Source organism: Bos grunniens, chromosome 1, assembly GCF_055505025.1.
Source record: "Bos grunniens cultivar Pamir isolate PY7600 chromosome 1, Bosgru_T2T1.0, whole genome shotgun sequence".
Classification (NCBI taxonomy): Eukaryota; Metazoa; Chordata; class Mammalia; order Artiodactyla; family Bovidae; genus Bos; species Bos grunniens.
This window is the reverse complement of record NC_141165.1, coordinates 66,482,035-66,626,213: the sequence shown is the minus strand read 5'-3', so window position 1 is coordinate 66,626,213 and position 144,179 is coordinate 66,482,035.

Below are 144,179 nucleotides of genomic sequence, written 5' to 3'. Positions count from 1 at the left end.
TAATGATATCAATAGTCAGTGTAGACTACCACAGACATTGACTGACTGCTTATTGGGTGGTTCACATTATAAAAATTTTCTCTAGACATCCCACCACATAAATGATTCTTACAGCTGAATTATAAAACTATTCACTAAAATATAAGAGTTAAAAGAGTATTACATTTTGGTATCATAAAAATATTAATAATAACACTTTGAAACATTGTGTGTCAAATGTACTATATTCTGCATTTTTGATATATACCTTTAAATCTCAAGACAACACTTGAAAGAGGTTATCTTGCCCCTGTTTTACCAATTTTGAAACTGAATTTTATGAACTTTTTAGTAACTGTTGCATGGCTAACTGGCTGAAAAATAAATGTAATGCTCCAAATCTGTGTAATCCAAAGCCTATCCTTGATACAATAAACCATCTTGATAGTATCTTCCTACTTCATTTTCAACTCCTGACAGTAACTATTATTTGAAACTGATGTCAGGTAATGGAGGGGAATGCACCTTATTGCAAATTCTGAAACATCTTGAAATGTTCACAAACATGTTACAATTAAAAGCTATAACAAAATTATTTCTGATATAAAGTTAGATTGAAACCTTTGTCTTGTCTTCAGTTCAGTTGTCCCTCAGTCATGTCTGACTCTTTGCGACCCCAAGGACTGCAGCACGACAGGCTTCCCTGTCCATCACAAACTCCCTGAGCTTACTCAAACTCACATCCATAGAGTAGGTGATGCTATCCAACAGTCTCATCCTCTGTTGTCCCCTTCTCCTCCTGGCTTCAATCTTTCCCAGCATCAGGGTCTTTTCCAATGAGTTGGCTTTTCACATTAGGTGGCCAAAATATTGGAGCTTCAGCTTCAACATCAGTCCTTCCAATGAACATTCAGGATTGATTTCCTTTAGGATTGACTGGTTGAATCTCCAACTCTCCAGAGTCTTCTCCAATACCACAGTTCAAAAGCATCAATTCTTCAGTGCTCAGCTTTCTTTATAGTCCAATTCTCACATCCATACATGATTACTGGAAAAACCATAGCTTTGACTAGACAGACCTTTGTTGGCAAAATAATGTCTCTGCTTTTTAATATGCTGTCTAGTTTGGTCATAGCTTTTCTTCCAAGGATCAAGCATCTTTTAATTTTATGGCTGTAATCACCATCTGCAGTGATTTTGCAGCCCCCAAAAAGAAAGTCTGTCACTGTTCCCACTGTTTCCCCATCTAATTGCCATGAAGTGATGGGACCGGATGCCATGATCTTAGTTTTCTGAATGTTGAGTTTTAAGCCAACTTTTTCACTCTCCTCTTTCACTTTCATCAAGAGGCTCTTTAGTTCTTCACTTTCTGCCAAAAAGGTGATGTCATCTGAATATCTGAGGTTATTGATATTTCTCCCAGCAATCTTGATTCCAGCTTGTGCTTCATTCAGTGTGGCATTTCTCATGATGTACTCTGCATAGAAGTTAAAAAAGCAGGTGACAATATACAGCCTTGATGTACTCCTTTCCCAATTTGGAGCCAGTCTGTTGTTCCATGTCCAGTTCTAACTGTTGCTTCTTGACCTGCATACAGATTTGTCAGGAGGCAGGTCAGGTGGTCTGGTATTCCCATCTCTTGAATTTTCCAGTTTGTTGTGACCCACACAGTCTTGTCTTAGCTATGCGCTATTTTATGAACATGACCTTCCATTTCAACATACACATACAAGTATTACTAACATAATAAAAAATAAAATAAAATAAGTGGATTTAAAATGTTTACTGTATGTTACTGAAATAAATATTTCTGTTCAAATGTTATGGTACAACTTAGCAATAGGCACAATATCTGGTTCTTCTCTACTTCCAGTTGTCTGGAAAATTACTTTTCTCTACCCCTTTGAGAACAGAAATATACATACGACTAGTTCTGCTTCTAAAACGTGTTGTCGGGTTTCCTGAACAATGTAGTTACCAGCGCTCAATTCCTGACTCCTCTCATCTCTGCCTCCACAAACCCTGAAACCTCATAGTGAGATGGCAGGGTTGCGAGATCATGGCTACACTACCCTCCTGGGCGCCTGAGTGATCACTGATGAGCCCAGTCCTTCTGATGGAATGTGGCATGAGCCAATTAAAAGTTGATGTATGGTATTTTCATATGATACATAAAACTTCAATAAATATATATGGCGTACAAAAGGCCAGTGTGGGCTATGCCTATTTTAACTTTGATACTATGCATTTTATAGTCCTTTGCCTGAGTAAAAAACCAAAACATCTCAAGCTTTATACTGTCCAATTCTGAGTGTCACTCCTCCACAAAAGGATAAACTACGAAAACCTTTAGGGAATTTTTCTGTTCAAATGATATTTTATGCTCTGGAATGAAACTAGATGGAATGGGACAATGTCTTCTGTACTAACATGAATCAATCAAAAAGTAAAACAAAAAATAAAAACAAAGCTGAAGAGAACACATTTTATCTCAATGAATTCATCTCAATTCTGTGTCAAATTTCTACTTAATACTTTTCCATAATAAATTCTGTGAGTTGTGTTTTGATGTCCCAATAGGTAGTGAAAACATTTCTTGTCCTTAGTAGCTTAAGAAAAAGAAAACACTTTAGAAATTATCCTAAACTCCATGTTCTTAAAGAAACAAGTTTTATTGCCATAGACATTATTTTGGCATTGAGAATGCCAGAGAAAATTCATAAATTTGGATCTTAGACAGATTTATTTGTTGAGAGAATTAAATTCAGAATACAAAAGATTTGTACATATAATTAATTTTTATTGTTTGTTTTTAGCATTTATGAACATTTAATAATTTACATTTTGTCATTTACATTTCTAATGTTACATATTTAGTGTTAAGCAGTATTATCTAATCATTATGATATAAAGCAATTTTACTTATCAAATTAAGTAATGACAGTGTATTTCTCTCAAAATGTAATGAAAAATTTTGCATTATTTGTAAGAACATAAACTGCATTGTTGGTATATTTATCTGTGTTCATATATATGTGGATTTTTCTCCATTAAAAAAGGTTAAAATGCCAGCAAGAATAAAAATATCATCCATAAATGATGGTACGATAAAATGAGATGTGGAAGAGAAATATTTAAAGGGAATTAAGTGAACATAAACAGTAAAAGATGGCATATAGTAACTATCTCTATAAAATGTATGATCAAACTATTAAAATATTTCTTTGTACATTTTATTTTTGCTCTGAAAATAGTAACAGCTATTTCACACTGATTATTGAAGATAATTTTTTAAAAGCTAAGTGTCCATGTTGGAAGAAAAAATATCTATATTCAAATTTGCTTGCAATCTACTGTACTCATTTCTCCAAATGAAGTCAGTGCAATTAATATAATCCTATTATTATGCAGGAGGAAAGTCACCTCAATATCAAAGGATGAAAGCTAATATAAATTATGATTCAAACACTAGAGCAATTTTAACATTTAGTGACTTTAGTTCATTTTACATGATTGTTCATAAATTATCATTTGTGTCCATGTCCATAGGTGACCAATTCTATCTATTAAATACAGTTCTATCATTCTACAATTCTTCTATTTTATTGCTATATTTTGGGCATTAATAATTATAGAGTGTTATGCCTCTGGAAAGATGATGATGTTTTTATTTGTATGAAATCATAGCAGTAAATAAGTTACATAAAAAGTAGACAAGTTGTTAATTATTTACTGTCTCTTTGTCAGTTTAATTTTTTCTACCTCAGGCTGTTTTGTTTCTTTTTAAAGCTTTGTTACAGTTAGAAACTGGAAAATAATAATTTTCAGTTATCTTTTGAAAGCATGCAACATTATGAAAAAATTATCCTTTCCATTGAATTGCACACCTATTATATATATATGCAATTCAATGAAAAGTATAAAATATATGAATATATTTTATATACTTAGTCCACTTTTCCTGGCATAGAGCTCCTAAAATCCTTGGAATTTCCAAAGGATGAGAGCCACATAGTTGTCTTTTTGTTTTATTAATAATGTGGCTTTTGGGCTGTACCTAAGGATGGGGGCTTATTGCACAGAGACTCAAGCCTGTAATCAGAAGGTTGAATCCCCTCTCCCCCTCTGCCTTCTCCTGTGACCTCTGGGGACTTAGGGATGTGGTATGGGCTGGAGGTTGGATTGACAACCAGTGAACAATGACTTGAGCAATCATGCCTATGTAAAGAAGCTGCTGTAAAAATCTTCAAAGCAAAGGGATGGGAGAGCTTCTGGACTGCTGAACATGTGGAGACTTGGGGAAAGTGGTACATTTGAATAGGGCAGGGAAGCTCCATGTCTTTCTTTCCACACCCCTTGCTCTGTACATCTCTTCCTGGCTATTTCTGGTGAGTTATAGTCTTTTATAAGAAACTGGTAATTTAGTAAGTAAAATATTTTCCTGACTTCTGTGAGCTACTCTAGCAGATTAACAAATTCAAGGAGGGGAGTCTCTAGAACCTCCCAACTATTGCCAGTCTATCAGAAGGACAGGTGGTAACCTGGACCTGCCACTGACATCTGATGTTGGGAGTGAGGGTTGTCTTGTGGGACTGAGCTCCTAACCTATGGGATTCAATGCTATATCCAGGTAGAGTGTGTTTGAGTTGAACCGTGGGAAACGCTGCTGGTACTGGAAAATTGCTTCTTTGTGGCAAACTCCTACCCCCAACCATAGACTTTAGAATTGAGGCACAGGGATTATTCGTACCTTTGACTTTTTATGCAATGATTTCAAATACATCTGAATAATAAGATCATTTGTATATTTTAATTATATTTTTGTACAGTTTTATAGGCCATGCCTGGGAAACAGATTCAGATGGTCTAAAATTGGACCCAATTATCTGAAATTCTTTTAAAAAAAGATCTCCAGGTGATTCTGATCATCCACCAGATTTGAAACAACTCTTATATACTTATCTCATTGCTATGCCTTTTTATTTACTCAAAAGCATAATTATTAAAACAATAAATTGTGATATAAATGATTTATATTTATCACTGAACCCTCCTGGCATGCAGATACGTAGTTTTCCTTATATACTGGAATGAGGCAGAGAAGGAAAACTACATATCTGCATGCCAGGAGGGTTCAGTGATAAATATCAATCATTTATATCACAATTTATTGTTTTGACAATTATGCTTTTGAGTAAATAAAAAGGCAAAGCATGGTGTATATATATAGGACCTCCCTGGTGGCTCACTGGGAAATAATCCACAAACCAGGAGACCAGGTTTGATTTCTGGGTTGGAAAGGTCCCCTGGAGAAGGAAATGGCAATCCACCCATGTTTTTGCCTGGAAAATCCCATGGACAGAGGGGCCTGATTTTTTTTAGTTAACTTTTTTCTTTTCCATTATGGTTTATTATTACAGGATATTGAGTATTATTCCCTATGCTATACAGCAGGACCTTTCGTTTATCCATTTTGTCTATGATAGCTTGCAACTGCTAGTCCTAAACTCAATCCAACGTCCCTTAGCCCTTCTTCATTTTAATGTAGAGGGGTTACCTGAACACTAAGCAAGCTCTTTGTGAAAATTAACCTCCAAGCAAAACTAATCAACTAGATAAGGTACTGCTTCATTTTGGCCAAAGAAAAACCCAATTTGGATATATATCCTCAAATCATATAATTTGGGAGAAGCCAATGGCACCCCACTCCAGTACTCTTGCCTGGAAAATCCCATGGACGGGGGAGCCTGGTGGGCTGCCATCTATGGGGTTGCACAGAGTAGGACAGGATTGAAGTGACGTAGCAGCAGCAGCATATAATTTGTATGGGCAGTAAGATTTCAGTTGGGTCACTTCATACCTTACTTCTCTTTGATATTATAGGATTTTTCTTTGGTGGCACAATAACATAATCGTTTACCTACTTATGAACACTGGTCTGAACACTTCCTATTCCACTATAGTTTATAGAAACCGTCAATATATTCTTCTTTTTCACTGTGTAATTTTGCTTTAAAATAGTTGCAGCTGATAGTCATCTCATCTCTGCTGAGGGATTTTATGTCTGCAATCAGCAAAAACAAGATTCGAAAGGACATGTTCCAAAAGCCAGAAGGAAGGATGCCCCCTGTCCCTGGAGATTAGAACTGGAAAAGACTTCCATTTTCTGATTTATTCTAATTTTACTTTTTATGAAAATTTTTATAATTATAGGAAACAATAAAGATATTTTCATTTTTTAAAAAAGTTTACTGAACATAAAATATGGCCATGAATTCCTAATGTGTCTGAAAATAATCATTGGTAAAACAGTGACATATTAAATTATCAAGGAATTATTTGGATTTAATCTTTGCATAAGTTTCTAATTGTTATTATACACTTGAAACTTAGATAGAGTGATTAATGTTATTTTTCAAATATGTAACACTTTAATAGAATTTAATGGTTTAATTATACTATATATGTAATATTTTCAATTTATTAAATTTTATTGCTCTTGTGAAATAATCTATGTGATATAAGGATAAAATTTGAAGAGAGAAGCTTGAATTATATCACTTTTTTAATGGCTAAAAAGGAAAGCTTTCATTCTTTTATAATATACCCAGAAGGCCGATTTGCAAGGTAGTTTTATTGTACTTTCCTAGAGATGAAGACATTTCACATTAATCTATGTTCTAAAATATGTTAGTGTCTTGAATGCTAAAGACATATCCAGTTTAACTCTGAAGCTGAAACTTCAGTTGTACCGGAAGACTTTGTAATTTAAATATGAAAATTAATTCATAAATCTTTTTACATTTATAGTAGCACTACCAGAGCTTATCAAAATTGGACCATCCTATGAAACTATGAATGAGTCTTAAAATATGATCTAATATTCATAACACTAGAGACAAATGTAAATGGTGAGACAAACTTCATCTTTTTATTATTAGAGATGTGTTGTTTTTTAATAACTTTTTCTTGTAGATTTTGTCTTTTCATCTCATAACTGCTCTAACAAAAGAATTGTGTCATCAATTTTAGTATATTCCATTATTCATGTAAAAACATGGCAAATTCATTATGCAGAGTAGAAACCATCCAGGAAAGTTTAATATTACTAATATTCTCTCTATGACATAGACATATTGATTTTATCTTTTGATCATGATATTTGTTCAAAACATTATTCAACAGATTTTAAAACTATTAAATAAAAATATTTGAGATGAAAATAGAAGACAATTTCCTTGAAATATTTATAGTTAATAAAAACCCTAAAGGAACAAATGCACTGATGAATTTTTATATACTTTTTAAAGGTGACCCTCCTCTAACAGTTATTACAAAATATTGGCTATGTTTCCCATGTTGTGCAATATAGCCTTGTAGCCTGTCTTATACCTAATAGTTTGTACCTCCCCTTCCTCACCACCATATTGTCCTTCTCTTTTCACTGGTTTGTTCTCTATATCTGTGGTTCTGCTTCTTTTTTATTATATTCACTAGTTTGTTGTGTGTTTTTTTTTTTTTTTTTTAGATTCCACATATAATTTATATCATACAGTATTTGTCTTTATCTGTCTGATTTAGGTCACTTAGCATAATGCCCTCCAAGTTCATCCATGTTGCTGTAAATTGTATTATTTCATTTTTTTTATGACTGACTTGTATTAATACATACATGTAATGGAATACACCTTCATTCACTCATTTGTTAATGGCTACTTAAACTGCTTCCATATCTTGGCAATTATAAACAAAGCTGCTATAAACATTGGTGCATGTATCTTTGGAATTAGTGTTTTTTTGAAATATATACCCAAGAGTCAAATTCCTAAGCCATATGGCAGTACTGATGATTTTTTTTAATGAACTAGATTATACTATAAATTAAAATGTTAAAATACAAAGTATACTGTAAAAAGTCAGAAAATAAATCATGACATTTTCAAACTGGAAGGTAAATTTCAGGTGTTCTAATTACCCTTCCCATTTTATAGCTGAAAATAATAGAATCTCATGAAAAGTTAAACTGCTTGACCAAATTTCTACTAATGAACACAGCTAATCAACAAAGGTCCATCTAGTCAAGGCTATGGTTTTCCAGTGGTCATGTATGGATGTGAGAATTGGACTGTGAGGAAAGCTGAGCGCCGAAGAATTGACGCTTTTGAACTGTGGTGTTGGAGAAGACTCTTGAGGGTCCCTTGGACTGCAAGGCGATCCAACCAGTCCATTCTGAAGGAGATCAGCCCTGGGATTTCTTTGGATGCTAAAGCTGAAACTCCAGTCCTTTGGCCACCTCATGAGAAGAGTTGACTCACTGGAAAAGACTCTGATGCTGGGAGGGATTGGAGGCAGGAGGAGGAGGGGATGACAGAGGATGAGATGGCTGGATGGCATCACTGACTCGATGGATGTGAGTCTGAGTGAACTCTGGGAGTTGGTGATGGACAGGGAGGCCTGGCGTGCTGTGATTCATGGGGTCACAAAGAGTCAGACATGACTGAGCGACTGAACTGAACTGAATCAGACCCTAAATGTTGTGTTTCAAGTTTTTTTGGACTTAATATTTATTTCTTATTATAATATGTTTAAGGGGCTCAAAATTTTACAGATATTATTTATTTATATTAAAAACAGTGATAATGTAATGGTCATTTATTCATTTTGCAAAACTGTATTATGTTCATGTTATTTGCCAATTATTCTACAAGACCTTAAGCCACATTACAGAACAAAGCAGTCAAGTTCCCTACTCTCATAAGATGGATAATGAAACAGTGAGCAAACAAAGGTAATTTCCAAGTTATAATGATAACAAAGAAAATAAAACACAGCCATATGCTGAAAAGTGACTAGAATGTGGTCAGCTATGACCTTTGAGCTAAGGTACGAAAAATGAGATAGAGCTAATATTAAAAAGATATTGTGCCAAAGAGTCTCAAGAGGAGAAAATAAGAGGGGCAGGAATTCCAGAAAAAATATGCTTCAGCGTTTGAGAAACATACATGAATGCCAGAGCATAGGAAAGTGAGATAAGCCCCAGCTTATGGAATTAGTAAGGAATTTAAACTCAAATGCAAATGACAGTTGTTGGAAAATTAAAGGTAGGAAACTAATATGCTCTGATTTCCATTTTGAGAATTGCTTGTAGATAATAATTGCAAGAACATAACTGAACTGAACTGAATAGTACTAATATTGTGGTTTGTATCAAACTAATTCTACAATTGTAAAACCTGATGTTCAGTTCAGTTCAGTCGCTCAGCCTTGTCCAACTCTTTGAGACCCCATGGATGCCAGCACGCCAGGCTTTCCTGTCCATCACCAACTCCCAGAGCTTACTCAAACTCATGTCCACTGAGTAGGTGATGCCATCCAACCATCTCATCCTCTGTTGTCCCCTTCTCCTCCCGCCTTCAATCTTTCCCAGCATCAGGGTCTTTTCAAATGAGTCAGTTCTTCGCATCAGGTGGCCAAAATATTGGAGTCTCAGCTTCAGCATCAGCCCTTCCAAAGAATATTCAGGACTGATTTCCTTTAGGATTGACTGGGTGGATCTCCTTGCAGGCCAAGGGACTCTCCAGAGTCTTTTCCAACACCACAGTTCAAAAGCATCAATTCTTCAGCACTCAGCTTTAATATAGTCTGACTCTCACATCCATTCATGACTACTGGAAAAATCATAGCTTTGACTAGATAGACTTTTGTTGGCAAAGTAATGTCTCTGCTTTCTAATATGCTGTCTGGGTTGGTCATAGCTTTTCTTCCAAGGAGCAAGCATCTTTTAATTTCATGGCTGCAGTCACCATCTGCAGTGATTTTGGAGCATTAAAGAATAAAGTCTGTCACTGTTTCCCCACCCATTTGCCCTGAAGTGATGGGACCAGATGCCATGATCTTAGTTTTCTGAATGTTGAGTTTTAAGCCAATATTTTTACTCTCCTCTTTCACTTTCATCAAGAGGCTTTTTAGTTCCTCTTCACTTTCTGCCATAAGGGTGGTGTCATCTGCATATCTGAGGTTATTGGTATTTCTCCCAGAAATCTTGATTCCAGCTTGTGCTTCATCCAGCTTGGCATTTCGCATGATGTACTCTGCATATAAGTTAAATGAGCAGGGTAACAATATACAACTACTACTGCATCAGTGACCATTTGAACACATCACAGAGTATGAAAGCCACAAGGACTTCACTGGACATGATCCCAGATAAAAGGGAAAAGCCCTGAGATAAAACAATATTCCACCCCATATTTATTTTTTAGGGTGTTTGCTGATTCCCAGTACAGGGGAATACAGGCCAAGTAGGGGAAGGAGGAATTGACATTGCACAGAGAAAATGCTAAGATTTAAACTGTCTATATGATCATTTTTGTGGTGATTAGTAATGCATGAGCCTGTGTATAGGAGAAAATAAACATACACAAAAGAAATGTTACTGAATATAACCCTCATAACAGAGAAGTTTTAAAAAAATTATGAGTACATTCTTAAATTCTTTGTCAATAAACTTGAAAATCCAGATGAAATGAGTAGCTTTAGGAAAATACAATTTCCTAAGAGATAGAAAGAAATTTTTAGAAGATAGTTTCTATTTTAGAAAATGTACAGAAATTTATAAAAGAGCCCTCTCATAGATCCATTAGGCTCAGATGAGCATGTATGGTAATATAAAACCTAAAGATCAGAAAATACCAATTTTCAAATTCTAATTGTTAATTAAACTGTCCAGGGTATCCAAAATAAGGAAACTTATAAATTATTTTTGTGAAAGGTACATAAAATTAAACAGGATTCAGAAAGTTTGCATGTAGAAACAAAAGATATTACTACCTCACCTTTATTCTGATAAATCTTAATATATTAGCAAATAAAATCCAATTGGCAATAAAAATATCATACTGTGAATAAAGTGATTTGGGCAGAAATTCAAGGGTGACTGAATACTGAAAAATATTTCCATCATATTCGGGAGAAATTCATGTAGTAATATTCACACATAGAGCTATTTGACATTATTGAATACCCATCCTTGATTAGAAAATGTCTCAATAATGTAGGAATTGACGGATACTTAATGTGATTTAATATTTTTTAATATATCAGTCCAAAGCCAGTGTTTAATGAAAAAACACAAGAGGTTCCTTAATAAAGTCAGAAACACAACTAGGAAAAATAGTATAGCCACTGATATGTAACACTGATTTTGAGACATTAAGCAACGCAACTGGGACACAAAAAGTGGCACACAGTAGGTCCCTGTTGTTTACCTGGTTTATATATAGTAGTGCATGTATGTCATCTCAAACTTGATTCGTCTCTCCCTTCCCACCCCCCAACATCCCTTTTGGCACCCATAAGTTTGCTTTTTACGTCTCTGAGTCTGTTTCTGTTCCATAGGTAACTATATGTGTCATATTTTAGATTCCACATATAAGTGATATCATATATTTGTCTTTGACTTGCTTCATTTAATTGATAATCTCTAGGTTCATCCATGTTGCTGACAATACCACTAGTTAATTATTTTTGTTGCTGAGATGTTTGTGTGTGTGTGTGTGTGTGTGTGTGTGTGTGTGTGTGTGTATGTACCACATCTTCCTTGTCCATTTATCTGTTAATACACATTTTGGTTGCTTCCAGGTCCTGGCTGTTGTAAATAGTGCTTCATTGAATACGAGGGTGCATGTATCTTTTTGAATTAGCATTTTCTCTGGATATATGTTCAGGAGTAGGATTATTGGATCATGTGGTAGCTATGTTTTTACCTCATGCGAAGAGTTGATTCATTGGAAAAAACCCTGATGCTGGGAGGGATTGGGGGCAGGAGGAGAAGGGGACGACAGAGGATGAGATGGCTGGATGGCATCACTGACTTGATGGCCGTGAGTCTCAGTGAACTCTGGGAGTTGGTGATGGACAGGGAGGCCTGGCGTTCTGTGATTCATGGGGTCGCAAAGAGTCGGACAAGACTGAGCGACTGATCTGATCTGATCTGAAGGACCCTTTGAACCGTTCTCCATAGTTGCTGCTTAGTCATTAAGTCATGTGAGACTCTTTTGCGACCGCTTGGAGTATAGCCTGCCAGACTCTCTGTCCATAGAATTTCCCAGAGGCTGTACCAATTTACATTTTTACCAACAGTGTAAGAGAGTTTCTTTTTCTCCACACCCTCACCAGTGTTTATTATTTGTAGACTTTTTAATGACACCCATTCTGATGTGAGGTGATTCCTTGTTGTTGTTTTGAGTTTCATTTCTCTAATAACTAGCAATATTATCATAGTTATTAATTATTAATAATTATACAATATAAAATAATAATCCTGAGGTATTATTTCTTATGTATCAAATAGTCAAAAATTCAAAAGCTGGACTATATATTATTTTGGTAAAAATGTGAGAAAATAGGCATTTCACAAACTTTGTTGGTGGGAATGAAAAATGGCTTAATCTCTATAAATATATATATGACCATCTAGTCAAATAGCCTATGCCTTTATCATAGATACAGGAAGATATATTGAGTAAAATAGAACATTAAATATTACTTTGACAGGGAACAATAAAGGTAGGAAGAGGTATGAACCCACCTGATTAAGTTGATCTATCTTAGCATACAGTGGGGATAAACAATGTAATAAACTCCGTGATGTCATTCAGCAGGAAGTATACAATATTGCAAAGTTAAAAAAAAAAGAAGTTTTATCCCACTTTCAAAACTCAAAAAAAAAAAAAAAAAAAGGACTGTTGTCTATAAAATGGAGCCTAAATATCATCTAGCCCCTTGATTTAACTAACTGCTTTCAGAAAGTATAGCAGCTGTAGGAATAAGCAAAGGACATGTTGAGGGGGGAAAATCAGTCAATATAGATATTAGAAATTCTGGAGGAGATATATCCTAGTTTATCCAGTGAAACAATGGACAAAATGTAGTAAATAGTTATAAAAGAGATGTAAGAGATATTTCAATGATGTGAACTGTGTAGAACTTGTTTGCATTCTGACAAATCAGAGAAGGCAACTCTGAAAAGACATTTAAGGGTAGTTAAGAAGTGTTAATATGAACTGAATATTAGGCGATATTTAGGAATTATTATTATTGCTAATGTATCAATGGCATGATGGTTATGTGAAAATACACTCATACCAAAGTTTTTATTAGTGAAATAAGAGGAAGTCTGTGGTTTGCTTTTTAGTGATGGTACATGGAGGGAGGAGGGAGGAGGGTTCAGGATGGGGAACACGTGTATACCTGTGGAGGATTCATGTTGATATATGGCAAAACCAATACAATATTGTAAAGTTAAAAAATAAAATAAAGTTTAAAAAAATAAATAAAAAAAATAAAAAGCAAAAGGAAAAGAGAGATTAGGTAAATGTGGAGATATTTTGATAATTAATGACTATGGGTGATGGATATAAAATGGTTTGTTTTATCAGACTGTGTTCTTGGTGTAGTTTTGGAAAGTTGCATGATAATTTAAATTTACTAGCCCTGATTTGTGGTGGTAGTAGGTACATGGCATTGTTTTAAGAGATTTGGAATAGGATGATAAAAATGGATGGAGGAAAGTAAGTATGGGATATAATTTGGAAGCTCTAACAAGATAGGCTAATGAATTAATGAAGGCATTAAGGAAAAGAAAGAAATCAGATATGTCTCATAAATCTAAGGAAAGATTATGTGGAAAATATTTAAGTCTGTTCAAGGAAGAGTTCAAAGGAATATGGAATCAACCGAGTGAAGATAGATTACACATTCTTAGCATGGATAAGACTACTGGGAGAGAATATTAATAAAAGAGAAGAGAGAGAACATGGCCAAGGACACAATAATTTTATAGGTCCCTTGAAACAGAAGGAATAAGAAGTTGCCAATGACATCAGTTGTGCCAAGAGACAAAAAGTGTATAAGAAGATCTGACGATCACTAAGGAGTCAAATAAAATGTGGTTAGAAAAATCAAATTTGTATTTGGGTAGCATGGAGGCTATTGATATCCTCATGAATGACAGCTTCACATACTTCATTATTCCTCTTGAAAAATATAACACTGTGTGAGAGTGACCTGATAGGCAGAGAGTTGTATATTCTCTTCTAAGGTCATTGTAGACATTCATAAGATGCTTTCACTTCTGTATCCTCCAATGGTTAAGATATTACTTTCATGTGATTTAGATTTCCTGAAATTAGTTTTACCTTTGATCCTGTTTCTAAAATCTCTAATATTCTGAACACTGGACAAGATACCTGGTCATGGAAATAAGGCCTATGATCTTTCTAGACTGACAGGAGATATTAACAAATTAGGAGGGAGAGAACTGAAAACTGTCATTCTCATTAAAAGTTACATCTTATTTTCTATTAATAGCAGATTTTAAAATAGATTAAATGGAAGGAAATGCCTCAGGAGTGATCCTTGTTTTTTATTTTTAATATACAGGGAGAATTCATCCTTTTGATTCGTTTTCTCTTCCCCATGTGTCATAACTTCTCTTGAATGTCTTAGCTTTTGAACTGGCATATATTGCATTCTAAATTGAGAACTTGCCTTGGTATATTTGGCCACATTTTTAGTGGCTGTTGACAGTTTTTTAACTCTGATAATGCAACAGTCTCTCTTGTGATTTTATTGCTACCCTTGTCTTCTGTGAATTTAGGGATCTGGTTGTATAAACATGTTTATTATATAAAACAAAATTGACATTGCTTCTTTAATATCATCTAATATCAAGTCCTTGTTCAAACTTATCTATCTAAAAGTGTTGGATATATATTTTAACAATTTGAAAATAGGTAGAAGACATTGTGAATCATTACTTAAAATAAGAACTTTCTCTTCCATAGCTATATTATCATTGTCACAATTGAGAAAAGTAACAATAATCCCATAATAACTAATATACCATCCATTTCCAAATTTTCTCAGTTTTTACAAGACTATAAGAATATATTTTATAGTTTTTATGTCTTTGACCAGAAGATAACATAATTATTAGAATGTTGTGGCCATATTGGCACCTAAGGGAGGATGGAAAGTGTAGCTGAGTGGCCATGTTCTCGTTTTTTTTTTTTTTTTTTTTAATTTTATTTTATTTTTAAACCTTACATAATTGTATTAGTTTTGCCAAATATCAAAATGAATCCACCACAGGTATACATGTGTTCCCCATCCTGAACCCTCCTCCCTCCTCCCTCCCCATATCTGACACTTAAAATGTTCTGTTTGCAAAGAGAATGAAAAATAGGCACTAAAGGACAGTCCATGGTCTTTATCCCTGGGGTAAATAGGGAAAGATAATAAGAGAAACTGCACAACAAAAAATATCATATATTTTGTTGACAGAAAGTCAATCTCCTAGTAACCCAAGTTCAGATAAGTTGGACTGATAAGTTGGACTTCTTCACTTCACCCTATGAAGTAGTGAAAATAGGGATTTAAAACTACTTGAAAATAAAAGACAAAGGTGTATGTGGACATGACCAGGAATGTAACAATCTTACAAATGAAGTATATTTTTTTGAAATTGGATCATGCCCACTTATAAGAATTTGGTCTAAGAATTTGCTATCACAAAGTCCCAGATCACTAGAGCTAAATCAAACCAGCTAAGAATGATACTTCCTCAATCATCTTGCACTTGGTCACTTAGAACATGTGAGAAACAACTCAGCCAGAACAATTTCACTCTGTTCCTATTAGTGCCTTTCCATCTGAGGAGAACCTATGCTCAGAGGCAGTCTGGGTCTTACTTAATAGCCAGTGGGAAATACGACCCATTTACAGTACAGTTTCCTGCTTTTTATTCCTTTCACATCTCTGTATCCTTCATTAGAACCTCCCTTTTTGTCTACATATCTTTTATTATTCTACCATCACCATCTCATTTAATTAGATTTAGATTTAATTTAACCTTCCAGTGACAGAAAAACTGTCTGAAGCTTGCTCATCTCTTGAAGTTAGGGTTCATTTCCCATCTTATGATGTCTATATATGTTTATGTGATTACACGAACTAATCAGTTCCTCCTATTCTTACTGCCGATACTTTTCCCCCTTAAATGCATCAGCCTAACAATTCCCTAAACCTCTGTTTATATTAAAAAAAAAAAAAGTGAGTATATTTATACCTACACACATGTATTTGAAGGGATATAGAAAATACCTTATGTGTCAACAGGTCTTTATGTCCTTACCTATGTGCTATTTTGGAGTTCTTATAAAATATTTAGAAAAATCAGATTTCCTCCTAAAATTAAATTATAAATGAGACATAATGAACTCAGTTCAGTTCAGTTGCTCAGTTGTGTCGAACTCTTTGTGACCCCATGAACTGCAGCATGCCAGGCCTCCTTGTCCATCACCAACTCCCGGAGTCCACCCAAACCCATGTACATCAAGTCGGTGATGCCATCCAATCATCTCATCCTCTGTCGTCCCCTTCTCCTCCTGCCTTCAATCTTTTCCAGCATCAGGGTCTTTTCAAATGAGTCAGATCTTCTCATCAGGTGGTCAAAGTTGGAGTTTCAGCTTCAACATCAGTCCTTCCAATGAACACCCAGGACTGATCTCCTTTAGGATGGACCAGTTGGATCTCCTTGCAGTCCAAGGGACTCTCAAGAGGAGTCTTCTCCAACACCACAGTTCAAAAGCATCAATTCTTCAGTGCTCAGCTTTCTTTATAATCCAACTCTCACATCCATACATGACCACTGGAAAAACCATAGCCTTGACTAGATGGACGTTGGTTGGAAAAGTAATGTCTCTGCCTTTTAATATACTGTCTAGGTTGGTCATAACTTTCCTCCCAATAAGTAAGTGTCTTTTAATTTCACGGCTGCAATCATCATCTGCAGTGATTTTGGAGCCCAGAAAAATAAAGTCAGCCACTGTGTCCACTGTTTCCCCATCTACTTGCCATGAAGTGATGGGACCGGATGCCATGATCTTAGTTTTCTGAATGTTGAGCCTTAAGCCAACTTTTTCACTCTCCTCTTTCACTTTCATCAAGATCCTAGAGCTTAGGTAACTGAATTCATTCAATTCATTCATTGAAACATCTAGCTCCTAAGTCTTGTGGTTAGAATGTGTCTTAAGTGAATGTATTGGAAAATCTGAAGAAAATGTGTATCAACTGGAAGATTTGCTTATAACCTAAAGAGGCAACAAATGAAGAGAGAATTACAAAGAAAATGTTGCCAATGCCCAAATACACCCAATCTAGGAGAAAGAGGTATTAGCAAACTGATTTTTAGTATTTTCAACCTCATTAGCAGAACTATCATAAATGTAAGATAACTTGCTTTTGACAATTCTAGGCTTATGATGTTAAAATTCAGTTTATCTAATTCTCTGTTTTACTGATTTCAATTTAACTCCAAATTTTCAAATGTTGATTGGTTTCCCATATATCTTGCTATGGCAGTAATTTGCATACATGTGATGTTTATACTTCTCACTGACAATTAACATACTGACATTCTCATATCCTTTATATAACAAGAACAAGTCTTTTGGGTACTGACCGCTTTGTACCTGACGAGAATACCTCCCTGACCTTTAAAGTGGAGAGTACACCTGAAATGTTTAAACCATTGAGGTTCACCCTGGTCCAACCCAGCTGCAAAAATGCTTTGTTATGTTTCACAAATTAGAGTGCTCATTGTAACCACCAAGGGGACTTTTAGAAAATAATTTAAGAAAAAAAGAAATGTGTGTACCTGTGGGCTTCCCAGGTGGCACTAGTGGTAAAGAAGCTGCTTGCCAATGAGAGAGACATAAGAGAGGCTCGTTAATTCTTGGATCGGGAAGATCCCCTGGAGAAAGACATGGCAACCCATTCCACTGTTCTTGCCTGGAGAAGCCCCTGGACAGAGGAGCCTGGAAGGCTACAAATCCATAGGGTCACAAAGAGTTGGATATGACTGAAGCGACTTAGCATGCACCCAAGACTTACCAAAGCAGAAGAGTTGTTGGTAGAATCTAAGAATCTCTAATGTATAAAAATCACCCTATGTCATTCTGATGTGGTTAATCTAACAATAGGTCAGTGACAGCTATTTGTAAAACTGTTATGACAGTGCTTTTCTGCTGCAATTGCCATCTGTATATTCTTAAGAAATCTCTGCTCTTCTTAGGCAAATTCCATACACATGTGCCTCAGTTTTAGAACATATATATATAAATATATATAAATTATACATAAATATATATAAATTATATGAATGTATATGTGTTAAGCAGTTATCACTTATATAACAGTTAATACTTATCTCCAGACTGTATATAATCAATTCCCACAGTGATTTTAGATGAAGATTCACTCACAAAACATTGAATATTTGTTTTAAATTTTATTTTTATAGCATTTTAAAGATTACATTTACAGATATTACAAATATCAGCTATGTTACTTGTGTTGTACAACACATCCTTATGCCCAATTTTGTACCTCCCACTCCCCCACCCCTAATGGCTCCTCCCACACTCCCTACTGGCAACTACTAATTTGTTCTCTTTGTGAGTCCACTTCTTTTTTGTTATATTCACTAGTTTGATGTATTTTTTAGATTCCACTTATAAGTAAAGGGATATGGTATTTGTCTTCTCTGTCTACCTTACTTCACTTAGCATCAGTTCAATTCAGTTCAGTCTCTCAGTCATGTCCAACTCTTTGTGACCCCATGAACTGCAGGCCTCTTTGTCCATCACCAACTCCTGGAGTTGCTCAAACTCATGTCCATTAAGTCAGTGATGTCATCCAACAGTCTCATCCTCTGTCGTCCCCTTTTCCTCCTGCCCTCAATCTTTCCCAGCATCAGGGTCTTTTCAAATGAGTCCATTCTTTGCATCAGATGGCCAAAGTATTGGAGATTCAGCTTCAGCATCAGTCCTTCCAATGAATATTCAGAACTGATTTCCCTTAGGATGGACTGGTTTTATCTCCTTGCAGTCCAAGGGACTCTCAAGAGGAGTCTTCTCCAAACTACAGTTCAAAAGCACCAATTCAGCTTTCTTCACAGTCCAACTCTGACATCTATACATGACTACCAAGAAAACCATAGACTTGACTAGACGGACCTCTGTTGTCAAAGTAATGCCTTTGCTTTTTAATAAGCTGTCATAACTTTTCTTCCAAGGAGCAAGTGTGTTTCAATTTCATGGCTGCAGTCACCATCTGCAGTGGTTTTGGAGCCCCCAAAATGAAGTCTGTCACTGTTTCCATTGTTTCCCCATCTATTTGCCATGAAGTGATGGGTCCAGATGCCATGATCTTAGTTTTCTGAATGTTGATTTTTAAGCCAACTTTTTCACTCTCCTCTTCCACTTTCATCAGGAGGCTCTTTAGTTCTTCACTTTCTGCCATAAGGGTGGTGTCATCTGCATATCCGAGGTTATTGATATTTCTTTTGGCAATCTTGATTACAGCTTGTGCTTCATCCAGTCCAGCATTTCTCATGATGCACTCTGTGTATAAGTTAAATAATCAGGGTGACAATATACAGCCTTGACATACTCCTTTTCCTATTTGGAACCAGTCTGTTGTTCCATGTCCAGTTCTAACTGTTGCTTCTTGACCTGCATACAGATTTCTCAGGAGGTAGGCCAGGTGGTCTGGTATTTCCATCTCTTGAAGAATCTTCCACAGTTTGTTGTGATCCACACAGTCAAAGGCTTTGGTATAGTCAATAAAGCAGAAATAGATGTTTTTCTGGAACTCTCTTGCTTTTTCAATAATCCAGCAGATGTTGCAATTTGATTTCTGGCTCCTCTGCCTTTTCTAAATGCAGCTTGAATATCTGGAAGTTCATGGTTCACTTGAACTTGGAGAATTCAAGAGCTTGGAGAATTTGTAGTCTATCTTAATGCAAAGATAATTGTTAAACTATGGCTACAGTGAATCATATCCTTTGGATGATCTTCTATAAATATTTCATCCATCAGTCAAATAATGTTTATAGAATACATATATGTTGTATAGATGTTGTCACTAGGTTCAGTTTATTTTTGTACTGTTTCAATTGATATATTCATGGATTAATATAGGCAGCATTTAAATAAAAATAGTACTGGCCAGGATTGATAAGTATGAAGGAAGAGCAGTGGCACAGTGCCCAAGAGTTCAGAGGAGAGAGAGAGAGAGAGATCCCTTCTAGTTTATGGGGTCAGAGATTAATGGAGTAGATGGTGACATACAAACCGAGCTGCATTCTTGGGAGGGTTTTGGCATGTGGAGGGGTGATCTCAAGAAGGGAAGAAGATGTCCTATTCATAAAAAGCAAACAAATCAAAGGGGGATAAGGTGAAGGGAGAAGAGTGAAAGGAGAAAACAAGACAAATGGGGGTGGATAAAGAATTGTTCATAAGACCATTAGATAATTTTAATTGCCTTGCTGGGGCACTGTTTTAAAAATTATGATTATAATTTTTTGTGTAGGTCTAGAGAGTTGCTGGAAGTGCTTCAGAAACCAGAGCAGGGGAGGATTCCAAATAGCCAAACAAGCAGAGCCACTATCTGGGTTTCAACTAGAGAAACTCATCTATATTCTCCTCCACCTCCACCCCCCCTTATTTTTTCTTTTTTGGTGAGGAGAATCAGCTTTGGTTTAAAGTACTAGAAATACTACTTAAATTTAAGGGAAGTAGAAAGGATAATTGGTGAGTAAAGAGACTAGAGAAAGGGCAGGATTATAGCCAGGTTTCAGGAAATTAAATTGAGGAGTGAGGATTGGAATATTTCTGCTGCTGCTGCTAAGTCGTGTCAGTTGTGTCCGACTCTGTGTGAGCCCATAGACGGCAGCCCACCAGGCTCCCCCCTCCCTGGGATTCTCCAGGCAAGAACACTGGAATGCGTTGCCATTTCCTTCTCCAATGCATGAAAGTGAAAAGTGAAAGTGAAGTCGCTCAGTCGTGTCCAACTCTTAGTGACCCCATGGACTGCAGCCTACCAGGCTCCTCCGTCCATGGGATTCTCCAAGCAAGAGTACTGGAAGAATATTTCTAGAACATACCTATTTTTTTAGCTTCACATGGCTGCTTGTGATATGTGACACATAATTGTTCATATTTTTCAAATAGTTCACATCAGGTTGACATGGCTGTCTGCCACTTCCTTTACCTTGCATCTCAACTCATGGCATCACTATTAGAGAATAGCTACATTTCCTATCAAGGTCCTATTTGAAACATCACAAGAAGAAAAAAAAAATTTTCTGCATCAGGTTTCTCTCCCTAGACTAATTAATTGGGATGGGAGGGGAATAGAGTATCAAAGAAGCTGCCTCATCTATTTCTCTTATCATCCTCACTCAATCCATTCTGTCTATACTCAAATTCTCTCTGTCTTACACTTGGCAAGCAGGCACCTACCTTAGGGCTGACATTAGTGTGTCTCTCTGCCTGCAACATCAGACACTAGGAAATGGGAAAGTAATAGAGCTGAAAATTTGCAGTGCTCCATGGAAATTGAGCCATGTGTCTGAAAGGTAGGTCATGATTAAATTAGAGAAATTATTATTATGTTGTTGCTGATCATCAGTCACTAAGTCATGTCCAGTTCTTTGTGACCCCATGAATTGTGCACACCAGGCTTCCCTGTCCTGCACTATCTCTTGCAGTTTGCTCAGATTCACATCCATTGAGTCAGTGGTTCTAACCATCTTCTCTTTTGCCTTCAATCTTTCCCAGCATCAGGGTCTTTTCCAATGAGTTGGCTTTTCACATTAGGTGGCCAAAGTATTGAAGCTTCAGCTTCAGCATCAGTCCCTACAATGAATATTCAGGGTTGATTTCCTATGGGTTGACTGGTTTGATCTCCTTGCAGTCCAAGGGGCCCTCAAGAGTCTTCTGTAGCACCACGATTCAAAGGCATGAATTCTTTAACTCTCAGCTTTCTTTGGTCCAACTCTCACATCCGTACATGACTACTGTAAAAAACCATAGATTTGATTATGTTGACCTTTGTCGACAAAGTAATGTCTTTGCTTTTTAATACTCTGTCTAGGTTTGTCGTAGCTTTCTTTCCAAGGAACAAACATCTTTTAATTTCATGGCAGCAGTCACCATCTGCAGTGATTTTGAAGCCCAAGAAAATAAAATGTGTTACTGCTTCCATTTTTTCCCCTTTCTATTTTCCACGAAGTGATGGGACTGGATGTCATGATCTTAATTTTTGAATGTTGAGTTTTAACCTAGCTTTTTCACTGTCCTCTTTCACCTTTATCAAGAGGCTCTTTAGCACTTTTTGCCATTAGAGTGATATCATCTGCCTATCTGAGGTTGTTGATATTTTTCCTGGCAATCTTGATTTCAGCTTGTGATTCATTCAGCCTGACATTTTGCATGCTGTATCTTGCATACAAATTAAATAAGCAGGGTGAAAATATACAGCATTGTTGTAATCCTTTCCCAATTTTGAACCAGTCCATTGTTCTATGCAAGATTCTAACTGTTGCTTCTTGATCCTCATAGAGGTTTCTCAGGAGACAGATAAGGTGGTCTGGTATTCACATATCATTTAAGAATTTCCCACAGTTTGTTTTGTTCTACACAGGCAAAGTCTTTAGTGTAGTCAATGAAGCAGAAGTAGTTGTTTTTACAGAATTCCCATGCTTTCTCTATGAGCCAATGATTGTTGGCGATTTGACCTGTGGTTCCTCTGCCCTTTCTAAATCCCGCTTGAACATCTGGAAGTTTTCGGTTCACATACTACTGAAGCCTAGCTTGAAGGATTTTGAACATAACCTTACTAGCTGCAAAATGAGCACAATTTTGCAGTAATTTGTAGTAATGCTTCCTAATGCCCACTTGATTTCACACTCCAGGATGTCTGGCTCTAGGTGAGTGACCATCATTATTTGGGTTATCTGGATCATTAAGACCTTTTTTCTGTAGTTCTTCTGTGTATTCTTGCCACCTTTTCTTAATCTCTTCTGCTTCCTTTGGGGCCATATCATATCTGTCCTTTATTGAGCCCATCTTTGCGTGGAATGTTCCCTTGGTATCTTTAATTTTCTTGAAATGACTTCTAGTCTTTTCCATTCTGTTGTTTTCCTCTATTTCTTTGCATTGACTACTGAGGAAGGCTTTCTTATCTCTCCTTGCTATTTTCTGGTACTCTGCATTCAGATGGGTATATCTTTCCATTTTTCTTTCCTTTTGCTTCTCTTCTTTCTTCAGCTATTTGTAAGGGCTCCTCAAACCACTTTGCCTTCTTGCATCTCTTTTTCTTTGAAATAGTTTTGATCACTGACTCCTATACAGTGTTATGAATATCTATCCATAGTTCTTCAGGCACTCTTTCTACCAGAACTAACCCCTTGAATCTATTCATCACCTCCACTGTATACTGATAAGAGATTTGATTTAGGCCATACCTGATTTCCCTACTAGTTTTCCCTACTTTTTCTTAAATTTAAGCCTGAATTTTGCAATAAGTAGCTTATGATCTGAGCCACAGTTAGCTCCAGATCTTGTTTTTGCTGACTGTATAGAGCTTCTTCTCATCTTCAGCTGCAAAGAATATAATCAATCTGATTTCAGTATTGACCATCTGGTGATGTCCATGTGTAGAGTCACCCCTGTGTTATTTGAAAAAGATTTTTCCTATGATCATTGTATTCTGTTGAAAAAATTCTAACCTTTGCTTCATTTTGTACTTTAAGGCCAAAGTTTCCTGTTACTCCAAGTATTGTTTACTTCCTACTTTTGCATGCCATTACTGTATGATGACATTACTCAGATATGCAGATGACACCACCCTTATGGCAGAAAGTGAAGAGGAACTCAAAAGCCTCTTGAAAAAAGGTGAAAGTGGAGAGTGAAAAAGTTGGCTTAAAGCTCAACATTCAAAAAATGAAGATCATGGCATCTGGTCCCATCATTTCATGGGAAATAGATGGGGAAACAATGGAAACAGTGTCAGACTTTATTTTGGGGGGCTCCAAAATCACTGCAGATGGTTACTGCAGCCATGAAATTAAAAGATGCTTACTCTTTGGAAGAAAAGTTGTGACCAACCTAGATAGCATATTCAAAAGCAGAGACATTACTCTGCCAACAAAGGTTTGTCTAGTCAAGGCTATGGTTTTTCCAGTGGTCATGTATGGATGTGAGACTTGGACTGTGAAGAAAGCTGAGTGTGGAAGAATTGATGCTTTTGAACTGTGGTGTTGGAGAAGACTCTTGAGAGTCCCATGGACTGCAAGGGGATCCAACCAGTCCATTCTGAAGGAGATCAGCCCTGGGATTTCTTTGGAAGGAATGATGCTGAAGTTGAAACTCAGTCCTTTGGCCACCTCATGCGAAGAGTTGACTCATTGGAAAAGACCCTGATGCTGGGAGGGATTGGGGGCAGGAGGAGAAGGGGACGACAGAGGATGAGATGGCTGGATGGCATCACTGACTCAATGGACGTGAGTCTGAGTGAACTCCGGGAGTTGGTGATGGATAGGGAGGCCTGGCATGCTGTGATTCATGGGGTCGCAAAGAGTCAGACACGACTGAGCAACTGAACTGAACTGACTGTATGATGAAAAGGACATCTTTTTTTTGGTGTTAATTCTAGAAGATGTTATAGGTCTTCATAGAACCATTCAGCTTCAGCTTCTGCATCAGTGGCTGGGGCATAGACTTGGATTACTGTGATATTGTATGGTTTGCCTTGGAAACAAACTGAGATCATTTTGTTGTTTTTGAGATTGCACTCAAGTACTGCATTTCAGACTCTTTTGTTGACTATGAGGGCTACTCCATTTCTTCTAAGGGATGCTTGCCCACAGTATTAGATATGATGGTCATCGGAATTAAATTTGCCCATTCCCATCTTATTTTAGTTCACTGATTCCTAAGATGTCGATGTTCACACTTGCCACCTCCTGCTTGACCATGTCCAAGAAACACCAGACAGCGGAAGGACAGTCTAGCTTGATAACAGTTTTGGTGGCTAGGAAGGCACTATTGCTGAATTTTTATTTCTGACCCTCAAGTTAGTCTCTTGATACCATATCATGAATACCTTCTCAACTCTCCATGTATTTTCCCATCACTTCTACTAGATTTGCAATTCCAAAGAGGAGCAAAATTTTCACCCTGTTAGGTTTCAGTCCTTTCCCTACCTCAGATGGGGTGAGATAAAGTGGGAATCAGGAACTTGGTTTTACTGAACCTCATAAAACAGGAAATTTCCCCGAAAAGAATAATCTTCAGATTCTGGGTAGTAGAGAAAATGACAGATATGGTTAAAACCCTTTCCTATTGTAGTTTTTCAACTCCTTAATTATAGTAGTAAAAGTAAAATGCCACAATCAAATTGAAATTGAGTTAAAATCTGATTTGTATGTCAATTGTGGTACTGTTAGGTTCTTACATTTACCCTAATATTTGCAACATTTTATTTATTTAATTTTGATATTTAATAATAATTGTTATGCTATATTTTAGCAAAATGTGTTACCCATTTAACTCTATTTTTATTTTCATAAAACATTATAAAAGCTGTTCTATTAAAAAAAATCCTGATTTTTTAATATTCAGCCTTAAAAAGTCCCCTCTGAAATATCTCACCTCTGAAAACAGAATACAAAAATGTAAATCATGAAACATATTCTTATTTTCCTTGTGTTAGGCTATCAACTTTCTCTTGGTCTTGAGAGATTCATTAGTTTTTCAAAGTCTATATTGTTAGACTTGCCACAGGAGACTCTCAGATTCCAGTAATCGGAGCTCATGGCCAACTCTTTTCTGATGACTTGCTACAGAATATTTGAAAGGCCATTAACATGCAGTGCATTGAGCCGCTTCAGGGTTTGCAACTGTATTGGAGAAACAGAGAACAACTTATACAATTCCTCTGGGGTGTGTATAAATCTCTTCAACTCCTGATGTGTATCCTGTATTAATAACCAAAACCAAGCAGGATGGAGCAATCGTAAAAGGAAGAGAACATTAATCTTTTTTCTTTTCTAAACATTTCTCCCACTTCCACAGTCTCCAAATCTCCATTCTACAGTAAATGTAAAAGCTTTTTGCTTGATACTTCACACATTTTGCTGCTTTTTCTTTTTTTCTTAAAGAATTATGAATTATTTAACAGTTCATAATATTTTGACCCATGCCCTCTTTTCTTCAGTGCTATTTGTCAGTGCGCATCTTCTCCACTGCATGTTGTGTGTCTTTTGTGTTCAAGATGCCGAAAGTCAGGTGCTCTTCTGCCTCTTAGATACTCTGGGCAGTAGTCAGATGGTCCTGGACATGGACCTTGGCATTTCTTGTCCATTTTGCTTGGTTGCTTCTTCTATTTTCCAATCATTGATGCCAAACGGTGGCTGTTTTTGCCTCTCCTATTTAACTCCCAGGTAAAATTTGCTTTCCCAGTATCATTACCTATTTAATAATGAACTGAATTTTTTCCATTAAACCCAGTTTTTCACTCTAATCCCAGATGTGACTAACACAGCCACCTTGTTCTTTCAAAGTGACACCAGTAATATGGTCCCTAAATGATTGTCTTGTTTATCCTCCCTAAGGGATCTGTACATCTAATTTTCTTTCTCAAAAGAAAACCTCAGAATTATTAATCTAGTGGAAGAATGGATGTGTAGTCTCCTTTTTCATGTAATTACAGCTTCGTAGTTTCATGAATTTACTATAAGTATCTTGATAAAAACCTACAAGAAGATAAATTCCTCAAGATATTTAGGTTTATTTTTCTATTTTACTGCTTCAGATCAGATCAGATCAGTCGCTCAGTCATGTCCGACTCTTTGCAACCCCATGAATCACAGCACGCCAGGCCTCCCTGTCCATCACCAACTCCGGAGTTTACTGAGACTCATGGCCATCAAGTCAGTGATGCCATCGAGCCATCTCATCCTCTGTCGTCCCCTTCTCCTCCTGCCCCCAATCCCTCCCAGCATCAGAGTCTTTTCCAATGAGTCAACTCTTCGCATGAGGTGGCCAAAGTATTGGAGTTTCAGCTTTAGCGTCATTCCTTCCAAAGAAATCCCAGGACTGATCTCATTCAGAATGGACTGGTTGGATCTCCTTGCAGTCCAAGGGACTCTCAAGAGTCTTCTCCAACACCACAGTTCAGAAGCATCAATTCTTCAGTGCTCAGCCTTCTTCACAGTCCAACTCGCACATCCATACATGACCACAGGAAAAACCATAGCCTTACCTAGACAAACCTTTGTTGGCAGAGTAATGTCTCTGCTTTTGAATATGCTATCTAGGTGGGTCATAACTTTCCTTCCAAGGAGTAAGCATCTTTTAATTTCATGGCTGCAGTCACCATCTGCAGTGATTTTCGAGCCCAGAAAAATAAAGTCTGACACAGTTTCCCCATCTATTTCCCATGAAGTGATGGGACCGGATGCCATGATCTTTGTTTTCTGAATGTTGAGCTTTAAGCCAACTTTTTCACTCTCCACTTTCACTTTCATCAAGAGGCTTTTGAGTTCCTCTTCACTTTCTGCCATAAGGGTGGTGTCATCTGCATATCTGAGGTTATTGATATTTCTCCCGGCAATCTTGATTCCAGCTTGTGTTTCTTCCAGTCCAGCGTTTCTCATGATGTACTCTGCATTTAAGTTAAATAAACAGGGTGACAATATACAGCCTTGATGTACTCCTTTTCCTATTTGGAACCAGTCTGTTGTTCCATGTCCAGATCTAACTCTTGCTTCCTGACCTGCATACAAATTTCTCAAGAGGCAGATCAGGTGGTCTGGTATTCCCATCTCTTTCAGAATTTTCCACAGTTGATTGTGATCCACACAGTCAAAGGCTTTGGCATAGTCAATAAAGCAGAAATAGATGTTTTTCTGGAACTCTCTTGCTTTTACTGCTTAGCAAATAATATTTATTTAAGATTATGAAATTATACAAAACTATATTTGGGGAGTCATAAGTTTATGAAATGCTGAATATGGAACATAAAGAGGATGAGAGTCTTCCTAACTTCTGCCATCTCCTCAGTAAGGCAGGAATGCTGAGGTAGATGCCAAACCCACCCACTATCTTCCATACTTACAATTGCACCATATTCTCTCCTTTATTTAATATAATTTGAATTCTAATTGCATAAATTTCATCTACTGTATAACTTGATTTACACTGTCTTAATTTAAAGAAGATTTTTCCCTGAGTGAAAATGAGTTATTCTTGCTATACACAAATTTGTATCATGCTTAGAACTTCTAATGTCAAAAGTCAAACCACTATTTTATGGACATCTGAGGAAATCAGAAAATAAATGTCCCTTTTTTGAAAATTAACCAATTTCAGAAATGTGAAAAAAAAAAGATAACCAATTTCAGGAAAATTTGCTGTATAACAAACCACTCAAAATTCAGTGGTTTAAAACAGCAAGCACTTATCATCTTTCACAAACAGTCAGGTCCTCTGAGGACCACCTGATCCAGGCTGGGTTTTACTTGGTGATTCTTTGGTTCGAGCTTAGTTCTGAACGGCAGCTGATCTGCTGGCTTGGTTTGTCTTAGTTCCACATGTCTCTTATTCTTCTCATGGGACCAGGTGCCAGTTGGGGCTCATCTCTATCATGGTGACAGCAGAAGTGCAAGAAATAGAGGCATTTTACAAGCTTCCTATTTTATCATGTCTGCTGAAATTTTATTGGTATGGAAACTCAATGGTCAAGCAAGAGCCCAGGGGTGGGTGAGAAACTCCACTTACCCCAAAAGCTACAGCAAAGGTGCTTGACAAATGGAATCCATACAGGAAGAGACGAAGAACTTGGGCCATTACTGATATCTAGCAAGCCATTTATAATGTGTTTTTAAAAAATATTTTATTGGAATATAGTTGCTTTACAATGTGCTAGTTTCTGCTGTATAGCAAAGTGAATCAGCTACATGTATACATATATCCACTATTTTTTGGATTTCCTTTCCATTTAGTCACCATAGAGCATTGAGTAGAGTTCCCTGTGCTATACACCATTTATAATGTTGAAAAATGTGTGCATATACCTCTTTCTATAGCTATATCTACTTACCCATCTATAATTTATCAACAAGTGTTTATAGTAATATAAGACTTTAATCTGTTGAAAAGCTATTTGTATTGGTTCTTATGAAAGTAAGATGAACCCTGGATCATAGAAATTATCTGCACTCATTAGTAATTAGGGTAAAACTAAAGGGGAAACACATATTATAAGCTGTTTAGCACATTTCCATACACCGATCTGTTTGTAATATAACTAAATGCAAGTCTTTAGAGAACTATCCTATAAGCAAAAAGGAATTGGCAAACAGAACAAATAGGTAAATAGTCATAATCAAAGGGATCAGTCTGAACTGTTTAAATGACATCATTACATACCTGTGTTTCTTTCTATAAATAGTGAATGTGATTGAAGCTTTTAATTTTCTTTCTCCGTTCCCATTTATCTTTCCAACAGGCATGCAAATGAAAGCCCTAAATAAAAATTAACTTTGTGATAATAATTACTATTTCTTGTGCCCTGCTATGTGTTAAGGTGTTTTATAAGTCATTTTACACAATTATCTCTCTTCTTTCAACAAAACAGTGGGGTAAGTATTATTATTATTTTTACGTTACAGCAATGATACTAAGGCATGAGAGTTTAACTTGCCCAGAGTCTTAGCAAAGAATAAGAATAGAATTCGAGGGAAGAGCTAAGATGGCGGAGGAGTAGGACGGGGAGAACACTTTCTCCCCCACAAACTCATCAAAAGAACATTTAAATGCCGAGTAAATTCCACAAAACAACTTCTGAATGCCAGCAGAGGACATCAGGCACACAGAAAAGCAACCCAAGTCTTCGAAAGGAGAGAGAAGAAATACAGTTCCACCCACCAGAACACTGACACAAGCTTCCCTAACCAAGAAACCTTGACAAGCCACCTGTACAAACCCACACAGAGCGAGGAAACGCCAAAATAAAGAGAACTCCACAAACTGCCAAAATACAGAAAGGACACCCCAAACTCAGCAGTTTAAAGAAGATGAAGAGACAGAGGAATACCCAGCAAATAAAGGAACAGGATAAATGCCCATCAAACCAAACAAAAGAGGAAGAGATAGGGAATCTACCTGATAAAGAATTCCAAATAATGATAGTGAAATTGATCCAAAATCTTGAAATCAAAATGGAATCACAGATAAATAGCTTGGAGACAAAGATTGAGAAGTTGCAAGAAAGGTTTAACAAGGACCTAGAAGAAATAAAAGAGAGTCAATATATAATGAATAATGCAATAAATGAAATTAAAAACACTCTGGAGGCAACAAATAGTAGAATAACAGAGGCAGAAGATAGGATTAGTGAATTAGAAGATAGAATGGTAGAAATAAATGAATCAGAGAGGATAAAAGAAAAACGAATTAAAAGAAATGAGGACAATCTCAGAGACCTCCAGGACAATATTAAACACTACAACATTCGAATCAAAGGGGTCTCAGAAGAAGAAGACAAAAAGAAAGACCATGAGAAAATACTTGAGGAGATAATAGTTGAAAACTTCCCTAAAATGGGGAAGGAAATAATCACCCAAGTCCAAGAAACCCAGAGAGTCCCAAACAGGATAAACCCAAGGCGAAACACCCCAAGACACATATTAATCAAATTAACAAAGATCAAACACAAAGAACAAATATTAAAAGCAGCAAGGGAAAAACAACAAATAACACACAAGGGAATTCCCATAAGGATAACAGCTGATCTTTCAATAGAAACTCTTCAAGCCAGGAGGGAATGGCAAGACATACTTAAAGCGATGAAAGAAAATAACCTACAGCCCAGATTATTGTACCCAGCAAGGATCTCATTCAAGTATGAAGGAGAAATCAAAAGCTTCTCAGACAAGCAAAAGCTGAGAGAATTCAGCACCACCAAACCAGCTCTCCAACAAATACTAAAGGATATTCTCTAGACAGGAAACACAAAAACGGTGTATAAACTCGAACCCAAAACAATAAAGTAAATGGCAACGGGATCATACTTATCAGTAATTACCTTAAACATAAATGGGTTGAATGCCCCAACCAAAAGACAAAGACTGGCTGAATGGATACAAAAACGAGACCCCTACATATGTTGTCTACAAGAGACCCACCTCAAAACAGGGGACACATACAGACTGAAAGTGAAGGGCTGGAAAAAGATTTTCCATGCAAATAGGGACCAAAAGAAAGCAGGAGTAGCAATACTCATATCAGATAAAATAGACTTTAAAACAAAGGCTGTGAAAAGAGACAAAGATGGTCACTACATAATGATCAAAGGATGAATCCAAGAAGAAGATATAACAATTATAAATATATATGCACCCAACACGGGAGCGCCACAATATGTAAGACAAATGCTAACAAGTATGAAAGGAGAAATTAACAATAACACAATAAAGTGGGAGACTTTAATACCCCACTCACACCTATGGATAGATCAACTAAACAGAAAATTAACAAGGAAACACAAACATTAAACGATACAATAGAGCAGTTAGACCTAATTGATATCTATAGGACATTTCATCCCAAAACAATGAATTTCACCTTTTTCTCAAGCACACATGGAACCTTCTCCAGGATAGATCACATCCTGGGCATTAAAGCTAGCCTTGGTAAATTCAAAAAAATAGAAATCATTCCAAGCATCTTTTCTGACCACAATGCAGTAAGATTAGATCTCAATTACAGGAGAAAAACTATTAAAAATTCCAACATATGGAGGCTGAACAACACGCTGCTGAATAACCAACAAATCACAGAAGAAATCAAAAAAGAAATCAAAATTTGCATAGAAACTAATGAAAATGAAAACACAACAACCCAAAACCTGTGGGACACGTTAAAAGCAGTCCTAAGGGGAAAGTTCATAGCAATACAGGCATACCTCAAGAAACAAGAAAAAAGTCAAATAAATAACCTAACCCTACACCTAAAGCAACTAGAAAAGGAAGAAATGAAGAACCCCAGGGTTAGTAGAAGGGAAGAAATCTTAAAAATTAGGGCAGAAATAAATGCAAAGAAACAAAAGAGACCATAGCAAAAATCACAAAGCCAAAAGCTGGTTCTTTGAAAGGATAAATAAAATTGACAAACCATTAGCCAGACTCATCAAGAAACAAAGGGAGAAAAATCAAATCAATAAAATTAGAAATGAAAATGGAGAGATCACAACAGACAACACAGAAATACAAAGGATCATAAGAGACTACTATCAACAATTATATGCCAATAAAATGGACAACGTGGAAGAAATGGACAAATTCTTAGAAAAGTACAACTTTCCAAAACTGGACCAGGAAGAAATAGAAAATCTTAACAGACCCATCACAAGCACAGAAATTGAAACTGTAATCAAAAATCTTCCAGCAAACAAAAGCCCAGGTCCAGATGGCTTCACAGCTGAATTCTACCAAAAATTTAGAGAAGAGCTAACACCTATCCTGCTCAAACTCTTCCAGAAAATTGCAGAGGAAGGTAAACTTCCAAACTCATTCTATGAGGCCACCATCACCCTAATACCAAAACCTGATAAAGATCCCACAAAAAAGGAAAACTACAGGCCAATATCACTGAGGAACATAGATGCAAAAATCCTTAACAAAATTCTAGCAATCAGAATCCAACAACACATTAAAAAGATCATACACCAGGACCAAGTGGGCTTTATCCCAGGAATGCAAGGATTCTTCAATATCCGCAAATCAATCAATGTAATACACCACATTAACAAATTGAAAAATAAAAACCATATGATTATCTCAATAGATGCAGAGAAAGCCTTTGACAAAATTCAACACCCATTTATGATAAAAACTCTCCAGAAAGCAGGAATAGAAGGAACATACCTCAACATAATAAAAGCTATATATGACAAACCCACAGCAAACATTATCCTCAATGGTGAAAAATTGAAAGCATTTCCTCTAAAGTCAGGAACAAGACAAGGGTGCCCACTTTCACCTTGACTATTCAACATAGTTTTGGAAGTTTTGGCCACAGCAATCAGAGCAGAAAAAGAAATAAAAGGAATCCAAATTGGAAAAGAAGTAAAACTCTCACTATTTGCAGATGACATGATCCTCTACATAGAAAACCCTAAAGACTCCACCGGAAAATTACTAGAACTAATCAATGACTATAGTAAAGTTGCAGGATATAAAATCAACACACAGAAATCCCTTGCATTCCTATACACTAATAATGAGAAAACAGAAAGAGAAATTAAGGAAACAATTCCATAAGACCTATATATAGAAAACTATAAAACACTGGTGAAAGAAATCAAAGAGGACACTAATAGATGGAGAAATATACCATGTTCATGATTGGAAGAATCAATACAGTGAAAATGAGTATACTACCCAAAGCAATTTATAGATTCAATGCAATCCCTATCAAGCTACCAGAGCTAGAGCAAATAATTTCACAATTTGTATGGAAATACAAAAAACCTCGAATAGCCAAAGCGATCTTGAGAAAGAAGAATGGAACTGGAGGAATCAACCTACCTGACTTCAGGCTGTATTACAAAGCCACAGTTATCAAGACAGTATGGTACTGGCACAAAGACAGAAATATAGATCAATGGAACAAAATAGAAAGCCCAGAGATAAATCCACGCACATATGGACACCTTATCTTTGACAAAGGAGGCAAGAATATACAATGGATTAAAGACAATCTCTTTAACAAGTAGTGCTGGGAAAACTGGTCAACCTCTTGTAAAAGAATGAAACTAGAACACTTTCTAACACCTTACACAAAAATAAACTCAAAATGGATTAAAGATCTAAACATAAGACCAGAAACTATAAAACTCCTAGAGGAGAACATAGGCAAAACACTCTCTGACATACATCACAGCAGGATCCTCTATGACCCACCTCCCAGAATATTGGAAATAAAAGCAAAAATAAACAAATGGGATCTAATTAAACTTAAAAGCTTCTGCACAACAAAGGAAACTATTAGCAAGGTGAAAAGGCAGCCTTCAGAATGGGAGAAAATAATAGCAAATGAAGTAACTGACAAACAACTCATCTCAAAAATATACAAGCAACTCCTACAGCTCAACTCCAGAAAAATAAATGATCCAATCAAAAAATGGGCCAAAGAACTAAATAGGCATTTCTCCAAAGAAGACATACAGGTGGCTAACAAACACATGAAAAGATGCTCAACATCACTCATTATCAGAGAAATGCAAATCAAAACCACTATGAGGTACCATTTCACACCAGTCAGAATGGCTGCGATCCAAAAGTCTGCAAGCAATAAATGCTGGAGAGGGTGTGGAGAAGGGAACTGTCTTACACTGTTGGTGGGAATGCAAACTAGTACAGCCACTATGGAGAACAGTGTGGAGATTCCTTAAAAAACTGGAAATAGAACTGCCTTATGATCCAGCAATCCCACTTCTGGCATACACACTGAGGAAACCAGAAGGGAAAGAGACACATGTACCCCAATGTTCATCGTAGCACTGTTTATAATAGCCAGGACATGGAAGCAACCTAGATGTCCATCAGCAGATGAGTGGATAAGAAAGCAATGGTACATATACACAATGGAGTATTACTCAGCCATTAAAAAGAATACATTTGAATCAGTTCTAATGAGATAGATGAAACTGGAACCTATTATACAGAGTGAAGTAATCCAGAAAGAAAAACACCAATACAGTATACTAACGCATATATATGGAATTTAGAAAGATGGTAACAATAACCCTGTGTACGAGACAGCAAAAGAGACACTGATGTATAGATCAGTCTTATGGACTCTGTGGCAGAGGGAGAGGGTAGGGAGATTTGGGAGAACGGCGTTGAAACATGTATAATATCATATATGAAAGGAGTCACCAGTCCAGGTCGATGCACGATACTGGATCCTTGGGGCTGGTGCACTGGGACGACCCAGAGGGAGGGTATAGGGAGGGAGCAGGGAGGAGGGTTCAGGATGGGGAGCACGGGTATATCTGTGGCGGATTCATTCCGATGTTTGGCAAAACTAATACAATATTGTAAAATTTAAAAATAAAATTAAATTAAAAAATAAAAGATAGAATTCATACTTAAGATAGTCTAATTCAAATATATATATATATATTACATACATATATATATATATATATATATATATATATATGCATGCCTAGGTAACATTGGTTTTAAGTATAACGAGCATACTTAATACAATGTAATACTACTTTAAACCCATCAGTGAATGTGAAATGAGGTCCATGGCTGCTGTGCCATAATGGGAGCAGGACGACATGTGTTTGTTATCAGAGTATTCCATTTAGATCCCTTTCGGGACTCCTTTGCTCAGTTTTAGTGCTGGCAGCCCTAACGGGAAGAGACCATGATGACCAAAGGGTCAGAGGTACAGGTTCATAGCACCAAGTCAGCCACTGAGACTAGAGGAGGCACTAGGTGATACTAAGGGGACTAGACAGTGCAGAGGCACACGATAATCCTCCCGTTGCAGTGGCAGTGGCAGAGGCTGCTTTTGTTTCACTGACCTTCTTCTACTAAGTTTCTCGAGGAAAACAGGTCCACTACGGTATCCATGCCAAGGTGAATCTGAGTTAGCAAGAGGTGAAAACTGGTAGAAACTTTGATGTGCCATGTAGATACCCCTTCAGTGATGTACTTGTTGCCCCAGCTGCTGAAATTGCTATTGGTAGATAAGCTTCAACACTCAGCTCCTGCAGGGATTAGACTTAGTTGAAATGAGTCACTTTGCCTATCAGATCAGATCAGATCAGTCCCTCAGTCGTGTCCGACTCTTTGCGACCCCATGAATCACAGCACGCCAGGCCTCCCTGTCCATCACCAACTCCCAGAGTTCACTGAGACTCACGTCCATCGAGTCAGTGATGCCATCCAGCCATCTCATCCTCTGTCGTCCCCTTCTCCTCCTGCCCCCAATCCCTCCCAGCATGAGAGTCTTTTCCAATGAGTCAACTCTTCGCATGAGGTGGCCAAAGTACTGGAGTTTCAGCTTCAGCATCATTCCTTCCAAAGAAATCCCAGGGCTGATCTCCTTCAGAATGGACTGGTTGGATCTCCTTGCAGTCCAAGGGGCTCTCAAGAGTCTTCTCCAACACCACAGTTCAAAAGCATCAATTCTTCAGTGCTCAGCCTTCTTCACAGTCCAAGTCTCACATCCATACATGACCACAGGAAAAACCATAGCCTTGACTAGATGAACTTTTGTTGGCAAAGTAATGTCTCTACTTTTGAATATGCTATCTAGGTTGATCATAACTTTCCTTCCAAGGAGTAAGTGTCTTTTAATTTCATGGCTGCAGTCACCAGCTATAGTGATTTTGGAGTCCAGAAAAATAAAGTCTGACACTGTTTCCACTGTTTCCCCATCTATTTCCCATGATTTGGTGGGACCGGATGCCATGATCTTCGTTTTCTAAATGTTGAGTGTCACTTCATTTAACAAGACAGTCCATATCCAGTGACTGATTGAGTTAGGAGTGTGAGGCTTGATCATTACAGCTCAACATGGGACAACTCTGAAGAGTTCCTCTTGCTGCAGGGCTCACCAGGGGTTAATCTGAGACTGCTGTCACAACTTGACTTCTTGCCCTTCACATTCCCCGTTCCTTCTCCTCCTCCATGAGTGTTCATCCAAAGGAACTCTAGTAAACACCTCAAACAGTAAACACCATCTCAGATTCTGTTTTCTGGGAGTCCACTCTGGCAAACACAAACATTTCTCCGAAAACATGCTACAATGTGTGGCACTCCCATCTTCAATTTTATATGGGGTTAGGAAATGTCTTTTCCAAAGAAACAACAAAGGCTCTTTGTACCTGGCTTTCTTGAAATATATTTCTAAATATAGTACAAAAGGACTTTTTCACAGTCCAAAACTTTGCCTTTGGGGTTGCTTTATATTTTTACCTCTGAAATGATGAATGCACTTTTCCATAAGAAAGGATTGTTCTTCCTGAAAAATGAATTGATTCACTTCCATTATTAAGAATTAACTGCCCTTATACTGATGAGCCTAATACACCTAGGGTGGTGGTCCTATTGTGGTTGATGAAAGTAAAAGTTTAAGTGGAAGTCGGTCAGTCATGTTTGACTCTGCAACCCCATGGACTGTAGCCTACCAGTCTCCTCTGTCCATGGAATTCTCCAGGCAAGAATATTGGAGTGGGTAGCCATTCCCTTTTCCAGGGGACCTTCCCAACCCAGGGATTGCACCCGGATCTCCTGCACTGGCAGGCAGATTCTTCACCATCTGAGCCACAAGGGAGGGAAGCCTGTGGTGGCTCAGATGGTTGATGGAGACCCATTAACTCTTTCTGAGAATACACCCAACTTGTGTGCCTGAAAATTCTTTTTGAAAGCATATAAATTGGACTGGAGGAAATAAAGACTGTGGTGAGAGCCTACTTAGGAGGTAATCCTGATCAAATCGTATTAATTTATTCAATAATATTTATGGGCACCACTGGAGATACACTCAGAGTAGGAATGAGAATATTTGAAGATCAGTGCCTTCTTGCCTCTGATCTGTGCAATACTGAAGACACTAAGATTCATTAACAGTTTGAATAAACATTACATCATTTGAAAACAAAAAAAATTAAATGCTCAATGTTAATTTTTATAATTTTAGTTTGAGATTTAATTATTTCCTCCTACTCAACATTTAAACATTTGTTAAACCTAACAAGCAAAATTGATAGCTACCGTCTGTCTCATTTAATACACTTACTTGATTTTTCTTCCATGGCCCCTATTAATAAAGTCATTAGGAAAAAAGATGTGGAACTAAGCACCTGGAAATGAATTTCATGTACTTTGATGGGATCACAATTTCCTAAAATATTTTCCCTGTTTTTTAAAGTTAAATTCTTTGCAATTTTCCAGCCTATCTTGGTTCAGTTAATACAATAGGGAAAAAGTTTTTTCTTTCTGCTTTTTTTTGTCCTGTGGCTAAATTGGTAAGTAAAGAGATAACAATATACCTTTGGGACTAAACCCTAAATAGTAGCAGGGAAGAGAAAAATAAGAGAACTCTAGGAGGGGAAGATGAGGCATCTTAAGAGAAATTGGAATTTTGTACATAGAAGGATCTAAATACTATAAGTGGTAATAAAAATTGTCATAAGCCTGTTCTATACATCAGTGTCTCTTTTGCTGTCTCGTATACAGGGTTATCGTTACCATCTTTCTAAATTCCATATATAACAGGCTTATGGACTCTGTGGGAGAGGGAGAGGGTGGGAAGATTTGGGAGAATGGCATTGAAACATGTGAAAATTTTTTTATAAAAAAAAAAAAAAGTGCCTGATTATGTGGTGAGATCCAAGTCATTTATTGAAAGGAGATTGCCTAAGCTGTAGGGTGGTTTATTTGATATATTTATTTTGGGTGGAATAAAAAATGAGGTACTACTTTTATTATTATGAAGAAATAAAATCCCTTTTCCCTCTCAAAAAAAAAAAAAATTGTCGTGTTGTTAATTGAAGTAATCATCAAAATATATGGCCTTCATAACAATGAATATTAATAGGTTTTATTGTCTACCATCAAGACATAGAATTATTAATATTTTACAATAGCTGGTTGATTATACATGTGTTTATTTTTTTGTTGTTGTTTTGTTTTTCAGTTTAATTTTATTTTATTTTTATTTTTTTTCTTTTTTTTTTATTAATTATTTTTTTCTAAATTTTTAAAAGAAAATCCATCCTGAACCCTCCTCCCTCCTCCCTCCCCATACCATCCCTCTGGGTCATCCCAGTGCACCAGTCCCAAGCATCCAGCATCGTGTATTGAACCTGGACTGGCATCTCGTTTCATACATGACATTTCACATGTTTCAATGCCATTCTCCCAAATCTTCCCACCCTCTCCCTCTCCCACAGAGTCCATAAGCCTGTTCTATACATCAGTGTCTCTTTTGCTGTCTCGTATACAGGGTTATCATTACCATCTTTCTAAATTCCATATATATGCATTAGTATACTGTATTGGTGTTTGTCCTTCTGGCTTACTTCACTCTGTATAATAGGCTCCAGTTTCATCCACCTCATTAGAACTGATTCAAATGTATTCTTTTTAATGGCTGAGTAATACTCCATTGTGTATATGTACCACTGCTTTCTTATCCATTCATCTGCTGATGGACATCTAGGTTGCTTCCATGTCCTGGCTATTATAAACAGTGCTGCAATGAACATTGGGGCACACGTGTCTCTTTCCCTTCTGGTTTCCTCAGTGTGTATGCCCAGCAGTGGGATTGCTGGATCATAACGCAGTTCTATTTCCAGTTTTTTAAGGAATCTCCACACTGTTCTCCATAGTGGCTGTACTAGTTTGCATTCCCACCAACAGTGTAAGAGGGTTCCCTTTTCTCCACACCCTCTCCAGCATTTATTATTTGGAGACTTTTGGATCGCAGCCATTCTGACTGGTGTGAAATGGTATCTCATAGTGGTTTTGATTTGCATTTCTCTGATAATGAGTGATGTTGAGCATCTTTTCATGTGTTTGTTAGCTATCTGTATGTCTTCTTTGGAGAAATGTCTATTTAGATCTTTGGTCCATTTTTTGATTGGGTCATTTATTTTTCTGGAGTTGAGCTGGAGGAGTTGCTTGTATATTTTTGAGATTAGTTGTTTGTCGGTTGCTTCATTTGCTATTATTTTCTCCCATTCTGAAGGCTGTCTTTTCACCTTGCTAATAGTTTCCTTTGATGTGCAGAAGCTTTTAAGTTTAATTAGGTCCCATTTGTTTATTTTTGCTTTTATTTCCAATATTCTGGGAGGTGGGTCATAGAGGATCCTGCTGTGATGTACGTCAGAGAGTGTTTTGCCTATGTTCTCCTCTAGGAGTTTTATAGTTTCTGGTCTTACATTTAGATCTTTAATCCATTTTGAGTTTATTTTTGTATATGGTGTTAGAAAGTGTTCTAGTTTCATTCTTTTACAAGTGGTTGACCAGATTTCCCAGCACCACTTGTTAAGGAAACAATTCCATTCACCATTGCAACGAAAAGAATAAAATACTTAGGAATATATCTACCTAAAGAAACTAAAGACCTATATATAGAAAACTATAAAACACTGGTGAAAGAAATCAAAGGGGACACTAATAGATGGAGAAATATACCATGTTCATGGATTGGAAGAATCAATATAGTGAAAATGAGTATACTACCCAAAGCAATTTATAGATTCAATGCAATCCCTATCAAGCTACCAACAGTATTCTTCAAAGAGCTAGAACAAATAATTTCACAATTTGTATGGAAATACAAAAAACCTCGAATAGCCAAAGCGATCTTGAGAAAGAAAAATGGAACTGGAGGAATGAACCCACCTGACTTCAGGCTCTACTACAAAGCCAAGTTATCAAGACAGTATGGTACTGGCACAAAGACAGAAATATAGATCAATGGAACAAAATAGAAAGCCCAGAGATAAATCCACGCACATATGGACACCTTATCTTTGACAAAGGAGGCAAGAATATACAATGGATTAAAGACAATCTCTTTATTTTATTTTTAAACTTTACAATATTGTATTAGTTTTGCCAAACATCGAAATGAATCAGCCACAGGTATACATGTGCTCCCCATCCTGAACCCTCCTCCCTCCTCCCTCCCCATACCATCCCTCTGGGTCGTCCCAGTGCACCAGCCCCAAGCATCCAGTATTGTGCATCGAACCTGGACGGGCAACTCATTTCATACATGATATTATACATGTTTCAATGCCATTCTCCCAAATCTTCCCACCCTCTCCTTCTCCAACAGAGTTCATAAGACTGTGAGGTCACTTTAAATAAGGTAAATTGAGGACTTCCTTGGTAGCTCAGCTGGTAAAGAATCTTCCTGTAATGCAGGAAACCCCGGTTTGATCCCTGGGTCAGGAAGATCTGCTAGAGAAGGGATAGACTACCCACTCCAGTGGGCTACCTTGGTGGCTCAGCTGGTAAAGAATCCATGTGCAAAGTGGGAGACCAGGGTTTGATTCCTGGGTTGGGGAGATCTGCTGGAGAAGGGAATGGCTACCCATTCCAGTATTCTGGCCTGGAGAAGTCCATGGACTATATAGTCCATGGGATTGAAAAGAGTCAGACATGACAGAACAACTTTCATTTTAAATAAAATCAGATTTTTTCCACTAATAGTCAATTTCAGTTTATTAAATCTTTGAAAAGAGAAGAAAGCAAGAGGAAAAGAGTATCTTAGCAGTATGTTGCTACCATGTCATCAAAACTTAGGATTTTTTTCATCATGGTGTCTATCAAAATATCACTCCTTTATATTACCTCTTCACAAGAAGAAATCTGTCATTGTCCAGATAACTTGAAGACTATCCAAAATTTTGAGCAAAATAAAATATTAATTTTACTCAATCCATATATGTTAGATGCAAAGGAAAAGAATTCCTTTAACAAAAAAATAAATGTCTTCATGGAACTGTTATGTTAATCACTATCATAATTAAGACTGAATCAGAAAGGGAAGTTTATTAGTGTTTTACATTATGGATATGAATATTTACTTTATATTCCAAATTATCCTATTTATACATCACATTTGAATTACTTTGTTTATATTTTATCTGAGAAAATGGATAAAAAGTGGGACCAGGCATACACTTAAAATAATAGAACTAGGAAAGTCCAGCCAGTAACTGTGACGAAAGGATTGGCCTTGAGGCTTGTAGAATAGCCATAGAAAATTGAATACTTTCTTCATTGCTTCTAGAAAGGATCTGTCTGATATAAGTTTGAGGAGTGTTAGTGGGTAGAGGTGAGAGGATGTTTAATTATCTCTGCCTCTCCTGTCAAGATTTGTCTATTTTTTGATTAATAGAGAACAGCAGTCTTTCAGATATTCATTTTCCCTCATAAATGTCAACACCATGCCCTACAAGAAATTGGAAATTGAACACTTCTTTGAATAGATTCTTTGTTATTGGTTTAATAAATGTAGAATCTCTTCAAAATATTCAAGTTGGTTTCAGTTAAAAATGAATTTTTATATGATTTGTGATTTGTGCTGAGTTGGTTTTTTTTTTTTCAGTTGCAGTGATGTTGTGAGCATTGAAATAGCATTTGAAGTTGTTTTCAATTTGAGAAAGAAAGGGTCATTAATTTGGAATTGTTCTCACTTGAGAAAACTCAAAATGTTCAAAACACTATTGTTGAACAGCAAATCTGAGAATAGCTTTCCCAAATTTAAATCACAACATTCACTATTAGCTTACTAGATATGAAGTAAAATATGTTCAGGACAATGAAACCCAATAAGAATCATGTTGAAATAGGGAGGAATTTGAATATTAAGGAAATTTGGGATCAGAAGAAAGGGTTTTGGTGAGATAACTGTGTAGGGAAGTATGATGGTTTTTGCTTATTTTTGTCTGTGATCTTGCCATGTCTTCACTAAACTTCTATGTAGTGTCTTCATGTTGTTGTTTTCAGTTGCTCAGTTGTGTCCAGCTCTTTGTAGCCCTGCAGCATGCCAGGCTTCTCTGTCCTTCACTATTTCCTGGAGTTTGCTCAAACTCATGTCTACTGAATCGATGATGCCATCCAACCATCTTATCCTCTATTGTCCCCTTTTCCACGTGCCATCAATCTTTCCCAGCATCAGGATCTTTTCCAGTGAGTCAGCGCTTCACATCAGGTGGCCAGAGTATTGGAGGTTCAGCTTCACCATTTGTTCTTCCAGTGAATATTTAGTGTGCTTTCTTTTAGTATTGACTGGTTGGATCTCCTTGCAGTCCAAGGGACTCTCAAGAGTCATCGCCAGCACCACAGTTTGAAAGCATCAATTCTTTGGCACTCAGACTTCTTTATGGTTCAACTCTCACATCTGTACATGACTACCGGGAAAACTCTATCTTTGACTAGACAGACGTTTCTTGGCAAAGTGGTTTCTTGTTAATATGCTGCTTAATTTTGTCATAGCTTTTCTTTCAAAGAGCAAGTGTCTTTTATTTTCATGGCTGCAGTCACCTTCCACAGTGATTTTGGAGCCCAAGAAAATAATTTGTCGTTGCTTCCACTTTTTCTCCTTTTATTTGCCATGAAGTGATAGGATGTCTTCATAGATTTTTATAAAAGTTGTTGCATTATTGAGGCTCAGAAATTTCATCATTTTTGGCAATAATTACTTTTGAGTGTTTATCTTCTAATATTTTTCTTTTCTTTTTCTGTTGAATCAATATCATTCATAAATAATTTCCATAAGAAATCCTTCTGAATTATTTCATCTTTACAGTAAGTTAGTTCTTCACTGATGAGCATTTTTTGGACTTTGGTGTAGAGAAAAAGCAGAATAATTTATAAGTCATCAGGAATATTTCTTAGGACACAAAATTGAGTATGAATGAGGTTTTTGTGTCCTCATGACTAAGATAATGACAGAATAGCTTGTATAGAGTAACCTAGGGATTTATATAAAGAATATGAGGATTTTCTCCATATTCCAGAACAACTACATCTGAATCACTAGATTGAGGCCCTAGTATCTGTCTTTTCAAAACTTTCCCAAGCAATCTGAGGCCGAGTGAAAGCTGAGAATCAGTATTTTAGTTTTCTTTCTCACTAAATGAGATTGTCTGGTAAAGGGCTACTCAAACTGTAGTTTTCTCTACTTTTGATACTTTCTGGAGAGAATGTTCACTGTCCAGGCTCAGGCTCAGTAAACATGGCTTAGTCTTGTTTATTATTCTTCTATCTGGAAATAAACTCTTAGGTTCCCAGTAAGATTAAGTGGAAAATACAAAGTGTGCCTGAATGTCTACTGTCCTCCTATCTGCACAACCTGCCCCACTGTTAAGCCACAGCGGATCATGCATTTTTTTTTTTAACAATTGCTGAACCTACATGATATTAAGTCTCTTTTGAGGAAGGAAGATTGGCTGCTTTTTTAGCATTTATATGTTGCATTTCTCCTATTCTGAAAAAAATTAGAAAATCACGTGGCCATTTACAGGCAGACTGTTTTGGAAATAGCAATATTAGGAATTGAACCAATCGTCAATCAGGTGTACACTAAGTCCCCTACATACAGACCTTCAAGCTGTGAACTTTCAAAGATGTGAATGTGCTCCTGTATGCCAGCTGTTGTACTGTACTACTGTACTTTTCGTAGGCAATGGCACCCCACTCCAGTACTCTTGCCTGGAAAATCCCGTGGACGGAGGAGCCTGGTAGGCTGCAGTCCATGCAGTGGCTAGGAGTCGGACACGACTGAGTGACTTCACTTTCACTTTTCACTTTCATGCATTGGAGAAGGAAATGGCAACTCTCTCCAGTGTTTGCCTGGAGAATCCCAGGGATGGGGGAGCCTGGTGGGCTGCCGTCTATGGGGTCGCACAGAGTCAGACATGACTGACGTGACTTAGCAGCAGCAGCAGCACTGTACTTTTCAAAGTACTATACTGTAAGATTAAAAATATATTCTTTATTTTTTGTTTGTGTTTATGCATTATTTGTGTGAAAAGTATTATAAATTTTTTTATAGTATACTACTGTATAGTCTGATTGTGTTAGGTACCTAGGCTAACTCTGCGGGACTTACAAACAAATTGAACTCATGAACGTGCTCTGGAACGGAACTTGTTCATATGTAGGGGACTTGCTGTATTCCTCTGTCTCAAAGCCTGCCTGTGCTTTTATGTGAGACCACTGTCACAAAGATCGTCATCATTCTCATAGGGGGAGCTAGGTCAATAATAAAGGATATTGATCCAAATGTATTCTTTGGTGGATGAAACTGGAGCCTATTATACAGAGTGAAGTAAGCCAGAAAGAAAAACACCAATACAGTATACTAATGCATATATATGGAATTTAGAAAGATGGTAACAATAACCCTGTGTACGAGACAGCAAAAGAGACACTGATGTATAGAACAGTCTTATGGACTCTGTGGGAGAGGGAGAGGGTGGGAAGATTTGGGATAATGGCATTGAAACACGTATAATATCATGTATGAAACAAGTCGCCAGTCCAGGTTCAATGCACGATACTGGATGCTTGAGGCTGGTGCACTGGGACGACCCAGAGGGATGGTATGGGGAGGGAGGAGGGAGGAGGGTTTAGGATGGGGAACACATGTATACCTGTGGCGGATTCATTTTGATATTTGGCAAAACTAATACAATATGTAAAGTTTAAAAATAAAATAAAATTTTAAAAAATGCCAGCAAAAAAATAAAATAAAATAAAAAAGAAGGGATATTGACCCATTCAGGAAATTTAAACTAATCTGTAAATGTCATCTCAGAAAGAATTGATCATCATGATACTTTTTCTCAGATAACATTTTCCTAGTGTTGTTATTTTCCTCATCCTACTGGAAGCTCAGTTCCTTTGGCCTTCCTTATGGCCTTGAGAATGCCATGTTTCCATTGATAGAGCATTTTGTCTTTAAAATTGGAATGAGGAAGGAACCCTGAGTCTATCTTCTAGGTTAGTGTACACCATTAACATTTCCATGAAATACAGCTATTACTTGTCTCAATTGGATTATATATTCTGTTAAGTTTTGTGATGTAATTGGATCATTCAGTTATAGTTCATAGTTTCAGATCAAAATAGGCTGATAATATTAACAACCTTGGAGAAGAAAATGGCAACCCACTAACGTATTCTTGCCTGGAAAATCCAGTGAGCAGAGGAGCCTGGCGGGTTACAGTTCATGGGGTTGTGTACAGTGGGACACTGAGTGAATGAGTGCACACAGCACGTGAACAACTTACAGTAATTTAAAAGTTGGATGATACTTCAAATCCCTGCTGAAAACCGAAATACTTGTGTCAATTCTAATTTTGCCATCAGCTTAATAAAGAGTAACATAAAAAATTACAAAAATATATTAAAAATACTGGTACATTTAATAGCATTTTGAAAATAGGGTATTTAGCTTAAATATTGATGTTTTAAAAGTTGAATTGTATTTCAACTTAATACTTGAAAATATCTTGTCATAATTTACTGAGTTAAGTGATACATTTACATTGTATTAACATAGACATTAGCTATAATACACCATGCCACAACCCTGTTATAACAGTGTGTAGTATAATATAGATGAGGCTCTAAAGTGGTCTGTTCATGTTTCTAGTGATACATGCTACCAGGAATACCCACAGAAAAATGATATGATGTACAATAAAATTTTTAAGTAGGTGTTAGCCATACCCAGTCCCTAGACTGCCATAATTTATTAATTGAAGCAGTGTGATAATTTTTAATATTTAAATTTTGAAATATTAACATTTAATATGCTTTTTATGAACAATTCATTATATTGTCTAATGGCCAACTAAAAATTAAATAAATTCAAATAAAAAATTTGAAGTATAAAGTAATAGCATGTTAAAAAAATATTTATGACTTGAAAATAGAAAATGGAATATTACCTTGTCTCTCAACCCCAAGTACACATTGTAGTATTACTACATGGGTGGGGATGGAGAAGAACAAGATGGTGGAGGAGTAGGTGGACGTGGAGTACATCTCTCTCCACAGATACATCAGGAATACACCTTCAGACACAGAAGTGAATGCAGAACACCAGCTGAAAGTGGACAGGAGTACCTGATCAGCAGAAAAGAATATATAGACCCATGCAAAACTCGGTAGGATGAACAGAACAAGGGGGAAGAACAGGAATTTTAATAGGATTGGACCTGCCCTCAGCAGGTGGGAGAACTGAAGTAGGGGTCCGATCCCCACATCAGGGCAATTGTCTGAGTCAGAGGAGAAACAGTTAAGGCTGAGAGTGGAACAGCTGATCTGTGGCAGCCTAAATGGAATGAGAAACAGACAGTCCTTGCTGCAGCCATGCATACCCCAGATGGTGCAGCAGCTGAGAGCTGAAGTTTAGGGATTGTGGAGCTATCCCCGGGTGAGAGCTGCTGTTGACTGCGGAAAAACAGACTGAGGGGATGTGAGGGAGGAGATTGTGGTGAGAAATGCATATGGAGGAAAGCTGGGCAGCCATGGAAGCAAAGCAATACTGCTGAGTCATGCATAGGGAGTGGAGCCATCACCATAGCCTCTCTTCCCCCACACACCAGCACTGGCAGCTGAACAATAGAGAAGCTGGCCTATCAAATGCCTGATGGCACTGAACTACAGAGTAGGACCCTACCCAGGGTGCCCCTTTAAGTGCCTGATGTGCCGATCTACAGAGTAGGACCCCAGCCGGGGGGTGGGTGTGGGGGGGGAGGCCCTCTATGTGCCTGATACCTAACAACAGTGAAGTATCACAGGCAAGGAAGCTCTCTAAAGGCCAAAATGGGCAGAACTACAGAGAAAGACTGGCCAGAGTTTCAGAAAATGATTCTGATAGGGCCATAACTCCTGCAGCAGAGGCAGTCCATGTCCCTGCACAGTTGGTGCCACCACGGTCCCCAAAGCCAAGCAGCTGCACCACCTTCACTCTCAACTCTCACTGAGGCAGAGATGCCACAGGCAAAAAGGTCTTACGCGTCTGCGTGTTGGGTGACTTTGGTAGTGTCTGACTCTTTGCAACCCTGTAGACTGTGGCCTGCCAGGCTTCTCTGTCAGGGAGTGGGGTTCTCCTGGCAAGAATACTGGAGCATATTGGTCAATACTGGTTGCCATACCCTTCTAGAGCACTATATTTTTTGCTGCCCTAGCCGCCAACTCCCCTGAGTACCTGGTGCTGCCAGAACCCCTACGACCCAAGCAGCTGCATCACCTCTACACATGGGCCTCACAGGGGCAAACCCAAGTCCTCCAGGACAGCCTCAGGAGCAAACCCCAGTGGACGATCCACATGCAGAGGTGGAAATAAAACCATCACTGAAACCCAGGGGCAGTGTGACTAAGGAGGAAGACCCAAAACCCTCCTACCAACTGTACAAGCTGCAGATTAAATCCACACAATTAACTAGGCAGACTTTGTGTCTATGGAATATATAAAAGTCCATTGAGAGTGCCCACAAAAGAAAATGCACTAGTTCTGATAGCTGTGGATATTGGAGGCAAGAACACAGAGGAGTAGGACCAGATTAGGATCTGAGCTGCCCCCACAGCAGGTCCAGAGATCAGCACAGTGTTAGAGAGCATCCTAGGCAGGTGAGGTGGACTGTGACTCCCAGCGATGGAAAGGACACTGACTGCAGTGACTCAAGAAAAACATTATTAGTCTTATGTTTTGACTTGTTCTGTAGATTCTTCTGGATTTTTTTTTCTTTTTTCCCCCCTTCTTTCTCCCCTCTGTTGTACTTGTCAATTTTACTGGCACTATGAAATCTAATTAAGCTTTTGAGCTTTTTTTTTTTCTTTTTTTCCTCAGTCACATTTTTTATTGTTGTTGTAAACCTCTGCCTCTACGTTGGGCTTTTGCAGTTCTAAGGAGTATTCCTTTATTATTATTATTTTTTTTTCTCTCTCTTTTTAAAATTTTAGCTTTTAATTTTTTTAAACCTATTATTATTTTCTACATTTATTCCTTTGTTTGCTTTTCCTACTCTTCTTTTCCCCTTATAGTTAATCTTTATTATATATAAGTCTTCTTTATCTACCTCTGTTTAACTTTGCATATCTATTCTTTCTTTCTTTTCTTTCCTCTCAACATATTTGTTAGCTTTATTTTCATTGGTTTTTTCCCCAGTTGGCCCCTTGTTTAGTTTTGTCTTAGTTTGTGCTTGGTTACTTTTGTTCTGGTAGACCTAATTTTTGGTTCCCTTTGTTTGCCGGGTCAATCTATTGTTCTGTAGTTTTGCTGGAATGTTTTGATCTTGCTTATGGGTGTATATGTATATATTCAGTCACACTTTTTATTGTCGTTATAAACCTCTGCCTCTATAGTGGGCCTTTGCAGTTCTGTGGAGTTTTCCTTTTTTTCCTTTTTTCTTTCTTCCATTTCTTTTCTTTTCTCTTTTTTATAATTTTAATTTTTTAAAGCCTATTATATTTTTTTCTACATTTACTCACTTGTTTGCCTTTCCTACTGTTCTTTTCCCCTTGCAGTTTATCTTTAATGTATATAAACCTTCTTCATCTACCTCTATTTAAGTTTGCATATCTATTTTTTCTTTTCTTTCTTTTCTTTCCCCTCAACATATTTGTTAGTTTTATTTTCATTGCTTTATTCCCCAATTGGCACTTTGCTTTAGTTCTGTTTTCCAGTTTGTGCTTACATTAGTTTTGTTCTAGCAGATATAATTTTTGGTTTCCTTTGTTTCTGGGTCAATATCGTATTTTATTTTTGTTGGATTATTATGATTTTGCCCATGGGTGTATATATATATGTGTATATTCAGTCACACTTTTTATTGTTGTTATAAACCTCTGCCTCTACATTTGGCCTTTGCAGTTCTGTGGAGTTTTCCTTTTTTTCTTTCTTCTCCCTTCCCTTTTTTTTTTCTTTCCTCTTTTTTATAATTTTAATTTTTAATTTTTTAAAAATTATTATATTTTTTCTACATTTATTCCTTTGTTTGCCTTTCTTACTGCTCTTTTCCCCTTTCAGTTAACCTTTAATGTGTATAAATCTTCTTCATCTACTTCTATTTAACTTTGCATATCTTTTCTTTCCTTTCCTCTCAATGTATTTGTTAGTTTTGTTTTCATTGCTTTATTCCTCACTTGGCACCTTACTTTAGTTTTGTTTTCCAGTTTGCAATTTAGTTAGTTTTGTTTTTAACTGGTAAATATAATTTTTGATTTCCCTTGTTCACTGGGTCAATCTATTATACTTTATTTTTGTTGGACTTTTTTGACTTTGGTCACGGGTGTATATGTATATGTGTATATTTAATTATTCTAATTATTATTTGCCTGATTTTGTAACTGTCATTTGTCTGGGATTCATCTTTGGTTTCTCATTTTTGGATATTTGTTTTAATCTCACTTAATGCCATAACAAACGACTTGTGGAATCTTCGTTCCAGACCAGAGATGAAGCCCTAAGCCTTTGTTGGACTGTTTTGACTTTTGTCATGGGTGTATATATATATATTTAATTATTTTAATTATTATTTGCCTAATTTTGTAATTGTCATTTGTCTGGGGTTCATCTTTGGTTTCTCATTTTTGGATATTTGTTTTAGTCTCACTTAATGCTGTAACAAACGACTTGTGGAATCTTCGTTCCAGACCAGAGATCAAGCCCTGAGCCTTTGGAACACTGACTCCAAGACCCTATCCTATCAGAGAACTAACCCTAGGGGGTATCAAATAGTGAGAAATCACAGAAAGGAAACCACTTGAATACAAGACCTGGCATCACTTAACCACCAGTAGCACCCAGTGCAGGACACCTCATCTAAACAACAAACAAAACAAAAATACAAACCAAATCATCAGCAGACAGGATTACCACCTCACTCAACTCTTGCCCATCAAAGGGAAAACAAACAAAAAAACCTCAGCACAAATCTCATCCTATACAAAGCTTACACAAACCACTGGACCAATCTTAGGAGGGCAGAAACCAAAAGGAAGAAAGAATTCAATCCTGAAGCCTGAGAAAAGGAGACCTCAAACACAGTAAGTTAAAAAAAATTTTTTTTAAATGAAAAGGCAGAAAAATACTACACAAATGAAAGAACAAACTAGAACACAGAAGTCCAAATAAATGAGGAGGAACTAGGCAAACTACCTGAAAAGTAATTCGAATAATGATAGTAAAGATGATCAAAACCTAGAAAACAAACTGGAGAAAATGCAAGAATGAATTAACAAAGTCCTAGAAGAATTAAAGAATAAACATGCAGAGACAAACAACACAATTACTGAAATTAAAAATACTCTAAAAAAATACTCTAGAGGAAATCATAGCAGAATATCTGAAGCAGCAAAACAAATCGGTAAGCTGGAAGATAAAATGGTGGACATAGCTTCTGAAGAGCAGAATAAAGTAAAAAAAAAATTAAAAGAACTGAGGATAGTCTCAGAGCCCTCTGGGACAATATCAAACACACTAACATTCAAATTATAGGGGTTAATTCAGACTAGCTGAATGGATACCAAAACAAGACCCAAATATATGCTGTCTACAAGAAACCAACTTCAGACCTAAAGACACATATAGACTGAAAGTGAGAGGATGGAAAAATATATTCCATGCAAATGGAAAGCAAAAGAAACCTGGAGTAGAAATCCTTATATCAGACAAAATAGACCTTAAAATAAAGCATATAAGGAAGGACACTACATAATGATAAAGGGATCAACCCAAGAGGAAAACATAACAATTGTAAATATCTATGCACCCAACATAGACACTAATGAAAGACATCAAAGACAACATAAACAGATGGAGAAATATTTCATGTTCCTGGGTAGGAAGAATCACTGTTGTGAAAATGACTATACTACCAAAAGCAATCTACAGATTCAATGTGATCCCTATCAGATTACCAATGGCATTTTTCACAGAGCTGGAACAAAAGATTTCACAATTCATATGGAAATACAAAATACCCTGAATAGCCAAAGCAATCTTGAGAAAGAAAAATGAAGCTGGAGGAATCAACTTTCCTGACTTCAGATTATGCTACTAAACTACAGTCATCAAGACAGTATGGAACTGGCACAAATCCAGAAATGTAGACCAAAGGAACAAGATAGAAGGCCCAGAAATAAACCCATGCACCTATGGCTAACATATTTTTGACAAAGGAGGCAGGAATATACAATGGAGCAAAGACAGCCTCTTCAATAAATGGTGCTGGGGAAACTGGATAGCTACATGTAAAAGAATGAAATTAGAACACTTCCTAACACCATACAAAAAGATAAGCTCAAAATGGATTAAAGACCTAAATGTAAGACCAGAAACTATAAAACTCATAGAGGAAAACATAGGCAGAACACTCAGTGACATAAATCAAAGCAAGATCCCCTGTGACCCACCTCCTAGATAATGGAAATAAAGACAAAAGCAAACAACTGGGACCTGATTAAATTTAAAAGCTTTTGCACAGCAAAGGAAACTATAAGCAAGGTGAACAGACAACCCTCAGAAGGGGAGAAAATAATAGCAAATGAAAGAACTGACAAAGGATTAATTTCCAAAATATATAAGCAGCTCATAGAACTCAATGCTAGAAAAACAAACAATCCAATCAAAAAGTGGGGAAAAGACCTAAACAGACATTTCTCCAAAGAAGACATACAGATGGCTAACAAACACATGAAAAGATGCTCAACATCACTTTTTATTAGAGAAATGCAAATCAAAACTACAATGAGATATCACTTCACACCAGTCAGAATAGCCATCATCAAAAAGTCTACAAACAATAAATGCTGGAGAGGGTGTGGATAAAAGGGAATGCTCTTGCACTGTTGGTGGGAATGTAAATTGATACAGCCACTATGGAATACAGTATGGAAATTCCTTAAAAAGCTAGGAATAAAACCACCACCTGACCCAGCAATCCCACTCCTAGGCATATATCCTGAGGAAACCAAAACTGAAAAATACACATGTATCCCATTATTCATTGCAGCACTATTTACAATAGCTAGAACATGGAAGCAACCTAGATGTCCATCGACAAATGAATGGATAAAGAAGTTGTGGTACATATACATAATGGATTATTACTCAGGCATAAAAAAGGGACACATTTGAGTCAGTTCTGATGATGTGGATGAACCTAGAACCTATTATACAGAATTAAGTGAGTCAGAAAGAGACAGATACATGTCGTATTCTAACGCACATATACAGAATCTAGAAAAATGGTATGGAAGAATTTATTTACAGGGCAGCAATAGAGAAACAGACATAGAATACATAGTTATGGACATGGGGAGAGTGGAGGAGAGGGTGAGATATATGCAAAGAGTAGCATGGAAACTTACATTGCCATATGTTAAGTAGATAGTTAACAGAAATTTGCTGTATGGCTCAGGGAACTCAAACAGGGGGTCTGTATCAACCTAGAGGGGTGGGATGGGGAAGGAGATGGGGGGGAGGTTCAAATGGGAGGGGATATATGTATACCTATGACTGATTCATGTTGAGGTTTGACAGAAAACAACTAAATTCTGTAAAGCAATTATCCTTCAATTAAAAAAAAAAAAGAAAAAAAATACATGGGTGTGTGCTTGCAGAGTTCAGTTGATAATCTCTGGGGACTGGTGCCCAACATTAACACTTTGTTAAGCCTCCACCAGTGTGTATCCAGGGTTGGCAATCTTAGATTTAGAGAAACACAGCTTAGTTTTGCAGCAATGTTTTCAATGAACTAGATATTTTCCTGCTGATTTTTTTTTCCCTTACTAAGAAATGAGATTGACTTCAGTTGCAAATGAGCTAATTTCAGAGATAGCCCCTCCTCTCAGTAGCCTCAGAATTTAAGTAATTAATTTTTCTCTGCCTCCTATTCTTGATCTGTAAAATAAGATTTTCTTAAGTGAAATATTAAATATTTTCAGCTTTGAATTTCTAGATTTTAAATCCATTAAATGAGAAGCTACTCTTCAATCTGGAACTGATTAATCTGTGTAATTAATTATCTCATCAGTAAGTGAAATTATTTATTGTGGCATTACTATTCTATTAGATAAACTTGTCTTCTGCAGATATATTTTTGTTATGTTAAAAAATATCAAAGAGAAAACTAAAGTAAAAATATTATTATCTAGAAAATTCAGATAAAAATCATTAACATTCACCCAAATTTCCAAAAATAAAACTTTTATTCCCTTTTAAATACCTGCAGTTAGAACTGAACATGGAACAACAGACTGGTTCCAAATAGGAAAAGGAGTATGTCAAGGCTGTATACTGTCACCCTGCTTATTTAACTTATATGCAGAATACATCATGAGAAATGCTGGGCTGGAAGAAGCACAAGCTGGAATCAAGATTACCAGGAGAAATATCAATACCCGCAGATATACAAATGACATCACCCTTATGGCAGAAAGTGACTAAGAATTAAAGAGCCTCTTGATGAAAGTGAAAGAGGAGAGTGAAAAAGTTGGCTTAAAGCTCAACATTCAGAAAACGAAGATCATGGCATCCGGTCCCATCACTTCGTGGGAAATAGATGGGGAAACAGTGAAAACAGTGTCAGACTTTATTTTTGGGGGCTCCAAAATCACTGCAGATGGTGACTGCAGCCATGAAATTAAAAGACACTCCTTGGAAGGAAAGTTATGACCAACCTTGATAGCATATTCAAAAGCAGAGACATTACTTTGCCAACAAAGGTCCGTCTAGTCAAGGCTATGGTTTTTCCTGTGGTCATGTATTGATGTGAGAGTTGGACTGTGAAAGAAGGCTGAGCACCAAAGAATTGATGCTTTTGAAGTGTGGTGTTGGAGAAGACTCAAGAGTCCCTTGGACTGCAAGGAGATCCAACCAGTCCATCCTAAAGGAGATCAATCTTGGGTGTTCATTGGAAGGACTGATGCTGAAGCTGAAACTCCAGTACTTTGGCCACCTCATGCGAAGAGTTGACTCATTGGAAAAGACCCTGATGCTGGGAGGGATTGGGGGCAGGAGGAGAAGGGGACGACAGAGGATGAGATGGCTGGATGTCATCACCGGCTCGATGCACATGAGTTTGGGTGGACTCTGGGAGTTAATAATGGACAGGTAGCCCTGGCATGCTGAGATTCATGGGGTCACAAAGAGTTGGACACGACTGAGTGACTGAACTGAACTGAACTGCTACTTAAAGTAGAAGACTTGATGGTAACCTTCTCCCATGTCAGAAGCAACAAATGTTCTGATTTATTCTCAGCATATATTAGGCTGCGTTACTAGAACTTTATATAAATGAAATCGTTTAATATCTATTCTTTGTATTTGTTGTCCTTTGCTCTCAGCATGCTGTTCCTGAGATGCATCCATGTTGTTGCATGGAGTTTGCTCCCTTTTATTGCTGCCCAAGTAAGTAAGTGTTAGTCGCTCAGTCATGCCCAATGCTTTGTGACCCCATGCAGTGCAGCCCACCAGGCTTCTCCATCCAGGAGATTTTCCAGGCAAGGATACTGGAGTGGGTTGCCATTTCCTTCTCCAGGGGATCTTACCAACCCAGGGATCGAACCCAGGTCTCCTGCACTGCAGGCAGATTCTTTACTGACTGAGCTACAAGGGAAGCCCAAATGAAGGTGTATTATTACATCAGTGTTTTCTTAAATCCATTTCCTATTGATGGGCACATAGAATAACAGGAATAATTTTCACTTTTGGACTACTATGAATGCATTTTTTAACACTGGTATACATGTATATTTCTTGAATGCTTTGTTTGGAAAAATGTCAGTAAATTGAACTTCTGAGCCATAAGGTAAGATTATTTTAGTTTTATAAGAAGCTACTAGACATTTGCCAAATGGGTATATAATTTTAGATTCCCATCAATAACATAAGTTATTTATGTACAACTGCACATTACTCAGTGTGATTTTAATAGCTTGCTTCTTATTTTATGCTGTTATATATTTCAGTTCTACAGATGTCAAAAGCTCATGGAGCTTATGACAATACATTGTTATTCTTTTTGATTTAAACAATTTTCTTTCAAAGAAATATTTAAAAGGGAGAGAAAGCTGTTACATATTTGCTCACATAATTGCCATTTCTGGAAATCTTCATTCCTTTGTGCAAGTTTCCATCTGGGATCATTTGCCTTCATCCCAAGGAGATTTTAACATATAATAGAGGTTTGATGGTGAAAAATCCTCTTTTTATTTGTCTGAAAAGGTCTTAGTTCACATTCATTTGTGAAGGGTATTTTTATTGGACATAGAATTTTTTTCCCTTAGTTTGCAAGTTTCTGCTAAGAAGCCTGACATCATTCTTATATTTGTTTCTCTGCCTAATTTATCTCTTTTGTCTAAATGATTTTCCAATATTTTTGTAATTGTTTTTCTGTAGTTTGATTATGATATTATGATCTGCTTTGGTTTGGTTTTCTTTTTATTTATCCTATTTGTGGCTTTATAATTTACCTGGATTCTTAGTTCATGAGTTTCATCAGTGTTGACAAAATTTTTAGCATCATTTTTCCAAATATTTTTCTCTCTTTCATGGAAATCTAAATACTCGTATATTTAACCACTTGATTCTGTCCCATAAGGTTTTGTTTATTTGTTCTCAGTTTTTAAAAGCTTCCCTATGTATTAGTAACAACCTGCCAGAACTCTGATCTCTGGATCCTTAAGTTGGTAGCAGCCTTCCTCCTCTTAGTGTTCAACCCCTTACCTGGTAAACTTTGCTGGCAGTTCCCTCCAGGTGGAAAGCTTTGGGAAACCATTGGCTTTATCATTATGTTTCCCCCACTCTCAGAGGTTATGGCCCTTCATTGAATGTTGGAAAACAGTTGTTTCATATATTTGGTCCTGTTTTCTGGTATTTACAACATGAGGGTACATCCTGTTAACCATATCAGAAGTGAAAATCTATTTTAGTTTATATAGTTTGAAATCATATCAAATGTATTTTAGAAAAAAAGAAGATAAAATATTATAAAAGTTATTTAGTGATTTGCAAGATAATAGAAAAATATAGTTTGATCTCTGCCCTCAGCTTTTGGTACACAATTCTTAAAGCCCTTGTAATTAGCTATGGGATAAGAGTAGTAGGAGCATCTTTTGTCCTAATATTTGGTCTTTGACATGGAGTTCCTAAATCCCTTAAAATTTCCTGTGTGATAGCAGTGTCATTGTTCTAATGATGTGACTCTTGGTGGGCTCCTGAATAGAGGCTGATCACCAGAGAAACCAAGCCATGATTAGAGCCCTGGAATTGCCATCCTCCCGCCCACCCTTCTCCAGAGCTGGAAATGGAGTTATCAATTAATCCAGCCTACTTGATCAAGCTTTCATACAAATTTCAATAGTATAGGATTTGGGGAGCTTCCAAGTTGGAGTACACATACATGTACCAGAAAGTGGATGCACCCAGCTACACTGGGGCAGAAGCTCTTGTGCTTGGGACTCTCCCAGATCTCACCCTTTGTGTCTCTTTGTTTGGATATTTATCTGTATTCTTTATCATAATAGCTTGCTTCTTTATCATATCCATTATTATATAATAAGCTGCTAGCATAAGTAAATTTTCCTAAGTTCCACGAGCTGTTTAGCAAATAAATCTGAAAGGGAAGAGTTCCTAGAAACCTCTGATTTATAGACCCGTTAGACAGCTGTGGGTAAGCTTGGGAGCTACTACTTGTGATTGGCTTTTTAAGTGAAGGCAGTCTTGTGGGACTGAGCCCTTAACCTGTGAAACCTGACACTATCTCCAAGAAGACAGTGTCAGAATTGAGTTACAGTTGAGAACATCCAGCTAATGTCACCGAGAATGGCTTGGTGTGGGAAAATCCCTTAAACATCTAGTATCAGAAATGTTGTGAGTGTGTAGTAGTGTGAAAGTAAAGGAGGAACACAGGAAACTAAGCTTCCCCTACTCACAGTCACACTGTCCTCTGTGTTTATAACTCACATGTGACTAAATGTAAATTTACGTTAAGGTTAAGGACTTCTCAGATGAAAAAACAGCCTTCAGCTTTGTTCAAAAAGATGGGAGGATTCCCGAATTGACAATTATAATTTAAAATTCTGAGTAGCATCTGAAATAGGCATAGAAGACCTCTTCCATAAGACATATCAAGCATGAATTAAAAAATTAGATGAAAATATAAAATGGGAAACATATTCAGCCATTTAAAGTGGGTGAAAGAAGTTGATTGAACTGCAAGACAATAGTGTTAATCTAATAAATTCAATTATAATAATACTACTAATAAAGAAATTGATACAAAATTATTTCCCCACTGAGCCATTGGGGAAGCTCACAATAATAAATAAATTGATATATACTTGCATACTGTTTGTAGATTATAAAAAAAGTTTTACATTCATAGCCTCATTTTATTCAAATAATCTATGAGGGAGGTAAGGCAAAATTATCTTCAATTTCAGGATAAAATTTGTGATAATTAATGTCAGACTTTGGCATACAAGAGAAAACACATATACTTTGCTTTAGACAACTGTATTCACGTTTATGCTACGGCAGTTTCTGTATATATGTCAATTTCACTATCTGAAAAAATTGAAATTAAAACAGCTATAAAGCAAGAAATTTTTATACAACTGTTTTAACTTGACATTTTGACTGGGTCCAAGATAAAATTTATTATGGATGAAAAGCTAAATGAAGAAATACATCTTGCAGGCATAACAGATACTTGAAAACATTTATTTGGGTAAAATTAGATTTCATAAAACAAATAAGCCCAGAACAACATGGGAGCTTAAAATACAGGCTGTGATGAAAGTATATTGAAAAATTCAGTTGTCTTTTAAAAATTTTAGATTTGTAAAAATTTACAAGAGAAAAAATAGACTTAAGAGAAATAGTAGCCAGACTAATTTAAAATAGGAGTTATGGTAGGTAAAATCAGTGTGAACCAAAATTGATTTACAATCATAGGCATGATTGTGGTATTTCTAATTAGAATAGTAAAAATAAACAATAAATTGTGATTTATTTTTGCTGTATTGAATATAGTTCACTAATTAATTTAGCATATCACTGTTTGCTCTGGACAATTGTTTCTAAATTGTCACTTAATTGTCATTATTTTTTTTCTATTAATAAGTATAAAGTAAAACAAACAAACAAACAAAAAAAACCTTCTGCTTCACCACAGTAGGTCAAAAGTTTTATACCCTAAAACCTTCTATATGGGAGTATTATGAATAAATAAGTATAATATCCATAAAGTATATTATGTGTACTTTAGTGTTTGGGAAAAGAAGCAAAAATAAATGTGATTTACAGATTAGAATATCCAGTATATGTCTGACTTAACCGTGTCCATTCAGCTTGTGAACAAATTGATTCACATGTTCAAGTTTTCCCCACAATAAAATGGGAATAATTTTAACAGTGATTTTGTAAGAAAGAGTGCAGTAGATAGTGCATATATACATATTTTTTAATTGAAGTATAGTTGATTTAAAATGTGTTATTTCTTGGAGAAGGAAATGGCAACCCACTCCGGTACTCTTGCCTAGAGAATCCCATGGACGGAGGAGCCTCCACGGGGTTGCAAAGAGTCGGACATGACTGCTGTTATTTCTCAGTTCATTTCAGTTGCTCAGTTGTGTCCGGCTCTTTCTGACCCCATGAATCACAGCATGCCAGGTCTCCCTGTCCATCACCAACTCCCAGAGTTCCCTCAAATTCATGTCCATAGAGTTGGTGATGCCATCCAGCCATCTCATCCTCTGTTGGCCCCTTTTCCTCCTGTCCCCAATCCCTCCCAACATTAGGGTCTTTTCCAATGAATCAACTCTTAGCATTAAGTGGCCAAAGTATTGGAGTTTCAGCTTCAGCATCAGTCATTCCAATGAAACCCAGGACTGATTTCCTTTAGGATGGATTGGTTGGATCTCCTTGCGGTCTAAGGGACTCACAAGGGTCTTTTCCAATACCACAGTTCAAAAGCATCAATTCTTTGGTGCTCAGCTTTCTTCACAGTCCAACTCTCACATCCATGCATGACCACTGGAAAAACCATAGCCTTGACTAGATGGACCTTTGTTGACAAAGTAGTATCTCTGCTTTTCAATATACTATCTGGGTTGATCATAACTTTCCTTCCAAGGAGTAAGCATCTTTTAATTTCATGGCTGAAATCATCTGCAGTGATTTTGGAGCCCCCAAAAGTAAAGTCTGACACTGTTTCCACTGTTTCCCCATCTATTCCCCATGAAGTGATGGGACCAGATGCCATGATCTTCCTTTTCTGAATGTTGAGCTTTAAGCCAACTTTTTCACTCTCCTCTTTCACTTTCATCAAGAGGCTCTTTAATTCTTAGTCACTTTCTGCCATAAGGGTGATGTCATTTGTATATCTGAGGTTACTGATATTTCTCCTGGTAATCTTGATTCCAGCTTGTGCTTCTTCCAGCCCAGCGTTTCTCATGATGTATTCTGCATATAAGTTAAATAAGCAGGGTGACAATATACAGCCTTGACATACTCCTTTTCCTATTTGGAACCAGTCTGTTGTTCCATGTCCAGTTTTAACTGTTGCTTCCTGACCTGCATATAGGTATCTCAAAAGACAGGTCAGGTGGTCTGGTATTCCCATCTCTTTCAGAATTTTTCACAGTTTATTGTGATCCACACAGTCAAAGGCTTTGGCATAGTCAATAAAGCAGAAATAGATGTTTTTCTGGAACTCTCTTTCTTTTTCCATGATCCAGTGGATGTTGGCAATTTGATCTCTGGTTCCTCTGCCAAACTCCTTATTGCCAGATTCAGACTTAAATTGAAGAAAGTGAGGAAAACCACTAGACAATACAGGTATGACCTAAATCAAATCCCTTATGATTATACAGTGGAAGTGAGAAATAGATTTAAGGGACTAGATCTGATAGACAGAGTGCCTGATGAACTATGGACAGAGGTTCGTGACATTATGCAGGATGTTATTTCTAGAGTATGTCAAAGTGATTCAGTTATATATATATTATTTTCCATTATGATTTATTACACAACATTGAATATATTTCCAGTGCTATAGTAGTACCTGTTGTTTATCTAGTTTGTATATAGTGATTTCTATTTGGTAATCCTCAAGCTCCAAATTTATCCTTCCTTCCTTCTTTTCCCCTTTGGGAGCCATAAATTTGTTTTCTATGAGTCTGTTTCTGTTTTGTAAGTAAGTTCATTTGTATCATATTTTAGATTCCACATATGTAAAATCATATGATACCTGTCTGTTTTTTACTTTCTTTACTTACTATGACAGTCTCTAGGTCAATACAGTTCAGTTCCATTGCTCTTTGTGACCCCATGGACTGTAGCATGTGAGGCTTCCCTGTCCATTACCAACTCCTGGAGCTTGCTCAGACTCATGTTCATCAAGTCGGTGATGCCATCCAACCATCTCATCCTTTGTTGTCCCCTTCTCCCCCTGCTTTCAATCTTTCCCATCATCAGTGTCTTTTCCATTGAGTCAGTTCTTTGCATCAGGTGGCCAAAGTATTGGAGCTTCATCTTCAGCATCAGTCCTTCCAATGAATATTCATGACTGATTTTATTAGGATTTAGACAGGACTCCTTGCAGTCCAAGGGACTCTCAAGAGTCTTCCCCAACTCCACAGTTCAAAAGCATCAATTCTTCAGCACTCAGCTTTCTTTGTAGTACAAATCTTGATTCCATACATAGCTACAGGAAAACCAAAGGCTTGATTAGATGGACCTTTGTTGGCAAAGTAACATCTCTGCTTTTTAATAAGCTGTCTAGATTCATCATAGCTTTTCTTTCAAGGAACAAGCATCTTTTAATTTCATGGCCACAATCATCATCTGCAGTGATTTTGGGACCCCAAAAAATAAAGTCTCTCACTGTTTCCATTGTTTCCCATCTATTTGCCATAAAGTGAAGGAATTGGATGCCATGATCTTAGTTTTCTGAATGTTGAGTTTTAACCCAGCTTTTTCATTCTCCTCTTTAACTTTCATCAAGAGGCTTTTTAGTTCTTCTTCACTTTCTGCCATAAGGGTGGTGTCATCCGCATATCTGAGGTTATCGATGTTTCTCCTGGCAATCTTGATTCCATCTTGTGCTTCCTCCAGCCTGGCATTTCGCATGATGTACTCTGCATATAAGTTAAATAAGCAGGTGACAATGTACAGCCTTGATGTACTCCTTTTCCTATTTGGAACCAGTCTGTTGTTCCATGTCCATTTCTAACTGTTGCTTCTTGACCTGCATACAGATTTCTCAGGAGGCAGGTCAGGAGGTCTGGTATTCCCATCTCTTGAATTTTTTACAGTTTGTTGTGATCCACACGGTCAAAGGTTTTGGCGTAGTCAATAAAGCAGAAGTAGCTGCTTTTCTGGAACTCTCTTGCTTTTTTGATGATCCAACAGGTGTTGGCAATTTGATCTCTGGTTCCTCTGCCTTTTCTAAATCCAGCTGGAACATCTGGAAGTTCACAGTTCATGTACTGTTGAAGCCTGGCTTGGAGATTGAACATTACTTTGCTAATGTTTCATTACTACTACACCCTGTAGGGGAAACAATGGAAACAGTGAGAAACTTTATTTTGGGGGTTCAAAACTCACTGCATATGGTGACTGCACCTATGAAATTAAAAGACACTTGCTCCTTGGAAGCAAAGTTATGACCAACCTTGACAGTATATTAAAAGGCAGAGACATTACTTTGCCAACAAATATCCACCTAGTCAAAGCTATGGTTTTTCTAGTAGTCATGTATGGATGTGAGACTTTTGCTATGAAGAAAGCTGAGTGCCAAAAAATTGATGTTTTTGCACTGTGGTATTGGAGAAGACTCTTCAGAGTCCTTTGGAGTGCAAGGAAATCCAATCAGTCCATCCTAAAGGAGATCAGTGCTGAATATTCTTTGGAAGGACTGATGCTGGAGCTGAAACTCCAACACTTTGGCCACCTGATGTGAAGAACTGACTCATTTGAAAAGACCCTGATGCTGGGAAAGATTGAAGGCAGGAGGAGAAGGGGATGACAGAGGATGAAATGGTTGGTGGGATCACCATCTCGATGGATATGAGTTTGAGTAAGCTCCAGGAGTTGGTGATGGACAGGGAAGCTTGGTGTGCTGCAGTCCATGGGGTCACAAAGAGTCTGGCATAACTGAGTGACTGCACTGAACTGAACTTGAACATTCTTTGGCATTGCCTTTGGAAACTGACCTTTTTCTGTCCTGTGGCCACTGCTGAGTTTTCCAAATTTGCTGGCATATTGAGTGTAGCACTTTCACAGCATCATCTTTTAGAATTTGATATAAGTCAACCGGAATCCCATCACGTCCACTAGCTTTGTTCATATTGATGCTTCCTAAGGTCCATTTGATTTTGTATTTCAGGGTGTCTGGCTCTAGATGAGTGATCACACCATCGTGGTTATCTGGATCATGAAGATTTTTTTTTGTATTGTTCTTCTGTGTATTTTTGCCACCTCTTCTTAATATCTTCCGCTTCTTTTATGTCCATACCATTTCTGTCCTTTATAGTGCCCATCTTTGCATGAAATGTTCCCTTGATATCTAATTTTCTTGAAGAAATCTCTAGTCTTTCCCATTCTATTGTTTTCCTCTATTTCTTTGCATTGATCACTGATGAAGGCTTTTTAAAAAATCTCTCCTTGCTATTCTTTTGAACTCTGCATTCGAATGTGTATATCTTTCTTTTTCTCCTTTGCCTTTAGCCTCTCTTCTTTTCTCAGCTATGTGTAAGGCCTCTTCAGACAACCATCCTGAACTTCTTTTTCTTGGGGATGGTCTTGATCACTGGCTCCTGTACAATGTCACGAACAGTGTGGGTCCATCCATGTTGCTGCAAATGGCATTATTTCATTCTTTTTTATGGTTGTGTGGTATTCCATTATGTATATATAACATATTCTTTATTGGTTCATCTGTCTGTGTACATTTGTATTATTTAGTATCATTTAAAATTCACATCATTATTACTATTATTGTGTTATTGTTTGAGAAATCACAACTGTACAATGATCTTGATCACGATTAAACCACTCACAAATCAGTTCCTGGTAATGGTGACTAAAATGTATGCATGTTTTTGTACCAAAATGATAGCTATGTTAACTTCTGTAACTTTACTGTGATCCTCTTTTTTGGTAGAAGAAATATAATTTTGTTCTTAGGAGTGGCTTGCCTATTCTTGGTCATTTTATTGCCATAGAATTATTAGAATCAGCTTGAAAAACTACAAATACACAGACACACAAACTCTCAGAGTTTCTAGATTTGTATTGAGACTTCTAGATTAATATAGGAAGAATGGATATCTTTAAAAATACTAATTTTTCTATACCACAAATCCAGTATATTTAGGTGTTCTTTATTTTCTCTCCATAAAAATTTCTCATTTTCTCTTGAGAACTCATATATGCTTTTTGTTGGATTCATTCTAAGATATTTATACTTTGATATTTTATGCTATTATAAGTGACATTTTAAAAAGATGTTTTCATTGATTGATATTATACCATGATATGATTATAAACATATCTTTATATCAGGCACACTTGCTAATTCCTTCTTTGTAATAATTTATGGGTAGATTCCTCTGTATTTTCTACATAAAGGATCATGTCAGCTAGAAAATAAGTTAGGTTTTTTCTTCCTTTCCAGTTCTCAAATGTATTATTTATTTTTGTAGGTTTAGTGAACTGACCAGGCATTTAGGAAACCACTGAATATAAAAGGAAGTGGCAAATATCATTGTCTTGTGCCCAGTCTGAAACCACTGAATATAAAAGGAAGGGGCAAACATCATTGTCTTGTGCCCAGTCTGAAGAGTACATTTTCAGTATTTTACTTAGTTTGCTACTTGATAGAATAAGACAAAGCATATGGTCAATATTATAATGAGAAATAATTACATTAAATGTTAGAGCTATAGCTGTAGCCTTCATCTTATTAAGGAAATTCCTGTCTTTTCCTAGATTGCTAGTATCAAATACTGTTTCTCATTATAATATTGAACATATGCTTTGTCTTCTATTAAGTGGCAAACTAACTGGAATAATTTATATTTGATGTTAACCTAATAGTGTATTGAATAAACTCATCTTTGTTTAGAATATTTAGTTTACTGTAGATTTTGTTTCTTAATATTTTGTTTGGAATTTTTACATCTACTTTCATTAATGAGTTTGGGTTATACATTTCTTTCTTGTAGCATCCTTGTTAACTTTTGAATCAAGGTTATATTAGCCACAACAAAATGAGATTGAAAATGTATTATCATTGTCTAATATACTGAAATTTTGTGTAAAATTGGAACTGTTTCTCTATTTCTTTGTAGAATTTGCCAGTGAGGCCATGGGGGCCCAGAGTTTTCTTTGTAGGAAAGTTTGAAATTATAAGTTTAATTTCTTTTATAGACAGTGGACTATTTGGATTTACTAATTCTTTCTTGCACATATTTTTAATATTATGCTTTTCTAAATTTATTCATGTCATCTAAATTTGAAAAATTATAATTTTTCAAGGTAACTTACTACCTTTTTATTACCTGTTTGATTTTAGAGACAACTACTTTTTCACTTATTGTTAGTCACTCAGTTGTGTGCAACTATTTGTGATCTCATGCTCTGCCAGGCTCCTCAGTCCATGGGATTCTCCTGGCAAGAATACTGGAGTAGGTTGCCATTTCCTTCTCCAGACTTTTTCATTTATGTTATAGATTATTTATGCCTTCAACCACCCTCCTATCCTTTTAAAAATCATTCTGTCAGATTTTTAGTATTTTTTTTTAGCCTTCTCAAAGTATTAACAATTTAATGTATTATCTCAATTATTTCTTTTCAGTTTATTATTTTCAGATATTTCTGTATTATCTCTTCTTTTGCCTTTTAGAGCTGATTTTGCTGTTCCAACTTCTTGAGACAAATGCTTAGCTTCTGTTAATAAATAACCTTCCTTATTTCCTATTACTCACCTTTAACTCTATAAATTTTCCTCTATTAATGTTTTGACTATATTCTCAGATTTTTACATATAATATTTTTGTTATCAATCAGTTCAAAACAGTTTTAATCTCTATTATTTCTTCATTTAGTCAAATTTAAATAGGACTTAGAAAATATCAGAGCTTTTCTAGTTGTCATTTGTTATAGCTGTCCAGTTAAATTACTTTGTTGTCAGAGAACATATTCTGCATTTTATCAGTTCTTTAAAAATTGTAGTTTTTCTTTTTAATGAATGAAAACATTGTAAATTTTGTAAACATTACTTTCTTCCTTGACAGTAGAGCATGTCCTTAACTTGCAATGTGTCATGTTCCTACATAAACTTATTATTTCAATGTTTTCAGTTGTTTATTTTAACATGAAAGCATATTTTTATGATAAATATTTTCAAAAACAAAAAAGGGGGGAAAAGTAGCATTTTACATTTTTGTAAAACTCTTTCATGTCTCTTTGAATTTAAAGTCTCATGTCTGTTTCTATATTCAATCTGTTGCAATATGTTGTTTTAGTTAAAGTGTTTGAAGAAAATCTGGAGTCATACAGATATGCAGTTGGAAAAAAGAGGAAGTTGTGGCTACACTGAAAAGTCTTAGAACTACCATGGATTGTCAGACCACATTTTGAGAAACCTTGACCTAGTTCAATTATTTTGGTGGATATTGTAACACAGTGATTTTCTAATTGTTTTATTTTTTTCAGTGTTGAAGAATCCTTTGTATTTTCTTTTAATGTCTGATTTCTTTCATTTTGGATTGTCCATATCTGTTTCAACACTAGAATCTTCTGTCATGTCTAGTCACTCTTGTTTTTAACCTAGTTTAATCCTTTTTAGGTTATTATTTTTTTCAAATTATTTCTTGAGCTCATTTAGCGCTCTTTCATGTTTTTCTCATTTCTAACTTTTTTTTCCAAACTTGATTTATTTTATTCCACCATTGGTTCTATTTCTCCCCATAATCTCAGTTTACTTTGGCTTCTCTGATGGCTAAGAGTCCATCCACCAATGGAGGAAACATGGATTCCACCCCTGGTCAGGAGTATCACCTGGGGAAGGGAATGGTTACCCACTCCACTATTCTTGCAGGAAGAATTCCATGGACAGAGGAACCGATGGGCTACAGTCCATGAGGTCCCCCAAAGAGTCAGACATGACTGATTGCCTAGTACTGATTGATTCACTTTCACATGCTAAACCCTAACTTAGGAATGTCCATTGTGTTACAACCTAACACTGATAAATTGGTCTTTTGTTTATTTTTGACTCCAGAATTTCTGACACCTGTTTTCTCTCATTCTTTCCTCAGGTAACATCAGAATTTGCCTTTCTTATACCCCCAGTTTGTTCTATTTTTAATTTAATTTGTGTCTTACTTCCAGTTGATTCATCCCAGTGTGGCTTACTCTTTTCATTGAATATTTCAGTAGCTATCCTGTCCAAGATCACGAGTCATGCTCAGTCCTTCCCAAAGACCCAATGAATTCACCTATTAATTTTAACTGTTGCTCTGAGATCCACCTGTCAGGTTCTTTACTCCAAGTGGGGTGATCTTGTCTGTAATGGGAAGTACTTCTTGGCTGGGTTTCCCAGCCCTTAGGTTACTTGCTCTTGTCTCCATTTGCTCACACGTGGCCGCTGTGCTGCTGGTTTGATTCAGTATCATCACACACTCAGGATAGAGCTGTAGATTCACCTGGTCTTACTTGGACATATTATTTTCAGCTTCTTGTTCTACTATCTTAGATTCTACATCCTTTTTTTTAAAAGAAGGTTTGAAGAGGTCTTTAAAACTATGCTGTTGTTAACATCTTTAAATTTATCAGAAGGTGATAGTTTTGGTAATTTTCAAATATGGGCATGTCTTAGGGAGTTTCCTTCACTTCCTTTTTTTAATCTCTTCACTGATCTCTCCATTTTCAAATATGGGCATGTCTTAGGGAGTTTCCTTCACTTCCTTTTCTTTATCTCTTCACTGATCTCTCCATTCTTCACTTTATCTCTTCACTGACCTTTATCTCTTCACTGATCTTTAAAACTATGCTGTTGTTAACATCTTTAAATTTATCAGAAGGTGATAGTTTTGGTAATTTTCAAATATGGGCATGTCTGAGGGAGTTTCCTTCACTTCCTTTTCTTTATCTCTTCACTGATCTCTCCTTTTCTTTATCTCTTCACTGATCTCTCCATATCCTCCTCTTTAAAAAAAAACAGAAACAACTTTTATTATAGTATAGTTGTTTTACAATATTTGTGTTAGTTTCTGCTGTACAGAAATATGAATCATCTATGCATATACATCCTCTTTATTTATCTCCTCTTTATTGGATTTTCTTTCCACCTAGGTCACCACAGAGCACTGAGTAGAATTCTCTCTGCTATACAGTTGATTCCCGTTAGTTATTTATTTTATACAAAGTATCAGTAGGGTATATATGTCAATCCCAATCTTCCAATTCATCACACCCCAACTTCCCCACTTTGGCATCCATACGTTTGTTCTCAACAGCTGTGTCTCTGTTTCTGCTTTGCAAATAGGTTCATCTATACCACTTTTTATAGATTCCACATATACCCATTAATATATGATATTTGGTTTTCTCTTTCTGGCTTGCTTCAGTCTGTATGAGTGTCTAGGTCCAACCACATCTCTGCAAATTTGTTCCTTTTTATGGATGAGTAATATTCCATTGTACATATGTGTCACATTTTCTGCATCCATTCCTCTGTTGATAGACATTTGGGTTAATTCCATGTCCTCACTATTGTAAATAGGGCTGCAGTAAACATTGGGGTGCATGCATCTTTGGGAATTATGGTTTTCTCTGGATATATGCCCAGTAATGGGACTGCTGAATCATATCATTTTCCATAAAGGCCATGTCAACTGACATCCCCATCAACAATGTAGGAGGGTTCCCTTTTCTCCACAACCTCTCCAGAATTTATTGTTTGTAAAATTAGGCTTACTCTTACTCACAGCTTTTTTTTTTTTTTTTCATTTAGGTAAGACCCTCTTGTCCATCACAGCTATTCTAACACTTATCTCCCCATTCTTTCCAGCTTGTCTCCATGGTATTTATTTATTTATTTGCTTAGCTAATCTATACATTTAATTTGAATGACTTTTTCCCCCCATTCACTTCATTGTCTTGTTTAATTTCCTAGAAGAAATGTATATAGTCATACTTTTGATGACTCAGGCTTCTAAAATTTAGAGGCAGAATCCAACACTTACTTGGCATCATTCTTTCACCTCCTTCTTTCACTGTGGGTGACTGGAAATTGTCTGGTATTTCATTCTGCCACTCAGCATTGAAACCTCTCTGACTGCATTTACAAAATAATTTGAAATTCTCAATTGGTAAGTAACTAATATGAGTTGTCCTTACTCACACAAAACATTGGAAGCTGGAGCTCTTGAAGAGATGGACAGGCGTGGATTTCATTAGCATAGCCTGATCGCCCCCTTTCCTGGTTTACATCTGCCTGTCAAAAACCTGGACAGGTCTCCAATTTAGTCTCCTCAAGGGAAACAAGTATTTCATCATATGATTTATATCAATGTTCAGAAGCATTTACCTGATCAAGTTCTACATGTAAGTCTTATTTATGATTTTCTAAAAGAGGAGACCTCTGTGAAATAAGCATTCAGTCTATAAAATATGCAAACATCATCCCATTTTTAGACATTTGAAATATATTAAATATGCTTTGTGTATGAAACACAAATATATGTGTAATATGTGATTTTCTAAAATAAAATTAAAGTCTCCTTTGTATTCACAATGCTATTCAAATTATTAAAAAAAAATTACTGAGAGCCTTGAGATCCAATGTTACCCTACAGAACCATGTTCCCCCGTCTCTCTTTAGAGATGGTCACATACTCTAAAATTCAGCATTTGTAAACCTAGGTATGTTCCCTATAGAAAATATTATATGTATAAAGGGAGAATGGAGGATAAAAATTTTATATTGAATAGATAATTCAAGATGCTTTTCCAAAGTGCTTTAAAAACTCTATGTTGTTGCCAGCAATGTATAGGAATTCTTTTTCTATATATCTTTGCTTGTACTTAGTATTTTCTTATAATTTTTTTTCTTCATTGTTAAGTTAGCATTTTACTAATTACTAATGAGTATGTGATTAGATTGACTAGTTTCCTATGATTATGGTTTCAGTGTGTCTGCCCTCTGATGCCCTCTTGCAACACCTCCGTCTTGGGTTTCTCTTACCTTGGACATGGGGTATCTCTTTACGGCTGCTCCAGCAAAGTGCAGCCGCTGCTCCTTACCTTGGGCGAGGGGTATCTTCTCACCACCGCCCCTCCTGACCTTGAACGTAGCCTTGTCTAACTCATTGAAACTAAGGCATGCCCTGTGGGGCACCCAAGACAGGTGGGTCATGGTGGAAAGGTCTGACAGAATGTGGTCCACTGGAGAAGGGAATGGCAAACCAGTTCAGTATTCTTGCCTTGGGAACCCCATGAACAGTATGAAAAGGCAAAATGATAGGATACTGAAAGAGGAACTCCCCAGGTCCGTAGGTGCCCAATATGCTACTGGAGATCAGTGGAGAAATAACTCCAGAAAGAATGAAGGGATGGAGTCCAACCAAAAACAATACCCAGTTGTGGCTGAAACTCCAGTACTTTGGCCACCTCATGAGAAGAGTTGACTCATTGGAAAAGACTCTGATGCTGGGAGGGATTGGGGGCAGGAGGAAAAGGGAACAACAGAGGATGAGATAGCTAGATGGCATCACCGACTCGATGGATGTGAGTTTGAGTGAACTCCAGGAGTTGTTGATGGACAGGGAGGCCTGGTGTGCTGCAATTCATGGGGTCACAAAGAGTCGGACACGACTGAGTGACTGAACTGAACTGAATGACTATGTACTTTTTCCTGTGATGGTTGGCCATTGGTTTTAATGAGCCAGCTAGAAGAAAATCATCAGCTTTAAGGCACACAGTGGTAGAGCTGGGTAACACTGGGGGCTCCTGGTGGGCCTTACAAGGAGCAAAGCAGTCCACTCACGTACTGCATTCCCCTGGGGTCCTCCTCCCTCCCCATAGTACAATTTTGAATTCACTACAGCTTTCATTTTATATGCAAACTTTCTTGGGCTTTCTTCCTTTGTTCTATTCTGACATCTTACTAGAGTGATTGCTATTTCCAACCTAAGGGTGCTCTAATCTCCTTTATCCTTTTATGGTTTGGACTGTTTCAATCACTACCCCATAACAAGTTAGAAGTTTTATTTTAAATGTGCTATAATGAATAGATACATCACACATATTTCTAGACCAAAACCTGAGGAGTTTCTTCTGAGTACCATTCTTCGTTTCTGCCAAAAGTTCCAGTCTGTGTATATTTATTTTCCAATATAGGTCATATTATCTGAGCCATCAGATACCAAAAGCTTAGTAGGATTGCCTGTGCTCTGGAACTCTGGAAAATTTGAAGCATGCTTCTGAACAGGCATCTGCCCATTCAGATTCAGATTCTTTTTGGTGACTTTGTTAATTGGGCCAAAAGATCTCTAGATGAGGAATATGCTTTCACCAAAACCCCTCAAACCTATCTGTCTCTCAGCTTCTTGATTCCCACCTTGGTCTCTGAGAAACAGTAGCTTATTTGCTTATTTCTCACAACTTAATAAATGGTTCTTAATACTCTAGTTCATGCAGTCCTTTGGGTTTTCAAATACAGTTGCATCCTGAAATTTACTGGCTGTATTAGCTACATAAGGATGGCTGGTCATTAGTCCTTTTGTATGTCTTTCCCCAAGTCAGCTATCATGGCATCAATGATGCAGTGCCCTCACTTGCTCTTAATTATTATCAGTCCAATTTTGCCTTACTAGGTAGTGGCAAAATAACTAGACAGCATCAAGTAGCAGAAGAAATAAATTAACCCTAAAGATGGACACCTTATTTGAACACCAACTATACCAAATAAGGCATACTATTGCAAATAAGTACATGGAAAGATGCTCAACATCATTAGTTTTTACAAGAGTGCAGATTAAAACCACTATAAAATACTACCACATTCCTATTTAACTGATTAAAAAATAAAATTGTGATCTTTTCTATTCTGATGAGAAAATGAAGTAAGTAGAACTTTCATTCACTATGAGTTGGAATGAAAAATAATGCAAACACTTTGTTGGTGAGTTTAGCATGTTCTTTAAAAATACATATTCTACTATTGTTGTTCTTCAGTCAGTCACTAAGTCGTGTCTGACTCTTTGTGACCCCATGGACTGCAGCATTCCAGTCTCCCCTGTCCTTCACTATCTCGCAGAATTTGTTCAGATTCATGTCCATTGAGTCAGTGATGCTATCTAACCATCTCATTCTCTGCTGCCTCTTTCTCCTTTTGCCTTTAATCTTTCCCAGAATCAGGGCCTTTTCCAATGAGTTAGCCCTTCACATCAGATAGCCAAAGTATTGGTGCTTCAATTTCAGTATCAGTCCTTCCAATGAATATTCAGGGTTGATTTCCTTTAGGATTGACTGATTTAATCTCCCTGCAGTCCAAGTGACTCTCACGAGTCTTCTCCAACACCACAGTTCAAAAGCATCAGTTCTTCAGTGCTCAGCTTTTATGGTCCAACTTTCACATGCATACATGAATACTAAAAAAAACATAGCTTTGACTATAGGGACCTTTGCCGGCAAAGTGATATCTCTGCTTTTTAATACACTGTCTAGGTTGGTCATAGCTTTCTTTCCAAGGAGCAAGCATCTCTTAATTTAATGGCTGCAGTCACTGTCCACATTGACTTTGGAACCCAAGAAAATAAAATCTGTTACTGCAACTGTATAATGAAATATAACAAAAAATATTTTTAATGAACTTTTGATAGATACTATAATATGAGTTTCAAAATAATTATGTTGAGTGAATGTAGCCAACCATACAAAAAGTATTTTGTATGATTTCATTCATATAAAATTCTAGAAAATGCAAACTAATCTATAATGGATGGAAGGTCATTGGTTGCTGCTTTTGTGGGTGCAGGGAGAAATGGAAGACAGGAATTCCCAATGAGGAAACTTTGCAAAGTGATGGCTATTTTCACTCCCTTGATTACAGCAACTATCTTTCATTTGTATACATATGTGGTATTTATAAAATTGTACACTGTAAACAAGCACAGTTTATTGTATCTCAGTTATACTCAACAAACTTGTTTTTAAAACATTCCATAGCAACCATTCTTTAGTCAGAACATCAATGTCTAATTTCTCTGCTGGAATTGTAATTTCTCTCCTGTACAACTCAATCTGTGGTATCAAAGAAGGCTTGAGCATTTAGCATGGCTGATTAAAACAGTGAACAGTGAATTTAGATAATATACCCCTTGAAATCATAAGGGTAGAGTGCTTCATTCACATATTCATCCTTATGTGTATTCAGGTGATAATAGATACTTTATTCCTCTGTTAATTCACACCTCTTACATCCTCTTATCTCACAATCTTACTTTCAGGACCTTCAGATAAGCATCATCAACTCCTACGGTGCACACACTAAGGGGTAGACCATAAGCACTATATAAAGCAACCTTGAAAATATATTGCAACCACCCCTAAAACTAGAGGTTTTGAAGTCAATTTTGAAATCAACAATAATATTTTCATCTTCTGTTGATAGATAATTTTAGAATTAACAATATGCTTTTAACATATATATTTTAAAAACCCAAGACTGGAGTATGATTTATTAGTCTTTTGGCTATTTTTGAATGCAGAGATTCTTTCTTCTATGTTGATAGCTATGGAGATTGATATATCTGAATCAAGGTAGGAAAACTCTTCTTGTTTGCTAAACACTAAACCAATTGTAGGTGGCACTAGTGGTAAGGAAGCCACCTGCCAATGAAGGAGGCACAAGAGATGTGGGTCCAGTCTCTGGGTCAGGAAGATCCCCTGGAGGAGGGCATGGCAACTCACTCTAGTATTCTTGCTTGCCTGGAGACTTTCATGGATAGAGGAACCTGGCCTGCTACAGTTCATGTGATCACAGTCAGATATGACAAGCAAAGCAAGCAAGAAGTGACAAACACTCAACCAAATGTAGTAGATACTATTTACCTTATTTTTATTTTTAATTGTGGTAAAATTCACATAACATAATATTGACCATATAGACCATTTTAATGTATAGTTTAGTAGTATGAAGTACATTCACATTATTGTTCAGCCAATCTCTGGAACTCTTCATCTTGTAAAAATTAAACACTGTACCCATTAAAGAACTTTCTATTCCTCCTTCCACCCAGCCTCTGGCAACCACCATTCTAATTTGTCTCTATGAAATCGAGTACTCTAGATATCATATATAAGAAGAATCATATCATATTTGTTGGTTTACTACTAGTTTATTTCACTTAACCTAATGTCCTCAAGTTTCATTCATGTTGTAGCATGTAATAATTCTGGAAATGGATGAGATAAAGCACTTTTCACACATTGTACTGTTTCAGTTAACACTTTTTTGGCTGATAGTTTCTCAAAAGAAGGGTATATTTTTTCACAAAGAGGCTATGTACTAAGTGACCTAATAGTACAATGTATGTGAAAATAGGTTGATTTTTTCATGAGGTTCTGTTTATATTGTCCTATGGTAGGATAAAATAGGAAACAGGAATAGCTGCTTGTGGTCATTTTAAAGGTTAACTTATACTTAGTACTTGAGAACAATCTAAGGTCTTGGAGGTGGTTATACATTGTTATGAGCTTTGTCACAGCAAAGCTAATGTTTCAAATTGTGTATATTTTAAATCTGGACAATTCCTATTCTGGATTATAGCACAGACTGAACCACTTTGTAATCCACGCATTTGATATTCTTGGAATCACCAGTTGAAGGATTAATAGCATATAAACTCACTCTCACATGACTTAAAATCTTTAAGCTGAGGTCCTGACTATAGAGCACAGCATCCTTCTGATATTTTATATCCTATCAGTTGACTGAAAGACTGGTTTAAGGCAGAGATTTTTTTTGTTTTTAATGAAACTGTATTACCCAAACCTAAATCTGAAGTGTGCAAATACAGCATTATATATTCCCCATAAAAGATCAATTTTCTTATGTCACAATGCCACTGATAAATGTTTAGGTTTATTTTCTTTAAGTAAATTATTCATTATAAAATGATGTTTAAAGTTCAAGATTTTCACCTAGTGATTTTCAAAGTGAGTTCTCTGAAGGATTTATTATTTTATTTTACATGTGTGTGCACCATCATATTTAATATCTATGTCTCCATTAATTTTTGTGATATAATTTCATATCTTATAAATACAACACTATCTCCTAATAAAAGCATTAAAATTCACAGCCTGCAGAAAATAAAAATACAGTATTAAAAATCATAGGCAAGATATTATGCCTTGAACAAACCATCCAGATAAAACCTAGGCTATTTTATTCATGATAATAAATAAGCTAATGCCTTCATTAACCTTTATTCTTTTTTATTAGCAGTCTTGGAACCTTGGCTCTGAGCTGAGCCCAGCAGGCTACCCATGAGGTGACATTTTAGAGATTGGCAAAGCAGTGCTCTCAGTGTCAGGGTACACTATCTTGAGTTTTTGTCTTTCACAGCAGGAGAAAGCCTCTCTCTGGATCCCTTTGCCCTTTTGAAAATAAACTTGAATGTGTGTACATGTAAATGCATGAATGTAAGGAATTTTTGCCAATGTGAAAAACACTTACCCACTTTTTAGTTTAAGATACAAGACTGAGTATGTCAGGTGGTTGAAAAAATATCTTAAACCAAATTCAACCAAAGAAAGAACTTAAAATACAAGTCTTTGAGACTTCCTTAGAGTGTGCATAGCAACGAGTTCAGATCTTAATAACATACAAATGAATTAAAGAAAGGAAGAGAGATTTACATGCATAACAAAATAGCGCACATGTTAATTAACAAACATCCATTCAAAATAACAATACACATGTTTAGAAAGGCATAGAATAAAGCAATATATAAAAAACAGTTTAGAATTGTTACCTAAGTTGAAAGGCAGATAAAAGCAGATGGCTGGCTGGATGGATAGGTAGGCAGATAAACAAAACAAGAGAAGAATCCTTGTGGACCAGATGGTATGTGCCATAACGCAAAAATTTTAATTTATTCATATGTCTTCCTATGAGATCCAAAGAAAAAATTCCAGTGTAAATTGAGTTTCAAAAGTATTTGAAGCTGTCTTCCTTTCTTTCATTCTCTAAAATTACTGATGTATTAATAAATAAATAAACCACTACAAAAAGGTAAAATTATAAAATAAGAAACTATTATTTCTGAGGTCATCTCTTTGAACATTTTCTTCCCTTCTATGAATTTAGGGTCAAGAGCATGTGTCTGATTCTCTTCCCAGATGCCATAATTCAGTAAACTCTTTAGGGATTGTTATGACATAACCTAAAGTCTTCTCAGGAATAATTGGAACAGCAGAACAAAGGAAACATAATCACATTATGTAATATCTAATGTATAGTATTCTACCATGTATTTTGATTATATATACATTTATATTTATATAGGTAGATTTATTTTGCATATATTTAGTCCTTTTCTGTACCAAAGATTTGCTTTGGGAATATCACAGTGAACAATGCAAATGCCATGTCCCTTTGAAGTTTATTTCCCCAAATAAGTCTATAACATGATGTAGTAGTCAGTGCTATAAAAGAAAATAAAGTAAATAGTGAGAAGTGATCATTTCTAACAGAGAAGCTATCTTTATAGAGAGATAAAGGTGAGGTTCTTTGAGAAGGTGACATTTGAGCAGAGCCCTGATGACATAAAATTCCTGAAGCTGTCAATAATTTATAGAATCAAGATGCAAATGTGGCTCTTTAGTATAAAAGTCATGTATTAATAGATTGGGTTTCTGACAGTAAATTCAGGTATATAAATAATTGCTTTTCTTTAATTCAACATCAATTCTATTTTGAGCAGACATTTGACATGACAGTAGCAAATAGCTGAATAAATTATAGGATAGCAGTTATTTATTATCAATAAATAAATAAATATAAATTAGAAATAAATAAATATGTAAACTATTATAGGATAGCAGTTATTTACTCAGTACTGAACTGAATTAAGTCAGTTCAGTACTGTAATCACTCTGACATTCTTCATTCTTTCCTTCTCAGATAAATCTCCATAGGATTTATCTGAGCAATGATGGTGGTAGAGTTGTGGTGGGACAGCATCATAGTTCCAGGTGGGTTAAATAAAAGTATATGGTACACAAATGCTCCATGCTGAAAAGTGAAAGTGCCAGCCACTCAGTTGTGTCTGACTCTTTGTGACCCCCAAGGACTGTAACCTGCCAGCCAGCTCTGTCTGTGGGATTCTCCAGGCAAGAATATTGGAGTGGGTTGCCATGCCCTCCTCCAGAGGAATCTTCCAGACCCAGGAACTGAATCCAGCTCTCCCACATTGCAGGCAGATTCTTTACCATTTGAGCCACAAGGAAAGCCCATGTTCCATGCTGGCATCCTCTAAAGTGTACAAATATGCCCAAACTATTTTGCATGGTTATCCTTCCATAATGGCCTCCTCTGTTCTGTGTTCCTGCCTGGTCTATGACCATATGGTGAATGCCTTCTCCTGCTGTATCCCCTGGCCATGGATATAGAACTCTGTCAGAGTTTTCTGCTTGCTTGCTTATGACCTCCCAGGCATAGGAAATAGACTGAGATTCAAGGCTGACTCTCAATACTAGTTCAAGCCCTTGGTATGTAAATATTCATCTTTCTTCTATATTTCTTCTTTATCTATTTTTTATTGGACTATAGTTGACATATAATGTTGTGTTAGTTTCAGCTGTGTAGTAAAGTGAATTGTTTATACATATATATATATCCATTCTTCTATAGACTTTTTTTTTCCTATAGTGTTAGTTGCTCAGTTGTGTCTGACTCTTTGCAACCTCATGGACTGTAGCCTGCCAGACTCCTCAGTCCATGGAATTCTCCAGGCAAGAATACTACAGTGGGTTGCCATTTCCTTCTCCAAGAGATCTTCCCAACCCAGAGACTGAACCCACATCTTCTGCATTGTGGGTGGATTCTTTTATCATCAGCAGCACCAGGGAAACCATCTGTTTTCCATAGATGTCATTACATAATAAACGAATGGAGTTTCCTGTGCTACACAGTAGGTCCTAGTTAGTTATCTATTTTATATGAATTAGTGTCTTTATGTCAATCCATTAATTCATCAGGCACTATCTATCAGATCTAGTCCCTTAAATCTATTTCTCACTTCCACTGTATAATCATAAGGGATTTGATTTAGGTCATACCTGAATGGTCTAGGGGTTTTCCCTACTTTCTTCAATTTCAGTCTGAATTTGGCAATAAGGAGTTCATGATCTGAGCCACAGTCAGCTCCTGGTCTTGTTTTTGTTGACTGTATAGGGCTTCTCCATCTTTGGCTACAAAGAATATAATCAATTTGATTTCGGTGTTGACCATCTGGTGATGTCAATGTGCAGAGTCTTCTCTTGTGCTGTTGGAAGAGGGTGTTTGTTATGACCAGTGCATTTTCTTGGCAAAACTCTATTAGTCTTTGCCCTGCTTCATTCCATATTCCAAGGGCAAATTTGCCTGTTACTCCAGGTGTTTCTTGACTTCCTACTTTTGCATTCCAGTCTCCTATAATGAAAAGGACATCTTTTTGGGGTATTAGTTCTAAAAGGTCTTGTAGGTCTTCATATAACTGTTCAACTTCAGCTTCTTCAGCATTACTAGTTGGGGCATAGACTTGGATTACTGTGATATTGAATGGTTTGCCTTGGAAATGAACAGAGATCATTCTGTCATTTTTGAGATTGCATCCAAGTACTGCATTTCAGACTCTTTTGTTGACCATGATGGCTACTCCATTTTTTCTGAGGGATTCTTGCCTGCAGTAGTAGATATAACGGTCATCTGAGTTAAATTCACCAATTCCAGTCCATTTTAGTTCACTGATTCCTAGAATGTCGACGTTCACTCTTGCCATCTCTTGTTTGACCACTTCCAATTTGCCTTGATTCATGGACCTGACATTCCAGGTTCCTGTGCAATACTGCTCTTTATAGCATCGGACCTTGCTTCTATCACCAGTCAGATCCACAGCTGGGTATTGTTTTTGCTTTGGCTCCATCCCTTCATTCTTTTTGGAGTTATTTCTCCACTGATCTCCAGTAGCATATTGGGCACCTACTGACCTGGGGAGTTCCTCTTTCAGTATCCTAACATTTTGCCTTTTCATACTGTTCATGAGGTTCTCAAGGCAAGAATACTGGAGTGGTTTGCCATTCCCTTCTCCAGTGGACCACATTCTGTCAGACCTCCCCACCATGACCCGCCCATCTTGGGTGGCCCCATGGGCATGGGTTAGTTTCATTGAGTCAGACAAGGCTGTGGTCCTAGTGTGATTAGATTGACTAGTTTTCTGTGAGTATGATTTCAGTGTGTCTGTACTCTGATGCCCTCTTGCAACCTAAATCAAATCCCTTATGATTATACAGTGGAAGTGAGAAATAGATTTAAGGGACTAGATCTGATAGATAAAGTGCCTGATGAACTATGGACTGAGGTTTGTGACACTGTACAGGAGACAGGGATCAAGACCATCCCCATGGAAAAGAAATGCAAAAAAGCAAAATGGCTGTCTGGGGAGGCCTTACAAATAGCTGTGAAAAAAGGGAAGCAAAAAGCAAAGGAGAAAAGGAAAGATATAAGCATCTGAATACAGAGTTCCAGAGAACAGCAAGAAGAGATAAGAAAGCCTTCCTCAGCGATCAATGCAAAGAAATAGAGGAAAACAACAGAATGGGAAAGACTAGAGATCTCTTCAAGAAAATTGGAGATACCAAGGGAACATTCCATGCAAAGATGGGCACAATAAAGGACAGAAATGGTATGGACCTAACAGAAGCAGAAGATATTAAGAAGAGGTGGCAAGAATACACAGAAGAACTGTACAAAAAAGATCTTCATGACCCAGATAATCACGATGGTGTGATCATTCACCTAGAGCCAGATATCCTGGAATGTGAAGTCGAGTGGGCCTTAGAAAGCATCACTATGAACAAAGCTAGTGGAGGTGATGGAATTCCAGTTGAGCTCTTTCAAATCCTGAAAGATGATGCTCTGAAAGTGCTGCACATAATATGCCAGCAAATTTGGAAAACTCAGCAGTGACCACAAGACTGGAAAAGATCAGTTTTCATTCCGATCCCAAAGAAAGGCAATGCCAAAGAATGCTCAAACTCCCACACAATTGCACTCATCTCACACTCCAGTAAATTAATGCTCAAAATTCTCCAAGCCAGGCTTCCACAATATGTGAACTGTGAACTTCCAGTTGTTCAAGCTGGTTTTAGAAAAGGCAGAGGAACCAGAGATCAAATTGCCAACATCCGCAATCATTGAAAAAGCAAGAGAGTTCCAGAAAAACATCTATTTCTGCTTTATTGACTATGCCAAAGCCTTTGACTGTGTGGATCACAATCAACTGTGGAGAATTCTGAAAGAGATGGGAATACCAGACCATCTGACCTGCCTCTTGAGAAATTTGTATGCAGGTCAGGAAGCAACAGTTAAAACTGGACATGGAACAACAGACTGTTTCCAAATAGGAAAAGGAGTATGTCAAGTCTGTATACTGTCACCCTACTTATTTAACTTATATGCAGAGTACATCATGAGAAACGCTGGACTGGAAGAAACACAAGCTGGAATCAAGATTGCCAGGAGAAATCTCAATAACCTCATATATGCAGATGACACCACCCTTATGGCAGAAAGTGAAGAGGAACTAAAGAGCCTCTTGATGAAAGTGAAAGTGGAGAGTGAAAAAGTTGGCTTAAAGCTCAACATTCAGAAAACAAAGATCATGGCATCTGGTCCCATCACTTCATGGCAAATAGATGGGGAAACAGTGGAAACAGTGTCAGACTTTATTTTTTTGGGCTCCAAAATCAGTGCACATGGTGACTGTAGCCATGAAATTAAGACAGTCACTCCTTGGAAGAAAAGTTATGACCAACCTGGATAGCATATTCAAAAGCAGAGAGAGACATTACTTTGCCAACAAAGGTCCGTCTAGTCAAGGCTATGGTTTTTCCAGTGGTCATGTATGGATGTGAGAGTTGGACTGTGAAGAAAGCTGAGCGCCGAATAATTGATATTTTTGAATTGTGGTGTTGGAGAAGACTCTTGAGAGTCCCTTGGACTGCAAGGAGATCCAACCAGTCCATTCTGAAGCAGATCAGCCCTAGGATTTCTTTGGAAGGAATGATGCTAAAGCTGAAACTCCAGTACTTTGGCCTCCTCATGCAAAGAGTTGATTCTTTGGAAGAGACTCTGATGCTGGGAGGGATTGGGGGCAGGAGGAGAAGGGGACGACAGAGGATGAGATGGCTGGATGGCATCACTGACTCAATGGATATGAGTCTGAGTGAACTCTGGGAGTTGGTGATGGACAGGGAGGCCTGTTGTGCTGCAATTCATGGGGTCGCAAATAGTCAGACACGACTGAACTGAACTGAACTGAACTGTCAATCCCAGTCTTCCAATTTATCCCTCCTCTCCTTTTCCCATTGGTCACTGTAAGTTTGGTTTGCACATCTGTGACTATTTCTGTTTTGTAAATAAGTTGATTTTACCTTTTTTTAAAATATATTTCACATGCAAATGGTATCATATATTTGTCTTTATCTCTCTGACCTACTTCATTCTTCTAAGTTCCTTTACTGTGAGGGAAAGGGGAGTCCTTTAAGCTTTCCCCTTCTCAATATTCCTGGTTGGAAAGGGGCAGTATCACCTCTAATCTTGTATATGAACATTTTCAGGAGGTTCTAGTATCATTCTTTTTCCCTTAAAATTAATAAGAAAGACAAGTATATGACTTATCCTGTTTCCAACCACTGTTAACAATTTTTCTTCCACTTTGTTTCCTTCTGCTGCTTGGAAAATCTTTAGTCAGAAGGGCAGTGGAAGAACCACCTCAGTAAATAATCCTTCTGTCTTGTTTTATTATCAGCTTTAACTTGAGAGCTGAGCAATTATATGTTAATTCTTTGGTGGCAATGCTCTCTGAAGGACAGAGCCCCTCAGGGCTGAGAAAAAGAACTTGAGAAACAAGTGAAGCTTGGAAAGTGGATAAGTGAATATTTCACAGAGTTTTCAAGGTGCAAATTTTAAAGAGCCTCAAAAGCTCAGGTCATGAAATGTACAAAATTCCATGCAAAATATACAAAATATTATCCAGTGAAGGTATGTTTCTACAAATAGACATTTCTGTGAAGCCAGGAAGAAAGCAAGACAAAATCTGAGGCTGTGAGTGCTGCAGGAGGATGCAAGTAGCAAAGAGCAGGGAACTGTTGACCAAGTCTCAGGTCTGTTCAGGAGGGGAGTCAGCTTAGCACACCCTGCACCTAAAGCTGGGCCTGGGAAAAAGGTGTATTGGCACAAACCCCATTATGCTTCCAATAAGGTAATACCATTTTTCCAAGTTCTTGTTCAGTTGGGGATTAAAATAACATAAAGGTACTTAGGTGTTTTTGGGTCTGAGCTATGCTACATGCATTGTCTGAATATTTGTACCCATATAACTATAAAGGTAATTGGTAACACCACTCTGTCTCTGACTAGAGCAAATGAAAACCTGATAAGGCATCCTCAAGCCCCAAAGGAAAGTATAGAATGAGAGTAAATAAAATGAGTTAAAAAAAAAGAAGTATATATGGGTAAATTTGATAAAACTTACTATCTAGAAAAAGTTGACTATCTAGAAAAAGTAATAATAACATATAAATTGTAGAGATTTTTAAAAGGTCACAATTAAATGTCAAGACAATAATAGTATGTAAGCTGGAACAGGTTAAAGATTTTAGGATCCTTAAGTTGTTTAGAAAGCAGAAAAAGAAACTGTTCATATTTAATCTTTTAAGTTAGGCTTGCATGTAAAAATTTCAAGGCTAATGACACACACACATTCACATACATAAACAGAACTATTTTTCTAATTATTTTAAAAAGTTGTTTGAGAGAGAGGATAAAAGTAGAAGTAGAGATAAAACAGTTTTGTATTAACACAAAATAAAATATGAAATACAGGGAAAAAGAAATGAGGAAATCAATAAATAGACAGCAAGAGTAGCATAAAAATACATCTAAATGTATCTATACATATATAAATATATTTAGACATTGAGTTTTAAAAGCTTCAATTACTTTTTAGTAGAATACTCCCGAATACTGACTGATAAAAGTACAAAGTGAAAATTTGGGAAAAGAAATTATTACCAGATAAGAAGGTGATAATAGAACTTAAAGCTGGTATGAATTAGTGATACCATTTACATAACACAGAAATTAAAGGAAAAAATGAACATGCATTTGCACATTTACTGAAAGAATATAATTGTGTATTTTGTGATTTAAGACTACTGATATCACCTTTGGACACAAGTCAAAGCCACTAGATATATCTTCCCTCAACTAAAATGGTTTACTTTAATAAAAGCTAATTATGTTCCAGGTCCATGTTTATTATCATTGATAGGCAGTGCTACATGTCTGCTTCACCTCTTGCTCACAATATGATTTTTAAACAGACATAAATAATGTTCAGTACCTCAGATCATCCAGAGCAGTAATCTTGCCTCTGGTATTAATTAATCGGTGGCTTGTAAAGTTAAGAGGCACACTTTCATTTATGTAAATATTCTGTTTCAATTACTCTGTTACAGTTGAACTGTGAATAGCTTAGTTATAAGAAGAAAACAAGATGCACTTTAATTAGTACATTCAGGTCTAACTATGTTGGGCTTCCCTGGTGGCTCAGTGGTAAAGAATCAGCCTGCCAATGCAGGAGATATGGACTCAGTCCCTGGGTTAGAAGATCCCCAAAGGAGGAAATGGCAAACCACTCCAGTATTCTTGCCTGGGAAATCCCATGGACAGAGGAGTCTAGTGGGCTAGAGTCCATGCAGTCACAAGAGTTGGATATGACTTAGTGACTAAACAACAACAACAAAAGGCGAATATACTTGAGCCATAGATGTTGATCTTTCCAAGGTTTAAGAAGCTTTTCATTTGAATTAAAAGAAATTAATGGCATATCAATATACTGCTTGAATATCTGGGCCAACCCTAACTCAAGGGTTGTAAATCATTCATAGAAAATGAGGTAAGGTATGGCTAGAACCTCCCAGAATCAGATGGGAATGGAATATTTCTTCATTTGATCACCTATTTGATCTCATTCTTCAGAGATGGGTGGGTTTTGTCAAATAACTCTTTTGCATATTTTGTTAGTTTATTAGGTTACTGTATTAGATTATACATAAATATTCCATTTTGGTGGGTCCTGATATAAATGGTATTGTTTTAATTTTCAAACTCCACTTGTCCGTTGTTGGTATAATGATTCTGCTCTCCTGCTCAGTTGCTTCAGTCATAGCTCTTTGTGACCCTATGGATTCTAGCCTAGCAGGCTCCTCTGCCCATGGGATTTCCCAGGCAAGAATACTGAAATGGGTTGCCATGCCCTTTTCCAGGGGATCTTCCTGACCCAGGGATCGAGTCAGGGTCTAAATCTCCTGCACTGCAGGAAAGAGATTGATTTTTGTATATTAACCTTGTTTCCAGAAACCTTGCTATAATCGCTTGTTAGTTGTAGGAGGGTTTTTTTTATTTTTTTGATCAGTTCTTATGGATTTTTTACATAGACAGCCATATCAATCTATATCCCTTCTTCCCCTTCCTTTAACTCCCCACTGCTTTCTTTCCTCCCCTTCTCCCCCTTTCCTCCTCTCTTCTCCTCTCCTTTTCCCTTTCCTTTCCTTAGTGTATTAGCTAGTACTTCTAATGCCAGGTTGAAAAAAAGTCCTGAGAGGGGATATCCTCACCTTGTTTCTTATCTTAGTGGGAAAACGTCATGTTCCTCACTTAAGAATGTTAGTTGTAGGTATTTTGTAAACAGTCTTTATCAAGTTAAGTTTTCCTCTATTCCTAATTTACTCAGAATTTTTACCAAGAATGAATGCTTTATTTTGTCAGATGCTTTTTCTGCATCTATTGCTTTGATTATGTAACTTTTCTTTTTTAGTTTGTTGATTGGATGGATTACTTTAATTGACTTTTGAATAGTAAAATGGCCTTGAATACTTGGGATAAAGCCCACTGGGTTTTGGTGTATATTTATTTTTATACTTTTTTGGATTAATTTATTTATATTTTGTTGAGAAATTTTATGTTTATGTTCATGAAAGATATTGGTCTGCAGTTTTCTTTTCTTATAATTTCTTTGTCTGGTTTTGATTTTAGGGTAGTCTTAGTATTACAAAACAAGTTAGGAAGAATTCCCTTTGCATCTATTCTTTGAAGAAGATTGTGGAGAATTCGTATAATTTCATCCTTGAAAGTTTGGTAGAATTCACCAGTGAACTCATGACTCATCAGTGACTTGATGCTTTGTCTTTTGGAAGGCTATTATTTATTGAGTAAATGCATTTAATAGATTTAGACCTATTTAGGATGTTTACTTCTGTGAGTTTTGGAAATTGTGTCTTTCAAGAGGTTGGTCCATTTCAACTGGGTTATCAAAGTTGTGACCATAGAGTTGTTCATAATATTCCTTTATTATTCTTTTAATGTCCATCTTTTGATGACATCTTTTGATGTCACCTCTTTCATTTCTGATATTAGTAATTTGTGTATCAACTCTACTTCAGCATGGCTAGAGATTTATCAATTTTGCTGATCTTTTTAAAGAATCAGCTTTTAATCAGCTTTTCATTTCACTGACTCTATTGATTGCCTGTTTTGAATTTCATTGAATTCTGCATTCATTCTTATTATTTCTTTCCTTCTGCTTAGTTTGGATTTAATTTGCTCTTCTTTTTCTTGTTTCCTTAGGTGGAGACCTAGATGATTAACTTTCTATTTTTTCTTCTGTTCTAACATATGTGTTCAATGCTATAAATGTCCTTTTAAGTATTGCTTTCAATTTTTCCCACAAATTTTGATATTTCATTTCATTTAGTTAAAAACTGTTGTTTGATTTTTCCTGATATTTCTTCATTGTCCCATTATTTAGAAATATAGTTTTCAATCTCCACTATCTTGTAAGAAATTTCTCTGTTATTGATTTCCAGTTTAATCCCGTTGTAGTCTAAGAAAAGGCATTGTATAATTTCTATCCTGATTTTCTGACTTCTGGTTTTGTCCATTTCTGAGATAGGAGTGTTGAAGTCACCAACTATAATAATGAATTCATTTATTCCCCCTTGTGTAGTTCTATCATTTTTGTCTCATGTAATTTGATATTTTGTCATCAAAAATTATCTCTTTTGTAGAACTGACTCCAGTATCATTATGTAACATCCTTCTTTATCCCTGATAACTTTCGTTGCTTTGGACTCTGCTCTGACTGAAATTAACATGGTTGTGCTATGTTACTTCAGTTGTGTCCAACTCTGCAACGCTATGCACTGTAGCTTTCCAGGTTCCTCTGTCCATGGGAGCAGTCTCCAGGCAAAAATACTGGAGTGGGTTGTTATGCACTTCTCTAGGGCATCTTCCCAACACAAGGATCAAATCCGTACCACTTTATGTCTCCTGCATTGCCAGATGGGTTCTTTACCTCTAGCGCTACCTGGAAAGCCTAACATAGCCATTTCTGCTTATTTCTGTTAGTGTTATTGTATTTTCTCCATTCTTTACTTTTAATCTATTTGTCTATATATTGAAAGTGAGTTTCTTGTAGAAAGCATATCACTGGGTCTTGTTTGTTGATCCACTCTTTTAACCGACACATGTAGATCATTAATGTTCAAAATTATCATTGATATGATTAGATCAGTATCTTCCATATTTGTTACTCTTAGGTAGTGTAAATAACTACAATGACAAAGTAACCCTAATTCATTCCTTCTGTCTCTTGTAAAATTGGTGTAATTCATTTCACTTACATATAAGCATACATAAACATATATATATATACATAAACAGATGTATATATATTTTAGTTTATAGCTCTGTTTATGTATATAAACAGATATAAATATATATATATATATGTATATATATGAGAACCATTTCTTTATATATTTCGTCTTTTTTTTCCCTTTCAATTATTTCAAATCAAGGGGACAGTTCCTTTCAGATCTTGTCTGGAAGTGGAATAACAATAATTATTTTCTTTTATGAAAGTCAGAGGAAAACAATAATTTGGAGACAGGAAGGGGTGTTTGTTCATGAGTAATCTTTGCTAGGTTTAACTGAATGCAATAAAACTTTGGTCAGATATTAGTATTGATGTGTATCAATAAAATTGATATAAGCATTTTTTTAAAAATTTGCAATTTTAATCCAATAATTGGATCATCATTATGAATTTCAACATAGATAATCTTTTTGTGCTTTGAATAAATGCTTTCTCTTATACTGTCATCCTGGAGAAAGAAATGCAACTCACTCCAGTATTCTTGCCTGGAAAAACCCATGGTCAGAGGAGCCTAGCAGGCTATAGTCCATGGCGTCGCAAAAAGGTGGACATGACAGTGACTGAGCATACACTGTCATTGCTCTTCAGCCAAAGACACTGAAAATACACTTACAGTTGAGTAAAGTTATTTTGTTTCTCCTGCAAAGTAGGGAGAGACGCATAACGGGAAAGTGTCTCAGTGAGAGGCTGTAATTACTTTGCTAAAGACTCAAGGAAGAAAGGCTTTGACTGAGTAATATATATCATCTTTAAAGCAGGAGAAATAAATTGAGGTTGAATGTGTAATTGGTAAGAGGTAGCACTCATAATTTTTAGGGTTGGGATATTTGGTCTCTTTTTGTGGCAAAGATAATGATTATTTCATTATTATGATTATCAGCCATGAGTGTGAAATGCTTTTGTTTTTGTCTTAATTTATCAGCATAACAGATTTACCTTGTCTGATGTTGATGTTCTTTGAAAGTATGTATGTTCAACAGAAGAAAACCAGTGTCTAGCTGTGAGTGCCAGGCCAGTAACCAGATGTCGAAGGTTGTTTTGCTCTTTCTCATTGTCATGCTGTGAGAGGCAGCATGGTAGAGTGGCAAGAATCCTGCATTGGTATCCATAGTATTTGCATTACCATCACCTTCCTTTTGTCATCAGTGTGTCCTTGGACATGTAAACTAAAATCTCTGTGTCTCAATGTCTAGTTTCCCTTAGGCAAAAATTCTGGGTCTAACTCTATAAAATTAGAGAGTTAGGTTTAATGATTCCTAAAGTTGTTCCCATTTCTTGCATTCTATAAATGAGACTTTTTATAAAAGCTAACAGAATTCCATTGTGAAATGTTGAATAAAATAAAACCATCAGGGAGTTTTATTTACTATTTCTTTAGATATAAGCTTTATAGGAAAGATAAAAGGTCTCTATGCTCTGTTTATAGCTTCCTGATCTCAGGAAATAAGTCAATGAATAAAGCTGTCCCTTATTTCATCCTTTCCTACAATGCCAATAGTTATACTTCATTTCATTCAGTGACTCTGAAAATAATAAAATTCATTTTTTCCTTTTAATGGGAAACAGTATATTACAAATAAATCTTTTCATTTCTTTTCCCTACAATCTCAAATCAATACGTCTTATGAGTAATTTTTTGTATAGTATGTTTTATGGCTGAGTTTATAAATAATACAGAAAATGTTCAGAATTTTAGAATTATAGTCATCACTAGGATCTATATTTTTGTCTTTTTCTTCTGTGTGACTAGTCATTGCTGGAAGAGCCTCACATTTTAGTAATGAATCCTTTAGAAATGTTTCACAACATTTAATCTAAAAGGAGAGAAGGCAATTGGTTTGTTTGTTCTCATACTGGTTTTCCATGAAGGTTCTGCTCTTTGTTGAAAGTCACTGGGATATCTCTTATCTGTCTCCTAACTGGTATTTTGCTATAATGTGGTGTGAAATATTGTTAATAGACAATGTCTCTTTATGTGTGTTAGATTCTTCTTCGTATGATTCTCTAAATACATAACCCAAGTTGCTAAGTCAAAGTATGTTTCTTTTACATGTATAAATCCTCTATAAATGGATCAGTCTGTGACTAGAGCAAGTGCTACCTGTCTGTCTGGTATGGATCCTTTGTAAATTGACAGATGACCTTGCTTCATCTGTCTGCTCCTAGGAGAATTATAGGCTTGATGTACGATACAATGAGAGTCTGACCTATTAAGTAACCAGTTAGAATCTGCTTAGATTTATCTTTTAGCATAAATATTAACAAAATGAGCCAAGATTTACATAGAGTTCTTTAACGAAAGAAACACATGGGCATGTGATAACTTAGCTATAAATATATTAGAGAAATAAACATAAAGTTTAGCAGATGATTTATTAAGTCCAAATAAATATACATGTTTTTCAGCATTCCTGGCTTTACTGTTCTCTCTTTTTAGAACAGATTAGCACTAAAATATGGAAGGTCAAGACAAGATGTGGTGACATTTATCCTTTGAAGTTTATAGTTTGTTTCATAGAAAAACCATTCTGCATTGTTTTTAACCTCAACAGTGATCTTAGTATTCCAGGGAATCAACATATATATGAGGGTCCCTTCAAAGAGTTAACAATATAGCTATAATGTGCTGCTGCGGCTAAGTCGCTTCAGTCGTGTCCGACTCTGTGCGACCCCATAGACGGCAGCCCACCAGGCTCCCCCGTCCCTGGGATTCTCCAGGCAAGAACACTGGAGTGGGTTGCCGTTTCCTTCTCCAGTGCATGAAAGTGAAAAGTGAAAGTGAAGTCGCTCAGTCGTGTCTGACTCTTAGTGACCCCATGGACTACAGCCCACCAGGCTCCTCCGTCCATGGGATTTTCCAGGCAAGAGTACTGGAGTGGGGTGCCATTGCCTTCTCCAGCTATAATGTATAAGATGCTAAACATTAAAATTATGAAAAACTAACAATTTCTAAAAGGAAACAATCAAGCATCATATCATAATAAAATATGGATTTTCTGAGATAGTTCTTTCTTTTCAGAATGTTATTCCTTTCTTAATTGTTATATTATGTGTTGGATTATGTTTAGATTTTTATAACACAATTATAACACAAAATTGTGTTATGTTTAGAATTCAATATCTATGTCTTTGCCATGCTTTTTAAAAATTTATTTTAATTTTTATATAATATAGAGTATAGCTGATTAATAATGATGTACAGTTATAAGTGTGCAATATAATGATTTCATTATACCTCTACAAGTATAAATTATTTTTTAAATTCTTTTCCCATTTAGGTTATTACAGAATATTGAACTGAGTTCCTATGCTGTCAGGTACGTCCTTGGTTATCTACTTTAAATGTAGAAGTGTATACATATGAATCTCAAACTCTTGATATATCCCCTCCCTTCTCCTCTGGTAACCAAAAATTCATTCTCTAAGTCTGTGAGTGCTTCTGTTTTGTAAATAAGGTCATTTATATATATATTTTATATATTGCATACAAATTATATCATATGATATTTGTCTTTGTCTGACTTACTTCACTTAGTATGATAATCTCCAGGCCCACCCATGTTGGTACAAATGACATTATTTCTTTATATTTAATGGCTGAATAATATTCCATTGTATATATGAACCACATCTTATTGTAAAGATCTAAACATGTGATTGATTTCTCCCTTTTAGACTGTGGTTACACACAAATGCAGAAAGCCATAGTTATAAGTGAACATGTCCATACATAAATGAATTCACAGAGGAGGTAAAATTTGAAGTGCATTTTAAATGATGAAGATGAAAGTAAGAAAGGGAGAACATAGAGCTTTTGAGGGAGAAGAACTTTATGAATGAAAGCACAGAATTAGGAGATTTTGCCTTGAATATGGAAGATGGTGAAAAAAAGTAGCCTAGAGGGAACAAAGGTATGATATATGGGGGAGAGACAGGAAATAAAGTCAAATAGCTGAAATAATACTAATGTTTGAAGGCTCTTCAAAGCTGAGTTTAATCTTACAGAATAAATATTGCATTGTTATCTCTACTCCATGAGCAAAATACATTTACAGTGAGGAAAAATGGCTTTCCTCAACTGCCAGGGGAAATGTGGGTTGTACAAATTTAGGTACACAAGGAGGAAACCAGCATGACAAAGTAGGCATAGGGCAATGTTTTGAGATTTTTAGTTTAAGTTATCAAGAGAAATTTACTTAAAGCACTCTCAGCTTCAACTTTCTCATCTATAAAATCTAGATAATAGTAGTAATACTACTTTTTTCATGATATAATGTTCAAATTTGAGAAGTACATTTTAAAAATACATTGTAAAAGAATAATTCTTATTATTCTGCTTTAGTTACTTATTTTTCAATTAAAGACACTAAAAAAATCTAGATGTGGTTTGATAATGGCCTGACACAAGGTGACACACAAAAGAACTGCTTGAATATGAAGAAATATGATTTTCCTTTTTTATGGTGGATAACTTCCAGGCCCTTTCCAATTCTTTCAGTTCTCCTAGCAGCACAAGTGCCTAGGGATCTTCAGCTGTGATAGCCCATTTGCCAAAGGTATGCCTCGCTCTTTAACTGCAGTTTAGGGAGGCATTCAGTGTAAGTTTGGGACTTGGTAACTGAAGGGCATCAGGGAAAGAAAAGCACCAAAACTAGCTCTTTTCTTTTTTAAAATTCCAGTAGAATAAAGCTGCTTTTGCAAAAAAAAAAAAAAAAATTAAAAATAAAATGAAAGTATTGTAGGACAGAGAAACAGTTTGTGCAATGAAAATGAGGGTGTTCAGTTTTAAATAAGACATGCTCCATGTGGACATGTTGATAGTTGCTGGTGGGCCATCTAAGTGAAGGTGGTCTGTAGCTCATTCTACACACAGTCTATTGTAAAACAGAGTGGGCTGGCCTGCACACAGATTTTGAAGGAAGAGGAAGTAGAATAAATTAAAGATGGGAAAGGATATGGAGAATGATGAAAACAAAAACAAAACAAAAAATGCAATCTAAAAAATGTTCTTACACATGTATATTTCATTTTTTATTGAATTATAGTTGATTTATAATATTTCAAGTGTACAATGAAATGATTCAGTATTATGTATATTTATGTACGTATTTTTTTGAAAAGAGTAAGTAGTCAATGGAGTTATATAACAGTGAGTTCAAGAAAGATGAAGATATTTAGTAGAAATATTTTTATTTAGTTAGAAAAAATTAATCTTAAAAAAGCAATCTCACTGCAGAAGAGGATTAGGGATGGGAGATTCATAAAAACAGAACAACAAAAACAAGGAAAACAACACCAGAATGGTTCAAAAAATGGCCCAGGAATCAGGAAAATCTGTGTTGCAAGGAGAGCTTCTTATAAAAGCGTGTTTGTGTCACACATACAGAATGGGGAAGGTAATTGTGATTGAAGGTCTCAGGTTGATTTAAAATGCTGGGTTAGTTTTTGTTGTACAGAAAAGTGAATCACTTATACACTTACATATATTTAATCTTTTTTAGATTCCTTTCCTATATAGGTCATTACAGAGTATTAAGTAGAGTTCCCTGTACTATACAGTAAATTCTGATTAATTATCTATTTTATACAGTAGTGTGTATATGTCAATGCCAAGCTCTAAATTTACGCCCCCTTCTCCCCTGTTAACCATAAAATTTGCTTTTTTACCTCTGGTTTTTCTTTTTGTAAATAAGTTCATTTGAACCACTTTTTAGATTCCGCATGTAAGTGATATTCGTCCTTTTCTGTCTGACTTATTTCACTCAGTGTGACAATCTCTAGGTCCATCCATGTTGCTGCTGATGGCCTTATTCCATTCTTTGCTGTGACTGGGTAATATTCCATTATACACACACACATACACACACACACACACACAACATCTTCTTTATCCATTCCTCTATCAATGTGCATTCAGGTTGCTTCTATGTCCTAGGAATGTAAATTGGAACAAATGTTATGGAGAAAAGTATTCCTAAGTAACTTCAATCATGTCCAACTATTTGCGACCCAACGAACTGTAACCCACCAGGCTCCTCTGTCCACGGGATTCAGCAGGCAAGAATACTGGAGTGGGTTACTGTGCCATCCTCCAGGGGGAGAACAGTATGGAGGTTCCTTAAAAAACTAAAAATGGAGCTACCATATGATCCAGTAATCCCACTCCTGGCATATACCCAGAGAAAACCATAATTTGAAAAGATACATGCACCCCTATGTTCACTGTAGCACTATTTACAGTGACCTTAAATAGTCTTGATTGAATGTACTAAATATATTATCGCATCCTCCTGTGGCCTCTGGAAGTAAGAGCTGAAGAAAGAAGAAAAGTAGCAAGATTTTCTCTTCTATCTGTACATTTGATAAGAATATTCTGATATTCTTGAATAGAATATCCATAAGCCAAGAAAAAAATCATTTAAAGTTTGAGCAATTATTAACCTTTGGAAAGGAGTCCAAGGGAAAAAAAAATGCAAATGATCTCCTTTCAACTTCATCCAGACAACTTCCTAGCCAGAAATAAGAGAGTTGAATAAAAAGACAATAGTGGGTAATAGCATAATATATACTAAAATATAGTATCTCAGAGTCCAAACAAGTTGCATAGACAGATTTCGTAAGTACTTATTCAAAAGAATTAAATTTGTACTTCTATGTGTTAAAATCATTTGGTAACTAATTCAGTTAAGATGAAAACATTTCAAAACATTTTTAGTTCTAATAAAAATATCCCATTCTTGCCAAGACTTTAGATATATTTATGTCATCACTAATATTCTTAAACAGTTTTATTGCATATTTGCTTCATATTTACTTGGTAGTAGATCTATCAGGAATTTCCATAATTGAGTTTTATCTTGCAAAATTCACTTTTAATTTGTGCTAACTCAGAAATAAGTGAATGAGTGACAGAGGAATATGCCTTTGCAAGTACGAAGCAATATTGTTAATTTATCCCAGAGGAACAGTCAACTATGCCAGAAATGGCTAAATAATTAAAATGAAAAGATAAAGAATTCACACACCTGTTGTAAGTAATATGCCAAGTAAGTTTGATTATCAAAAGCTGTTTTCTTGGAATTAACACAAATAAAACTGGCTATTTTCGAAGATAAGATTTGGATAAACAGTCAGGTAACCAAATATAAAAAACATATACTGTATATGTTTTATATATCTGCTAGACTGTTTTTTAGGTTCAAGTGACAAAAAGCCTCTCTAATTCCACCCCTTTTCCAAAAATATAGAGAAAAGTTTTTTAAAGCTTTCTTTTTTTCTCTATACAAATCTCAATCAAATTAGCCTCCAAAGTATTAACTGATCATCTGCTAAGGAACTGATAGTCCTGAAGGAATTTCAGACTTTTTCAAACAGCCTCTGGTTCTAAATTCTACAAATTAATTTGTGTTTACTAATGGTCTTTGGTAATAATTCAGAAACATAAAAGTACTAATTTGTCATTGGCTTGCTTTATTTTTAGTGATATACATATATATAAGATAGATACATATGCATCAGTTCAGTTCAGTTCAGTTCAGTTGCTCAGTCCTGTCCGACTCTTTGCGACACCATGAATCGCAGCATGCCAGGCCTCCCTGTCCATCACCAACTTCTGGAGTTCACTCAGACTCATGTCCATCGAGTCAGTGATGCCATCCAGGCATCTCATCCCATGCCATCCAGGCATCTCATCCCCTGCCATCCCCTTCTCCTCCTGCCCCCAATCCCTCCCACCATCAGAGTCTTTTCCAATGAGTCAACTCTTCGAATGAGGTGGCCAAACCACTGGAGTTTCAGCTTTAGCATCATTCCTTCCAAAGAAATCCCAGGGCTGATCTTCAGAATGGACTGGTTGGATCTCCTTGCAGTCCAAGGGACTCTCAAGAGTCTTCTCCAACACCACAGTTCAAAATCATCAATTCTTCGGTGTTCAGCTTTCCTCACAGTCCAACTCTCACATCCATACATGACCACTGGAAAAACCATAGCCTTGACTAGACAGACCTTTGTTGGCAAAGTAATGTCTCTGCTTTTCAATATGCTATCTAGGTTGGTCATAACTTTCCTTCCAAGGAGTGTCTTTTAATTTCATGGCTGCAGTCACCATCTGCAGTGATTTTGGAGCCTCCCAAAATAAAATATGACACTGTTTCCATTGTTTCCCCATCTATTTCCCATGAAGTGATGGAACCAGATGCCATGATACATATTTATGTGCACATAATTTTGTATGTTGAAGAAAGACATGGCAACCTACTCCAGTATTCTTGTCTGGAAAATCCCATGGAGAGAGGAGCCTGAAGGGCTACAGTCCATGGAGTGGCAAAGAGTCAGACAAGCCTTAGCGACTAAACAACTACCTATATGTGTACACATAATTCTAAATAATATTCCTAATTAAAGAAATATATATCATGTTTCTTGAAAAATAAAGTAGTTCAGATGACTGGAGTTGCTAATGCTTCAGAGCTATTTTGATTGTTGTTATCAATTTGCACAGAAATCTCATGAAAAACGTAGCTGCTGCTGCTGCCACTGCTAAGTCGCTTCAGTCGTGTCCGACTCTGCGACCCCAGAGACAGCAGCCCACCAGGCTCCCCCGTCCCTGGGATTCTCCAGGCAAGAACACTGGAGTGGGTTGCCATTTCCTTCTCCAATGCATGAAAGTGAAGAGTGAAAGTGAAGTCGCTCAGTCGTGTCTGACTCTTAGTGACCCCATGGACTACAGTCTACCAGGCTCCTCCATCCATGGGATTTTCCAGGCAAGAGTACTGGAGTGGGGTGCCATTGCCTTCTCCAGCAAGAAGTAGAGCCCCAGCATAAAAAGAAGGGCCAAATAGAGGTCCTATTTTCTCCCTGATGGTCATCTTCTCAAACTATGCTTCTGCCAACCTTAGTCAAATAGATTGCCAGATATGCCTCCAGCAAAGGTGAGTTAATTCAAAATCAGCAGAAAATTACAGGTCAGGATCTGCAACCATGAGAAGCTATGTGCAAATCCCTTCACATCAAGGGGATGGGGACACTTTCTATGGAAAGGAAAAGGAAGTTGAGAGGGCATACTAAACAAAAACCAAAAACTTAGTGGCTTTTCATTCTCTGAAAGAGCAGGAGTCTTTCTTCTTCCCTTTGGGATCACCTATGTCTGTCTCAAAGCATGAAAACTCCTCTTTTGGTCATCCAAATTTATTTAATGTGAGGTTAAAGTTTTTGTACTTCCTTTCTCCTGCTTTCAGCTATTATCATCCGTAGGTGTGAGATTCAATTTTTGTTTTCCCCTATTGCTCTGCTCGAAAGTAGGTGGATGCAGAATAGGGAAGCTACAAGTTCCCTCCACCTTTCTAATTTGTTGTACACAGTAACTGCCTCCTCTGCCTAACATGCCTACAAATACATGAAAGCACATTTTATAACAGAATCTCAGAAGAAAACAAAATAGAACAAAATATATGTGTAACTCTCAGAAATGTGATAAATCATGAACTTTTGCGGTACATTGGAAAAGACTAAATAAAATTTGAGATAATGTGCAGTTTCTTATTCTATAGCATCAACACCAGATTTTACAGTTGTTGAGGTACAAAAGGAAAAAAAAGGTAAGCTATGTATAGTTTACAAGGGCTGATTGTGTGCTGGGTCCCCAACTCTGAAACCATTTGAATAACTCTAGATACCATCTCCAACTAATTTCCAACATGCCACATTCTTATAACAACACTCTTCCACTCCCCACATATCCGCTGACTGGCTCTGCAATTTTTTTAACTTTTGGGAATAACGCTCACTTCTCCAAAAGAATTGCCTTTCTTTGGTATCTTTACCACAATGAATATACCTTCACAGAATCAGTTCAGTTCAGTTCAGTTACTCAGTCATGTCAGACTCTTTGTGAACCCATGGACTGCAGCACACTGGGCTTCCCTGTCCATCACGAACTCCTGGAGCTTGCTCAGACTCAGATCTGTTGAGTCGGTGATGCCATCCAACCATCTCATCCTCTATCTTACCTTTCTCGTCCTGCCTATAATCTTTCCCAACATCAGGGTCTTTTCCAATGAGTCAGTTCTTTGCATCAGGTGGCCAAAATATTGGAGTTTCAGCTTCAGCACCAGTCTTTCCAAAGAATATTCAGGACTGATTTCCTTCAGGATGGACTGATTGGATCTCCTTGCAGTCCAAGGGACTCTCAAGAGTCTTCTCCAACACCACAGTTCAAAAGCATCAGTTCTTCAGCACTCAGCTTTCTTTATAGTCCAACTCTCACATCCATACATGACTACTGGAAAACCATAGCTTTGACTCTATAGACCTTTGTTGGAAAAGTAATGTCTGTGCTTTTTAATATGCTGCCTAGGTTGGTTATAGCTTTTCTCCCAAGCACTAAGCATCTTTTAATTTCATGGCTGCAGAATGGCCTACTACATATCCAAAGACAAAATGTGTGAATATTTTTCACTTAAGGCATATCACCAGGTTAAGATCTAGTTTCTCAGGCATGGTTTATTCATGTATCTCTACTATGTAACATAGTACTCTTGCTTTATTTAATGACTCTTCTCCCGAGCTATTCAACATGTACCTATAAAAACAATGTAAGCCTCAGTATTTAAGATGATCGAGCTGCATATAAAATTCAATTTCAAATGTTATAGTTTCACTTCAGTATGTGTTACTACTAGGAAGTAACTAGTTATTCTAAAAAAAAAAAAGGCAAAGCTAATTTGGTATTAGTGAATTAATAAACTGAGCAGCACTCTTTAACCTATTTACTATTCCATTGTGTAGTTTCACTTAGTGTCTGGTTAATTTCATATCTTCATGCAAAATGTAGTATATACATGTATTCAGTCTAAAAGTATACATGATATTTTAATACCTGAAACTAAGATTAATTTTAATGTTAAATAGATTACATATTACTTTAAATAATTTTATATTTTATTTTAATCATTATTATAAACAACCTAATTATTTAAATAGCAAATACATATTTGAATAATGTTCCTTAAAGGACATTTTAGGTTAATGAATATAAAAAATGACTAAGAAGATAATTTGAATGAAGCTTAAAAGTCTTTAGATAATATAGCTTTGAAAATGTATCTCTCTAACTAATTCCAAAAGAGGAAAAGGATACCAGCTTTTTCTTCTTGAAAGGGTCATTATTCAAATAGAGTAAAATACAATTCTTCACCAGGAATTCCAACTTTTCAATTTCTGCAAAGCTGGCTATTGAATCTCCACAATCCATTTAGTAAAAATAAGTTTATATTAAACACTATTGAACTTAATTGTTCCTACCCACTACGCACAGAAAACTAGAGAATTTAATTAGCACTAATACTCCTCATTGGAGAGGGAAATGGCAACCCGCTCCAGTATTCTTGCCAGGAGAATCCCATGGACAGAGGAGCTTGGTGGGCTACAGTCCATCGGGATGCAAAGAGTCAGACATGACTGAACAACTGAGTGAGTGTGAATACTCTTAATTGCAGAATAAGGAAAGCAAACTAATATTTGTTGATTTTTTCCAGGTGCTCACACTTAATTTTTCATCTGCTTAAAACAAGTTTGTAAAATACATGTTACTTTCCAAATAAAAATAAAATATCTGAGATTCAGAAAGACTATATGATTTGCCTGATATTACAAAGCAATTATATAGCAAACCTATTATCAAACTATGTCTGCCTGTAACCCTGTAAACCCTGACTCATTCCTAATGTACCACCTCATTCTTAGTGTAATTAATCATGTACTATCTTGAAATTTTATTCAACTTTCTTGTGTAGATTGTCATTTCAGGTGGGCTATAAGATTCTCAAGTACATGAGCATGGGATTCCAAAACAATTAACTTTGAAGTATGGGGGTTGAATTGTAATTGTCATTTACTGACAAGTAGCAGATTTCTATGAATCTCATTTTACTGATCACTAAAGGCCTGACCTGCCTCTTGAGAAATCTGTATGCAGGTCAGGAAGCAACAGTTAGAATGGGACATGGAACAACAGACTGGTTCCAAATAGGAAAAAGAGTACGTCAAGGCTGTATATTGTCACCCTGCTTATTTAACTTATATGCAGAGTACATCATGAGAAATGCTGGACTGGAAGAAACACAAGCTGGAATCAAGATTGCTGGGAGAAATATCAATAACCTCAGATATGCAGATGACACCACCCTTATGGCAGAAAGTGAAGAGGAACTCAAAAGCCTCTTGATGAAAGTGAAAATGGAGAGTGAAAAAATTGGCTTAAAGCTCAACATTCAGAAAACGAAGATCATGGCATCCGGTCCCATCACTTCATGGGAAATAGATGGGGAAACAGTGGAAACAGTGTCAGACTTTATTTTGGGGGCTCCAAAATCACTGCAGATGGTGACTGCAGCCATGAAATTAAAAGACACTTACTCCTTGGGAGGAAAGTTATGACCAACCTAGATAGCCTATTGAAAAGCAGAGACATTACTTTGTCAACAAAGGTCTGTCTAGTCAAAACCATGGTTTTTCCAGTGGTCATGTATGGATGTGAGAGTTGGACTGTGAAGAAAGCTGAGCACTGAAGAATTGATGGTTTTGAACTGTGGTGTTGGAGAAGACTCTTGAGAATCCCTTGGACTGCAAGGAGATCCAACTAGTCCTTTCTGAAGGAGGTCAGCCCTGGGATTTGTTTGGAAGGAATGATGCTAAAGCTGAAACTCCCGTACTTTGGCCACCTCATGCGAAGAGTTGACTCATTGGAAAAGACTCTGATGCTGGGAGGGATTGGGGGCAGGAGGAGAAGGGGACGACAGAGGATGAGATGCCTGGATGGCATCACTGACTTGATGGACGTGAGTCTGAGTGAACTCCCGGAGTTGGTGATGGATAGGGAGGCCTGGCGTGCTGCGATTCATGGTGTCGCAAAGAGTCGGACAGGACTGAGCGACTTAACTGACAGAAAATGGAATTATGGTCTTTATCCTGATGAACTGTCAGTTTAGTTTGTCCTGTTTATCTGTAGGGTCTGCAACCAGAGATTCAATTAATCTCTTGTTGAGTTGGTTGAACTCTCAGATCCAGGATCCTTGGTTATGAAAGGCCGGCACAGATGCACCATTTTATGTTGGAGATTGCAGCATCCCTGTATTATTGTATCTACAAGGGATCTGAAACCAATCCCTTGACGATACCTCAGGAAGACTGTATTAGTGAATATGAATACTTCCTATTTAACAAATATTCACTGACAATAAGACCAATTCCATTCTCATTTCTTATTCATGTTTGACTTTACTTTTATTTCTCATTGAATCTATCTCCTGTCCTAAGGTTTATTCCACTTCTCTTCTAGAACTTTATATTTCCCCTAGGTGTTTGATCTTACCTCATAGCTTTAAAGACACTTCTAGATTATCTGAGTTCCATATTTCATGTATTAAACTCTCCTACTTGAAATTTCCATTTGAGTAACAATGTATCAAAATCAACACATCTGGCATACAGTTATTCATTTTGGAGTGTGTAATTAATTTTACCCTAGCCTTTGCCGACCTCAACAAATTATACTTCTATCTACCTACCTTTTCAAGGCAAGAACCGGAGTCATCATGATTCCTTCCTTTAACTCACAATTCCACACATTCTACCCAACAGCAAGTATTATTTGCCTACTGACAAAATTTATATCTCAATTCATTCAATTCTCTCTACTTCTATGAACATTAGAATTGATCACTTCTGGTTTGTATGACCAAAGTAGCTTCCTGACAAGTCTGGTCTTCCCACTTGCTTACTTTTTACTGGTTGACTATACCCAAAAACCAGAAGGATCATGTAAAGATATAAAGTGTATGACCTTACTCTGCAAGAAGAAAAAGCCAAACTTCTCATCCTACTCTACTTGGATCTGAAGACAAGGTTTCTGCTTATTTTCTCCCTTACTATATTTCAGTCACACTGTTTTTTAGGCTGTTTCTTGAGTAACCAAACTCATTTCTACCATCAAAATTTGACATTTGCAACTGTCTTTAACGTGAACATTCTCTTGCAGATACTCTGCAGCTCTTTATAGAGCAAGGTTTCTTCTTACATTGTATGTCTCAACTCCATATTAACTCTAGCAAGTCCTTTCTCCATGATCCTATCAAATGTATGACTTAACCCTTCTTTATTTCATTCCTAGTATTTATTACTATTGGGTTATCCATTTTCTGCTTGTATATGTTATTTGAATATAAAATAATACAGTTTATGAGAGCAAATATTTTTATTCATTATTTGCTGCCATATTGCCAACTGCCTAAAATATTTCTTAGTGTATACTCATTCTCAATGTATATTTATGGAACAAATGAATGGATGGGTAAAAAGATGGTGTATGTATTCATAGATGATTAAAAAAAAGAAAGGCTAAAGGAGTTTTAAAAACCCTAACCAGAAAAATTAAGAATAAACAGAGTTAATGGAAATAGGTGATTACAAATTGTATGTGGCATATATTTATAAAAAGTTGACACATAAGATGGATTTATAAAATATACCTTAAGGAATTCTTCAGAGTGAATGTTTCCCAACCATAAAGGTATTTTTGAGGACTAGTGGCTTCAACTTGTATTGAAATAGGGTTGGGGTTAGGGTTAGGGTTAGCTAGTCTTTCATATATCTTTACTCAAGTAATCATGAAATTAACTAAGATACAAATTTCTTTCCACAAAATTTCAATATGGAATTCAAGTCTGTAGTCAAGGCTATGGTTTTTCCAGTGGTCATGTATGGATGTGAGAGTTGGACTGTGAAGAAAGCTGAGCACAGAAGAATTGATGCTTTTGAACTGTGGTGTTGGAGAAGACTCTTGAGAGTCCCTTGGACTGCAAGGAGATCCAACCAGTCCATTTTGAAGGAGATCAGTCCTGGGATTTCTTTGGAAGGAATGATGCTAAAGCTAAAACTTCAGTAGTTTGGCCACCTCATGCGAAGAGTTGACTCATTGGAAAAGACTCTGATGGTGGGAGGGATTGGGGGCAGGAGGAGAAGGGGAGGACAGAGGATGAGATGGCTGGATGGCATCACTGACTCAATAGACGTGAGTCTGGGTGAACTCCGGGAGTTGGTGATGGACAGGGAGGCCTGGCGTGCTGCAATTCATGGGGTCGCAAAGAGTCAGTCACGACTGAGTGGCTGAACTGAACTGAACTGAATCAAATATGACTAAACTATTCTTTTACAGTTGTTATATTGTAGTACTACCTGACAATATGGCAATTAAGCACCACCAAAATAGCTATCATGGTATCTCATTCTGTGTAATATAAATGTGTCACCCCCAACTGGAACAGATGCAGGCAGGGTTCCACAATCTCTCAGCTTCAAAGATATCTTCTATTCTCTACCTTCTGATGGTATGTAATGAGATAGCTCTGGCGATGATTAGAGTTTCATCTTAGCCATAGTACATTAATTAATTTGCATTTTTTTCCAACTCTGCTTGCCAAAATTCCGGCTCAATAGTCACACATTAAATGTGATTGTTATTAGCTAGCATAATCAATTGTAATATTGTATTTTATGTAGGGAGGACACAGTAAAGACTTCCCTGGTGGCTCAGACGGTAAAGAGTCTGCCTGCAATGCAAGAGACCTGGGTTCAATACTTGGTTTGGGAAGATGCCCTGGAAACAGAAACCACAACCCAATCCAGTATTCTTACCTGGAAAATCCCATGGACAGAGGAGCCGAGAGGGTTACAGTCCTTGGGGTTGCAAAGAGTCAGACACAACTAAGTTACTTTCACTTCACAACATGATCCATGAAGAAGTATACCGTTAAGGTTCCAGAAGAATCAGGCAGATTTTTTAAATTAATTTTTTATAGGGATATCCCCACTCCAGTACTCTTGCCTAGAAACTCCCAGGGACGGAGGAGCCTGGTAGGCTGCAGTCCATGGGGTCGCTAGGAGTCGGATATGACTGAGCGACTTCCCTTTCACTTTTCACTTTCATGCATTGGAGAAGGAAATGGCAACCCACTCCAGTGTCCTTGCCTGGAGAATCCCAGGGACGGGGGAGCCTGGTGGGCTGCTGTCTATGGGGTCGCACAGAGTTGGACACGACTGAAGCGACTTAGCAGCAGCAGCAGATGATTTACAGTGTCCCATTAGTTTTGGTGTACAGCAAAGTGAATCAGTTATACATATATGCACTCTTTTTTAGATCCTATTCCAAAATAGGTCATTATAGAGTATTGAGTAAAGTTCTCTGTGCTCTACAGTAGTTTCTTATTAGTTATCTGTGTTATATATTCAGTCAGTTCAGTTCAGTCGCTCAGTCATGTCCGACTCTTTGCAACCCCATGAATCGCAGCACGCCAGGCCTCCCTGTCCACCACCAACTCCCGGAGTTCACTGAGACTCATGTCCATCGAGTCAGTGATGCCATCCAGCCATCTCATCCTCTGTCATCCCCTTCTCCTCTTGCCCCCAATCCCTCCCAGCATCAGAGTCTTTTCCAATGAGTCAACTCTTTGCATGAGGTGGCCAAAGTACGGGAGTTTCAGCTTTAGCATCATTCCTTCCAAAGAACACCCAGGGCTGATCTCCTTTAGAATGGACTGGTTGGATCTCCTTGCAGTCCAAGGGACTCTCAAGAGTCTTCTCCAACACCACAGTTCAAAAGCATCATTCTTTGGTGATTAGCTTTCTTCACAGTCCAACTCTCACATCCATACATGACCACTGGAAAAAACATAGCCTTGACTAGACAGATCTTTGTTGGCAAAGTAATGTCTCTGCTTTTTAATATGCTGTCTAGGTTGGTCATATCTTTCCTTGCAAGGAGTAAGCATCTTTTAATTTCATGGCTGCAGTCACCATCTGTAGTGATTTTGGAGCCCAAAAAAATAAAGTCTGACACTGTTTCCAATGTTTCCACTGTTTCCTCATCTATTTGCCATGAAGTGATGGGACCAGATGCCATGATCTTCGTTTTCTGAATGTTGAGCTTTAAGCCAACTTTTTCACTCTCCTCTTTCACTTTCATCAAGAGTCTCTTTAGTTCCTCTTCACTTTCTGCCATAAGCATGATGTCATCTGCATATCTGAGGTTATTGATATTTCTCCCAGCAATCTTGATTCCAGCTTATGCTTCTTCCAGCCCAGCGTCTCTCATGATGTACTATGCATATAAGTTAAATAAGCAGGGTGACAGTATACAGACTTGACATACTCCTTTTCCTATTTGGAACCAGTCTGTTGTTCCATATCCAGTTCTAACTGTTGCTTCCTGACCTGCACATAGGTTTCTCAGGAGGCAGTCAGATGGTCTGGTATTCCCATGTCTTGAAGAATTTTCCACAGTTTATTGTGATCCACACAGTCAAAGGCTTTGGCATAGTCAATAAAGCAGAAATAGATGCTTTTCTGGAACTCTCTTGCTTTTTCCATCATCCAGCAGATGTTGGCAATTTGATCTCTGGTTCCTCTGCCTTTTCTAAAACCAGCTTGAACTTCTGGAAGTTCACAGTTCACATATTGCTGAAGCCTGGCTTGGAGAATTTTGAGCATTACTTTACTAGCATGTGAGATGAGTGCAATTGTGTGGGAGTTTGAGCATTCTTTGGCATTGCCTTTCTTTGGGATTGGAATGAAATCTGACCTTTTCCAGTCCTGTGGCCACTGCTGAGTTTTCCATATTTGCTGGCATATTGAGTGCAGCACTTTCATAGCATGATCTTTCAGGATTTGCAGTAGCTCAACTGGAATTCCATCACCTCCACTAGCTTTGTCTAGTGATGCTTTCTAAGGCCCACTTAACTTCACATTCCAGGATGTCTGGCTCTAGGTGAGTGATCACACCATCGTGATTATCTTGTATTATATATAGTAGTGTATATTTGTCAATCTGAATATCTGAATTTATCCCCCCTTGGTAACCATAAGTTTGTTTTCTACATCAATGGTTCTATTTCTGATTTGTAAGTAGGTTCTTCTATCTTATTTTTTAGGTTTTACATATCACTATGTGACACCATGTGATATTTTCTTTCTCTCTCTGACTCATTTCACTCAGTATGACAATTTCTAGGTCATGTTGCTGCAAATGGCATTATTTCATTCTTTCTATGGCTGAGTAATATTCCATTGTATATTATACTAATTATCAGAGAAATGCAAATCAAAAACTGCAATGAGGTATCACCTCACACAAGTTAGAATGGACCTATAAGTGATAAATGCTTTAGAGGGTGTAGAGAAAAGGGAACCCTCCTACACTGTGGATGGGAATGTAAATTGGTGTAGCCACTATGGGAAGCAATATGGAGGTTCCTTAAAAAACTAAAACCAGAGGTGCCATGTGATCCAGCAACCCCACTCCTGGGCATGTATCTGGAGAAAACCATAAATCGATAAGATACATGTACTTCAGTGTTCATTGTAGCAATATTTACAATTGCCAGGATGTGGAAGCAATCTAAATGTCTATTGATAGAAGAACAGATAAAGAAGATGTATAGCAGATTTTGGGGAGAAGGCAATGGCAACCCATGCCAATAGTCTTGCCTGGAAAATCCCATGGACGGGGGAGCCTGGTAGGCTGCTGTCTATGGGGTCGCACAGAGTTGGACATGACTGAAACAACTTAGCAGCAGCAGCAGATTTTTGAGGTGAAAGCATTTAATTCTGCAGAAGAAAAATTTCCAAATGACAGATGAGGCAGAATAGAAGTTGAGTTAATATCTAAGATGACTTTCATTTCATCTTTAAGGAACTACCCCCAAATAGCTATGCAGTATTATATAAACTCTGCTCCAACCAGAGAGAAGAAGAGAGATGGGATGGCATATCCTTTGAGATTAATTCTTTGAGCTTTGCCTTATTTCACTATTCCCCACTGGAATCAACCTCTTTCTCTCTGAACTCCAAAGGCTATTGCTGCTGCTGCTGCTAAGTCGCTTTAGTTGTGTCTGACTTTGTGCGATCCCATAGACGGCAGCCCACCAGGCTCCCCCATCCCTGGGATTCTCCAGGCAAGAACATTGGAGTGGGTTGCCATTTCCTTCTCCAATGCATGAAAGTGAAAAGCGAAAGTGAAGTCGCTCAGTCATGTCTGACTCTTAGCGACCCCATGGACTGCAGCCTACCAGGCTCCTCCGTCCATGGGATTTTCCAGGCAAGAGTACTGGCGTGGGGTGCCATTGCCTTCTCCGCCAAAGACTATTACCTTATACCTTTTTATAGCACAACTTATCACATTTCAGATTGCAATATGGTCAACTGTACCCATGTCTTCTGTCTCACTCTAGCTTAAAACCTCCTCAAGGGAAGGATCTGAGCTTTCTTTTTCTATTTCTCATGAATGCTAATAACATGCCATATACTATTTTGCTTTCAAAGTTAAATCAGTAACTAAAAATGCTCTTTTTAAGTGTTCATGAGACATTTGTTAAGTAAGTTGCAAACATTATCTGTTGGTAGAAAAATGAAAAAGAGAGGAAGAAAAGCAAAAAGGAAGGAAGGAGATGAAAAAGGAAGGAATAACCCTAATTAAAGTTACTTTTTAGACAGGAAGGCTTTGATCTAAGAGGTTTAGCTAAGAGGTAAATTTTCTTCTCACATTTCAAACCTTTAGGTCCACTGATTGTAGCAACACCAAATATCCAGACACCAAGTAACAGCTTTCATCAACAAGATGACAGCTTGCTCCTAATGTTTAGGCAGTTAAAAGATCTATTTGGGAGGCACTGGTCTTGCCAACATGAAAGTCTTCTGCCTCGGTGACTCTACCACACATTCCAATCCCCCAACATGTGTCCCATTGATCTCTTAAGAGAGTGGCAATTAATTTCCAGGTGTCTCTTTGGGCAAAGCATATTCTTGGCTCATTTGTAAAATTGCATGTCTTCTAACAAGTCTCTGCCTTCCACATTCAAAGGAAGTTCGTTTACCTCTTCATGATGCAGTGTGCTCTGAGTCCAAGTTTTCTCCAGCAAATGTTTGCTACAAATCTCCCGTGTCTCTCAGGGCTTACCTGTATGACCTCGGACAAATCCTTCAACCTCAATTCTCTCTCTTTTAAATGTGAATTGTAATCATACCACTAAATGCCTTACCTGAATAATGCTGCCAGGAAGGTGAAAGAGTAAAATAAAATACTACAAAAGTCAGAAATAAAGATGTAAGGTCATAGAAGAAAATGACAGATAGGTAGGCTCCTTCAGGGACACTGCATTTTATTGAAAATACTCAATATGGTAGCATGTGAAGAGCCAGTATCTTTGCCTAAATGGTTTGAAGAGAGACAAATAAAGCATCTAAGTGAAAATATAAAGTACAAAAAAATTATTTACATTATTTTCCCCCTCTCAAGATTAGAGGCAAAGTACAACTTTTCCATATCATTAGTGTAAGCTATAGTAAAGCACAAAAGATAGTAAGAGCAACTCAGGTTAAATAGGAAGGAATGGAGAAAGGGAGGGAGGCAGGGTGGGAGGCAAAGAAAAAGAAAGAGAAAGCAAAGAGAGGAACGGAAGAAATTCCTAAATATATTCTATAACTGCTTTTATTTTATTTATTTTCCTATCACAATTTTTATAAAGTAATTATTACCAAGAACAATTATTTAGCCAAGAGCAAAAAAGCAAAGGAAAACATATTCCTTAGTTGTGAAATAGATTTGATGACAATAATGTAGACTTCTAAGGTGTATGCTTCCTCTAATCTGTTGACTACCTGAAAAGTCTCTTGTATCATTTCTTATTCAATTTTGACCCAAAGAAAATAATATATCTTTATATGGTATTTTCCTAAGTAATAAGAATCTCAAGGAGTTCAAAGTTGTTGTAACATATGAGAACTTTTCACATGCGGGATTTAAAAACAGTCTCTTGTTTAATGCCTAGAAAATGAACTGCTGCTGCTTCTGCTGCTGCTTAGTCGCTTCAGTCGTGACTCTGTGTGACCCCATAGATGGCAGCCCACCATGCTCCCCCGTCCCTGGGATTCTCAAGGCAAGAACACTGGATTGGGGTGCCATTGCCTTCTCCAGAAAATGAACTAGACTACCTACTTTACCCCAATATTTTGTTATTTCACTTGTTAGATTTGTAGCTGGACAGGAAGGAGAGCAACATGGTTGCAATAAGGAAGCATACTTCTAAATTCTTAACTTCTATTACATATTACTTTAGTATGAGAAAATAATTCATTTTCATCTTCAATAACTTGCTTCATTTCACATTTTTATTGCAGTGATTTTGATTTTAGGCAATATTAATTATAAGAATGGAATTTGATAACTTGGATCTAATGGGATTTTTAAAGTGATTTTGGTTTTTTTTTATGAGTACAGGAAATTATATTACCCCAATGATTATCTTTTCCAGTTTATCATTACAAGTATCTGTATAACTTCAAAGGGAAAAAAAAAAATAGACCTCCAATTAAGAAAATAAATGTGTACAACTAAACATCAGTACCTTCTTAGGAAATTTTTATAACTAATAGAACAAAAAAATATGGGTTAATAATAATAATGCTCAGAAAGAATTTTTAAAAGAGAAATTAACATGTCTGTAATGGTAAACTCAACTGAGAACCTAGTTAATTTTAATTCAATGATTTAAAGCATATTTTCAGAGGGAAAATAAATCCATATATTCACCTCTCTAGACTAAGGTACTGTATTCTGAGACTTAATATTTCTAGTTCTCCCATGTCCTGGCTAAATGATCTATTTCCTGTGCTTTCAGAAATCAAAATCTGTGTAGGTCAAGATTTAAAATCTTGCCTATATTCTCCTCTAAGAGTTTTATAGTTTCTCATCTTACGTTTAGATCTTTAATCCATTTTGAGTTTATTTTTGTGTATGATGTTAGAAAGTGTTCTAGTTTCATTCTTTTACAAGTGGTTGACCAGTTTTCCCCGTACCACTTGTTATAGAGATTGTCTTTTCTCCATTGTATATTCTTGCCTCCTATGTCAAAGATAAGGTGTCCATAGGTGCATGGGTTTATCTTTGGGCTTTCTTTTTTGTTCCATTGATCTATATTTCTGTCTTTGTGCCAGTATCATACTGTCTTGATGACTGTGGCTTTGTAGTAGAGCCTGAAGTCAGCCAGGTTGATTCCTCCAGTTCCATTCTTCTTTCTCAAGGTTGCTTTGGCTATTTGAGGTTTTTTGTATTTCCATACAAATGGATTAAAGATCTAAACGTAAGACCAGAAACTATAAAAATCCTAAAGGAGAACTTAGGCAAAACACTCTTTGACATAAATCACAGCAGGATCCTCTATGACCCACCTCCCAGAATATTGGAAATAAAAGCAAAAATAAACAAATGGGATCTAATTAAAATTAAAAGCTTCTGCACAGCAAAAGAAACTATAAGCAAAGTGAAAAGACAGCCTTCAGAATGGGAGAAAATAATAGCAAATGAAGCAACTGACAAACAACTAATCTCAAAAATATACAAGCAACTCCTACAGCTCAACTCCAGAAAAATAAATGACCCAGTCAAAAAATGGGCCAAAGAACTAAATAGACATTTCTCCAAAGAAGACATACAGATGGCTAACAAACACATGAAAAGATGCTCAACATCACTCATTATCAGAGAAATGCAAATCAAAGTCACAATGAGCTACCATTTCATGCCAGTTAGAATGGCTGCGATCCAAAAGTCTACAAGCAATAAATGCTGGAGAGGGTGTGGAGAAAAGGGAACCCTCTTACACTGTTGGTGGGAATGCAAACTAGTACAGCCACTATGGAGAACAGTGTGGAGATTCCTTAAAAAACTGGAAATAGAACTGCCATATAACCCAGCAATCCCACTGCTGGGCATACACCCTGGGGAAACCAGAAGGGAAAGAGACACGTGTACCCCAATGTTCATCGCAGCACTGTTTATAATAGCCAGGACATGGAAGCAACCTAGATGCCCATCAACAGATGAATGGATAAGAAAGCAGTGGTACATATACACAATGGAGTATTACTCAGCCATTAAAAAGAATACATTTGAATCAGTTCTAATGAGGTGGATGAAACTGGAGCCTATTATACAGAGTGAAGTAAGCCAGAAAGAAAAACACCAATACAGTATACTAACGCATATATATGGAATTTAGAAAGATGGTAATGAAAAGCCTGTATGCAAGACAGCAAAATAGACACAGATGTATAGAACAGTCTTTTGGACTCTGTGGGAGAGGGAGGAGGGGGATGATTTGGAAGAATGACATTGAAACATGTATAATATCATATAAGAAACAAATTGCCAGTCCAGGTTTGATGCAGGATACAGGATGCTTGGGGCTGGTGCACAGGGATGACCCAGAGGGATGGTATGGGGAGGGAGGTGGGAGGGGGCTTCAGGATTGGGAACACGTGTACACCCATGGTGCATTCATGTTGATGTATGGCAAAACCAATACAATATTGTAAATTAATTAGCCTCCAATTAAAATTTAAAAAAATCAAAAATAAAAGACTGAAAGCATGAAAAAAAAAGATTAAAATCTTGTACTTTGCCTCTTATTAACTTTTACATTTCAGATTATATCTTTAAAGGAAAATGACAAATCCTTTTTGGTCTCAGACTACATCAAAACTAATGACTTCTCACCTCAAGGTGGGATGATATCCAGCTTGGAAGGCAAGTGATATGACAGAAAAATAGGTGACACCTTTGGTATGAATTTTTAAGTACTTTCTAGTTGAGAAGAATGCTAATGGGATAAAAACACTGAAAAAACCCTGAAGTTAAGTTCAGAAAAAAGACAAAAAGATATTCTTAAAATCAACATTTTCTTTGAGGAACATGAAATAGAATATTAATTTTCATTATTGTATATCAAAAAAGATCTTCTCGGCCCAGATAATCATGATGGTGTGATCACTCACTTAGAGCCAGACATCCTGGAATGTGAAGTCAAGTGGGTCTTAGAAAGCATCACTAGGAACAAAGCTAGTGGAGGTGATGGAATTCCAGTTGAGCTATTCCAAATCCTAAAAGATGATGCTGTGAAAGTGCTGCATTCATTTTGCCAGCAAATTTGGAAAACTCAGTAGTGGCCACAGGACTGGAAAAGGTCAGATTTCATTCCAATCCCAAAGAAAGGCAATGCCAAAGAATGCTCAAACTCCTGCACAATTGCATTCATCTCACACGCTAGTAAAGTAATGCTCAAAATTCTCCAAGCCAGGCTTCAGCAATATGTGAACCGTGAACTTCCTGATGTTCAAGCTGGTTTTAGAAAAGGCAGAGGAACCAGAGATCAAATTGCCAACATCCGCTGGATGATGGAAAAAGCAAGAGAGTTCCAGAAAAGCATCTATTTCTGCTTTATTGACTATGCCAAAGCCTTTGACTGTGTGGATCACAATAAACTGGAAAATTCTTCAGGATGTGGGAATACCAGACCACCTGACCTGCCTCTTGAGAAACCTATGTGCAGTTCAGGAAGCAAAAGTTAGAACTGAACATGGAACAACAGACTGTTTCCAAGTAGGAAAAGGAGTATGTCAAGTCTGTATACTGTCATCCTGCTTATTTAATTTCTATGCAGAGTACATCATGAGAAACTCTGGGTTAGAAGAAGCACAAGCTGGAATCAAGATAGCCAGGAGAAATATCAATAACCTCAGATATGCAGATGACACCACCCTTATGGCAGAAAGTGAAGAGGAACTAAAAAGCCTCTTGGTGAAAATTAAAGAGGAGAGTGAAAAAGTTGGCTTAAAGCTCAACGTTCAGAAAACAAAGATCATGGCATCCGGTCCCATCACTTCATGGCAAATGGGGAAACAGTGGAAACAGTGGCTGACTTTATTTTTTGGGGCTCCAAAATCACTGCAGATGGTGATTGCAGCCATGAAATTAAAAGATGCTTACTCCTTGGAAGGAAAATTGTGACCAACCTAGACAGCATATTAAAAAACAGAGACATTGCTTTGCCAACAAAGTTCCGTCTAGTCAAGGCTATTGTTTTTTCACTGGTCATGTATGGATGTGAGAGTTGGACGGTGAAGAAAGCTGAGCGCTGAAGAATTGATACTTTTGAACTGTGGTGTTGAAGAAGACTCTTGCGAGTCCCTTGGACTGCAAGGAGATCGAACCAGTCCATTCTAAAGGAGATCAGTCCTGGGTGTTCATTGGAAGGACTGATGCTGAGGCTGAAACTCCAATACTTTGGCCACCTCATGCGAAGAGTTGACTCACTGGAAAAGACTCTGATGCTGGGAGGGATTGGGGGCAGGAGGAGAAGGGCACAACAGAGGATGAGATGGCTGGATGGCATCACCGCCTTGATGGACATGAGTTTGAGTGAACTCCGGGAGTTTGTGACGGACAGGGAGGCCTGGCGTTTTGCGTTTCATGGGGTCACAGAGTCAGACACGACTGAGCAACTGAATTGAACTGGTTAAATAGTAAGTATACAATAAAAGAATGTTCAAACTATAGAACAATTGCACTCATTTCACACTAGCAAAGGAATGCTCAAAATTCTCCAGCTAGGCTTCAACAGTACGTGAATTAAGAACTTCAAATATTCAAGCTGGATTTAGAAAAGGCAGAAGAACCAGAGATCAAATTGCCAACATCCATTGGATCATAGAAAAAGTAAGAGAATTCCAGAAAAAAACATCTACTTCTGCTTCACTGACTATGCCAAAGCCTTTGAGTGTGTGGATCACAACAAACTGTGGAAAATTCTTTAAGAAATGGGAATACCAGGCCACCTGACCTCCCTCCTGAGAAATCTATATGTAGGTCAAGTAGTAACAGTTAGACTGAGACATGGAACAGACTGGTTCCAAATTGGGAAAGGAGTATATCAAGGTTGTATATATATATGTCACCCTGCTTATTTAACTTATATATAGAGTACATTGTGAAATGCCAGGCTGGATGAAGCTCACGCAGGAATCAAGATTTCTGGGAGAAATATTAATAACCTCAGATATGCAGATGACACCACCCTTATGGCAGAAAGAAAGAGGAACTAAAGAGCCTCTTGATGAAACTGAAATAGGAGAGTGAAAAAGCTGGGTTAAAACTCAACATTCAGAAAACTAAGATTACAGCATCTGGCCCCATCAGTTCATGGCAAATAAATGGGGAAACAATGGAAACAGTGACAGACTTTATTTGCTTGGGCTCCAAAATCACTGCAGATGTGACTGCAGTCATAAAGTTAAAAGATGCGTGCTCCTTGGAAGAAAAGCTATGACCTATCTAGACAGCATATTAAAAAGCAGAGACATTACTTTGCCAACAAAGGTCCATCTAGTCAAAGATATGGTTTTTCTAGTAGTCATGTATGGATGTGAGAGTTGGACCATAAAGAAGGCTGAGCACTGAAGAATTGATTCTTTTGAACTGTTGTGTTGGAAAAGACTCTTGAGAGTCCCTTGGACTGCAAGGAGATCCAACCAGTCCATCTTAAAGGAAATTAGTCCGAAATATTCATTGTAAGGACTGATGCTAAAGCTCCGACACTTTGGTCATGTGATATAAAGAGCTGACTCCTTAGAAAAGACCCTAATGCTGGGAAACATTGAAAGCAGGAGAAGGGGATGACAGAGGACTAGATGGTTGGATGACACCACCTCAGTGGACATGAGTTTGAGCAAGCTCTGGGAGTTGGTAATGGACAGAGAACCCTGGTGTGCTGCAGTTCATGGGGTTGCAAAGAGTTGGACATGACTGAAAGACTGAATAACAACAACAAAATAGTAAATATAATTAATTTGTTTTTCTGGGAAATAGGGTGGTATAATAAGTATGGCTTTAATGAAATTAACTCTTACTGGTTTGTTTCTATGTTTTATTCTTCACTCATGTGACAATTATCTACAAACTATTTACTGAAAGAATAATAATAGCTAACCTTTATTCTAAGTTCACTCTTTCTAGACATTGTTCTAAGTATATTTTTAATGAACTGACTCATTCTGTCCTCTTAAGAATCTGTGAGATCAGTATGCTTCTAATGTCATTTTTTGGTATGGAATCTGAAGCAGAAGAAAATAATTAGTTTTAAATCACATATATATTAAATGGCAGAGTCTGAATTCTGGCTGCAAATTTCACCACATCTTTATTATATAGGAGCAGTGATAGAGGATATACTTGTTATGATTTCAAAAGCTTAATCTCCAGAAAGAAGTTAAAAGTGTTTAAAGTATAGAATATTCAGTAGAAATTCAAAAGGAATATAGAATAAGCAAGGTGATGTCAAAGATGATGATGCCTTGAAGGGCCTCACCTTGGATCAGAAGTGAAAGTGAAAGTCACTCAGTCATGTCTGACTCTTTGTGACTCCATGGACTATACGGTCTTTGGAATTTTTCAGGCCAGAATACTGGAGTGGGTATCCTTTCCCTTCTCCAGGGGATCTTTCCGACCCACAGATCAAACCAACATCTCCCACATTGCAGGCAGATTCTTTACCAACTGAGCTATCAAGGATAGGTAAGGGAATGTCAATAAATGCAGATGCATGGCAATTAAGCCAAAGAAAGGTTAAATACTATGTTAGTATTGTGTAGCAATCATGATGGAAGCACAGGAGAGAAGGTAACCTGTCTTCCAACAGGCGCAGAGAATAGTAGAAAAAGATTTATTGGGCCTTGAAAGAAAAGTAGATGATTCCAAGTAACAGAGGGCATATAGGACAAAGGGAAAAAGAAATAAAAGGTCAAATGAAGCATGAGGTGGCCAGGCCTGTCTGAGAATAGCAGGGACTTCAATTTGCTGGCACATGAAAGATGGGGTGGATGTCCATTTCAGTATACAGCCTTAGCCTTTAGAAAAGAGGCTCATTAAGGGAAAGAGATGAAATGCTGTTTACTTTTCCTCAGTGAAAATCCTCAGCCAATCACAAACTGTTTTTTATAAAAAGAAGCAAAGTGAAGTGAAATCGCTCAGTCGTGTCCGAGTCTTTGTGACCCCCATGGACTGTTGCCTACCAGGCTTCTCTGCCCATGGGATTTTCCAGGCAAGGGTACTGGAGTGGGTTGCCATTCCCTTCTCCAGGGGATCTTTCTGACTCAGGAATTGAACCTGGATCTCCTGCATTGCAGACAGACACTTTAAGGGGTTTGTCAAAACATGAGTCCTTAGTAATAGAGATTACTATGTATCACCCTCTATATTTTATTCAATCATTTATTCATTCATTCAGCCATTTAGTCTTTTCAAGCCACTTGGGATCACCTGTTAGGCTCAAGGCAGTCTTTATTTAATTAGTGCCCAGTTGTGCCTCCCTAGGTTGCAGAATAAATTAGCACACCTAGGTCACAATGTAGAGAATAACTATTTATCCTTGGAAGTCAAATATAATTACCATCTCAGTACTTTGTATAAAGACATCTACCAGCCAATGACCCCTCAAGGTCAACTTGAGTGACTTGCTTTTCATGTGCTCATGACATGTCCTCCACCCCTTTCATAGTGCTTATCATGTTGTGTCAGGGTCAATTTTTGTGCATTTTCTCCCACTGTTTTGTGATTTCCCCAATAAAGAGCAGTGTATACTCTGAATCCTTGCATCCAGAACATGGAATAGTCTTTGACATATATCTGGCATCCAGTAACAGTGTGTTAAATTGAATCAAACTAAATTGATATTCCCATAGGTAGACGGTTTCAGTGTTTGGCACATCATAGGCACAATTAGTTTTTTAAATTAGTATTTTGAGTATAATTACTTATATTTTTAACCACATTATCTAAGCTGGAAACGAATCATTTGAGACAGTAGATAGGGGCAATTCAGGCTACAGAAATTATCTAATGGATTTTGCTGATAACATTAGAGGCTAGCAATTCCATTTCATAATTATATGAAGCTTAGAATGGAGTTGAATAAATACAGGGAATCATAACCTTAGGATACATAAGAAAATGAGCCAAGAGTCTGATAGAGAAATATATGTAGTTATGTTTTTAAAAAAGAAATGGATACACTGAGAATCAAACCAAAAAAATGAAAAGCTTACTTCCAATTAGTAATACAACTCAGTATTCTGCATTACCTAATAAGACTTTGGGGTTAAGGGTAGGTAATTCTTAGAATGACTGAGCTATATTATAGTGTCATATAAATTCATTGAAGAAAGTGAAAGTAGAGTCTAGGGAAGAGGATGTAATCCTAGCAGTATATTAAGATACTAGACATTATACTCAAAATTATTACAAGGACTAAAGGCTAATATATGGGCTTTCCTGGTGGCTCTGGTGGTAAAGAATCTGCCTACCAATACAGGAGATGTATGTTCAATTCCTGGGTCAGGAAGATCCCCTGGAGAAGGAATTCTCCAGTATTCTTGTCTGGAAAATCCCAAGGGCAGAGAAGCCAGGTGGGATACAGTCCAGGGGGGTCACAGAAGAGTAAGACAGGACTTAGTGACTAAATGACAGCAAAAGGCTGATATATTTGAGCCATAAGTGTTGATACCTCCAAGATTTAAGGAATGTTCATTGAAAGTAAAACAAAAAATGGCAAATTTAATATACTACTTGAATATTTAGACCAATCCTAACTCAAGTGTTGTAAATAATTTATAACAAATGAAGTAAGGTATGGCTAGAACCTCCCAGAATATTGTCACTCTTCGTTCTCTAAATGTCTGATCATGACTTCCCCAGATTTCCATTGGAAGTCCAATAGATCCAGTTAACATCGACATAACATTTGCTGAAGTGAAATATTCTAACATGCTTGTTACTTTTCTCAGGATTTTCTCTATGATTTAATCCTGGAATGAAGAGAGACCCCTGCTTATGCTGAACCCTGAGCTTAGATAGCAGCAGGGACTCTGGGTGCAGTAGACTTGGGTATGGCATAAGCCCTCTTGGAGGCGGTTACCACTAACCCACCATAGAGCCACCAGAACTTACACAGGACTGGGGATACAGACTCTTGGAGGGCACAAACAGAACCTTGTGTGCACCAGGACTCAGGAGAAAGGAACAGTGATCTCACAAGAAACTGACTCAGACTTGCCAATGAGTGTCTAGGAGTCTCTGGTAGAGGCATGGGTCAGTGATGGCCCGATGCAGGGTTGGGGGCACTGAGTGTAGCAGTGTGTACATCAGACCTTTTAAAGGAGGTCACCATTATCTTCATTACCTCCACCATAATTTGGCCTCAGGTCAAATAAAAAGGAGGGAACACAGCCCTGCCCCTCAACAGAAAATTGGATTAAAGATTTATTGAGTATGGTCCCACCAATCAGAACAAGACCCATTTTCCCCCTCAGTCAGTCTCTCCCATCAGGAAGCTTTCAGGAAGCTTTCATAAGCCTCTGATCCTTCTCCATCAGAGGGCAGACAGACTGAAAACCACAATCACAGAAAACTAACCAATCTGATCACATGGACCACAGCCTTGTCTAACTCAGTGAAACTGAGCCATGCCGTGTAGGGCCACCCAAGATGGATGGGTCATGGTGGAGAGTGACCACCGTGACAAAACGTGGTTCACTGGAGAAGGGAATGGCAAACCACTTCAGTATTCTTGCCTTGAGAACCGCATGAACAGTATGAAAAGGCAAAAAGATAGGACACTGAAAGACGAACTCCCCAGGTTGGTAGGTGCCCAGTATGCTAATGGAGATCAGTAGAGAACCAACTTCAGAAAGAATGAAGAGACAGAACCAAAGTAAAAACAACAGCAAATTGTGGATGTGACTGGTGATGGAAGTAAAGTCCAATGTTGTAAGACCAATATTGCATAGGAACCTGGAATGTTAGGTCCATGAATCAAGGCAAATTGGAAGTGGTCAAACAGGAGATGGCAAGAATGAATGTCGACATTTTAGAAAGCAGTGAACTAAAATGGACTGGAATGGGTGAATTTAACTCAGATGACCACTATATCTACTGTTGTGGGCAAGAATCCCTTAGAAGAAATGGCATAGCCATATTAGTCAACAAAACAGTCCAAAATATAGTACTTGGATGCAATCTTTAAAACGACAGAATGATCTCTATTCATTTCCAAGGCAAACCATTCAATATCACAGTAATCCAAGTCCATGCCCAGACCAATAATGCTGAAGAAGCTGAAGCTGAATGGTTCTATGAAGACCTATAAGACCTTCTAGAATGCACATGCAAAAAAGATGTCATTTTCATTATAGGGGACCGGAATGCAAAAGTAGGAAGTCAAGAAATACCTGGCATAAATTTGGCCTTGGAGTACAGAATGAATCGGGCAAAGGCTAACAGAGTTTTGCCAAGAGAATGCACTGGTCATAGCAAATACCCTCTTCCAACAACACAAGAGAAGATGCTGCACATGGACATCACCAGATGGTCAGATTGATTATATTCTTTGGAGCCAAAGATGGAGAAGCTCTATACAATCACCAAAAACAAGACTGGGAGCTGACTGTAGCTCAGATGATGAACTCATTATTGCCAAATTCAGACATAAATTGAAGAAAGTAAGGAAACCACTAGACCATTGAAGTATGACCTAAAACAAATCCCTTATGACTATATAGTGAAAGTGACAAATAGAGTCAAGGGATTAGATCTGATGGACAGAGTGCCTGAAGAACTATGGACAGAGGTTCCTGACATTGTACAGGAGGCAGTGATCAAGACCCGTCCCCAAGAAAAAGAAATGTAAAAGGCAAAATAGTTGTCTGAGGAGGCCTTACAAATAGCTGAGAAAAGAAGACAAGTGAAAGATAAAGGACAAAAGAAAAGATATACCCATTTGAATGCAGAGTTCCAAAGAATAGCAAGGAGAGATAAGAAAGCCTTTATCAGTGATCAATGCAAATAAATAGAGGAAAACAATAGAATGGGAAAGACTAGAGATCTCTTCAAGAGAATTAGAGATGCCAAGGGAGATTTTCATGCAAAGATGGGTTCGATAAAGGACAGAAATGGTATGGACTTAACAGAAACAGATGATATTAAGAAGAGGTGGCAAGAATATACAGAAGAACTATACAAAAAAAGATCTTCATGACCCAGATAACCATGATGGTGTGATCACTCACCTAGAGCCAGACATCCTGGAAAGGGAAGTCAAATGGGCCTTAAGAAGCATCACTAGGAACAAAGCTAGTGGAGGTGATGGAATTCCAGTTGAACTATATCAAATCCTTAAAGATGATGCTGTGAAAGTGCTGCACTCAATATGCCAGCAAATTTGGAAAACTCAGCAGTGGCCACAGGACTGGAAGAGTTCAGTTTTTATTGCAATTCTAAAGAAAGGCAATGCCAAAAAATGCTCATACTACTGTGCAATTGTACTCATCTTACATGCTAGCAAAGTAATGCTCAAGATTCTCCAAGCCAGTCTTCTACAGTCCATGAAGTGAGAAATTCCAGATGTTCAAGCTGGTTTTAGAAAAGGCAGAGGAACCAGAGATCAAATTGCCAACATCCGATGGATCATCAAAAAAGCAAGAGAGTTGTAGAAGATAATCTACTTCTGCTTTATTTATTATAACAAAGTCTTTGACTGTGTGGATCAGAATAAACTATGGAAAATTCTTCAAGAGGTGGGAATACCAGACCACCTGTCCTGCCTCCTGAGAAATCTGCGTGCAGGACAAGAAGCAACAGTTAGAACTGGACATGAAACAACAGACTGGTTCCAAATAGGAAAAGGAGTACATCAAGGCTGTATACTGTCACCCTGCTTATTTAACTTATATGCAGAGTACATCATGAGAAATGCTGGGCTGGTTGAAACATAAGCTGGAATCAACTTCGCTGGGAGAAATATCATTAACCCCAGATATGCAAATGATACCACCCTTATGACAGAAAGTGAAGAAGAACTAAAGAGCCTCTTGGTGAAAGTGAAAGAGGAGAGTGAAATAGTTGGCTTAAAACTCAACATTCATAAAACTAAGATCATGGCATCCGGTCCCGTCACTTCATGGCAATTAGATGGGGAAACAGTGAAAACAGTGAGAGACTTTATTTTTTTAGGCTCCAAAATCACTGCAGATTGTGACTGCAGCCCTGAAATTAAAAGACAGTTACTCCATGGAAGAAAAGTTATGACCAACCTAGACAGCTTATTAAAAAGCAGACATTACTTTGCCAATAAATGTTCCTCTAGTCAAAGCTATGGTTTTTCCAGTAGTCATGTATGGATGTGAGAGTTGGGCTATAAAGCAAGCTGAGCACTGAAGAATTGATGCTTTTGAATTGTGGTGTTGGAGAAGACTCTTGAGAGTCCCTGGATGGCAAGGAGATACAACCAGTCAATTCTAAAGGAAATCAGTCCCAAATATTCATTGGAAGGACCAATGCTGAAGCTAAAACTCCAATATTTTGGTGACCTAATGTGAAGAACTGACTCATTTGAAAAGATCCTTATGCCTGGAAAGATTGAAGGTGGAAGGAGAAGGGGATGACAGAGGATGAGACGATTGGATGGCATCACTGAATCAATGGACATGAGTTTGAGTAAACTCCAGGAGTTGGTGATGGACAGCGAGGCCTGGTATGCTGCAGTCCATGGGATTACAAAGAGTTGGACATGACTGAGAATGAGCTTGACCGTATACTTCTGAGTCTTGCAACTTACTAGATCTTTCATCTTGTGCAAGTTTTCAAGGTGGCTAAATATCAGCTTTCTTATATGAAAAAGAATGATGATAATGTCTTATACTGTAGTTATTAATGGATATCTGATATCTTAGTTTGAATACCAATTAAGCCTAATATTCTGGTATGTAGTAGGTTCTTCAGATACATCTGATCTTTCTCCCTTCCTTATATGAGGGAACTGCCTTGAGATTGGGATTTACTCTTAAAACTCAAGGTTTATAAAGGTGTTATTCTCAAATGCTTAGGGTGACCCTACTCCCACATTTTCTATGCATCTTAGGGCTGAGCTATCTTTTGTTACATTTCTCTTTGTATTTATCTTTTGGGAATGATGGAGTGAGTCTTAAGAAAATTCTCTCATATTGTTAAGCTTTCTTTCTGAATGATAAATGTGTTAGTTCTTCAGTCATGTCCAACTCTTTGCAATCCCATGGACTATAACCTGCGAGGCTGCCCTGTCCATGGAAATCTCCAGGCAAGAATACTGGATTGGGTAGTCATTCCCTTCTCCTGGGGATATTCCCAACCCAAGTTTCCTGCATTGCAGGTGGATTCTTTATAGACTGAATCACCAGGGAAGCTGAATGATTTGCAGATGCTAGTAAAAATTAAAACTGAATCACACTATTTTCAATTTGCAGGGGGGATCCTATAACTGGCAGCTAAGTTAAAACAAGAAAGTCTCTAGATTCTATTTTTATTTCTCTCTAGGTCTGTATCTTGCTACTAAACCTGTGATGTTTTTAGAAAGTAGACTGAATCAGAAACAACAAAAACTCTAACTGCTACAAAATTTGACACTGGGTGTATGATGCTCACTTGCACTAGTGACCTAGAAGTGACAATTTTGTGTATGCCAAGAACTCTTTTTCTGTCATCAAACAGAAAATAAAATAATTCTACAGGTATGGATTCTTCTGAGTTTTGTTTTGTTAACCATCAAGGAACAGAAGATACAGAAGATAAATAGTGTGATTTGTTTCTTAGTTTTAAAAACACTGCAAAGCATATTAATTTGAATTTTTAATTTCAAATTTAATTTTAAAGAATCATTTTTAGGAACAGATAAATGATTATGCCAGGTCTAGTTCTTTCTTATCCGTATTCAATAAAGTCAATTTATAAGGCAGTCATTTAGCTATTACTGAATTGCTTTACTTAAGACATAAAATTCTTAACATTTAAAAAATTCAATTTCTTAACATGCCATTATGTTTAATCAGCTCTGGCTTTATTAACAATTTTAATAGTATGTTAAATAAATTTAAATTAAAAATTAATGATAAATTAATGAGAATTATTCTCATGAGTGAGGTTTCTGTCACATTTCTGAGTAAAAAAGAAGAGTGTGAGAATCATCTCACTTGACTTGGCAGCATAAAGATTATACAAGGAGCACTCATTTTAGATGAAGAAGACCTTAGTTCTTCTGCCTCTGCCATTACTGTCTGTTTGGTATTGGTCAAGTCATTTAAATTTTATAAAAGCAGCCATGTTAATTTCAGTGCTCTCTACCTCACATGATTTCTTATAAATATAAAAATATGAGCTATGGGAACACACTTTAATTTGTGTTCATCTTTGCATCCCCATGGACTGTAGTCCACCAGTCTCCCCTGTCCATGGGATTGTCCAGGCAAAAGTACTGGAGTGGGTTGCCATTTCCTTCTCCAGGGGATCTTTCCAACCCAGGGATCAAACGCAGGTCTCCTACATTGCTGGCAGATTCTTTACTGTCTGAGCTACCAGGGAAGCCCCTTTAATTTGTAATTGTATGTAAATATTAAGTAATTACTTTTGTGATTGTTTCCAAATATAGACTCAAATTACCTTTGTTATTGTGTATTTTAACAATTGAATTTTTATTTCATAAATGGAAATCCAATCAGTTATCTGCAGAACATGATAGACTCATGGGCTCATTTGGTATATGCATTTGATTTATCTGTATCAATGTAGTCTTCATAGGGGTCATTAGTACTGTTTGCTGAAAAAGAAGAGACTGTGAAATGTTATATAATACATAACCAACATTTTGTATCTATTGCTTTATTTTTCCTTTCTATTATCTATTTAATATTTACCTCTATTATGTATAAATGCAGTATTAATGATAGTATATAATACTGTATAATACAGTATTATAGCTCCTGGAGTTAATGGGATGGTGCTAAGAAAAAAACTAAACCTTTCAAATATTATACAGTGTAGTACTCCTGCTATACTAACAGGAAGACACATTGACAAAATAATTTTATAGCATATAGAGTACTTGAATTGGATTTTATAAACACTCAAAATGGGGAAATTGATACTCAAGAGAAGTTATATCAATTACCTAGGGTCAATCAGTCAATTATTTGACAGGCATAGATTGATCATTTTTTAGTTATTTAGGAATAGTAATGTTGTAGCCATGTGTTCTGGGAAACAAACTCACTCAGAAGAACAACGCAGGTAGTGGGGTGCAGTTTATTACACCAGCGGGCCCAAAGCAGAGTCTCCTCTTAGCCAAGGATCCCGACCAATTTTTGTGAAAACCTTATATACCCTAAGTGTACATGTCCTTATATACCCTAAGTGTACATGTCCAAACTCCTCCAAATTCCCTGAAACTAGTCTGAACAAAGGAAAAAAAAAAAAAGACACAATCAAAGTTAACCAGTGATTCATATTCCTCAAGCCTAGGTAGTTAACAGTGGACAATTATCAATAGGCCTGTGGTCATACCCCAATAAGCATAATAGAATGTATGATTCTATTTGGTTACACATATAATTAGGGTATTCTTTTAGGCCACAGAGAGCCCTAGGGCTTTTCCTTCCGGGGGCCTGGTTTTCTAGTTGGTATGTCGTTTCCATAGATACTGGGCTTATAGCTCAAAGTCCGCAGTCTGGCCCAAGATGGAGTCCTGCTTTCAAGATAGAGCCTGTTCTTTTTCTTCCTTCAGTAAAATCTCAGATATCCATTTATTCCTCTACTGCTGCTGCTGCTGCTGCTGCTGCTAAGTCGCTTCAGTCGTGTCCGACTCTGTGTGACCCCGTAGACGGCAGCCCACCAGGCTCCCCCGTCCCTGGGATTCTCCAGGCAAGAACACTGGAGTGGGGTGCCATTGCCTTCTCCAATTCATGAAAGTGAAAAGTGAAAGTGAAGTCGCTCAGTCATGTCCAACTCTTAGCGACCCCATGGACATTCCTCTACTACAGACAGCCAATCTTAACTTGAGCTATTAACTTGATAAAAATCAGCCAATAAACTGTACTACTAACAACAGGTGAATAACTTTAACTGAAAGGATGGGTTATCATTAACAGTAGTATCCTACCTTTTCAAGTCACATGTAGTACCATGTGGTACTTTGAAACTCATTGAGTTTCTCAATAAAAACTGTCTTGAGAACCTAGCAATTCACTAGTTTCTTTGGAAGACTTAAAGATAAGGTATCTTCCAATAGTATAATTTATCTGACTCAAAACAAGAAAATATATTAAAACTGATAAACTCACAATGGCATAATCTAAGTACCAAAATAAATGATTCAGAAAAAAATACCATAGGATAGCATGGATAGATGTCTGCATTCTTTTTCTGTCAGGCACTTGAAAGAAGATATTCCTGTATATGCTTCTATCTGAGACTAAGCTAGATTTTTTAACAGATTACATCTTGTATAAAGTATATAGGAATTCCAGAAAGCCACTTCTAATTCATTTCTAACTTTCTTTCTCCCTTTATTCTTTATACAGAAGTGTATCTGGATTCCATTAGTGGAAACCACTGCCCTAGGTATTTAGTCACGTAGAATGAAAAGTTTGGGATAGTTTAATGAAGTAGACAGGTTCCCTAGTTGGCGCTAGTGGTAAAAAGCCCACCTGCAAATGCAAGAGATAAAAGAGACCAGGAAGATCTGCTGGAGGAGGGCAGGAGGCAGGCTATATATTATTTACATTTTAGGTGAGTTGGAAACAGTGGGTGAGACATTCTGCATACAAGTTCAGGTTTGAAAAATTATATGAATAATGAGGGTAAGTGTTAACTTGCCCAATATTGATTTCTTATAGGATGACCTCTGAAATGGACAGAGATGGCCTCACAGAGTGAAGGATATTTTGTGAGTTGAAAACATCTTATGAAAAATATACATGTAAGTATATAAGGCAGTCAATTTGGTATTGATGGGTCACATCAGTGCTAAAAATCACTCATAAGTGTTTTAATCACACAGTCGTGTCTGACTCTTTGTGACCCCATAGACTATAGCCCACCAGGCTCCTCTGTCCATGGAATTCTCCTGGCATGAATACTGGAGTGGGTAGGCATGCCATGTCAAGTAGCCACAATCACAAAGCTTGGACTGAAGACTTTGATCAAGCCAGAGAAGGGATTGTTTACCCCAGCCATGAATGGTGCATTGGCATTAAAGTTATGAAAGTACTGAATTGTTAGGAGAAGATTCCTATCTAGATCCTGATTACCTCAGAGAAGGAGCTGGTTCTCCCCTAACACTCAACCTGGCTGATTCATTGTATACAGCCACAGAGCAAAATAGACAACAGGAAACCATGCACTGCTCCTATCTCCCAGAGTTTTCTCCCAGTAAACATGGTTCGAGGACTATTTTTGGTATTGTCTACAACACCAACATTGTTTGTTTAACCAATAATGATTACAATGGTACATTTCAAGAATGGATGGGGAATCTTTTTAGAGCAGAGACTTCCTATTTGATTGCATAGAGAGAGAACTTTACATATAAAGTGATGCAATGAATCATTGTTTATTATGAAGTTAGCCTTTAGATACATATAAGAATGTTCTTGTAATGAACTCTCATGGTTGAACCTCACACACACACTTTATTCAACACCAAATTTTAAGATATGTAATTTTCCTTTCAGGACTTCCCAGGTGGCTCAGTAGTAAAGAATCTGCCTGCCAATGCAGGAGATGTGGGTTCAATCAATGGGTTGGGAAGATCCCTTGGAGGAGGAAATGGCAACCCACTTCAGCATTCTTGCCTTGGAAATCCCATGGACAGAGGAGCCTGGCAGGCAACAGTCCATGGAGTTGCAAAAGAGTCAGATATAATTTACCAACACAGCAGCAACAACACAGATTTTCCTTTCAGTTGTAGGATTGGGGATGAAGGATATTTATGATGATATTCCCCTTTATAAGAGGTATGATTTTGACGTTACTAAGTAATGTGTGCCCTGGCCTTTTCCTTCTCTCTTCTACAAATTTTGATGTAGCAATGTTAAAAATGCAGTTAATTAGAATATAGATATATGTGTATGCATACAGATATGTCTATATAGATAAATATACTTGTCCCTCATTGAATTTTTAACTTAAACCATATTTTACATTTTAAAATCTTATTTGGTTAGTTTTACACAATTATTTATTTTTATTATATTTGTATATCTTAATTGATTGATGATTGCTTTATAATATTGGATTCATTTCTGTCATACATCAACATGAATTAACCATAGTACATGAAAAATAAAAACCATATGATTATCTCAATAGATGCAGAGAAAGCCTTTGACAAAATTCAACACCCATTTATGATAAAAACTCTCCAGAAAGCAGGAATAGAAGGAACATACCTCAACATAATAAAAGCTATATATGACAAACCCACAGCAAACATTATCCTCAATGGTGAAAAATTGAAAGCATTTCCTCTAAAGTCAGGAACAAGACAAGGGTGCCCACTTTCACCATTACTATTCAACATAGTTTTGGAAGTTTTGGCCACAGCAATCAGAGCAGAAAAAGAAATAAAAGGAATCCAAATTGGAAAAGAAGAAGTAAAACTCTCACTATTTGCAGATGACATGATCCTCTACATAGAAAACCCTAAAGACTCCACCAGAAAATTACTAGAACTAATTAATGATTATAGTAAAGTTGCAGGATATAAAATCAACACACAGAAATCCCTTGCATTCCTATACACTAATAATGAGAAAACAGAAAGAGAAATTAAGGAAACAATTCCATTCACCATTGCAACGGAAAGAATAAAATACTTAGGAATATATCTACCTAAAGAAACTAAAGACCTATATATAGAAAACTATAAAACACTGGTGAAAGAAATCAAAGAGGACACTAATAGATGGAGAAATATACCATGTTCATGGATTGGAAGAATCAATATAGTGAAAATGAGTATACTACCCAAAGCAATTTATAGATTCAATGCAATCCCTATCAAGCTACCAACAGTATTCTTCACAGAGCTAGAACAAATAATTTCACAATTTGTATGGAAATACAAAAAACCTCGAATAGCCAAAGCGATCTTGAGAAAGAAAAATGGAACTGGAGGAATCAACCTACCTGACTTCAGGCTCTACTACAAAGCCACAGTTATCAAGACAGTATGGTACTGGCACAAAGACAGAAATATAGATCAATGGAACAAAATAGAAAGCCCAGAGATAAATCCACGCACATATGGACACCTTATCTTTGACAAAGGAGGCAAGAATATACAATGGATTAAAGACAATCTCTTTAACAAGTGGTGCTGGGAAATCTGGTCAACCACTTGTAAAAGAATGAAACTAGAACACTTTCTAACGCCATATACAAAAATAAACTCAAAATGGATTAAAGATCTCAACGTTAAGACCAGAAACTATAAAACTCCTAGAGGAGAACATAGGCAAAACACTCTCTGACATACATCACAGCAGGATCCTCTATGACCCACCTCCCAGAATATTGGAAATAAAAGCAAAAATAAACAAATGGGACCTAATTAAACGTAAAAGCTTCTGCACATCAAAGGAAACTATTAGCAAGGTGAAAAGACAGCCTTCAGAATGGGAGAAAATAATAGCAAATGAAGCAACTGACAAACAACTAATCTCAAAAATATACAAGCAACTCCTACAGCTCAACTCCAGAAAAATAAATGACCCAATCAAAAAATGGGCCAAAGATCTAAATAGACATTTCTCCAAAGAAGACATACAGATGGCTAACAAACACATGAAAAGATGCTCAACATCACTCATTATCAGAGAAATGCAAATCAAAACCACTATGAGGTACCATTTCACACCAGTCAGAATGGCTGCGATCCAAAAGTCTACAAATAATAAATGCTGGAGAGGGTGTGGAGAAAAGGGAACCCTCTTACACTGTTGGTGGGAATGCAAACTAGTACAGCCACTATGGAGAACAGTGTGGAGATTCCTTAAAAAACTGGAAATAGAACTGCCTTATGATCCAGCAATCCCACTCCTGGGCATACACACTGAGGAAACCAGAAGGGAAAGAGACACATGTACCCCAATGTTCATCGCAGCACTGTTTATAATAGCCAGGACATGGAAGCAACCTAGATGTCCATCAGCAGATGAATGGATAAGAAAGCAGTGGTACATATACACAATGGAGTATTACTCAGCCATTAAAAAGAATACATTTGAATCAGTTCTAATGAGGTGGATGAAACTGGAGCCTATTATACAGAGTGAAGTAAGCCAGAAGGACAAACACCAATACAGTATACTAACGCATACATATGGAATTTAGAAAGATGGTAACGCTAACCCTGTATACGAGACAGCAAAAGAGACACTGATGTATAGAACAGTCTTATGGACTCTGTGGGAGAGGGAGAGGGTGGGAAGATTTGGGAGAATGGCATTGAAACATGTAAAATATCATGTATGAAACGAGATGCCAGTCCAGGTTCAATGCACGATACTGGATGCTTGGGGCTGGTGCACTGGGACGACCCAGAGGGATGGTATGGGGAGGGAGGAGGGAGGAGGGTTCAGGTTGGGGAACACATGTATACCTGTGGTGGATTCATTTTGATATTTGGCAAAACTAATACAATTATGTAAAGTTTAAAAATAAAATAAAATTAATTTAAAAAAATTAAAAAAAAAACCATAGTACATTTGTACATATATGTACATATTGTACATATATAACAATTGTACATATGTCTCCTCCCTTTTGAAACTCCCTTCTACCTCCCGCCCGTCCCAACTCCACTAGGTTATTATAGAGACACAATTTGAGTTCCCTGAGTCATACAGCAAATTCCAATTGACTCTCTCTTTACATATGTTAGTGTATATGCTTCCATGCTACTCTCTTCATTCAGTTTCCTATTTTCTGCTTATACTTTCAAGTTTATATTCTATTTCCCCAAAATAGTTTAGTTCAGTTGCTCAGTCATGTCTGATTCTTTGCAACCCCATGAACTGCAGCACGCCTGGCTTCTTTGTCCATCACCAACTCCTGGAGCCTGCTTAAACTCTTGTCCATCAAGTTGGTGATGCCATCCAACCATCTCATCCTCTGTTGTCCCCTTCTCCTCCTACCTTCAATCTTTCCCAGCATCAGGGTCTTTTCTAATGAGTCAGCTCTTTGAATCAGGTGGCCGAAGTATTGGAGCTTCAGCTTTAGCATCAGTCCTTCCAGTGAAAATTCTGGATTGGTTTCCTTTAGGATTGATTGGTTGGATTTCCTTGCAGTCCCAATACCACAGTGAAAAAATATCAATTCTTTGGGCCTCAGCTTTCTTTATGGTCCAACTCTCACATCCATACACGACTATTGAAAAAATAAAAATTTGACTAGAGAGACCTTTGTTGGCAATGTAATGTCTCTGCTTTTTAATATGCTGTCTAGGTAGGTCATAGCTTTTATTCCAAGGAGCAAGCATCTTTTAATATTATGACTGCAGTCACCATCTGTAGTGATTTTGGTGCCCAAGAAAACAAAGTCTGTCTGTTTCCATTGTTTCCCCATCTGTTTGCCAGGAAGTGGTGGGACTGGATGCCGTTATCTTTGTTTTTTGAATGTTGAGTTTTAAGCCAACTTTTTCACTTTCCTCTTTCACTTCATCAAGAGGCTTTCATTTCTTCTTCACTTTCTGCCATAAGAGTGGTGTCATCTGCATATCTGAGGTTATTGATATTTTTCCGGGCAATATTCCTGCTTGTGCTTCTTTCATCCTGGCCTTTCACATGGTGTACTCTGCATATAAGCTAAATAATATTGATTTCCCTAATAGTAGTAAGCATAGTTTTAAAAAACATTTGTCTTTGTTGGCTAGCAGACATTTGGCCATGCCAAAAGTTCCTTGAAATTTGGTCCTACCCAAAATGTCCATGAGCATATTTAGTCTATGCCAAATGGCTTGAGATAGGACTGAATATCAAGGATTTTTGACATAGACCAAATTTGTTATGAATGTTTTGGACAGGACCAAACACCTTCAAGGCTTTGTAGTCTCTGTAGGTCTAATTCTGTGTTTATCTAGACAGATTTTGTTTTGTTTTTCCATGGTATTTTGGACATATCTGACCAAGGACCATATTAAAGTGTATTAACAATTTGAAAGTTTTGAGAATTCACAAATTTGTGAATTTGGATTGCAAACTCATGAAAGAACTGGCTCTCAGAGGTAGGTCTTTCCACCATTGCTTTCTTTACCAACAAAGTATATATATATATGTCTTTTAATTTCTTACTTATAAGTAAAAAATAACAAGTTTGTGAACAAAGACAACTGATGCACGGTAAGTATCCCACTCATCTATATTGGCTTCGATCATTAAGATTTACAGAATTTATGGACTATTTGCAAGTCAGGTAAATTTAGGTAAGATATTTTTTTCTATATTTTATTTGGCCAAAGTTCAGAGAAATTGAGGTAAAATTGCAAGATCTAATAATGAATAAGTTGGATGGGAAACAAGCCATAAACACCTGAATTGTCAAGTCAGAAATTACAAATATTAATAAATTGGCTATGGAGTATCATTAAAGCTTGTATAGTTTTTTGTTTTACTATTAGAGCAAAATAAGAACTCTTTCTAAGATTATTCTACCAACAATGAATTCAAATGTTTTAATTATTTATGCAAATATGTAGACAAGTAGATCACTAGAGTTCTATCATGATAAGTCAGATGAGAAAGAGAGTTTGAACCAAGATAGTAGTACCAAGAACAAATAGGAAGGGCCAGTCTGAGAATCATTGAAGGATTTGAATGAAAAGGACTTAGCAAATGATAGGATCAGAAAAGGGCAGAATTAGAGATATTATATTATAGTTAGCATCTATCATCAATAACAAACTATGGCTTTAATTGGTAAGCATCACCTGTACTGTTAACATTTCTTTATTATTGTAAGGTATAGTTCGGACGGAGGCAGAAAAAAAGGAGAAATGACCTCAACGGAAGTAGATTACCTTTATTCAGGCAAGGAGGGGTGATAGTCGGCCTAAGGACCAGGCTGAGCACAAGAGGAATCAGGGAGGCTTCATATTTAAAGGGAGGTTTGTGGAAGCGATAAGGGAAACATTAGTCAGGTGGGGAAGTTTTGGGTATTCTTTAGTTGAGATGGCATTTGTAGTTGGGTAGGGGGTGATAAGTCCCCTGGGCAGGGGGTGATAAGTCCCTGATAGATACAAACAGTCTGGAGCATCAGGGCGGGACCTAAAGTTAGGTTTTGTTTTCTCCCACGTGAGATGATTCAGCAAGGGCATTTGAGACTGTTGTTTTCTTTTCTAGGCCCAAAGACTCCTTCAATTATCAACTCATCAAGATTAAAGGTAACTAGGGAAGACTAAGTGATAACAGAATAGCAGTTATTTTGAAGAAATTAATTACTTTTAAAGGCTTGGAGTAGAAAACATCAAGATCTATTTTCTATTTTCCAATCTCACACAATATATTGTGTGTGTGTGTGTGTATAAAATCAGCATGAAGATAAATGCAGTCCCAATTTGATGTTTATTCCTTTTACTTAATCACTAATTTGTTAGCAAGCACCAAATATATAAACATTATGAAATATAGGGTAAGGAACTACATGTTGCTGCTGCTAAGTCACTTCAGTCGTGTCCGACTCTGTGCGACCCCATAGATGGAAGCCCACCAGGGCCCACTGTCCCTGGGATTCTCCAGGCAAGAACACTGGAGTGGGTTGCCATTTCCTTCTAGTCAAAACAAATTTCCTCAATTGAATTGCAAAATTTTGAATTATCATTATGATTCTTTCTACTTCCACTTAACAAGCAAAGATAATATTTGGACATATCAAAGATTAGAACTTCTTAACAGGATAAATGGGAGGAAAAAAATTAAAAACCCTAAAATTTCTCCCTACCTAGCAAAACAGCTGCTGCTCCTGACTGCTTCAATTTATGGTTGAATAAAAATTAAATACATGTTACCCTGAATAAAATTTTTCAATTACATAAAATGAATAGACCATGATGACAGAATTAACTTCTGATACTAACCACACTGATACATAGATAAAATAAATTATTTGTATTATATTATTGTCTTTCATTCATATTTTAAGACAGAGTCCACATATCAGCAATATTAGAAGCTGAATATTTTTAATACCAACTTTTAATTATGTGATAATTAAGTTAATCGGAGTGGTAGTACACATGTATCCTTAATATGACTGGAAGTAACAGACTGACTACATATACAGACTTACATATACACACACACATCCTTTGTGCCTTTGTTTTCTCTTTTGCATTTAGCTATCATATGGCTTGTGACAACCTAGGAAAAGTGAAATGATTTTTCTTACTAACTGCAAAGACAGTAATATTTATTAAATGTGAATCGGATATATTTAATATTTGCATGTTATATGAAAACTCTTCTTTGCTCTACAACTTCAGCCTGTGACTTAACCTCTTATTTTTAAGTGTAGAAATCTGTCCTATTTCAATAAATTCAGTCTAGCAGTTGTATGTCCTAATACTTTTAGTAAAATTACTGTTACTGCTATTTTAATTACAACATGTCTTGGTGTATTTCTCCTTGGTTTCATCCTGGATGGGACTTTCTGTGCTTCCTGGACTTGGGTAATTGTTTTCTTTCCCAGGTTTAGGAAGTTTTCAGCTATTAGGTTTTTCTAATAAACCATGATAGATACATATACAACTTATATGTAAACCGAAGTACTACTTCAAAGAAATATTTTCAATATTTTAATAATTCTAGGAAAAGAGGTCATTTAAACTTGGCATTCTGGATAATTCCTTCAGTCAATTTGAAGTTAATGGCATAAGGTTTTTCAGTAAAGCCTATATTGTGATCTTATATAAAACAAATGGTCAGCAGTGGGATTAGCTGTTCACGAACCTCCTGCAAAGGCATTTTTCTCACCTCTACCACAGTCCTGAGGCCCCTGATTTAATGCCTTCTTAGATGTGCTCCAATTCCAGCATCAACCATTCTCCACATGCCACTCCCAATACCTCCTCTAACACAGAGCAAGGTGAGAAATACAGGCTTTCTATGATTCCCAAAAGTCAACCCACTCCAGTCTACTGATGGGTGTGGCCGTGTTTCTCACATAGTTATCAGTTTGGCCAGAGCGTCTCAGCACTAACACCTGCAGGCTGTTGGGCAGGGCTAGGCACCCACTTCTGGCTTCCAGATATGGCTGCTTCCAGACATGGGTGCTGCCAGTATCTCTGTCCCTGGGTGAGCTCCAGCCTTTCCTCACCTCTGTGAGAGACTCTCCAAAACCAGCAGGTGGGTCTGGCTCAGGCTTCTATCAAATTATTGCTTTTGCCCTGGGTCCCAATGTGCTTGAGATTGTGTGTGCGCCCTTTAAGAATGGGGTCTCTGTTTCCTGAAGAGCCTCTGGGACTCCTGATATTAAGCCCCACAGACCTTCAAAGCCAAATGCTCTTGGGGCTCATCTTCCTGGGCTCAAGAGCCTGACATAGGTTCCAAACTTGTACTCCTGTTATTCTCTAGTTTATGGGTCACTCACCTGGGGATAGGAGACTTGATTATATCACAAGTCTACCTCTCTTATCCATCTAATTGTGGTTCCTCTTTATGTTTTTCATGGTAGATACTTCTGGTAGATCTCGGTCTTTTTTCATAAGGTGGTTATTCTGCAAGATAGTTATGGTTTTGGTATACTCATAAGAGGAAATGGGTTCAAAGTCATTCTTTGCCATCTTGGCCCAGTCTCTAGTTGCTGTCCAATTTGTAATTTCAACCTCAGAATTTTCTCTCCTACTGGATATTTTCCTTGATTTTGTTGCTGCTTTCTTGAGTGAAGGCCTATGTAAGGAAAGAAAATTTGTGAAGCTAGATATTGTTTGGGTTCTTCCCACCTTTTGGTCTCAAGTATTGTTGGTATAAACATCTTATCTGTGGGGTGACATTGGAGTAAGAGACTTGTCCAGTGTCTTTCTTCCATTTGGTACAAATAACAGTTGTCTGGGAATTTTGGCATACCTTATCCGTGTAGTTTTCTTGGGAAGAATCCAATTTCACTTCACCAGTCCATAAAGGATCCACAGGAGACAAATGCATTTCCCTTCATCCCCTGCCAGTACTTCCCCATGCCTCACCACCTTGCTGGCTGCAGTTATCAGACTTGGATAAGTAAGCATCAAGACAAACCAAATGTTTCTTCCTCAACTGTGTGCTCCCACTTCAAGAGCCCATAGGATCCAGCTGAGCACTCAGGTGCAAACACCCATTTCAAAACTAGCACATAGGTGACTCCATAATTTTCCTTCTATGCAAAATATACTGTGACTTTTTGATAGTCAGCAAAGGGTAGTTTGGCAAGTCTCAAGCTTAAGAAATGCCTGGGTGAGAAAACTGAGGACAAGTTCTACAGCTCTTCTTTCAGATTTCCCTAAATTGTCAGGGGATATATATTGAGTATGTTTCATTACATTGTATTGCAGAACTGAGAAACAGGTTAGATACAATGCATCTTAATCCACCAGAAGAGCTCATCTGTCTCATTGAACATTCTACGGTACCATTTCACTGCAAATAGGTTGAAAACAATTCAGTTTTTCAATCAAATGCCACTGTTGTTAATGTTGTTCTTGTAGGAAACCTGCAGTGATTTGACTGGTAAAGAGTGTGAAGAAGAAGAAGAAAAAAAACTGGCGGTCTTATTTAACATGTAGCACCATGTTGCAAATGCTTTTGAAATCAGTGTATATTCAGCTACATTCTGTCTTTATGTGATGTATGATTATATTAAAATTATTCCCTATTACCTTAATATATCATTACATTTCTGCAGTATAAATTATTACTATGATTTTTGAAAACCTGCACTTTATATTAGTTAAGAAGATATAGCCATCAGTTGCCCAGTTTTCTTGCTTAAACGTATTTCAAAGTTCATTCTGGGTGCTGGCCAAGTTATTTTCAAGATTCTGATTATTAGCTCATATTTGAATTTATATTACCCTTCAAACTGACCTTTGCCATAAGAAGCAGCTCTGATTTGGAAAAGTGTAGTTTGTTAAATCTCATTTTTTATTTAATATCTCAAATAACTATAGCTTTCTACAAATTGCTGATCTTACTTTTAGAAAGAAATATAAACGTTTCAAAGTCACTTTGGGAACTTTAAAAGAATAATTTTATAATTTTCCATTTATAATTTAAAATACTCAAAGTTCACACTGTGACATATACAACTTTTGTGTCACTTTAAATAAAGCTCCTATAAACATTTTGTCAAGCACATAATATATACCATGATAGATACATGTGTAGCTTAATATATTAATCAATTAAATCAGTAATTCAGAGAAATATTTTTAGTACTTTAATTTTTACATTTAGTCAATTCAAAATTAATATAATAAGATTTGTCATTTAAAAATATATATTGTCATCTTATGTAAAACAAATGGCCAATAACGGAATTAGCTGTTCTTGTATTTCTTACAAAGGCCTTTTTTCCCACCTCTGTCACAGCCCTGAAGTCCCTGATTTAAATACCTCCATAACTCCAATTCTGACATCAGCCATCCTCCACATGCAACTCCTGTTACCACTCCTGTCACATAACAAGATGAGAAATATGGAGTCTGTTGGATTTTGATAGTCATAGAAACTTGGAGTTTAGGTCTTATCAATTAAGTGAAAGTGAAATTGAAAGTCACTCAGTTGTGTCCAACTCTTTGTGACCCCATGGACTATACAGGCCTTGGAATTCTCCAGGCCAGAATACTCCTTCTCCTTCTGCTCCCAATCCCTCCCATATCAGAGTCTTTTCCAATGAGTCAACTCTTCTCATGAGGTGGCCAAAGTACTGGAGTTTCAGCTTTAGCATCATTCCTTCCAAAGAAATCCCAGGGCTGATCTCCTTCAGAATGGACTGGGTGGATCTCCTTGCAGTCCAAGGGACTCTCAAGAGTCTTCTCCAACACCACAGTTCAAAACCATCAATTCTTTGGCGTTCAGCCTTCTTCACAGTCCAACTCTCACATCCATACATGACCACAGGAAAAACCATAGCCTTGACTAGACAGACCTTTGTTGGCAAAGTAATGTCTCTGCTTTTGTATATACTATCTAGATTGGACATAACTTTCCTTCCAAGGAGTAAGCGTCTTTTAATTTCATGGCTGTAGTCACCATCTGCAGTGATTTTGGAGCCCAAAACAATAAAGTCTGACACTGTTTCCACTGTTTCCCCATCTATTTCCCATGAAGTGATGGGACTGGATGCCATGATCTTTGTTTTCTGAATGCTGAGCTTGTAGTTTAAGCTATTTTAAATATGAAGCTTTTGAAATATGTGGATATCTGAGCCATATTTTAGGTTTCGTGTTTGGAGACTAGTACACCAGAGTTCATGTATTTTCTAGGGAAATATTAAGGACAAATCATCAATGTGGCAAAGTCTATCCCTGTTGTGTTCTGTGCTCTACCTGTACCTAGTCGATGCTTCAGCCTTTTTAAAGGCTCCAGGTAGTATGCCTTCCCTCATCTTAGAGACCATCCAAAGACTACTTTCTGTTAGTCTTCTCCAATGCCCAGCAAATGCAGCTCAGAAAGTACTAGTTACCTTCCTCTTGCAATCTGATATTTTATTCACATTTGTATTGTATTGCAAATTTAGGGCATGTTTCACTTTCATTTAACTATCATCACTCCAAAAGAGGACCTATCTTAGTCATTTGTGTTTAGATGTCTCCTAATTCACTGGCAAGAAGAGAATGTGTACACAATGAAAGTATGCTAACACAGTAACCCAAAAATGAATGAAAAATGAAAGAGTATCTTAACAACAGAAGGGAAATTGTCATACTAGCACTAAAGCAAATAAGTCAACCTGATAAAAAGAGAGTAGAGGTTGTACTGTAAGCACGTAGGATGGAAAAGATTGGCATAATGATTGGCCAAATCAGGAATGACTTTGCATATAGGATTATTAAAAGTTTTCTTTTTTTTTTCTATTGCTAGGGACTTTCTTGGTGGTCCAGTGTTTATTTTTTTGTTGTTTTTTTTTGTTTTTTTTTTTTAATTAATTTTATTTTATTTTTAAACCTTACATAATTGTATTAGTTTTGCCAAATATCAAAATGAATCCACCACAGGTATACATGTGTTCCCCATCCTGAACCCTCCTCCCTCCTCCCTCCCCATACCATCCCTCTGGGTCGTCCCAGTGCACCAGCCCCAAGCATCCAGCATCGTGCATTGAACCTGGACTGGCATCTCGTTTCATACATGACATTTCACATGTTTCAATGCCATTCTCCCAAATCTTCCCACCCTCTCCCTCTCCCACAGAGTCCATAAGACTGTCCTATTAAAAGTTTTCAATTAGAAGAACTAACTTTAGTATCTTTATGTAAGTTCCAAATGCTTCGCTTTGTGAAAATATAAAAGCTTTAATCCAAGTAAATTGTTTAATGGTCTAAAACTTCACCCAAGTCAACATATTGTATACTGTTTTGTTGCCTAACATTATCTACAAACCTTAAAACATGTACAAATAAACAGCAACTGTGTTCCTTTTGAGATTTATTGAGAAAATAATTTTCAGCTATACTACACTTTGGATTGTATGAAGAACTTCATTTCTCAGTTTAACTCCTAATATGGAATAAAAAGTCCTTTTTTTCAATCCCTCCCTTGAGGGAATATTTCAGATTCACTGAAGAAGTAGGAGATAAAAGAAGCAGACAACTTTTTGTAGAATTTTTTCAAAGGGAAATTTATTTTTGAAAGTATGAAGGTTTTTTTTCTTTAAGTTCATGTGAATTGTATTCCCTTTCTGTGTCAGAATCCTGACCTGCTCCTGTGTTGTGCCTTACTTTTTTTCCCCAGCCCTTTCTGCTTTCCTTTCATCTTTCTCCTTGTTAAGCTGTGTCTTCTGTGCAGGATTAGACCTGAAGGTTTTAACATTTTATTTTAGTTTTTCTTAAATCAAGTGGGGTTGCAATCAGGTGCCTGTTTGGAGAGGTAAGGAATAAAAGAAAGGAGTAAAGGGGAGGCCATGCTGGGAAGAAAGACCAAAATAGGAGCAAAGAGAAGGCGAAGCCCTGCTAGCAATTAACACAGTGTGTCCTTTTCACTTTAGGATCTAGAGAGATATTTGGTGAAATAAAGGAAGTGACTCATACATAAGCTACCTCTGAACTTTTTATTCACCTACTTTTTTTTGGGGGGGGCATGAAAAATATCTCACTTAATGGGATGACTACATTTAGAGATTTGAGACTGCTTTAGAAGTAATAAAGGCCTAGACCAAAGCTTTTAGAAATAACTGGAAAGAACAATAACAGTAACAACAAAAAAAACCAACCAAACTTCTGCAAAATCCAATAGTGAGCTCCAATTAGATAAATCTTCAAAAGTTTATTTCTTTAAACTGTTATAATAGACAAGTAAATATTCGTACTCCACATTGGATATGCACCTTCATTTTCTTAGTTTTCTGTCTCTCACTTATATTCTGTAATCCAAAACTGTTTGACTTAATTCAGTGCCTTTTTGTTTGTTTGTTTAATGAGAGGGAAAGGACGTGCATCTTACCTTTGCTTAGTTTGCACATTGAGCTGCTGACCCATTAACCTTCCCTGTATTCTTGAATTTTTGATTGGTAGATTAGATTGCAACAATTCTTCAATTCTCCTCTTCAGAAGGATGGAATTTAGTTATTAATTAAAGACAAATCTGATCCTGGTTTCACCTTGATAATCAAATGCACTCTGGGAGGCCTATTAGAATTAGATTTCAATTGGCTGATTAGGATACTATTGAGACAGGAAATTTTAAAGTGCTATACTTAGAAATGGGTCAGGAGAAAAAAGGAAATATATTTCTATATTGAAGGAAACAAAAGAATCTTAATCAAGAGTTGTTTTCCCTGCTTCTTCCTGAATAATAACTAGGGAACTTCATCAGCAATTAAATCTACTTGATTCTTTTTTTTTTTTAACTTTTGTCTATATGTTTGAAACCTAACTCTGAAAAGCTTGTGAAAATTACCATTATAGAAAACAGTGGTTTTGTGTTATATCACAGACACTAGAGAACAAACACAAAAATAGAGGAATCAGAATGGTTAGAAAGTTGGCAGGTTGTCTAGAACCTTCCATTTTTCTCTGCCTAAGAAGGGAATTGCTACCAGTTGTTAAACTGAACTGATTAGAGATTATTTGTGTTTCCATTAGCCCTGTCCTATTCCTCATTATTGTGGAAATGGTAGATCCTTTGAATAGGCTTATTGAAACACAGATCCTCCAGATATAAGCTGAACTTTCATGATATGGGGTGTCTTGTGATAGTCCTGAGACTAACTTAGTCTCATGCATGTGGGCTAGCTTGTGCAAATTGGGACGTGGAGAGCAAGCCCCACTCACTATCCAGCATCTGCGCCTCAGGGTGGTGTCATTTTATTCTACCTGTTCTCTGCACAGTAATATGTTTAGTGACACAATCCTGTGGTTTTATGAGAAAATGGACTCCTAAAAAACAATCACTTTTACTGTGTTTAAAAATGAAATCTCACAGGAATAAAAAAAGGATAATTTTTATTTAGGTAAAAGGGATTTTGGAAAAATAAAAAGTAGAATATTGAATTTGCTTTTGTTCTGATATGGAAATGACAGATATTCCATAACTTTTATATGCAAACAAAAGAGAGGGGTAGAGAGGGAACGAGAATGATATTTATAAAATTACCTTTTACTTCAAACAACACAACTGTTTTCAGTCTCCTTAAAAAGGAACTACTGAAATTTGAAAAACAAAAAAATGGTTTCATGAGATTTATAAATAATGTTATTTTTCATATATAGAATATTTATTTGTCTCAAAGGATCACTAAATATTTTCAGTTAAACTTCATATCATAGAGGAAATAGTGTAATTTTAAAATAGTCTTAGTAGACTTGGGGCTTTAGTCAATTATATAACCTTTATGTATGCCAAGTATTTACTGTAATTTTGTACACATGCATGTATTTTTTTAAAAAAAATTTAATTTTGAATTGAGATATAAGTGATTAACCATGTTGTGGTACTTGCAGGTGAATAGAAGGTGAACAGCAAAGGCACTCAGCCATACATATACACGTATCCATCTCCTCAAATTCCCCTCCCATCCAGGCTGCCACATAACACTGAAGCACATATTTTAATTGAAGATATTACAGCTTGTTGTTGTTGTTCAGTCGCTCAGTCGTGTCCAACTCTTTGCAACCCCATGGACTGCAGCAAACCAGACCTCCCTGTCCATCACCAACTCCCAGAGTTTACTCAAACTCATGTCCATTGAGTTGGTGATGACATCCAGCCATCTCATCCTCTGTCGTCCCCTTCTCCTCCCACCTTCAATCTTTCCTAGCATCAGGGTCTTTTTCAATGAGTCAGTTCTTCGCATCAGGTGGCCAAATTATTGGAGTTTCAGCATCATTCCTTCCAAAGAACACTCAGGGCTGATCTCCTTTAGAATGGACTGGTTGGATCTCCTTGCAGTCCAAGGAACTCTCAATAGTCTTCTCCAACACCACAGTTCAAAGGCATCAATTCTTTGGTGCTCAGCTTTCCTTATAGTCCAACTCTCACATCTATACATGACTACTGGAAAAACCATAGCCTTGACTAGATGGACCTTTGTTGACAAAGTAATGTTTCTTGCTTTTTAATATGCTTTCTAGGTTGGTCATAACTTGTCTTCCAAAGAGTAGGCATCTTTTAATTTCATGGTTGCAGTCACCATCTGCAGTGATTTTGGAGCCCCCCAAAATAAAGTCTGTCACTGTTTCCACTGTTGCCACTAAGTGATGGGACCAGATGCCATGATCTTAGTTTTCTGAATGTTTAGCTTTAAGCCAACTTTTTCATTCTCCTCTTTCACTTTCATCAAGAGGCTCTTTAGTTTTTGCTTCTGCCATCAGGGTGGTGTCATCTGTATATCTGAGGTTATTAAGATTTGTCCCAGCAATCTTGATTCCAATTTGTGCAACAATTATGTTAATACTTTCATATTGCTTGAATGAAACACACCGAAGAGAACTCCACAATAAATTCAGCAGTTTTAAAATAAACTTACATCTTTATCATAATGGCAGATACATTGGCAAATAGTATATTGTTCAATAGTATATTAAGCAAAGGGTAACTTTGATCAATTTATAAAGCTGTGGCTCCCCCTAATAGTTGGTTAGGCCCCCAAATATCTATTGTTTTGGAAAATAAATAAATCTATTGTACCATTTTTGTCATTTGATTATTAAAATTGGTTGGCAATTTTATGTTACTTTGCCTGCATGCTAGTGAGGCAAGCCATCCTACTGAAGAGGAGTTGTGTGTTGGTGAAAACCTATATTAAACAACTCTAATGCCTATTACACAGTGAACTTCTGAAAGCTGTGAGAGTAGCCTATGAGAGGACCTGGCAAGTTTTCCAGCCACATTCTCAAAGATGTGCACAGTGGCCAGCGTGAAAGTCCCTTTACTCATCATGCCATTCACCATGAAATCTGGTTGAGGAGATTTCATCATCTCCACAAAGTTCTTGCTGCTGCAAAAGTTGTTAACTTGTGAACCCTCAATATCTAATGTGGACTTTGCCCACATTCCCTCCAGGATTTTTGTGTTATAATATTATTTTTGTTTTAAAAGTGAGTATGTTTTCTGTTCCAAGCTATCATCAAGTGAATAAATAACCAAGATTTTTCTCCACATGTTTATATCAATAACAGTATTTTTATTCATATTCATAAACAAAAAGGAAAAATCTTGAACTAAATGTACATTTTTTCCAAATGCAACTCTTAAACTTTAGACTCAGATAATCTTGCATAATCTTTCATAAGAACATTGTGAGCACACTATGATACAATTACTGCATTGCTAACTCACACAGATCAAAACTGCATGTGTGCATGTCCCCATGTATGTGTTTGTACTCATTTTTACCTGCTATTATAATACCGTAGAAGTTATTGAATAAGGTACCACAATAAAATTATACACTTTTAAGTAACAACAACAACAAAAAAATTACAAGGAATTCTTAGCAGTCCACAGGTCACCAGAATCTTTAACATGCCTTATTTAGTCAGTGATTTTGATAACTAAATTGAATCAGTTTGCCTATAATATACTTTACTAAACTCAAGAATGGACCAAGTATAAGAATGAAAGTATTGATAAGACAAGAATGGCAAATGTTGACAATTAAAAAAATGATAGAAAGTACTTGGGGACTCATATGCTTCTGCTTATATTTTTAAATTTCCAAAATAAAAACTTTTCCCATCAACCAATTCTATACAGTTTTAGATGATAGTAATCTGTTTGGAAAGACAACACGGAATCATGGAGAAAATGTTTTATGTTTTCAGTACTAAACAGACCTCTATAAGGTTAGACATTCAGCAACACTTAAGCCTGAACTAATAAACAAAAATGAAAGTAATCTAGGAGAGTGTAATGGAGATCGTAGAAGCTAAGTAATGGATACATCAGATAACAGTTTAGTAAATTATAGATAGCATATAAGAATATTAACATTTTCCTTTATTGATTTCTTTGATTACCTGTATGACTGGCATGTTTAGCCCAAACTAGTTTCTGAAAATACCACCTAAATATTAATTAAATTTGTCTCATATACAACTATTAAATATGTCTAATTTTAAGTATAGATTATAGTGCTCAAAGGAAAGTTTATACATAGAAATTTTAAAGCAGGACAGGAAGATGCCAAAATAAATATAGCTAAAAATTATTCTGGTAAGTCTCACAGAATAGAAAGTTATGTGAGGTTATTTGCATAAAAATTAAGACAAAATCTTATGTAAAGAATATTTATAGAGGGACAAATTTAACTCTTGAAAACTGTCTTATTTTCTTTCAGAAATTCACTCCATATTCAAATAATAATGTTGATATTAAATATTCATCAACAGATAATTTATAAGATTGGGTTATTTATTCAAATAATATTATTTTACTTGTGAAACTGAAAACAGAAGCATATTTATGCTAGTTGCACAGATTATAATTTTGTACCCATCTCCTGTAGCTTTAACAAAACATATTAAAATATCTTTTCCCCCAAAAAACTGCATATACAAATAATAGATCTGATTGTTTGTAAAACACTTAGAGAACATTAATGAATTGTTCACATGCTTGTGTTTAAAACACAAACTTGCTAACTAATTTAATTATTATAGTTAACCTGTAACCTAGGCATATAGAGTTTGGATGTGAGTAAAGTGGATGTGACGTGAACTGATCATAGCTATGATAGGCAATTATAACACCTTTATTGTCATCATCTGAAATTATTCATCAGTTGTGTTTATTTGATGAGCTAGGGCTTAACAAGTATTGCTTCATAAATTCAATCCAATATGTAAAGATCACATTAATTAAGCAAGATATTGTTAGGTAGTTTTCCATTGTTCAGATGTACCATAGTAAAAGCTTCTTGTTGCTGAACAATTTCCAATCTCACTGAGGAGTAAAATCTGAAACTCTTACCACGGCATATGAACTGTTTAATCTGTCACTTTCCTATTTTTCTGATCTTATGCCACTCTCCAAAATACCCACTACAGGAGATACGAATTTGGGAGTCATCAGCATAGATGATAACAGTGACGTAAGTTAACCTAGGAATGATTGTGGAAAGCAAACGGAAGAGATCCAAGGACTAAGTCCTGAGAACCTTAAACATTTGGAGATCAAGGAGATGAGAGACACCAGCAAAAATGATTGAAAGATCGTGACCTAAAAGAAAAGTAGGTTGCTGGAAGCCAGAGGAAAAAATGTGTTTAAGGAGGAGAGTGACTAGTTGTGTTAAATGTTGCTGCTAAGTCATTTAAGATAAGAGTTGAAAATTAAACTCTGAGTATAGCAATGTGGAGGATTTTGTGAGCCTGTTAACAGAAGTGTCAGTGAAGTGAGAAATATTGATTTGAATCAGTTTAATACATAAAGAATAAGAAATATTTTGATATTGTAGTGGAAAGAGGGAAAATTGCTTAAGCATTGTAAGGGAGACAGATGATGCTGTCTTGGGCACAGTTACAGAAGTTGACCTTAGTGAGTATAGGAATAGGGCATTCATAGTAGTAGAACAAAAGGTACAGATTATGGGCACAGTTGAAGTTAAATGGATAGACATGGTCCTCCTGTTTTTCTAATGAAACTATTACTTTGTTATATCCTTTATTTTTTATAAAGTTATGTTTTTAGAAGCCTCTCACATATCTCTGAGGAATAGTTCAAGAATGGTAAGGAAGGGACAAAGATATATAGGGGTTTTTGCTGGAAAAAAACCCCAAATGTAGTCTAACATTAAAAGGTTACTGTAAGTCACAAAAAACAGACATCTCAAGTTAAAGATTTTACTGCTTTTCTATATATGGAAGATGCAAGAATCTTTGTTTGCTGTTCAGTCACTAAGTCATATCTGACTCTTTGCGACCCTGTGAACTATAGCACAGCATGCTTCCCTGTTTCGCTATCTCCCGAAGTTTGCTGAAACTCATGTGCATTGAGTCAGTGGTGCCATCCAACCATCTCATCCTCTGTTACCTCCTTCTCCTCTTGCCCTCAATCATTCCCAGTATCAGGGTGTTTTCCAGTGAGTTGGCTCTTTGCATCAGCTGGCCAAAGTGTTGGAGATTCAGCTTCAGCCTCAGTCCTTCCAATGAATATTGAAAGATAATTTCCCTTAGGATTGCCTGTTTGATTTTCTTGCTGTCCAAGGGACTTTCAAGAGTCTTCTTTA